Source organism: Leptonotus elevatus, chromosome 16, assembly GCF_054856555.1.
Source record: "Leptonotus elevatus isolate MCC_2025b chromosome 16, RoL_Lele_1.0, whole genome shotgun sequence".
Lineage (NCBI taxonomy): Eukaryota > Metazoa > Chordata > Actinopteri > Syngnathiformes > Syngnathidae > Leptonotus > Leptonotus elevatus.
The window spans coordinates 9,206,396-9,312,121 of NC_141254.1; the positions used below are offsets into that span (position 1 = coordinate 9,206,396).

Genomic DNA, 105,726 nt, shown 5'->3' on the forward strand with positions numbered 1-105,726 from the left:
CGGTGTCGGTCCCAATCGTCAAGATTGGAATCTATAAAACCGCTTTTCAAACAGAAATGGAAATGAGCCTTAAACAAATTGAGAGAGATTTGAGGGATCGAGTCCAAGTCGGAAAAAGCTGTGAACAAGAATCTGTATTCTCACAAATTTACAATAAAGTCAATTTGTACAACCTAGGGTACATTTGCACTCATTGCTAATGTGCTAAATGTGCTAATTACCCGACCCCGAGGTACCTTTTCCAGCACCAAAAGACATTTTTGGTATGCTCCCAAGTTATGCAGGTCAAAATGCGATTTAAAAGGAATACTCCAGTGCAATGATCGAGCGCTGAAACGACCCATCGTCAGGACCGAAACTTACTGACAGAAGAGGGTTACGATTTTGTGGGCCATCATTTGGCCGGGAAACATTATAATATCATAAACATTTGTTTGATAGTTTTCTCAATTGAATTGAGAGGAGTTGATGAAAAGTGGCCTGCTTAACCTAAAAGCTAGACTTCCACTTTCAAATCCCTGCGTCATAAGCTTTTTCCCAAAATGATTCTTCCAAAACTTTATTTAAAAAATTGTTTTATTTCTGTATTAGTTTTTAGATATTCTACCTCCACAATTTGTCGATATTACTCCCACCTTGGGTGCCTCTTTCTCTTTCACATTTGTAACACATTAGCATATTGCATAACCATGTCAAAGCCGGCAGTGTGGTATTCGTCCTCAAATAAATGATGATAGAAAGAAGCTGTAATCAAGTTTTTTTTAGCGCACATCCTTATGTAAATGGAAAAAAAATACACAAATTAAAAAAAGGATTTATTTATTTTTTTGCATTGTGATGTGTTTTATTTTATTTCATGGCGCATTTTGCTCCCTCGTGTGTTACGCCGGGGAAAGGGATTACGACACACACACACAGTTAGTGCGTCTCCATGAAAAATGCTGTTTAATTAATGTGGGGCCTAAAAAAAATCAATCTTACTCATACTGTGAACACCAAAGGGATTATTTAGATGTTGCTCTCAGCTTGGTCATGCAAATCCACCTACGTCTGCATTTTGATTGTTTACATGACGTCCACGGCGGTGACGTTGCCCAACAAGTTCACCTCAATGACGCGCGGTACGTTGCCGCCTTTACTCATCTTAAGCTCAACTGAGTGTTGGATTTCAAATTTGCTTTCCATATTTTCTCAAACGAGACAATTCAGGACACTGTTGCTACGGTAACCAACCAATTCACTTTCTAGTGGAGTATTTTTATCGCTGTTTCACTATTGCGTTATGAAAACAAATATGATTGTGTTTTGCTGTGAAATAAAAGCTTATGATTCGCTTTTGTTTATTTTAATATCCTCCACCAAGAAGCTTCTGTTTTTGTCCTTTTTTTGTGAGCATCAGCAAAGAAATAATCCATTCAAACTTGAAATTAGTTGTAGTTATGTAACTTGTGTGCAAATGATAATACATTTGTGAATAATGGACTAAATCATTTCATTTTCAGGCACGGTAGGACGTTGTTGTTTTTTTAAGTTTCAGGTTCAGGTTCAACTCTCCTTATCCATACATTGCCACTGTGGGTAGATTTGTTGAGCATTAAAATTATAACATTGAACGTATAGATATGTATGTATTTCAATTTGTGTGTGTATTTTGTTCCACATCAAGTCCAAAGGCAGGACGGGTCTTTTGTGGTAATTTCCACTGAAGTCAATGAATGCTCAATTAGGAAGGATTAATGTAAAGTATATGCATGGCTACTATCAGCGGCGGTGTTCAATTTGATGCTGATCCCATTTGTATTGACCTGCCTTTAGGCAAGCTTTTGTGCTCTACTGAATTACACTTCCATAGATTGCATTGCATGAGAGATTACTCATTCATACGCAATTACCTTCTCATTTTAATTCACTTCCAATTTGTTGGACTGAAAGAAAGAAAAAACCCCGACACATTCGTTTAAACATTCTGTAAATCCTTTAAGTGCTTGAACGAGCTGTAGAGCATCATTTTATAGTCCCTTCTCTTATTGTTGGATGTCCCTCGCTGGCTGTTGACTGCAGCAAAGACGAAGAGCGGCGAAGACCCGAGGGACTCGGAGGAATCACAAGTCCTCAGCTTTAACATGGATGGCAACATGTATCGTCACGCCTAAGTGACCGACTGCTGGGTCCTCAGCTGGAAAAGCAACATATTTACTTGCAGTCTTGCCGCAATTACAGCTCACCGTTGGGACTTTGGACCCTCTGACTGCGATTTCAATAACAAGTTTCACATCTGCGTTGAGTGTTAGCGCGCGCTGAATTAAGAAATAATTGAATATTGATGTTTGGTTTGTGAGCGTTGACGTCAAACTGGTGGGGACACCATTTTTTAACAGAATATGTTGACATCTAGCCACGACCAGAACCTGAGAACAGAGGGAGAACAAGCATTATTCACTTGTGTAGCATAACGATTCCCGTATGCATGCATGCATTATAAATGATTTATAAAGTGGTTATTAACTAGTTTGTCAAACAGGTACTGCATCGGTGTCATTATTATCATTGCGTAATTTGCTTTTGGAAAGCGTCACAACTACGCTTACAGTAAGATATGAAGAGGCTTATGCAGTGTTTGTAAAAGCGTTATAAGCGGTTATTAAGTAGCGTTTAAAATATTGAGTGCCTTTAATGTGAATTAGTGTTCCAGTCGACTGCGACATGTCATGTGCACGCATGTTTATCGTCGCTCGAGCGACACAATTTCTGTCGGCTCTCTCCGTTTTGCTGAATGTCTGCTTCTTGTTTGTTAAAGGCCGCCATTAATATTGGGAACACATTTTGGTCAACTGAGAAAGTCAAGTTAAATGTCTGACTCACAAACTGACTCATCGCCCTTTTGTGAGATTTGCTCACATATTTTTCCACATCAATCTTTGCGAAAACATTTTCCTTTTCTCGCTCTAACAAGTTATTTTGGTTTCGCCATATCTGATCTGCCGCTGCCATTCGCAGGATATCGAAAACCTGCGTATGATTGACGTCAATTGAAATGCATGGGGCAAACAAACAAAAGTAAAACATTCTCGCAAAAATGCTGATAAACATTAAATATAACATACGTAATGTGTTATTTCGTGGAGCCAATCAAACACGTCACTGATCGATCGGGAAAATTAAGACATCACAGCCAATCAGCAATTTTGCATAAATGCAAAATACGGTCCGATCGGGCTCTAGTGGTCCACTGTATTTGTTATTTACAGCGCATTGTTTTGTTTTCATGCATGGGGGTGTAGGAGGAGCTCAAGTACGGAACAGACAGAGCAGCTAAACCCTTCTGCTAGGTTACCATGGCGATATGGAGTTCAACTTCTTCACGTCCGATATTTGCGCACCCCCACAAATCCTTACGGTCCATATGAGGAGATGCCAACATTTACACTGACTCAACAATTGTCACTCAATCAGCATGTCAACATATGCAAATACCAGCAACGGGAATGAAAAAAAAAAACCCTTGCTTCATGTCATTTTGTGTGCGATTCGTCTTTTCTATAGCATCTCCTGCAACTGTGGAACATTACAAGGTGCCCAAGTTGCTTTCTTGCCTGACTGCTCAAAGTCCAACCCATATTGTCAGCACCGTAAAGACGGCAGGCAGCATCTCCTGCTGTAAAATTTCTCTTCCCCTTGACTGCATTTTGCCAAACAAAAATTTGATGTATGGCAGTTCCTTTCACGTAGCTACATCCATGCTGTATATGCTCATAGTTTGATGTTTCTTGCGCCCATGTTGTGTGGATTAATGCGAGCACATGTGCACAACGCTACTCGGCATCTGCACTCTAATCTCCATGTTGAGGTCACAGCAAGCAGCTTTATAGCCCCGGCTCCTCTCTAGGTTCGGATTGGCTTTCCCTGTCATTCCTTCTGTGTCACACTGCGCTAATCCTCGCTATCAGTGTGCGCTTTCTCCTTCTTCTTCTTTCATGCTTTTACCGCAATGTCAGGAGTTTGCGGACAAGCGTGGCTAAAAGCGTTACACAATGCGAGTCGGCGAGTTTCCTCTTTGCCTGGACTGGACGTTAAATCGTTTTTCAAATTGCAGATACATTCCAGTCTCGTGCGCTTCTTCAGAATTTGAAGCAAAAGTCTGTTACAATACGCACCACATGAATCCTTTTTCTCATGACTTCAGCCATTCATCTTCTACTAAACATACTCACTTTTGGCTTTCTGAGTGGAAGGAGGTCATTTGTCACACATTCCGTGCGGTTATTTTTAAACGAGCCCTCGCTCGGTGTAGGTCACATCGGAACAGGAAGTTCCTCATCAAATCAAGCAGGAAATCTGTTTTTCCCCACCAATGGCCTTTTACTCCACATATCACCTCCTACATGCTCAGACTTTGGCAAGTAATCCATTATGTGAACATGTTTTAGGGATGTGGGAGGAAGCAAGATTTAAACCTGCAACCTCTGTGACTGTGAAAACAGACTGAGTGACAGATACAATAGATACAAAGTAAATTCTGTAGAGTAAATTTGACTATTTTTGGAGTGTGACCAAATAAACTCCGTTTTAGAGTCATATATACACGTGGAAGAGAGTAAAATAAAGAATTTAAAAAAAAAGTCATTCAAGGCTTGAGAAACAAATTCACGACCTTCAGCTTGGGAGACTGCCACACTACCGCCTGAGCTATGCCCCTCCTACTGTTTGCTTACATCCAAGAGGAGACCAAACACATTGTTGGTCTATCAGAGAAAGGAAGATTCCAGCTGACACGAGCGATATACTAACACACAGCAGGAGCCTCGTGGCTCAGGGAGTAGATTGGCACACAAGCTGAAGGTCGTGAGTTTGTTCCGCAACCCTTGAGTGACTTTTTTTCTTCTTCCAATGCTTTATTTTATACAGAAGAGGATTAGGACCAGTGAAGAGAGAGAGAAAAAATGTTAGCACGATTCTGACTTTATTATCAGAATTCTGACTTTATTAGTGCTACCATTATTGTCACTTTAAAGTGAGAATTCCGAGAATAAAGTCAGAATTTAAAGTGAGAATTCCGACTTTAAAGTCAGAATTCTGAGAATAAAGTCAGAATCCTGCAAAGCAAATCCTCTTCCGTATTTTTACTCTCTTCCAAGTGTAAATATTACTCTAAAACTCAGTCAATTTGGACACCGTTAATAGCAGTTAACTCTTTTGTGCACCATCCCCCAAAAGCGTTTTCAGCAGCTGACGACGAGTTCCACGCTTCAGCATAGCCTCACGCAACAAATGGAACAGGAGGTGTGAGCACGACACCCCAATGACATCCTTCACTGAGGGAACGAGATGACGGACAGCAAATCAAACGCCTCTCCTTGCCTTTTTGCTTTTTGTTTGTTTGGCTCTTCTTGAAAAACCCTTTACATCAGGGTTCACCATTTCCGGTCCTCGAGGTCCGGAGTCCTGCAGGGTTTAGATGTTTCCGCCCGCTAGCACACTTGATTCATATAACCAGCTCATTAGCATCCCTGATAACGATCCTGATCTTTAGTATCAGATGTGTTGGTAGGCGGAATCATCTAAAACCGGCAGGACTCCGGACATCGAGGACTGGAATTGAGGAACCCTGCTTTAAATACTTCTACCCCACCTCACCTCTCTTTTTTATTCTAAGCAGCAGTGGGTGGACAACCTCCGGCCTGTGGTATGTATAAGACTGCTTGAGAACCTTTAATCCAGCCTGTCATGAAATTGGACCCGGATCACTCTACTGCCTTTGAGACGGTGAAGCGTCTGACTCCAGTCCGTTGTTGGACTCTCTGGCACCGATCTAGTGGTTCCCTCACAGGTAGAGCTTTGTGTCTTCAAACAAACCGTGAGCTCAAGATTTCTGCCCCACACGATGGTGAGGTCATGTGGGGTTCCACAGGGGTCAATCCCTTGCCCAGTGCTCTTCACCATCTGTGTCGTCTACTGTGTCAGATCATGCAATTTCCTCCAGTTAAACAGCGGCAAAACTGAACCGGCCTCAACATTTCCTTCCCTTCCGCCATACATCCGGTGTTTCAGATTTGAGTCTTGAATCTTCTTTTTGACTGTCCCTCGCCTTCCCGTCCCGATTGGACAACCACAACTCGCTTTTGTGGACCAAATGCAGTTGACGCCACGGCTGCATGTTGGTCCTGCATTCTTCTCTCTGCTAACCTTCCAATGCTGAAGGGTTTAATGGCTGCTGTTGCGTAGGCGTCTTCCTTCAGTATCATCCTCCAGTGGCCAGGGGCAAAGGTCTTCGAAAGAAAGACGCCTTACTTATGATTTTTTTTTTCCTTTTTCGCAGCCCACACACTCACGTGCATCAGCTGTGCTGTAAAAGTTTATTCTCACCGCCACCGCCAAGCTGGAGGGGTGAATTAAAAGTCATGCTCAGTTATCACAAACCCCGTAGGAAGGAAGACTTTCTCACTTGACGAACACTCACTGAGGTTGGGTGTAAAGTCGGGCTTGTAGGCACAATGCACTTTATATGTGTGTAAAAGTGTGTGTGGGACACGTAAAGGGACAAACAGACTTTAAAATAAAAGCTTCTTCATCTTGCATTGTAGAAGACAAATCACACTTTTATGTTGGGAGGGAGGGGGGGAGCTGCATACTTTTATTGTGTTGTAATTAAATATGAATTAACATTTGTGTAATACTGAAAAAGCACCGCATGGTGGTCAGAATAGTGGTTAGCACATCTGCCTGACAGGCCAGACGTCTGAATGTCAGCATCAACATGCGCACAAATAATACATAAATATGTATACATTTCAATATAACACAAATGATATGAAATGCATGTTTTAATACATCCATTCTGTACTCCAACTTCGACAGTCTTTGTGTGTGTGCGTGCGTGTGCATGTGTGTGTGTGTGCGTATATGCGTGTGTGTGTGGGTGTGTCCTCGCTATGGGCCTGAAAAAAAAGAGCATATGGTGAGTCAGTGTGTAGGAGTGTTGGAGTGCCAGCATGCATCAGTGTGGGACGCTCGGCTGAGTGATGGCGAGGTTGTTGTGCCGCGCACCGCCAATAGGTGGCACTCTACACTTTTCTCACCCACACTCAGACAGGCCAGGAAAAACTAACTTGATGGATGAACCACAAATGGGATTGTGTAAGTGAGGACATCCCATTAAAGAGTTTTATAATTTCCCACATGACTCCACATTTTTCATTCACGCTTTGTTGTTGTTTTTTGCCTTGAAGTCAACGGCAGCACTTTCCTCTCTCATTTTTCTACAAAGTGGGGCAGCAAAATACTGTTGACTTTATTGAACATTCTTGCGTTTGTTCAATAGGGAGCACAAATTGTTTTTCCGATACTGTGGGAAGAAAATAGTGGAGCTGCCGGAAGTGCAAACGCTTGCAAGGACTCCATAAAAAAAAGCGTTATTGAAGTGCAGCTTAGTTAGTTATCAAGTGTTTTAAATCCGAATTACAATGAGTGACAACATCAATATGTAATCATTGTGATAGCTCTGTCACAAAGTGATTTGAAACCAAAACTTGCCAGTGCTCTCAATTTAATGGACTTTGTAACGTTTTACATAAACAAATCTAAACAAGCATGAAAAGGTCCGGAGGTGGTGCAAGTGTGCCAATATTCCCACCCAAAACAAAAAAACGTCAAAACGCACACGCCTCCGTCCTGATTTTTTTATTTTACTGTACATGTGAGGTCACACGTCACTGCATGCGCCCACAGCATCCATTAGCATGAAGAAATATCTCCTTAGCCCCGCCCCCTAACACCAGTGCAGAGGGGGCCAATTCCTTTTGCTGACAATTACAATGCTTTTAGGAGCCGTTTTGAAATGTCAGACCTGTTTGACGTCATGATGACTTTCTTGTCATTCTGCAACATTTCCATGAGACGCATCCAATAAAAGAATAATAATAGCACATGTATTTTGATCACGTGATCTACACAGTAGACGTTCATCATCCATTCATCATGCCAACAGTTGCTGGCGTTAGAAAAATGAAATGATTGTGATTGTTAGTAGTGAACTCTAAATTTTGAAGTCATCCCTGAAGGATTTCTATGAAATTATTAATAAGCGGCAGACATGTGCATATATCTTTTGCTTAAGGTGCCTCGGCTTTTAATGAGGAAAAGCAACAACAACAAAAAAGATGATGGATGTGCTGAGGCGGCGCACGTTGAGACGACGCAACATGTGGATGACGCGTTTTTGGCATTCTGGATAATTGATGATTGTGGGTTGAGCTTCTATTTTTCGCTCTTTGTTAAATGAGGACAAGAAGCCAGGAGCTGCCTTCTTAAATGAATCAATTCACATCTGGCCAACACTTTTTACTCGATTAAAAAAAAAAGTGTGATCATTACATCCATTTTTCAAGAACAATGACAATCAAGTTGCTTAAATACAAACAATTTGGATCAACACTGTTTGTGTGTGCGTGTGCGTGTGCGTGTGTGCGTGCGTGCGACATATTTGATAGAAGTGTTTATTGTCATCCACTTCCAGCCCCCCAAAATGATTGCATGCATCCATCCTGGCTTGCTTTTGACAAACATTGATTAGCATCCACTTGTGAGGCGGCGCATCTTTCACATTCCCAAATTTCCAACAATTTGCCTTAATTGCATGCATCGTTATCTACAAATAAAAATACACGTGGAAACGACAAGTGCTTGTTGACTATATTCAGCTCGTCTCTAATTTTGATTTTAATTTTCTTTGCCAGCCAAAACCCAGAAATCGGAAGTCAGTCATTCCAGAACGTCCGTTTCGAGTGCGCAAAGCATCCGTGCTTGAAAATGTTGGATTTCATAGATGTTCCTTCACGTCCTCGCGGGGAGAGGGGGCCTCTTATGAATCGCGTGGAGTCCGTCGGAAAGTCAAATCAGACAAAGTGCAGGTGGATGTATAATTGGCAACACATGCAGAATGTCATCGAGTGAGCGAGTGCGGACATGCAAGACAAGTCAAGTGCAATCTTCAGTCGATCCTTTCCATCTGATTAAAAGACACTTTGCTTTCTCGACATGCATCACACAGACACACACGCACACGCACGCACACGCACACACGGAAAGGCCGATGAGACCAACGTTATCATCTTGTATGCATGTTTGCGTGCGTGCAGTTGCATGCGCGTGATGTCCACGTTGTGCGTGTTCACACGCCGTCCCTGGAAAACAAGCAGAGCAAAAGCACAAATGTTCAACGAGCAATGTCAATCCATTGGAATCCAGCACAGTAGATTTGCTACATTTCACTAGCAACGCGGCATTTCATTCTTATAACTTTGTGGGACCCCCTCGTAAGCGCTATGTTGCATCTCGAGGGGCTTATCAAACATTTTAAACAACTCTTTTCAAACATTTTATCATGTATCATTTTCATTTCACTTTTAAGTTTTATGTTGCTGTTTTTTTTCCTAGACTGGTGCCAGTGCAAATTCAAATTCAAATTACATAACATGAACAGCATTCTTCTATTCTTTTTTTCTATTTGTTCATAAAATAAAATAAAATTCCTGGAACATGCAATAAAATGAATTTAAAGAAATCAATCAATTGTTAATTGGCATCTGTCAAACGTGTGCCTTCTGTAAAAAATCCACAAGAGAGCAGCCAATCCTGGTATGAGCCGCCATTGCCAATACCTTGAAATAAGGCCGGGTATCAGCAAGTTTGAAGTAATTATTATTTAAGTACAGTTTTAACCGATATATTTAATTGCTGTGTTAATGCTATTGTGTTAGTGTTTTCTGCATCATGTTACATAAGCTTCCAATAATACTGCAAATACTTTTGAGTAGGGATGTTCGATAACACTTTATTGTTAGACCGATACGATACTCAAATCTTCAGTACTCACCGATACCGATACCAAGTGCCGTCACCATTAGTACTTATGATACATAAAATTTCCCCAAAAACAATAACAGATGTTTTTGTTTTGTTTTTTTATAACCTATATATCCCAATTATAGCAAATTTCCTCAAAATTGCTTGAAATTAATGGCAATTATATTTTTTATAATTTGCTCATAAAATTAATTTTGCATAGAGCACACAATAAAATGATTTTTTTAAATAGATAAATAACATGAAATAAATAATCCAAAAGTCAACTTATTTTTAAGGAGTACAGTAAAGAATTCAATTCAATACAGTAGCACTTCAAGTAATTTAGTCATATCTACCACGTTAAGAATTCCTCAAGCTGTTTAGTGTGTGATATTTAATTATATCTTGTTTTGAAATCCATGCTTTTAATTTGGAAGGCTGCTCTGTATTTCCGCTTCCTGTTTCACGTTCTCCATTCATCATTCATCTCATAGCAGCGCAATCGTCAATGTCAATGATATACAAAGATCTGTCTGCGCTTCAGAGCTAATTAACTTGTTGAGCACAACTGAAGACTTATGTGCTCTCTTACCGGAGCTCGCTGTGGTGGTCAATCAATGCAAAAATAACCATTTCAGCCTTTAGTTCCTGACCGAAAAACCGCCACAAGAGCGGGTGCCGATACCAGTATCGATATCCAGTATTGATACAGTGAAATGTGTCCTGGTATCAGCCTGATACCGATACCTGGTATCGGTACTCGCCCATCCCTATTTTTGAGGAATAAAGCTTGACGTTTGAGAATAACTGATCACATGTCAAGTGATTTTGTATATTTGCATAAAGTGTGGTAGGAAGGAGTATTAGGGACACACTAAAGAAAAACAAATATGAGAAAAAGGTAAATTGGCAATATTCATTTTTTTTTAACCTGGAATAATGCAATTTTAATGCATAATTTTTTGTCATAAAATTACATTAAAAAATCAAAATGTTTCAAACAATCTCCTAAAATTACAAATTAATGTGTTTTTTTTCATGTGAATGTTTGTCTTTGTGTTGTTTATAACGCTATCCTAACATGAATATGAATATACATTTTTTTAACTTGTCATGGGAAGCTGGTGGCGAACCTCCAATAATAATATTATAAATAAGTAATTCATGAATAAATGTGTTCCCGGTTCAAAATGGATGCTTTTTATTATTTGAACAACCTTTTTTGAAGTAACATCATAATTCTCATGCAAGTTTTTTTATTATAATTTTTTTTTAATTTATAAAGACACTATAGGTTAAAACTCAATCTGATTTTCAAGACTTTCAAGACATAGCATTGATGTTGGAAAGGTAAATTTGACCCATTTTGTGATTAGAGGATTCAAGATCCATAATTTTCATTACACAACAAAAACATGCATGCTGAAAACAAAGAAAGAAAAAAAAATCCAAATCCCAGGCATAAAGTGTGGTATTGGACTTGTTGAGTCATCGAGTATGCTTATTTGAATGCAAGCAAATGAATGAATGAAATGAACGTGTGGCCATATTTTCTCTGAAAGAAAATTGCAAGTGGCGCTACAACATTTGGACTCCTGTCTATTGCAACTTTTCAGCTTGAATAATTGACAGAGTTTCCCCCAGTGTGCCGTGCACGACCAACCTTTGCCATAATACGCCGGCCGGCACAAGCTCACTTCTTCCTCCTGATGATGTAAGAGTCTCGGCTCATTACAGGCCAAATTTCACATGTTGTCAGTTTTGCCTGCTGGAAACTTTGTGTGAAAACTTCAGCTGTGTATCTCACGCCTCCTCCTTCCTCCTCTTCCCCTTGACATGTCAGAGCAGGAGGAAGCTGACATCGCCGAGAGACATTTTCACTCGCCAATCTCACATGGCTGCTGGCAAAAATCATCATGGGATTGGGTGATTGGTCATTCTTTCAGCACAGGTGATGTCATCTTGAGTCGACAGCAAGTGAGAAAATGTGTTTTTAAAGGTATTATATTAAGTTATCAAATTAATTGTGAACAAAATATGAACTTTTTACTACTGAAAATGGTTCACTGAGTCAAGTATCTCTTTAAAGTGGATTAAAGGCCAAGATACAATACACAATAAATAATGTGTTTTTGTGCACCAGACCTGAGGTGTACTCACCACCCCTGCCCCAAAAAAAAATCAACTGGTCTGACCTCCTGGGGGTCTACTGTAAATGTAAGGACTGATGAATCTCAATTTAATTTGCGGCGACTTGAGGCAAGCGACTAATTCTTGAACGTTTGACCTCCGGGTTAGCAATCTGTCCTCCTTAGTGGAGGCTGCTACGAGTACACAATGAAGTGAGCAGATGGCTTCAAAGGCTGTTTCATGCTATAGTTGACTTGGCGACTGGACTTGGGCGGGACACTTTAACACGGGACCAACAAGGGACGGCCCACCGGCGGTGCGCGTGAAAGGCAGAAAAACAGGAAGCGACTTGGTTGTGCTATCTTCGTCCGATTAGTAGAAGTCGGCCGTGAACTGCGCTGGTGAGAAATGCAGCCGCGCGTGACAAACACGCGCCAACGTGCAGACAGAACAAGCGACGAGCCCCCTGGGGGTCCACGAATGATGGATAGGCTATGGTCGCTTGCTGGCGCTGCCTGTAATAAAACGATCATTACATCCAAGTTACCACTTCAAAGCCACACTTGGGAAAGAAAAAGAAGAAGAGGAATGGACTTGAAGCAGCATTTAGTGATTTTGATTTACGAGCACCGAAAAGGGAATCTTTTTTTTTCTTCTCAAGCTTGGCACTGATGGCCAATAAAGAGGACAGACGCGCACACACGGGCGCACGCGCACAACGTGCAGCCACCGGCGGGCGCATCCACCAGCTGCGGCCCCTCATGGAAGGAAGCGTTTTCAGCAAATTTGTTTCCTTCACGTCCCCCTCTGAATGGCGCTATTCATGAAAGTCGCCTCCAGTCGCTCGCAGCTTTTACACACTTGCTCCCCCCCCCCTCCCCGCAAGTCGCACAGATGTAAATCCACCTGCAAACAGACGCGGCTCTTCTGGTCCAGCTCATCCCTGCAGGAGGGCCCGCGCTAATAGAGGCCAACATACAAAAAGAAGAGGGGGGGGCGGTGGGGGTCTGTTGCATGCTTTTAGTCTGCTCGTGCCTAATGGAAGAGTTGAAGGCAGAGGGTCAGAGGCTCAAATGTGTGGGCGGAGCCGTCAAGAAAGGCCCACGTGAATGGGAATGTATCGTCAGACCAAAACAAGGGCAGGCAAAAACTCCCGTGGGACCCTGCGCATCCTGCTCACCACCTCTTCCAGCTCCTTCCCGCAGGTAGACGTTATACAACGATGTGCCAGCTGAGGTGGGGTACACCCAGGACTGGTCGTCAGCCAGGCAAATAGCCATTCACACTCGCATTTACACCGATGGAGTCTTTCATTAACCCTAAGACGTGTGTTGTTTTTGGAATGCGAGAGGAAGGCGGAGCACCCGCAAGCCCACATTTGGTTGTGCAGGTGTTCTTAATGACGTGGCCGGTGGTAACAAATGCGACGGAATATAAACTAATTAAGAGATTAAGACTTTGTAACAAATACATTTTGAAATCCACTCATGGCAACATTTGATTTCTGCATTTAACCCATCCGAGTAATTAGCATGGATCATTTAGCATTAGCGTTGATTACAAATGCGATTAACACCACATCCTTCCTTTCTGTCAAGTTTTGATCTAATCTATGTTTTTAATTTATTATTGGTCATGATTAATGCTTTAGCGCATTATGTATTTAAATGAGCGCACACTTACACACACGCACACGCACGGGCTCTCTCTCATCATTGTGTGAGTTCAACGCAAACGTGTTTGATATTTATTTGATGGCGTTTGCTGTGAAGATAATTCAGGCGTAATCGATCACGATGTCAAGCAGGCGTGCAGTGCCGCTTTGGACTGGATGGTCTGCTTCGCGCCCGGAGCACCTCTGGGGACTTGAATTTGACTCGGGGCCGCCGGCTCTTTTATCACCTTCTTTATCCTTTTCAAAATTCGCTTTGCAGTTTCTCAATGCGCTCGTATTGATTGAATGCAGGTTCACATACACAGTACACATACAGCAAACAACACCATTATTGTTTATTTTGTCAGCTGTGTATCTACCGTATTTTACTGGAGAGAATGCAAAATATGTATTTGTATATATATATATATATATATATATATATATATATATAGGAATTTGCGTATTGATTTACCTCAAATGGGTTACTACTATGTTAGAAAAAATCGATTCGGCAATATATCGCGATATTACAGCACGCAATTCACGAATCGATTCAATATGCGGCCGAATCCATTTTTAAACATCAATTTTTTATGGAAAGATTCAACAAAACGTCTTGCTTAGGGTTAGGATTCACACATTAAGCATGGAAAAATTTTATATTAATGAACATTAAGACCTAATATTTTATTTCAGTGCTGTTCAAACATGAAACAGACTGTAACCTGTTTGTGAAATGCAGTGGCTCAATTATAAGCCAGAATTTTCAGATAAATAAATACATTTTCACACAAATCTTACAGTGTACATGTTTACTGTAAATTTGAGTTTTAAAAAAATCGCAATAATAAATTTATAGATTCGCAGCGGGATTAATCGGTATTGAATCGAATTGTGACCTATGAATCGTGATACGAATCGAATCGCCAGGTACTAGGCAATTCACACCCCTAGTTACTACTAACTTTTGCTGTAATAACCCGTCAAAGTCATAAAAAAATAAAAAAATACAATTTGATCGTAATTATCCACACTAAATTCACTTTTTCCTCACTTTTTCACATTCACTTTTTTGAAAACATCATGTAGCGTACCAAGACTGCGGCTGCTGTTCTAACGCCGCCGTGTCAACCTATGGCAAGTTTTTCCTTTGAAGTTTAAAAGAACTTACGTTAACCTTCAGGATCCCTCGCCGTACACTGGCCAATGGCAGAGCTCAAGGTGTTTTTCTTTTTCCACTTTTGCAAAAGTTTTAAAATGTTGTGTCTTTCCTAGCAGCTAGCAAGTGCTAAGCTAACCACTGTGAGGGTTCGTCTCTACGGTCCTCAGAGGCCGCCAGCGAATTAACAACAAAGTTGACACAATGCCGAGATGGACTTTGTTGACTGGTTGCTTAACAGTTTAATAGAATGCTGACTAGCCAACGACACATTGCTGTATTCAAGAAAAGCAGGCATAATCACCATTTTTACTCAATAAAGTCGTCGTACTTGGTTCCTTCCCACCACTGCCATATGTCAAGTTCATGTGTTTCATTGAAACATCTGTTTTATTTTTCCATTTTTAAGCATAGATGACATCATGGGTCCAGAAGGACGAACACATGTGCGTAAAAAGCCCCCCCACCTCGATGCCGATATGATGCACGCGTGGTTCATATACCGGAGGCGGGATAAACACACAAGCCTGTCATTCGAAACAGTTTTGCTCCTTTGAACAGCATGCAGGCTAAGCGTCAAAGCACACATTGAGCTGATGTTGCAACAGCCTCATTTCAGGAAAAAAAACATCCACATTGCTTTTGCCATAATGACACCATAAAACCTTGTGTCATGTCTAGGTTTTATGTGGAGTCTGATGCTTTTCAAGACAACGCCTGTAGGGAGGAAAGCATTTTTCTACATGGGATTTAGATGAAAGTCCCGCAGAAGCTTGTTGTGTACGTGAGTGCATGCGTTTGTGTACAGTTGCGCAATCCAGCGAGATTTGCAGGAGCTGCACTGCATCATTCTGATCATCAGCTCTTTCCACTAATATACTCGCCCTTTGGTGGAGCAGCAACACAATGAGAAAAGTGTAATTACTCTCTAACAGCATTCAAGCAGATTTACCTTCCTGGAATGAAAAAAAATAATAGTTGCCATGGTAACCAAAATGGTGCATCGTGTATTTCTCTTGCTCTTCAACTCAACTTTAACTGGGGGGAAAAAAAAACTTTTTATGACTCAAAAATAGCTCTTCTTGTATGTTGATGCAGCTGCAGTCTTGTTTGAGGTTTGTTGCTTCTTTAGCCTTAAAAGGAAAACTGAATTTGGTTGACGTCTGGATAAAAACGCAGATTGCCGAATTGGTTTGCAATGTGAGTCACGATTTGATCACCAAATGATCATGATGAATATGCATCTATTCTTAATGCCGGTCTCTCACTGAGTGATGAATGTTTCCGAAAGTGGCAGATCTTTTTATCATTTAACTCCGATTAAATAAGTGTTTTTCCTGCGACCGAGGAATAAATAATAGTCATGGAAAAACGGTCATCTTACATCATACTTCATAAACCAAAAAAATCCACTTTTCATTGGTTTTGTTTTTTTCTCATTTCAGTCACAAGTTTGTAACCACTGAATATGTGCAATATGTGTGGCTGCACAGCTATACCAATGGCAATGTCCCACCTACCCCCGCCCCTGAAATGTCTTCCAACCAATCACAGTACGTGAAATGGTGTCCTATTTGGTAGTTGCTTGGTTTCCTATTTTCGAGTCGGGGAATTGAGAAGAGATGTTGGCTGTGTATCGAAACCGGTTTGATCCTGTAGTTTTGTCATCCGCGATGAACAATAATATGGCTCCTCACAATTTGTCACTATTCTCTATTCGAGAGTATTTATTTGTCTCAATCATTTGCGTTTTGAATCAAAGGTCCTCCATGGACCAGAAAGTGGCCTGCTAAAATAAAGATGGACAAAAAATTTTTTTTTTCATTTTTCACAATGAGAGCAGTTCATTCCTTTGGAATTGGCCCGGGAACGAACCAAACTATGGTCGCCAATATTGTTTGGCCACAATGGAACCATCTCGACTTGTCAGAAAATCAAAAATTGAACAAATTCCAATCATCTTGCATCTTCAACATCGGCGGAGGTCCGTCCATCGCTACACTACTTAACTTCATGTAGCTTAATGTTGTTTTCCCACATGTAATGTTATGTGCCCCATATAAAGTAGTACATGTAACAGCAAATTCAGCCCCAGGGTGCAAGTCCAATTATAGAGCCCACTTGTGTTGACCTGTTTTTTTTTTTTCTTGTGTAGAAATGATAGTTAACCACTGTGTGCCACCGCTGTGAGCACTCTTCAGGCTCGTTTCTTAAAAGCCATATGGTGACTAATTAGCGAGGAAAACGTAGGAGTAATCAATTCAGCTCCCAGGTGAAGACAATGCATGCTTGGAAGAAACACAAATGCTTATCGGAGATGGAGACACGTCACTTGTATGCATGCATTGCATGCATGCGCAAAAAAAACACAGCGGCGGCTGCTTTCTTCACATTTAGCAAGAGGCAGTTCCGTCAAGTTGGTCCCAGCACCAGTGAGAAAAATAGCAAGCATGCCATGTGTTCACCTGGTCATCTCCATGGTGTCCTTGGTAAGGTACACAATCCAGTAGACCAAGTTGAAGGCGCCGAAGGAAAGCGGGAAGAGGATGCGAGAGTATTTGTCGATGATGCTGGTGCCGGTCAGGACGTTGTTGTCCGGCACGGCGGAGCCTTGCTGCAGGAAGGCCTGGGCGCTGACGGGCGGGTTGGGGAAGGTTTTGGCCGGCCGCTCGAAAAGGGGCGCCGAATTCATCCTCTTCTTCAGCACGTTGCTCGCATCCGCCTTGGAGGGAAGACGGAAATTCACGTTAACGGGAGTCCAGCGTGATGTAACCCAAAAACTCTTCCGCAAGAGGCATCAATACAATATTAATAGTTGTATTATTAGTTATGGAATGAATAAAATATTTGAACATCTGGGAGCTTAAAAAGAAAAGTCAAAAGACACCCTAATGATGTTATTCAGCCAGCTTTTGGCTAGATTGCGTGCGTGTGTGGATGTAAAGACTTTGTTTCAAATATTAATCAGCAGCTGACAAGAAGCGCAACAAAGGGAATAAATGATGTTTGTTTCTTTCCGAGGGACATTTTTGAGGAGAGAGAGGAGAGGAATCCAAATGTATTGACACGTGCTTATCAGCATGCCTCATCAAGTTTGAGTCAAGCAAGTGCGTGCCCCGCACACGCGTGCGGCGTGCTACGAGAGAACAAGCAAAGTACTTGTGGGAATTGGGTCAAAAAACAGCATGTTTCCAGCAGATAGTCAGCGTGAGAGCCAGACTGCCAGCCAGCGCAATAATCCAAAGGGAACAGCACGGAATCTTTACCTGCACTCGCCCAGAAATACAACTAACATTCAGCTACCACATTATCTCTGTCCACTTTGAGCGCATACAATAACAACATCGCAGCAAAAGTCAAATCCATACACGCTTGTAGACGGAGAAGTTGGTGTCAAGAAAGTATTGGTGCTGTTATGCTACTCAAGTGAGAGACATCTCAAATGTGTTGTTAGCGGCGCGGGTGTGGCGTTGAAAATTGCGGGGGCCTCAGAAGGCCCAATGTAGGATTGCAGTCTAGGATGTGGCCCCCTCTCACCCAAAGTCAGCGATACCACAGAGTACGACAGGGGGTCTAGAAGTCTTCCCTGCGGGACACCTTCCAACATTTCATGGCCATTTAGACTCTAAATTTACAATAACTGTGAATGTGAGTGTCAGAGATGAGAAGTAACAATGTACAAATACTTTGTAACTGAGTAGTTGTTTCCAGTACTTGAGTATTTATTTTTTAGACTACTTTGTACTTTTATCTATTACTTTTTAACGTGAGTAGGATATCTAGGTTGCTACTTTGCACGAAAACGACCTGGAAGAAAAAGCAGCCGTCAATGTTTTCTGGCTCCGCCAATCATACGAGGCGTTACAAACGGTCCCCTACATCCCAGCTTGTGATTGGTTCTACAACACGCGATTGGCTAGATTAGAACAACCCGTAAACATAAACTCAATGCGTGCCGCCACTACAGAGGACAATTTGAACTTGATAAGAAGAAAACTGTCGACTCGATGCAGATCAGAGTCAACTGGCTGAGGTATACCTATTTTTGCTCCATTAATATCTTTCAAATTGACGTAGGAGGAAACAGCCGGTATACCTTTTACTTTTACTCAATCAAGTACATTTCACAGCCTATACTTTTTTTTTACACAAGTAAACATACTTTTACTCAAGTAGAGAATGCCAGTACTTTTCCCATCTCTGCTATCTGTGCCCTGCGATTTGATGGCAACCAGTCCAGAGTCTACCTCACCTCTCATCCAAAGGCTGCTGTGATAGGCTAACCCCAATTAAAACAAGAACAATAGAAACTTGTGCAAAATGATAAGAACCCCTCTTTTGAAATAAATCCAGAGGTAAAACTTCATATATAAAAAAATAATAATAACAATATTTTCTATTATTCCATTGCATCTCATTTGTCTAAATTAGCCTTATTTGAGGATGAAGATCTGTTGATTTATTTTTGGGTGCCATGTGACGCTTTCGTTCATTCTATCACCAGTCTGTGCATCAATTCCACCACATGGTGCATGTGTGTGTGTACTATACATGGCAACAGATCCCATAGAGAGGCTTTTTTCTGACGATGACACACTAGCTTGGTTGGCTTCTTGCTGGTCTGTATTTTTACACACACACTGGCATGGCACAGATGGTCACTTACTATTGGACAAGCGAATGTATTGTTTGGGTATGTGTAGTGTACGTGCGGGGGTGGTTGCAATCGATATGCAAATGTTTTTGTGTGCGTAGGTGTGTATGAAATGAGGTTAGAGCAGCCGCACATTGGCAAAACGTGTGGTTTGGGAATGGGTTCATCGGAGGTCGTCCGAGTGGGTGGCGAGTGGGCGTAAGCACGCTTTTTTGTACAGTATGTAAATACAGGCTATTTTGTACAGAAATGGTAAAGAAACAGCATGAATCAGGTCCAATACCGTCATTTGAAAAATAATGCACTTAATTGGTGACATTAGCCACACTCGCTGGGCACTTAATTATCTTCATATTGAGAGGCATTCGTAACATTTGACTCACTTCATAAAAAGGGTCGGCCGGCATCACAAATGATGTCAAGTGAAAGTGAATTTTAAATGGAATTAAACAGTACAATTCTGGAGAATTGCACTGAAGAGGGCGAAAACAAAATGTTTACAACATGTCATAAACTCCACACTTTAATTGAGCAGAAAGATTGCTTACGTGCTTGGTAGGTGCTGCTGTTTTGGTTATCTGAGTCCTAATAGGTTCAGCAGTTGAATGCCTTACTGCCTCGTTACTGTGTGAATTCCAGCGTAGTGGATGATGCATGGATAATTGGGGAACTTATTTTATTAGATGATTACTATTTGAGGGGGGAAAATATATGACACAATGCTTACGCAATATAATTGTACAAACAAGAGTTGTTCATCTTGTAAACAATGTTGTCGCCGCCAAAGACAAAGTAGAATCTGCCATTTTATCAAGCCAACAAAACCGTTTTAGCTACGATTCGCGTGCTGTTTTTTCCCAGATTGATGCTGATGCACCATTTTGAAATTTTGTGTTCGACTGTTTCGTTCGTTGCTCAAGAACTGATTTTTTTTTTAAAGTGGTGTCCCAGATACTGTAAGGGCCTGAATCTGTCCTGACGTTGCTTTTTTTTTTTTTTTGCATTAATTATGTCAGAATAAAGGCTGTCCCGATTGGAAGGTTCCTTCAATAAGGGGCCTGCTTTCTTTTTTTTTCCCCCTTCCAGAATGCATTGCTACTATACATCAAAGCCACTCGCATGATTCTTTGTCTGCCCCTGCCCATTCCTAAAAATAATTTTCATACGTCAGCACAAATCACAAATCACAATTGTATATATTTTTTTAAATTGATACTGGAAGAGCATCTTGTGCTGACATAGGAATTATTTGTGATGTTTCTTTATGCAGCATATCGCCTAGCAACAGAACCTATGCTAGGTTTTACATTCCCACCTATGATGGGCACATTTCGGATCAGTTTGACACGACCCTATTGGGACGCATTACTAATCAATACCAGACTGGCATGAAATATGAGTCCACATAATAATCCAAATGCTTTTTATCTTCTGTGGTTGGACCAAACTCGTGTTTTACTCTTTCTTCCCTGGCCAAGAATGCATCTCGATAACAAGACAACCAAAAAGTTTCAACACGATCCCTTTTCCCTTAATTATCTAGCATTACCTGCTCCTTGTCAAAAATAAATACATAGAAATCCCTCATTTCCTGCGACGGTTCTACCTTGCAGCCATCACAAGTCGTCATGTTAAAAATCGTGACAGATATTTCTACCCGCGGTGGCATGCTATTTTTCTCGCTTTCTTTTCATTGCACTCCTACATATTTTGGTGAAAGCAGTCATTTCCCATCAAGCCTCCCTCCCACTCAGCTCTTTTAACTGCAACTCTCTTACGCACACAAGACAAAAACAAACCCCTGCTAGCCCCCCTCCGCGCATCCACTGTACTGTAACTGTTTGCATCTCGGACCAGGCTGACTCTTCCGCTTTAATGGGTGCCCTCCCTTCGCATCCCGCTGGATAGTCCCTTAATCTATGGCGCTTACATAATCTGCAGCAGCGTCATATCACCGGGGCCACTACTGGCTGTCTTCTCACGTCACTCTCTGTGATGATCACACACTAACAGGGCAGCCGGAAAGGAGAGGAGGATGGATACTGGGGCGAGATGAATAGATAAGTCACTTTAGAAATGGATGAGCGCGTTGTATGGATGCGGGATGCATAATACTCCGGATTAAGCCGGCGAGCGAGTGCATATAGAAGCAAGCGTGTATATGTGTTGGAGGGTGTGAGGCAGATTAAGCGGGGATGCTCGCTCCTGAGTGGAAGTGGATGAAGTGGAGATAGCGGGCTTTAAGTGCATGCATGGCCAGAGTATGAAGGACAAATAAACGCCAGTAGAATCAAGTGTGTCCATAACGATCGGAGCATTTACTTGGCAAAGAAACATGAAGAAAAGTTCAATTTGCTTGTCAGTTTCTGCAAAGTTTTGTGTGCTTGCGCAGCAAGCTTGTCATGAATTTCTTCTGACTGAGGTGGGTGTGTGAATTCAACGACAACAATAATCGCAACGCCTGCACAATCTAAGCTTTAGAAACAATACCGCCTTTACAAAGACAAGCAACAACCTTCGGGTGCTGAAAAACCGGCAGCTCTTGAAAGCCGGCTGCGCCTTTTACTTTGCGGCGGTCCCACATCGTAACATTGGAAATATGCCAAGCAGAAAAACTCAGTTTGCATTGGGTCTGACGGGCGACCGCAGCACGAGGCTGGTAGGACTACATTTCCCATCATTCTTAGACACGGAAGCAGGAAGTATTTCAAGTTCCAGTCTGATGGGGCTCAGGGGTGGTACCGTCCCTTGCCTACGATGCAGGTTGGCAAGGGTTCGCTTCCCAGCTTGGGAGACCATGTTTGTATGTGTGCGAGTTTGTGTAAGTGTGTGAAGAAGGAAAAAAAGGTCCAGTCTAATGAAAACACGCCTGGTAGCAATTAAATTCAGATGAGAATGAGAAAGTGAATGTGAAAGTAAATAGGAAGGCATTTAACAGTTCAATTGGTTTGTCATATGAATTGCCATGACAGCTGTGTGATTGACATACACATGGCCCAAACGGTTGGACGACTGGACTACAATAACACATCCGAGACGCCGGGATGGTACTTGCGTAAAAGTGCGACAAAACAATGGGGCTGGCAAAATCTTGGGACCTGAAACACAAAGCTCAAAGCTGCGACTATTCCAGGATGTCTGTTCATCCTAACTAAATCCCAAATTCTTCTTCAGTTTTTCAACATTTGTAGTAAAAATGGATTGTCATGTTCTAAACATAAGACCGTCACCATCCCGAGAGCTCTGTTACATAATCAGCTAGCTAATAAGCTAGTAGTTCACCACCTACTCTACTGAGGCTAGAAACCACCCTCGGCATCTTTCCACGCAGTTATATACCACTGCTTCTTTTTATTTTTGTCCCAAACGACGCCTCTCTTTGTGGAACTGGATTTTTACCAACCAAGCAGAGATGCTCCAAACGATCGGCCGATATTTGTGCAAAAGTACGTATATTTGATCAAAGCCTTTTCGTCCCGATCAAAAATCCAATCACCCGCAACTCATACTTCACAGCCTGCCAGACCAGCCTCAGGGCAGTTGCGGAAACTCTCTCGTCCCCCTCCCCCGTATAAACAAACATGTTGTCGGTTCGAAAGCGATGTAAAGTTTGCCGCCTGTAATGATTGCCATGAAAAGGTATCTCGCGGGGGGGAACAAAAGTTTCAACACCACTAATTTTATCATTATCATCGTCATCATTATCCAGTGTAAGTTTTACAAGTGATGTATGGAGCTCGGATGTCAGTCTTGTGTCGATGTTGAGTTTAACAGCTTTCTTTCACAAAGCTGTTCGCATGGCATTGAACCTATGGAAATGCTGCTTATTAATTTGTCCTCGTATAAAACAAACGCACTTTAAGATTTGCCATATTATTTATTTTATGAATCATGAAACCGTTAATAGTGGTTCCCCTCTCCCGCTGTCCCCTCCCCCCCTCATTGATAAATGCACAAGATTTTTTGACTAAGCCACGTTCCTGGATAGCGTCAATTTAGGAACTTATTGAAAAGTTTTTTTTTTTTTTTTACCTTATTATATTGTGAATCATGCAACGTTTATGTGGCATAGTTGAGACTGCTGATTATTTCAATCTGTTAAACTAAAAGGTGGTCAATTTAAGTTTTTCAGTGATTTTGAATCGTTTTTTAGTTATAGTTATAGTTATTATATATATATATACATATAGTTATTTATATATATATATATATTTATATATATATATATATATATATATATATATATATATATATATATATATATATATATATATATATATATATATATATATATATATATATAGTTATTTATAGTTATTTTTTTGACTGAATAGTTGATGCATTGTGTATTAATTGTCTTGAATAAATAAATACAGTTTTTTGTCTAAAATTAAGGTGATTATATGGTTGCTTTTTTCAGATAATATAGCCTCTAGCACTCATTCACTATAAATAAATTGGAAAAATAATTACAGATAGTCAATGTTATCGAATCGGTATCGGCCAATCTTACTCACAGATGATCGGTATCGGCAGCATAAAACCCTGATTGGAGCATCCCTACAACCACCTGACCACCTGCCCAGCCAAGCAACCAATCAGACAGCCAAAGTCAGTATACAGCACAGACTGCATATCAAAACACAAACTCTTGCCCCGCCTAAATAATGAATCTGGATTAGACCTCACTTTACCTTTCTGCTGCTAAATAGGTTTAAAACCAACCATTTGTTTTTAATAACAGATTCAAATGCATACATTAACTGTGAGAAATGATTTTCTGGCGTACTGTTAGTAGGTTTCCGATCGGTCATGTGAGACACTTACTGAGGAGAGCTCTCCGTCATTTCCTGCGCTGGCAGCCGGAGTAGCAGCTGCAGCTGCGGCCTCTTGAGCCGCCGTCTTCATGGCCGCCGCCTTGCGTAGCTCCCGGTTGGCTTGCAGCGTGGAGAAGTAGTTGACAGCCGCAAACTCGATGAGGGCGGAGAAGACGAAGGCGAAGCAAACGGCGATGAACCAGTCCATGGCTGTGGCGTACGAGACTTTGGGGAGGGAGTGGCGGGCGCTGATGCTGAGCGTGGTCATGGTCAACACGGTGGTGATACCTGTGGACAGAAGTTAGCATTCAGGTTACCATGCCAACGATTGATGACATTACTGAATCTCCCTATGAGGCTTGCTTTGGTAAATCACCGGGGACGTCAGACCAGGTGGCATTTCGGCTCAGTGTGATGTGCCAAAATGTCACTTCAGGGGAAGCTCATCTCGTAATATCCCGTGCACTGACCGCACTGTGGCCAGCACAGTAACACAGGCGATTTGCGCACACGACGGCGACTGCTACTCAGAGTGATGACCAGACAAAAGCAAAAAAATGCATTTTGAAGCTGGAAAAGCACAGATATCCAGTTGAATTAACCAAGCGCGTCTCAGTTTCCACTGAAGCAGGTGGTTGTGGGTTTGTTCCTCTGCTCCCTAAATTGTTACCATGTATCCTGAGAAAGACCCAGTTGGTCCTGCATCATCAGTGTGAATACGTTCCTATCAAAAGTGTAAAAGAAGTGAGCATCTTAAAGTGCTTTGAATCCCTTAAAGGTACAAACTCTATACAAGTGAAGAGCATTTTTCATATGGCTCATGTTGTGGTAATTTAACAATCTCAAGGACACGACCAAATTAGTTTGAACCTCAAGAGCAGGTGGATTGAAGTCATTATCTCCGTGGGGCCTGTTCGCTAAGACAAATCAAAATTGCTGACATTCCACATCCTTTGAAGAGGCTTCTTAACAAATAAGATATCTAATTGACTTTCATTGTGAACGTAAGAAGAAGAAAAAAGTAATTGAAGACTGCTGCCCAGGCTTTTACCAAATTTCATTAGCAGCCCAGGAAATGAAAGTAGCTAATGTGACTTAATAATGCCTCTCTTGTGAGGCATCACTTCACCGGTGGACAGAAGGCTCCTTACAAACAGTCCATCTTCTGTTTCTATCTTCAAAATGGTGAAGGGAATTGAAGAAAGGGCTGTCGGGCCAAACAGTGAGAGGCAGAAGAAAGAGTATGAGGGGAGCGAGGGACGGGGCTGATGATATAAAGATGGGACAGAAATGAAATGCTTGGGGCGTTTAGGGGCTTTTGTAGGGGGATAAGGTAGAAATTAGAATACACTCAATTAAGTCTGGCAGACTTCTGCTCAAGGGACTTTAAGCTTTTAGAGCGGATGTTGACAATGCAGTCCACAATGCACAGTAGCCTTAATGTACTGCGTGTGTTTTATAGCTTCTCCATTTTGAATCTCTCCTGGCCATTAAATGCACCTTCCACAATGCACAAACTTAAAACAATCACAAATGATGGCTCTCCCTAACCAACAACTTTTTAGAGGACCTTGGCTTCAGGGGTTGTGTTGTGACCTGCGCAAGACCAAAGTTTGAGTGTTAAGCGCGTGGATAGTGACAACTTATAAATTTGACAAGTTCCATCTCGCCACACAAAATCCAACCTTTACAAAAGTGCTTTTTTTCCCCCGTAAGCCACTGGATAACATATCTCGATTAAATATCTCGTAAAGCCATCTTGTGCTTGTGGGCAAATTCCGAGCCTGTGTCAAGCAAGAAAAACAACTGAGCATAGGATTACTAAAACCTCCATTGAATATGAATTATTAAACCGTCATCCTCCAAGATCACTTAATGTGAAAACACAATACTCCATCTCATCCTACAGTATGTATGTATTGTGAACATAAAAGCAAAAGTCCAAAGGATCGAGACTGAACACGGTCTGAAGACAATCTTAGAGTGTCGTCACAGCTCGCAAACTGGCGAACCAAATGGAAAATACAATTCTTAAATTTGCTCAGAGAGATATGAATTCATTTTAATTTTTGGTCTCTTGAGGTCTCCCTAATTTGTTAGAATTTAGATGTTTCTAGGGTTGGTGAAAGACTCCGGCTGGATTTCACTTTCCTTTCTTTTCTTTGATCCTTCCTCGGGTCTCCTGACAACCTCATGACTCTAGCTGGATTCTGAAGTATTCGGTTTAGGTGAACGGTATGGGATTTTTGATAGGTTTTAGGTAAATTAAGTGAAATTGAGTACACACTCACACGCACGCACACACATACATGCACATACTCACGCACATTCAAAATTTTAAAAAATAAAAATAAAAAAAGATTTAATTTTTTTAGATGTTCCAGAGTGATTGACTCTTTAGAAGAAAGAGGAATGAAGAAATACTGTGATTATCCCTGCAAAGTGCTTCCTTGCTTTTACAGCCAATCATTTGATCTAGGCCTGTTTCTTTTAGGACAGACTCTGTTCTTAAAGGTTAAAGACCAGGACATATTTTATGTGGTTGATTGATCACCACGGACATTGACAAACATTGAGAATCTTTTCAAGATCATTTTGTTTGATGGTCAATCATCATGACAAGATCTAAAATTGAATGGTGGGGGGTGGGGGAGGGGCACTTGTGCCATCCTAAACCAAAACCACGTCTCCACTTGATTTTAGTGTATACAGCGGTCTTCGCACCCCTGTTCAAAGGCCGGCGGGTCTTTGTGATGTAAAGAAATGAGACCAAGATACAATAAATTACCGCCAAACTTTTTGTATGACCTGTAGCATTTAGTTTATATAGTAGTCCTTTTTGAAGGACGTGTCCCGAAGATCCACAAGAAGATGATATTTGGATTCTGGCCTGCTCCCAAATACATGTGCATGCATAGCACCATAATTCACTGCTCCGTCTTCTTTGAGAGTGAACGTGAGGGTACTGGGATTAAAATATGTACATTTTCACACACTTCTCCCATCTTTTGGTCCTCGCTTTGTCTCCGAGCTCTTTATTTCTCGCCCCCCTCTCTCGCTCTTCATTGGGTGTCTCTTGCCCGCTCTGCTCTGCTCCTGAGGCTAGAGCTCGGTGGCAACTGTAGCGTAATGTAATGCGAGCAAGCGGAACCTGTGAGTGCTCAGAAGCGGGCCAAGTATAAACATCCTCCCCCTCTCAGCCCTTTGCATGAGCAATTTCGAAAAGGACATTTTTTCCCAATTAATTCAGCTCAACCACTGTGGAGGAGGAATAGCAATAATGAAGAAAAGGTTTGTAAAAAAAAAACACAGTCTGTCTTTGTTTGCCGAGCTTGCATGGTTTTTATTTTAGGAGCCAATCAGGGTTTAGGCTGAATGCGCTGGTAAGCGAGGAAAGTATGCCTGCTTAAAGTTTACAGAAGGAGACTCGCATTAAGGTCAAACTGTGGGCGTTGAGTTGATACATCATTTTTTTTTTTCATTTGACTTCTCGAGACTTTACGGAAGACTTTGGAGAGCTGGAACTAAAATCGAAAACGACTTGGCTTTGACTTTTACAACACCCACAAAGCTTGAGAAGCCTTTTAGTCTTTGACATCACACCTGAGTCTGAAGTCAAGTTCAAAGAAGTCTTACCAAATACCGTCCGAGCTGGAACTGACTCCTTGTTAATCCAAAAGGAGACTTGGGCCAAGATGACGGTCATGATACAGGGAATGTATGTCTGGATCAGGAAAAAGCCCATCTTTCTTTGCAGATGGAAGTGGACCGTCATGATGACATATTCCCCTGGGAGAGAAGACAACAAATTGTCACTTCATAGACAAAGACATGGTTGCTTGTGTTCTGGACTGCTTGGATGCGAGACTTGTGCCTTGTTTTAAACCTGCCAAAATGTACTCAGATTACTCTCTTGTGACTGGCAAATTGATTCTATTCCAAGTTGTTTACGTTTGAATAAGGAATCCGTAAAACCCAGAAAGATCAAAGTCAACATGAAAGGTTTGAGTAGGACATTTTCGTGTTTCTTCAACCACATCAAAAATTTTGGGTGTTAACCAGAGAGTAAATTGTGACCAATGTCCTCTCTTAGGTCTGACCTCATAGATGTTGTTCTGGATGAATGAGGGGGAAAAAAAGCCATATTTTCTTCCACGGTCATTTCCTGTCTGTAAAGGTGAGCCATAAAAACCTGACGGGAGAATTCATGTCCGTGTCCTGACCACAGAAATCCAGCGCTTGTACCGTCATCAACCTTCCAACCTGAAAATGGTTTCACAATGATATTTGCTCACCTGTATTGGACTTCAGCCTTTCACTTGACACTCTCTGACCGATAAGGTCATATTGCAAGAGACTGGATGACTCCTGCGGTACCTCGACGGAAGACAGAGGACCTTTCTTCCACGTGTACATGATCTCGCTGACAGGGTAAGCATCTGCAGAGACGGGCGGGAACGGGATCGGGGCAGCTTTTAAACATTTAACCATTCAAGGAGAAACGGGAGACTTTGAATGTCAACATACTGATTGATGTTGAAAACAATGGAGCCCAACTCTTTTCTTTTGCTAATTAATAGCCTACAAAAGTGATGGCAGACTGTGAGCTGCTCAAATGAGCTGCTCCTCAACTTGACGTCCTGTCAGCCAGTCAGTTAGTCAGTGACACAGTGATCATTTGAGAGTGACACCAGCTGTCAGCGGCACTTCACAAAACAACAACAAGAACAAAAAGCAAACTCACAGCTCCCAAACTTGAGCGGGCACGCATGTCCATCCATCGGGAAGTTCATCAGGCGCATGGGGCACTCAGCATTTATAGTTAATCTGTCAGAATAGGTGAAAGGAGTTTGTTTTAATTCATATTTGATGTGCTGAGTGCAAGTCTGTTTGTTGAGCGAATGCAAAGAGTTTGGATGAAAATGAGCTTTGTGATAGTTCATGGCCACATACGCTATCATAGCGTGAGTAGCTGAGGCTGGATTTACACTCGAGCTCTTATTTCCTATTCAACGCTATTATCCGATTTGTTTATTACTTCAACCGAATTGCATGAAGACCTGAAACAACCTTCCAAATGCCGGCACAGAAACTAAAGTGACAACTGGCAGAGGTAAACAAACATTCAAGACAACATTACCTTTAATTAAGCTTAAGATCAGATAGACTCTGCTAGCCCAGCAAATATACTGCAAATCATACAACATTGCGTTTTGATGATGGCAGCTCACAATAGTTTTTCCAATTTCTCCGCTTATGTTCCATTTGTATCCAACGTCTACAATTGTTTTTGTTCTTCGAGGCCCGATTGAGATCGGAGGCTATTTAATATAAGTTGTTGCCGACACAGGTCCCAATAATGGGGCCTAATTTGAGTCCCATTCTCCCCTCTGTAATCAAAGTCAGGCAAGGTCTGATTAGATTGGGGAACACATTTTTTGTTGAGCAAGGTCTGACAGCTGTTTTTAGCTCATTTTCAGATGCGGAATACAAAACTGATCTCAGGTTTTCTCTATCACATCAAGTTTTTTAGCTATCGGATCCTCGTTATCCTAAAGAAATAAATGTGCGTATGTATGTAAATTGTACACTTTGAAAATTAAAAAAACCAAAACAAAACGAAATGCTATATGCTAGCTTTCTGTTTGCAGATTTTGCTCGTACTGACCTTTTGGAAGCTGTGCACACCTCTCAGCACACTCTCAATTGTGACGGCACAAACAAGTTGCCACTTAGCTGTTGAGGCGCCCAATTGTATAATCAGCACTTCTTACTGCAGTCCTTACTACAGCGAATGAGTGGAATTATGCTATTTGGAGGCTAAACTGAGTTTTTCAACCGTGTATGAAAATTGGGCCGTAATGTGTATGTGCCGTTTGACCACTCAACATAAAAAGATGATGGAGAATGCAGCGCATCATTAGTTTGGAGTTTGACAAAAGCCGATGATGCGTTGAGATATTCCAATTATTTTTCGGGAACTCTGCCCTCCATCGCACCGTCGGAACGTTATCATCCAGGGCATCTCTCTTTTTGGAACAAAGCGCTGTGTTTGAATTGCCGTCCAAAGGCTGTTTTCCCGATCAGATGGCCCATATTTTGTTTTGGAAGGGCTTTACGCGAGTCTGTGCATCCTTTTTGGATGCTTTCTTTGTTTGAGTGCTTATCCAGGGCTCCATCCGCTCTGCCGCTCTATTCTGGTCTTGGCCTCGGACGGCACTGTTACCTACCTCATGGTGTAGAGGATGGTTCCGTTCTGCATGATGCGAAACAGCTTGTTGGGGGTGGTCATGTTGTGAGAGATGGACCTCTTGCCGTTACGGAAAAAGGTGTCTGGCGTCCAGATCTTGCTGACCATCAGGTTGTTAAGTCGCAGGATCTCGATGGGGCCCTCGAATTTCAAGCGCTCGTCGATCCATGTTTGCCGGAAGAACACGTCCATGGTGTATTCCTGGACAGGACGAGTAGAATGTTTACCACTAACCCTTCTAACCTGCAGAGACGGGCAGATGGGGAGTGAGCCACGCTTTCTTTGGAAACCTGCTGAGCAGAGCGCTGGCAGTCTGATTTATGTAGTGAGTTTTGTTCCATGGCCAACATTGCTTGGCACATTTGCACGCATGTCAACATTTCAGTCGAACCCAGAAAATGACATACAAATACTGGGCTGCTGAATATGGCGTTTGCCAAAGTCTATTATCTTAAGAGCACTTCACGGAGTAGACAAACACGTTTTAAGTGTGTGATGATGATGATGATGATGATGCAATGATTAATTTTTTATACAACTATAGAATGATTTATCAGAATGTCTGATTTGTCATGATGTTAACCAGGTCTTCATGAATCATTTCTTAAAAACCTTGTTAAGAACCAATTTAAGAAAATGCATCTTGTATTATGTCTCATATTGTTGCTGTCCTGTGAAAAACACTTATGTCCTCTTTTTTTTTTCTAGTTTTTGGGATGCCTGTGCCTGATTCAAGTTTCATCCCATAAATGTAAAAATGGACTTAAGTGTTTTTTCACTGGACAGCGACGGTATATTAGTTATAATGACGTACCATTTTGTGAAAAGATTTTTCTAAATATGTTTCTATATTTATTTATTTATGTATGAATGTATTGCTGATTACCAAGCAAAATTACTCATACAGAGTAGGGATCGGATGGGCCGATTATTGGCGCCAAAATATTTGGCATTTTGATGAGTATCAGCATCTGCTTCTTTTTTTTTTAATTGGGAAGGCCAATAAGAGATCAATTTAAAATGCTGTTAACTTTAAAGAACTATTTATTTAAATTTTTAGTTCACTTCATACAATAATATTGCTTCGGATTTATCTTGCGCTTTTCTAGACACTCAAAGATGCTTTACAATGAAATGGATAAATGATTCATGCACTCACACATTCACACTCTGGTGGCGGTAAGCTACTTAAATAGCCACAGCTGACGGAAGCGTGGCTGCCAGTGTGCGCCTACGGCTCCTCCAACCACCACCCAAACATTCGCACCTTTCATACACCAGTGTGAAGTGCCTTGCCCAAGGACACAACGACACATGACTTGGGGAAAACAGCCGAACTTCTGGTTACTGAACGACCGTCTCTACACCCTGAGCCACAGGGGCCACGTGAGATGCTGTTGAACCTCGGAAGTCTCAGCACCTTTTGATTTAGAAATTAAAACTAAGCTACAGTAAGTCAAAGTTTAACATTTGAGTTGTTTTGAAATTCTAGAAAGCTTTATTCACTGTTGAAAACTATTTGCCTGTTAATTCAAGGGTTTGTTCGTTTTTTAAGACATGACCCTGGGAACTGTCGGGAAATTAATATTGGTTCCAAATATTGGTTAACAGCCATCTTGACTACTAATACTTTCTGTATCGACCCTGAAAAACAACAACATTAGCCTATGTCTCGTATTCATTTAATACGTATATCATCCTCATACTGGAGGCTGTTTTCAATATCTTGTGTAATTCAAGAAGTATATTGAAAACACTTGTTTGCAACCTTCAAGCACGTTAAAACACATCCAAGATTGGGGCAACTGAGTGTCAATTTATTCCTCAAAAAACACTCTCACCCAACATGTCTGATTTGATCTCGACAGTCAGTTGACTGTAAGGTCTTCAATAAATAAATAAATACATAAATAAATACTGGCAAACATGAGCTCAAGCTTCCTGCCAGCAAGTCTTAACTAAGAGTCCATCCCAGATGCTTTGAGGTCAAATGGGTGACCTCGCTGACCACCCCTCCCTTGTCTCTCTAAATAGATCCTTCACCATCGCCATCAGCACACGGCTGCTTTCGAGACACCTGAAGAGCATCATCGGGTCCAGCAGACGGCCGATCTATCTGATGTCAAAAGTGTAGCCAGCAGCCAATCCCATGAGCGTCCTAACATTAGCACATCTCTCCGGACGGGAGGAGCCATGGGGGGGGGGGGGGGGGGGGGGGGGGGGGATTGTCAGCCAGATTAAAGTCCTACTAAGCTGCATGTACTAATGACATCTGCCCAAATGCTGCAATAATGAAGGCTAGGACTTGAGTTACTATGGGGGGGGCAACAAATAGTGCACATTTGCTCTCATGTCTCCACACCGATGGGGTAACACTACACATGCACACATGACGAGCAGTAAACAAATAAACTTTGTGATACTTGTTTACGTACCATCTCCACATCTGAAACGGGACCAAAGCTGGTGACAAAGATGTCCGTTTTCACTTCTGTCACTGGACCTGCAGCACGGGCAGTCGGACATTTATAGGTTATTTTTCTTTTTTTCCTTTTTTCTTTTTCTTTTTTTAATCCCAAGAAGGTTACAGAAATAATCATATTTACAAAATAAAACATACATACGGCTATATGCATTCATGAAAAAAACATCTGAATTGATTTTGCACTGTACTGTACTGTATTCTGAATTGACCTGCACTGAATTTGTGCAGTTTTTATTTTTTTGTAGTGCAAATAAAATATTTGAACTTGACTTTCATCCTCAAACAAATGGCTTCGTGTGTCACACCACCAAACTTGGCTCAACTCAACTTGTATCCACTAAAACAACGACAACTAATGTGTGATTGAAAGTGCATGCATGCATACCTCCAAAACCAGGTCGCAGCCTGTTGTCATAGCCGTCCAGTAATCTGTCCAATATGCGCGTGATGTTATCCAAATAGATACTGCTATCAGTCTGCTGCGTCCCACAACCGCGGCACACGCTGTAACCAAAGCACACGGGCAAAAAAATAAATTAACACATTTTTAAAAAGAAGAAAGGAGTTTAGCAAGTGCTGCAAAAAGCACCGCGCGCGCGCGCGCTCGTCGTGCGTAAAAGTCAGAGAGTTTGCCACTCACCAAGACAGCAAGAAGCACGCCAAAAGGAAAGCCATGCCTTTGAATTGGACTCGTTGACGACACAAGTGGAGAAATCCCAGCTGGTCATGCAAAGCAGCACATGCCATCGTCATGCGTGCGCGCCATGCTTTCTTTTCCCACAAATGTCAGCCGATCTTGTTGGACTTGCGAGGATTTGCTTGCAGGCGCGCGTCAGTCCGGTCCGGTCCGGCACCGCACGACTTGACTTGCTCTCTGGTGCGCGCGCACGCACGCACGAGCGCCTGCCTCAACCGCGCGGTTGAGAGACAAATAAAGAAAGCAAGAAATCACAAAACACTGAAGAGTTTTCAGAGTGGAGAGCATGGACGGACAGGCGGGGAGGCAGGGAAGAGGAAGAGGGTTGGGGGGTGCATTAAAAAAAAATGTTTAGATTGGTGGCGATCATTACAGTACCATAAACTATATGCTGGAGACAGTTAAAATTGTTGGTTTGCAAGTTATCATTACTGAGAGGTGGTTCTAATTTTTTTTTTTAAGCTACATGAGACTTCTTCTTTTTTTAAAGATGTTTCCTGGGATCACACGCGAGTGAAGCGGGGGGGGGGGGGGGGGTGATAAAGTTTTTATGTGTCCGACAGATCCTTTTGTTAAAACGACCATTCTTGGGCCAACCGATACAAATTGGTCATTCTGACCAATATAATGGTTAATCTGTGTTAGAGGCTGACCTTTAAAAAAAAATAATAAAAAAATAGTACGACTATATACCCACCTAAGTGGGGCGAAATTTGTTCTCCGCATTTGACCCATCCCCTGAGGGAGCGGTGAGCAGCAGCAGAGGCCGTGCTCAGGAATCATTTAGTGATCAAACACCCCAATTCCAACCCTTGATGCTGAGTGTCAAGCGGGGAGGCAAATGGGTCCCATTTTTATGGCTTTTGGTCTGACCCAGCCAGGGATTGGACCCACAACCTCCCAGTCTCTGGGGAGATACTCTACCACTAGGCCGCTGAGCTGGTCATGCCTAGTGATCTATCAAGATACATATTTCCATTTTTAAACACTATATAATCAATATATTGTAATCAATTATAACACTTATAATAATTAATAAATACATTTATACTACAGTAAATTGACACAATAAATATATTTTCAATTCATCTATCTAGGCTTACTTTCTATTGTAACCAATTTAATTGGTTGTTTGGCTAACCAATAAAATTGGTATGCCCGTAACCACCCGGAATGGTCAATGTCTGACCAATCAATTGGTTAATCAAGCCAATATGATCTTAACCTAGATTGGAAGTTTTTTTTAACCATTCCTTTTTTAGAGTGTAATGAGGCGGACCCGTGTTATGAAAACCAATGGTTAGAAGGTTCATAAATGCCTATGAGCATATGACTGCAATAGTTGATGTTTCTTTTTTTTGGTTACACTTAGCCTACTGCATGCGCTTGAATACATTCCGATGTGCAACTAAAATATATGATTTAGATTACGTGGTCGTGTTTTATATTTAGTACATAAAGCTGATTGCCACGCACTTTGACTTTGTAGCCTATTTGTGTGCATATTCAAATCTGACAATACTTAAATGTGCAAGAAGAAGAAAAGAAGTTTTGATTGATCAAACAGCAAGATGATGAAAATAGCCACACATGCAGTGTTGTGAAAAATACATGCAAGGAGGCAGAGAGGGAGAAATGTCGGCTGCTCTGATGATTACGTATATTTCCAAACAAGTCAATCTAATGAGAATGTGCTTCCTAACAGCAGTGAAGCACTGAAACTCAAAAGCACAACGCATTTGTTGAGTTTGAGGAAATATTTGTTTGAAAAATGTGTCCTGCTTGGTATTGTCCAAATGATGACGAGTCCTGAAGCTATACGTTGACACGAAAAGCCACCTGCCTGCATATGTACAGAGAAACACTTTGCATTCCCGTCCAATCCGCCTGAGTGGCTTTTAGCTTAAAGTATTGTCAACATTGTCAACACCCACACGCACGTTTTCGTCTTTGCTTTTTAGGCATTTGCACTCATGACAAGCACAATCCCTTCAAATGAACCATGCTTGTCTCTTTGCTTCCGCACGTTAACAGACGGCGTATTGAACTGCCCATATGGAACCAAGGTGTTGCTCTTCAAATGCATTGAAAGCAACATTAGTATATTTATACCTGCAAGAAATATGATTAAGGGAAACTCTAAAGATGAATAAATAAATAAATAAATAAAAACAACAGCAGCAGTGATGGCTCATCCACCAATTCCACAGATAAATATATAAAACAAGGTATATACAGTATTTATATATATATATATTTATATAAAATTATCGCATTAATCATGTATTGACGCAGATTAATCCCACATTAATTTTGACCGCAGATGATCCTTTAACCCGATAGCGGATGATTACGTTAAAGGTAGCACAAGTTGTGTTTGAGCAATAAACTTAACTACATGCATTAAAGTAAAGCATTTAATACATGTTTGTGTATGACATTCATATTATTTGGTCATGTCAAACTATTGGGGTCATTTTTCCCCCCATTTTAAATGATGTAAGTAAATAACTGATTAGAAAAAGAGGCCGTGTGCAGTGGATGAAAAATGGTTGAAGACGTCCTCATAACATTAAATGTCGAAAGAATTAACACATCACAGGTGCTCTTTAAATTTGGCAATCAAAAAATGTTGATAAAAAGCCTTTTTAATTAAAATTCAATAATTCTAAAATGTGATTAATCAGATTAAAAATTTTTATCATTTGATAGCTCTAACATACTGTATACCGGTCTATATATATATATGTGTGTGTGTATGTGTGTGTGTTATTTTTACAAATTATTGACCAATCCGAAGTGTTGAAAATGTTTCGCTCTCTTTGATTAAGTCATGTTAATGTTTGAACAAACGTGAGTTTTTTTGGGGGTGTCTTCTTGCAAAGTGAGTGTTTTGCAGGTACACGGTTTACACACAGCACTCTATCCACCCCCGAGTTTCACACCACTGTTGGTATTATTTTCCCTCGTCCGGATAATGTATTTCATGCCTGTATGCAACTTCATTTCACTTGAACTGAGCACATGAAATGGCACTTTGAATAGGTGAGGTGAGGCATATTGGACTCCGCCTCACATTTGTTGGTGTAACAAAGTCAAGTCGACTTGGCAACGCTACGGTGCGATTTTGGTGTTCCTATGTTTTGCTGCTAACTTCTTTACACTTGCTGGGCCGATAACGATGTGAATCAGCTTCGCATAACACGATACTTGTAAAACCATTAAGAATGCTTACATGTTTTAAAATGCAGTCTGGACAACTTGAACCTTCAATTTAATCCGATGAAAAATGTTCCATTTTGTGTGTTTTTCTGCTCATCATTCTGTAGGTGTAAATGGAACAAATATTTGACAGACACGACTGTTTGGCAGAATGTAGTCAACTACAAGCATTTCTGGTGAGCGTGGAGATGAGAGGCGACGTGATAATGATGGGATGCACCCCCCCCCCCCCCCCCCCATCCATGAGAACAATAGAAGAAGAGGCAATTCAATTATGTCCATTTGGGAAGTGTGAGATAAGGCCACTTGCTTGCTTGGGAATCAAAAGCATTTGAATTTGTTCATCATTGAAATAAAGGAAGGTTTAATTAAACACATCATGATATGCACTCGGCATGTTGATGCAACGCCAGCAGATTGTTTGCACACGCAAAAAAAAAATCACTGACATTGGGAGGATTCTCACTGCACAATCTGCATGTCCTTTTTTTTTATTGACTTGTGTGTGTGCTCAGGGACATGAATAAAAAATGTTGGAAGCCTGTAAAGTGAAAGAATCGCACAATGCCTGCTTTGTGCCCTTTCTCACATATTCGAAGTTGAAATTCATTTTTTGCAAACAGTGTGCAACATGTGTGCACATTTCTCATTCCTGACCACGGCTTCTATAAATACATGCCAGCTCCCATGTGGGATGGACCCACTGTACTTCATAAGTGTGGTTGCCATGGTAACACTTACAGTAGGAGAAACTTCCAATGTGTGTGTGCGCGTGTGTGTTTTTCTCTAAACTTTAAAGCGCTTGATTTGGTTTTGGTCGTCAAACAAAGGGCAGGAGGTTTGGCTATGGTTTTCAAAAGTGCTTTAAATACGGACTTGGGAAAAGGTTACAGGCTGTCACTACGATTGGACCAAAGTTGTCAGGTGGTATTTTGGGGAGGACAATCTGTCCGTTCGTGGACTATTCGCCGAATAACATCAGCGACCACAACAAAAAGTTTTTTTGTTTTTGAAATGGTATTTTAGTTGTGGCACAGCCTCTACATCAGTTGCCATGGCGACACAAGCACATCATAGCAAGAGCAAGTAAATGTTGATTTTCTTTTGACAAAATGACGCAAAGGAGAAGTGTGAAAGGGGCTTTTGGGGGCTTGTCTTCATGTGCCCTGTGATTGGCTGGCGGACATTTCAGGGTCCCACTTCTCGTCAAATTAGGACAAGCCAGGTGGAGAGAAAATTTGATGTTCCTGTAACGGTTATTACTTTAAAAAATATATTATTATTGTTATTATTATTAAATGAATTTTTGTGATGCTTTGTCAACTTGATCCTGCTTGTTGTCTGAGTGTGTTGAGCAAACTTGTGGACACGTGCGCATTTGATTTCATGAAAGCGGGAATGTGGAATGTGTTCTCTGTGACGTAGGAGAGCAAAATGCCAGGGCTGATTTTTTGTTTGTTTGTTTTTTTGTGCCGGCACTTCATTACGCTTGCTGCTCTCTTCTGGCTTTTAGGTCAGCTCGTCTGATCAATTTTTGAAAAATGAAACATGAAAAATGGCAAAATTGCCGCAGCATTCACTGTTGGAACTCGACTTGGGTCGATATTAGACTCTGACTGTATAATGATAGAAATCCAAAATATCGCAGCTTTAAAATTGCAGCTCAAAATAACATTTTATGAAATGTAATGTTAAAGAAAATATAGAATGTTTGGTAAAAAAATAAATAAAAAGAAGCGCATACCATGTAAAGTTTCAATAAATAGTTTTGTTTTGTTTGAAATTATCATACAGTGTCCCATCAACGAGTGAGTTATTTAAGAACACACTGGGCTACACATTTTGCCCTTGGGGCTAACTAGTACCTGTTGTCATCATTTTTAACATTCCTAATAGATTTAAGATGGATACACTAAGCTTGTTTGACCACAATTATTAATGTTTGTGTAGTACTACATGACGCTTCCTACTTAGGGTTGTTTGCTGTATTGCACTTGCAATCTGGGAAGCTTGCTTATCCCAAACAACAAGCACAATTATAATAGGTCTCTTTTGTGTCACAGCCCTTACGTCAGACTGTACCTGGTGAACGTGCGCAGTTGTTGGGTGCAGATGCAAATACACAAGAGTAATGTAGCTTATTAAAAATGTATGCAGTGTACAGGATATTTGCATAGGCAGGAAAACGCTTGCGGGAAAAAGTCATTACAGGAAAGCCTGGAGAAGTCGCGTTGCCACTTCTACGCCTGCCAATCCATTTTCCCTCTATCACACTTTTTGGAGAAAACTTTTCTCGCATGGATTCAGCTGACCTATAAATTTTTCACAGCGAGCGAGTGAAATGGAGAAAAAGAAAAAAGAAAAGAAAGGAGAGCGTGGAACCGCGTGCTGCCTCCTGCCAGCATGCAAAGAAGCTGCAAAGAACAGCACGAGCTGTTGTGCAAAATCAACAACAGCAGCAAGAATGTTGACTTTTGTGTGTGTGCGTCGTTGTTGCTCTTCCGCGTGTGCGCTTGCGTCTCCTCCAGTTTGATCCCACCTTCCAATCATCGCCCGCATCTTGGATCTTTTCTATAGAGCTTATCGTCATCCAAGTGAGGTAGGAAAGGGCCAAAGTAGCACGCGCGTCATGCTCTTTTCTCCCCTGCCTCCTCTCGAAAGACATCCCCCTTCCATGCGTATACTCGGGCAATGGATGCGTCTCATTTTTCCGTTACGTTGGAAAAACGTCACACCAAACAATTCAAGTTTCAATTGAAATTCTTCACAATAAGATAAATCATCAACTCAACATTTCCCACCATGAATGTGTCCTATAAGCTGTACAACACAATTCCTTTTAGGAATGTTCCATACCATTTTTTCCCCCTTCAGATCGATACCAGTAGGGGAGGGTGGGGTAATTTGTGCCAAGGGGCAAGTAGTTCCACCCCTGTTATTTAGAACACCATAGAATAAGTTGGTCAAGTGACCACATGTTCATCCATTTCGCTCATCCGGTAAAAAAGGGAGACACATGGCTTGGGAGGTTAAGCTAAAAAAAATATATTGTTTGCCCTCCAAAGTAAAATTTCTATAATTAAAGTTAAAATTTTGAAAACACTCGTTTTTGTGTCTTAGTAAGCTACATCATGAGTCTATATGGTCAGCAATGATGGTTCAAAACCGCTAAGGGATGCATTTATTTATTTATTTCAAAATGGTGGATTTGGGGTGATTTGTGCCAAAGGACCTGGGTTAGGGCACAACTTGCCCTAAATTATGATTATTTACTCTATTACTTTTTTTGTATTCTATTGTAGTTGTAAACAGTTTACTACATTTAATCACTAAAAGTATGTGCCATTCTTAATTTTGGACCAAAATTCATCAGGCCACCAGATACAAAAGGAAGGCAGACAGGGTTTTAAAGAGCAGTGAAAGAGGGAAAGACCATACGTCATGTTGGAAAGGAGATAAAAATATGCAGACCCCCCCCCCCCCCCAAAAAAAAAATAGGGATTAGGGGAAAAAATAGGATCAAGTGACAAATCTGGTTGTTCTGCTCACTTGGGTTCTGTGTCTTCAGAAGTAAAAAAAAGTAAAAAATAAAGTGAAAGCAAGAATTGTGACTGACCCACCTGAGAAGATGGAGTTGGAGAAGGCTTACAAATAAAGAGAAGATAAAAAGAATGAAAGAAGAAAAGGCCAAAGAAAAAACAAGTTTTTTTTCTCAAACATTTCATTGAAGATCCAAAGTGATTAATCACAGGAATGCACAACATTCTAAACTATATCAACATATTTTAGTTGGAGGCATTCCTGTAATCTCCTTGCATAAAAGACACTGAAGGTAAAAAAAAATTTGAGTAGTCACCAATACTATACCGATACCACAAGAACATTTGAGACATAAAATTTACCCCAAAACAATGACAAATAATTTTAAAGAAAGACCTGTTTATCCAATATAGCATTTCCCCCTTGAAAATTGCATGACATTAATGGTAATTTTTTTATTCTTCTATTTTGTACTTCCTCATGATAAATTGGAGGCCACCGTTGCGAGGACCAATACCTTGAAATACAGCCACACAGCCCAAAACCGATACCCGGTATCAGTACACGCCCATCCTTAATGAATTTGTAATAACTGTTTTCGAGAGGAGAAATTTAAATTAAGTGTTAAAATAATATGGAGACACCTTTACTATTCCAAATAGCAATCAGAGTTGACTCAAGACTTTCAGGCTTCTGCTAGTAAGCAATTTTATTAAAGGTTTATCAGAGTCCCTTTAAATGCTGACTCCCATGAGTTTGGTTCATTCTGGACAAGAGGGTGTGCACAATTATGCAAACACATTCCGTTCTCAAAAAGATACCAACAATTAAATTGCGATCACATTTATACATTTTGAAATTATTTCTTATAATAACAGCTGTATGGAGACTTTTTATATCCACTAATGTACAAAATGCCGAAAGCCCCATTCAAATGTGAATTTTTGGGAGTTTTATTTGAAGTGAACGGTGAGAGCACATGAGGAGATTCAGTTGAGAAGTCATGCAAGTGTGAGCCGAGTCTCCATGGTGACTGCAAATGGAAAAGTGGGGGGGTCAATGTTAAATTCAAGTCAGCCACCGGCGCGGCGGTTGTGCTGCTGTGCCGGCAAACGGAGTTGAACCAATCCAAAAAATCTAAACTAGTCAAGATGACACCTGGATGGCATTCGCTAGTAGCAAAACAATAATAATATATATATATATATATATATATATATATATATATATATATATATATATATATATATATATATATATATATATATATATATATATATATATATATATATATACATATATATATATATATATATGTCTGTCTTGCTAAAGTTTCAAGTTATTTTTTTATTCTTTTTTTAAGGCATGTTATTTCTGTAAGACACCCTTTTAGATGATGAGTGTCGAAATGCATAACATATCTTTGTTGTCTGCAGGGTGCAGACAGATCACGCGTCGCCATGGAAATCATCACGTCCGAATCCAGCCAGCTCTCCTGAAGAGAAGCTTTTTGGCAGACGCCCTCAAAAGGTGGTCCTGGTCCTTCCCAACCGTGTTCAAAGTTGGCACTCGAGGTAGGTGAGTAGCCGCAATGTGCTGACTGAAGGGCATGGCAACCTTGAAGCGGAAGCAGGTGGCGCCCCCTCTGGAGAAGAGAAGGCACAAATGTTGTGTGACAGGCGCGCTTTATCCCGCTTCAGCGCTCCAAAGCTGACATTATTCCTGGGACAGACTCTCAACAACCACGGGGAGTAAAAAAACAACAACACACACACACAAAAAAACGGCAGCAGCACACATCAAGGGCTCTTTTGAAGCTAAATGTAGCATATGTGCTAATTTCTCTTCTCAGGTGGACAATAATGGGAGGGGAGCAGCCGGTGAACATGGCCCACACTATTATGGATCTGGGATGAAAAATTCATGAGCGTAATTGCAGATGAAAGTACCCCCATCATCACTTCAGTCAATGCAGGAAAAAGGCGTATATTGATCTTTGAGCGCAAGAGGAATGGACGGAAGCCTGCTTTCACAACAAGAGCTCGACATTTGCATATGCAAAGTGACGTGAGGTCACAGCGTGAAGCCGGCAAATGGAACAAATTGATTCATTTACAAACACAAATTGAGTTGGATTTTGTATGCCAGAGAAAAAGAAATGACTAAATAGTTAATCCATTTCTTATTTGCTGAAATTGCAAACATCACATGACCAAACCCAGAAAACAGGTTAGCCATGACGGTTGTTACCTGAATCCTTATGGTGCGTTCGTGGAAGGTGGGAAGTCAGACTTTTCTGACCTACGACCAGGAAAAGAGCGTCCCTTTCCAACTGGGAAATACGAATTGCGACGTCACATTTAAAAAAAAGAAAAGGAAAAGAAGGACCCCGATTTCACCGACCAACCGATAAACACACAAACTGTGAATGGCAAAACATCATTTAAACATATTTATCTCCCTATTTATGATTACATTCATGTAATTATTTGAAATAAGAAACTTGATGTAACACAAGGTGATTTATATTGTGTTGACCAGAACAGCCATCTTGGTTGTTTACATTCACCTTGACCGCTTTGAGGTCGGAACTGGGACAATCCGACGTGCCCCCTTCCTGGAATGCAGCATTATGCTCGACAAGTGACAAAATGGCCGCCACATATTAAAAACGTAAACGTAATATGGATTTTGCTGCTTCATTGTTATTCCATGAATGCAATATTCTTGTCAAGAAAAAGTTTGACATGACTTCTGTTCCATAGACTCTGCATGGCAGTGTTGCCAAGTTGACGACTTTCGCGCTAAATCTGGCGACTTTTTTTGGGTTGTCAAAAAATGACTACCGACAAATCTAGCAACTTCTTCTGATGTTCTTTAGTTTTTTTTTTTTTTTTTAACTCACTTCCTCATGATAATATTGCTCTGTCCTGCATCACAATTGCATGCAAATGGCCAATTATGCAAATTAGGCGATGACATCATTTAGCGACTTTTAGAACAGCCAATAGCTACTTTCCTTACTGGGGAGTTGGCAACAATGGACTCTGGCATGGTCACCCCAAAAACTTCTTCAGGCCTTTCTTGCCTTTTTGTTTTGTTTTTGCCAGATCTTCATAAGATTCCTTTGATTTAGTTTTGAATTCCACTCACACTGGACATCAATTTGTAATTGTCATATTGTTCGAGTTCCAAAAATGCATGACAAGATTTGTCTTTCTTTCTATCATTTACTTACTAATCAATGAATATATTGATGGGCGGCTTTTCTGATGCATTCAACGCATCCTAAACAGTTTATTTCAAAATCATTTAATTTATGCGCCACGTTTTGCCGACAGACAGACGGCCTTGTTTACTGTGCACAGATTTTGTGCATGAAAAGATTTCAAGTAGCATTATGTAGGCTCACTGTTTTTTTTTTGTTTTTTTTAAACAGCTGAACTTTTCTGAATTCAACTTGGATGTATGGATAACATCTTGCCATAATAATTCCATGAAATGTAAATGCACGTGTACATGTTGACTAGGTTGAAATGTTGAGCTGAGGGGTGGTTTGAAAGTCAGTCAAGTGTGTGCGAGGATAGTGTGGCATGATGACAAACAGATAGTGGGCCCGGATTTTCACATTTCAAGTAGCGGTCAAAACGCAAACAAGGCAAGTCAACGTGCTTGACACAACCAAAATAAAACATTTACAAACAGAACAGCTGAAGACAAAGCAAAGGGAATACAAGTACATAGAAAAATCGAGTAACACTGAGTAGTGTTAAATATAACACGAGAAAAGTGTTTATATGTGTCCACACCAATGAGTGTAAATCTGGCACTTTTCAAAGTTTAATTTTTTTATTTTATTTTTTTACACTTAACCAGTGTTATTCTAACAGTGTAAAAATCTACACTGGTGAACACTGAGTAGTAGGGGTGTGCCAAAAAATCAATTCTCATAAGAATCACGATTCTCATTTAGTACGATTCAGAATCGATTTTACATGTCCCTAAATCGATTTTATTTAAATTATTTTATACTGTCTTCTAGGGGTGTTAGAAAAAATCGATTCGGCAATATATCGCGATATTACGAATCCATTTTTAAACATAAATTTGCTATGGGAATTTTCAACAAAAACGTCTTACTTAGGGTTAGGATTTATACATTAAGCATGGAAGAATGTTATATAAATGGAACATTAAGCCTTAATATTTGATTTCAGTGCTGAAACAGACTGCAACCAGAATTTTCAGATAAATACATTTTCATACAAATCTTACAGTGTACATGTACAAGTTTACTGATTAGTATTTTCTAAATTTGAGTTTAAAAAAATCGCAATAATCAATTTATAGATTGGTATCGGGATTAATCTGTATCGAATTGAATCGTGACATATGAATCGTGATATGAATCGAATCGCCAGGTACTAGGCAATTCACACCCCTACTGTCTTCCCCTTGTTTGTGTGTGCCTTTATTGGGAGCGCTGTTCATGTTGTACCCGATTTGGCCACTTAGGGGCAGTGTGGTTCCATGCGGTCTGATACACTGTTAAGCTGTAGCCACATTAGAGAGAAGAAGGAAAAAGTCACGATCAAGTTATTCCAATGAAAGGTTGTTTTTTTTGCAGCGTGGAGCCGTTCTTTTGAGTGATAAAAGTGCCGCGAGTAGCGCGCTAATTAGTATTAGCGAGACAGACTGGAGTAGATCATCACAATTCCTTGCACATCTATAGATTGAAGCAAAAATGATTGTCAATCAAAAATCGTTCCTGGGCGAAAATCGATTCTGAATCGAATCGCACACCCAAAAATCTGAATCGAATCGAAGAGATTCCCACCCCTACTGAGTAGTGTTGAAAGTACTCTACACTAGTGTCCGTGTTAAAAATTTAACTTAACTAACACTTCACTCTGGTAAAAATGACTTCATTGATATAGCGTTTTCCCGCCTCACAAGGCCCTCAAAGCGCTTTTGAGCACTGATGACACAGCATTAGGAGCAACTTGGGGGTTCAGAATGTTGCTCAAGGATACTTTGACACAGTTACACTGGCCTGGGATCAAACCCACACTCTGAGGGTCAGGAGATGACCATTCTACCACTGAGCTGGGTTTAATCGATAATCTTACTAATAATTTGAATGCTGTTTTGTTAAATGCCCTCGATACTGTTGCGCCATTAAGAATTCAAACTCGTCCGAAAAGGCCCACTCCTTGATTTACAGATGTAACCAAAACACTTAAACAATCATGTAGACAGCTTGAGCGCAAACGGCGTGCAACGAAACTTGAGGTCTTTCGTCAAGCATGGTGCGATTGCTTGCATAAATATAAGGAAGCTCTCGCTTTAGTAAAAACAAATTCTCTCTAAAATTATCGGTCTTAAAAAAATAAGAAAATAAATACTTATTTGATACAGTAGCAATGTTAACGCAGCAGCAGCTCCGCGCATTCAGCAAACGATTTTATGCCATTTTTTTACACAAAAGATCAAGTTTATTTTAAATGAGATTATGGGCTCTGTGCCTAAATCTCAGTTAAATCGCACAATTTCTGATGTTAATGACGACATCCTGGCTTAAAAAAAAAAACATTGCTTGAAAACGTTACACATCTGGTTAGTGCGGCGAAACAAACAACTTGCTTGCTTGACCCGCTTACTATTTTAGGACCTTCTGTTTTCAATATTATAAATGTATCACGTTCTACTGGCACTGTTCCAGTAGCTTTTAAAACTGCTGTTATTCAACCTCTACTTAAATGACCAAACCTTTACCGACTATCAACTTTACCGTTTACTGCAAAAATACTTTTAAAAGTGGTTGCGCAACAGCTGAATGATTACATGGCCGCTAACAATCAATATGAACCTTTTCAGTCAGGATTCTGGGCCGTTCACTTTACTGAGACAGCCCTTGCTAAAGTGACGAATGATCTTCTCCTAGTAATGAACTCCAATACCTCGTCAATATTATTATTACTTGATTTAAGCGCCGACTTCGACACGATTAAAACATCCTATTAGAACCTCTCCAAACATGTATTGGTATTTCAGCCTTAGCACTCTTCTTACCTCGTGCCGTGTAATCCATGGCAATGCGACCTCTGAGTTGTGTAACGTTACGTGTGGAGTCCCACAAGGGTCAGTACTTGGCCCTCTCTTGTTTTATATTGATATGAACTTACATGAACTTTCACTGTTATGCTGACGATACGCAATTATATTTGCCTCTACAAATAACGAATCCGCACAACTGCTGTAATCTGCAGGCGTGCCTCGCCGACATTAAACAATGGATGTCGTTTCATTTTTTGCTCCTTAACCCAGACAAAACCAAGATGTTGATTGTCGGTCCCGCCCGTTATCGGCATCTGTTTACGTATACTTTTTTAAACCTTGATAAATGTTTTATTAGCCAAGGTGACTCAATCAAAAAATCTCGACGTTATATTTGACCCAACTGTCTCTTTTCAAATGCATATTAAAAATATTACTAGAACTGCTTTTTTTCACCTTCGTAATATTGCTAAAATTCGTCCTATTTTGTCTGACGGTGATGCAGAAATTATAATTCATGCGTTTGTTACGTCTCGCTTCGACTACTGTAATCTATTACTCTCTGGTCTTCCCATGAAGTCTGCAGTTAGTACAAAATGCTGCAGCTAGACTTTTGACGCGGTCGAGAAAACTCGATTATATTACCCCGATGCTTGCCAACTTGCATTGGCTTCCGGTTTACTTGAGATGAGACTTCAAGGTTCTGTTACTTACATATAAAATATTACACGGCTTGGCGCCTTCGTATCTCGTCGATTTAATAGTATCGTATGTTCCGACACGAAACCTTCCTTCACAACACGCTTGTCTTTTGGTGATTCCAAGAGCTAAAAAGACGTCCGTGGGTTGTAGAGCGTTTTCGATTCGGGCGCCAGTGCTCTGGAATGCCCTACCCTCGGAGGTCGTTTAAATCACGTCTTAAGACTCATTTCTATATTCTTGCATTTGGTTGAATGATGTGTACCTGGCGACTGGCCACCAGTATTAAATTGAACGAGCCAAATTATTTTGGCGTAAAAAAATTAGAACACGTATTTATCAAACTTTACGATATGTGCTCCATTTCCCCATCAAGACTTTACATTTTGCCATATGGCATCCATTTTGGTTCAAGTTAGCAAATAGTTTGCATGTAGACAGCAAAATTCATCTTATTTGCATACATACAACATGAATTTGCGATACAGGATATGAACAAACATGTTTTGCGAATTTCCATGGGAATCCAACCAGCAACTTTATCTTGGGAGATCCCCCACGAGTGACAGTTGACTCCCACCACCCGCGATAGTCTGTCTGTGTCTGTCACAAGCCTCATCATCATCATCATCATCATCATCAGTCGTTGTAGTGCGGAGTGCGCATGCGCGCGGCATTGGAATTACCGCACTGGCAAGAAGAAGTTGTAGCAGCTCGTCTCGTCTTGTGTGGAAGGAGGCTGAGCGGGAAAAAAGACGCGAGCGAGCGCGAGCATGGCGGCGTTAAGGAGGAGAAGATACTGCTGCTGCTTTTGCTTTTGTGTGAGGGTCTTCCCCCTCGTAGTGGTCGTGGTGTGCGCACAAAGGTAAGCAAGCTCCATCCTATCTTCTTATCTTCTCTCTTCTCCTTTTTTTTTTTTTGTCTGCCGGACCAGCAGCGAGGGAGACTTTGCGCTCGCTGGAATGTTTTGTCACCTTCATCTGTTAATTTGTGCGCGTGCGTGTGTGTGTTTGTTTGTGTGTGTGCGTGTGTGCTGCTCCACAGCGTCGGTGTGAACGATCCGAGCAATATGCCTTTGGTGAAAGAGACGGTGGATCGCCTCTTGACAGGTTATGATATTCGTCTGAGGCCAGATTTCGGAGGTAAATGCAATCATGTGCAACTCATGTGCGCGTTCAAAACACATTCGCACGCACGCACGCACACACTCTCACACACTGCTCGTGCATGCATCCAAATGAACAACTTTCCCAATGTGTTGCTTTATTGCACGTATGATGTCATCATTCCGAGGCTGCACCCCAGTTGCCAATGATATTATTTATGATGATGATGATGATGATGATGATGATGATTGCATTTGGCAGGTGCGCCAGTGGGAGTGGGCATGAATATCGACATCGCCAGCATAGACATGGTGTCAGAAGTCAACATGGTAAGTTGTTCTCATACAGCCTGCAGGGCTAATGATGCTCGTGGGAGGGGGAGGGGGGATACCCTCCCAAATACAAATAAGGGGAAGCCCCACACTGTTTTTGTATTGTCATTTAAAAGGAACGCCTCGTTTGTGTTGACGATGTTTGTAACATGCGTGTAAGAAGTCTTTTTATTATTTATTTTTTTTTTTTTTGCGACTGCTACTCTACTCTGACCTCTGTGAGTGTTAAATGGATTGTGTGTCATGCTTGGTTTATAAATGCTGTTATTTTTCTTGGACTGGAAACACTGTCAGGAGTTGAAGTGTGCGATTTTGCTCCATACAAGTGCACCTCCTACTGTCGGCTTGCTGGAACTTCACCTTTTCTCCATGGAAGGTCACACATGTCGAGCTTTACATCATCATCATCATTTGCTACCCTATCTGTTGATTTGATTGATTTAAAAAAAAAAAGGTAAATATGAAAATGCCCCTTTCCTTGCTGTGACGTGATTTCAGCGCTGGCTGCGACATGACTCATATTTAATGTCATGTGGAATATTTTTGGCAGCAGCCGAAAACCCCTGAAGGCTTTTTTTTTTCCTCATGTTGTTATGTTTGTGCCTGCTTGAGTGGAGACGTGATGCGAAAAGCAGACGACGACGAGTCTATTTGCCACACGTGACACACGGATGTGAAATAAATTGTGCTGCCAGAGATGACCCACAAGTCAAAGACAATTATTATATAAGTGCCTTTTTTTTTTAATGACCTCAGCCTAATGATCAAATTCATACAAGCAATTGAAGCTAACTTTAATGTTGTATTATCACTTGACTGAGCACAAACAAGTACATTTTGCAAAGGCAAGTGGTGTTAATGTTTGTGGATGCAGCACAGTGTGAAATTGTGATAATCATAAAGCAGATTTTTGGCCTTGTTGGAAGCCAAATCAATTCCAGACGGCAGCACCGGAAGTCCTGTGGGCTAAAGCTTGTCCAATGTGTTAGCAAGTTGTCGTAATGTGTTCTTTCATTGGGGGATTCGCTTCAAATAAACACACAACACATTTGTTCATTGGGAATGCTTGTTATTAGGTAGTCAGTCCATTCCTGTTGCACTAATGCATCCCGAAGGACTCTTTATTGGACTCCACAGATTTTTCTTGGCAAAAGGCAGTAAGTCTAAGATGTAGAAATGCTCCATGTACATAAATTGGAACCTCGGAGGACAAACACAATCCGTTCGCCGCTGCGGCTGCAGGAAAGGATAGAAAAGTAAAAAAAAAAAATAATAATAAGTGTCTTCAACGATCATCATGATCTCAGTCAGTCAGGAATGAACAAAGAAAAGTGGATAGCACTTTCCACGAGACCGGTGAGTTGCCATGCAGAACGGCAAATGGTGTCGGAGGGAAGGTCATGCAGCGTGCATGCAAAGCCAGACACGCATACCGACGTCATGTTACCCGTTGGAAGCCGGCGGGCAGGTGGGCCGGCAGCTCAACGCCAAGCTGGAAGATTCTGCAAATGCTATTTGACAAAAGCTGAGCAAAGGAGATCCCGGATGGGCAGCATATGATTATGGATGTTGGCTGAAAGGCCAGATCAGATTATTGCTCGCCATAGAATCATAAAAGGGAAGCAAGGTTGTGGAGCCACTTACTGGCGGGCGCTGTCGTTTCTCATCCGCACATGAGAGCTTTCAAAGCCAAATTACGTCGGGTTTCATCTTGTTGACAGTGAGGCCCAATGTTGAAAGAAAAAAATCATCTGATTTGATTCTAAATAGGATTGATGATGGTATCATGACACAAGCTTCTTCAATCGGATTTCTGATTTCTGATTCTACACAATATTTTTTTTTTTTACAATATTGTGACTTTTTTTTTATATCGCCAACCTTCCCACAAAATCATGATATTTATCGTATCGTGATGTTTGGATATCGTTAAATCCCTAATATTTAATCGAGACAACTTTAAAATATAGTATTCAATTGAAACAAATAAAGATAATAACTTAGGTGAGGCCCAACTGCGAGCTGCCGCACTTTGTGGAGAACCCAAATGCAGGGTGGCAGGAGAACCACGGCAGGGATGCATGAAATACTGAACACAATTTATTTAACAAAAACACTAACAGGGGAACTGGGTAAAAATTATAAATAAACAAAACCAACAAAGTTCTGAAAAGACCAAAAATCTAAGTAACAACAAAACACAAGAGAGGTGACGGCGACAATGATCCAACAAAGACTGAACGAAACCAGGAAACGAAATACAAGCCAACTTCCGAGACAAGAGCGACACCTGGACAAGACACAAGTGGCTGGGGGAGATGATTGGATGACACAAGGGAACAGGATGACGAGTACAGGTGCAAACAAAACCTAACTAGCAAGACGGGACACAAAGCCAAAACAAACCTAAGCATGACATACACAAATCATAACACTTTGCGTGTCATCCTGAGATTTAAAAAAGCAAACACGCAAATAAAGCAACAAATGACATCATGAAATGATTGGATTGACAAAAGAAAATCCATTTCAAATGCAGGCCGAAGACGTCAAATTTTCTGGAATTCTTTTTTTTAATCACATAGCTCAGCCATATACATGCCTTGAATTAGCCTTTTAGCATATGCAGCATGATGCACGTAAAGCTGCAGATGTCTACTGAGGACGTTTACCTTGCCTGTGCCCCTCAAAGCCTCAACAACAACCCCCTACCCTTAAAAAAAAACTACCAAGCTAGTAGGTTAAGCTCATATTGACTTGATTAACCAATAGGGGCATACCAATTTTATAGGTTAGGCAAACAACCAATGACATTGGTTACAATAGAAAGTAGATCACTTTAAAATACATTTATCATATCAAGTTATTGTATTCTAAATGTATTAATTAATTAATATGTGATTACATTATATAGTGTTTAAAAATAGAAAAAAAAAATTCGGCGGGGGTAAATTTGACCAATCCGTTTTAAGGTTGTACAATTGAAACTAAGATGCAGCTTCTGCCAGAACTTTTCAGATGTAAAAACAACTTTTCTAGAATCTTAATTCATGTTGCATGACTTGAGTTAAAATGGAAAATAGTCACGTTCAAATATGCATTCAAATATTCCCAACAATTCTTAAAACACATTCACGGTCGCCGTTAGCACCTGAGACGAAGACCTTTGTCAAATCGTTTCACGTTGAAAATATTTGATAATCCTCCACTGATAATCTGTGTTGTGTGTGCCTCGTCCTCGTCTGTCCCTCTCCGAATGGACTTTTGCTCTCCGGGGCCACAAAGAAGGCTTGCAGATGCCCCAATTGACTCTAATAAATTGTATGTCGTCCGTTAAGCTGCACAGCTGCCAACTGCCTCAACTGTTGGAGGCGGGGCTGGACGACCACAACAGTCGCCGGTGAATTTGATTGGCCATCGGCAGCCAGATTTTTCTAAACCCATGTTCAGGCTCAATTGAATGATGGAAGTTTCTTTCAAACAGACATTTCCAAATTATTATTATTTTATTTTGGGTGGGGGGGGGGGTCTCAAGCACCCCTAATAATGATTATCTGACTGTATGTCCCTTTTGTGCGATTGACTTATCATCTACGACCCTAACGAGGACAAATAAAACGTTGATGGTTTGTGATTGCCACCTAGTTTGTAATTCCATCAGCCTAGTATTTTTTTTCTCTAATTGACACATGATGCAGTTCTGATAGAAGCCTACAGAGCAACAAGTGTGGCAGAAATTCTTGATTTCGTCAGAGGTTTTCTAATTCATCGTAGCTGATTTTGGACACATTGAAAAGCACACAATAGAAAGTGATAGCTGCCAAGTAGCTTATATATGTACGCTAAATTAGTTGTCTCTCTGCCTCCATGTAAATGACACTTTATTGGCTTTGCTGCGAGAAAGTTCATTATTCCTGCTGGAAGGAAGAGGGCAAATGAAATCCATGCACAAGTTTGCTTCCGACTGACTCCATGCAGTGCACAAGCTCTTCCAGCAGCTCCAAGGCTTGAATGTTAAGGAGTCGGTATTCAGTTGCTAGGGGCGGAGATGGGAAATATACTGTATGTCACTCAACTGGGTGGGGGCCGCCATGTTTATTATTAGGCCTCTTTGGAGAAGCTGCCATGAGGCTCCTCACTGCCTGTCGCTGGCGGCGAGAGGAAAGTGCGGGACAGGAAATTGAAAGCTGCTTGTTGTTGTTGGAGGCCTTTTTGAAGACACTGAAGTGGATGGATGATAGTGTAGCGTTGCTCAGATCGCATTTCTCTCCAGCAGGCTTGGCAAAATCGAAAACATACCTGGAAAGGGAGGCTTGTTTGACTTCTGACATGACTTTGACCAAAGGGATTCCTCAAGGTCAACAATGGCCTACTTGAGTTCTCTTGACACAATTCCCATTCAGATCTGCCAAAATCTGGCTTTTCAATACCATTTGTCTGCATATATCAACTACTGTGATAACCTTAGAGCTGGGAGTAGCTTTAAATGGATGATAGCCATAAAAGGGTTGCTGTTTGCAGTGGAGATATTCAAATCCAAATACTGATGTGTGCGCAAAGTTTCAGTTGCCGTCTAGGTTTAGGCCCTCAAAAAACGGCTTCAATTTTAATCGTAAACAGCGCAGCATCACGGTAACAGCGTGTTGAAAATCAGGATCAGATCATATTCCTTTAGGAGAGTTACTTAAAGTATCAAAAGGTCAAAAACGGCAAAGTAAATTCAACTTCCTGTTAGTTTTAGCATATTAGCGCCAAAAGACTTGTTTTGTTACGTCATGTTACAGAATTACCTCCCAATTTCCGTAGATCTATCTAAAACCTTGTGTGAAAGTAATATTGAAAGGCAAAATTTGATGATCAACGGCATGTTGAAAAAGTGTGGAGATGGTACAGTCCAAGTCAATCAGGTCTAGGCCAAAAATGGGCCAAAATTGGACATTTAAATCCTCATAGTTCCTGTACCTGTTAGGGTATGACTACCAAAATTGCCTTCTAATTTTTTTATAAGCCTCCGACCTTTTTATATTTTGTAATTTGTCACGACAATTTCCCCTCATGTTTAGGGTGTCAGAAATGTGATTCTTTGCAGGGAAGAAGAATAAACACTCTTTTTTTTTTAACCAGTTTTACTGGGTGACATTTTAGTTCTGGTCCTTGAAGCTAACAGACATCGAAAGCCAAAATGGCCCAACCATCCCAAATGTTGTCACATTTGCATTAAGTAAACAAATAGAAGAAGATGAAGATGGATGGACTACACTCATAAGAAGAAATGACATGAGAAAATAACGGGCAAAGAGAAGGTGGGAAGGGGTAGCGGGATAATAAAAGCGGGAAGAGAAAGCCTGAGAGGAAGGTCAGCCAGCGCTGGTGCTGAAATCAGATAGTGGAAGTGGCAAGCTGTAAAGAATAAAAGCAATTTGCATGGCCGCTCGGCTGAGCTTTTAGACGCCTTTTATTTAGCCCCTCACTCCAAAGACTCCATCCTCCTTAACAAGCTCCATTCCGCTCCTCGCAAATGGAAAAACAGGCTTCAAGGCTAAGAGGACGACAGAAATACACAAGCCAAATGCTCCTGGTTTTGGTCATGTCTGCCCACAGAGCTGCCACTTCTCCCCCAAACTCCAATATCAGCTCGGACCACCTCCCATTCCTCTTTCCTGTCTATTTGATCAATCGCCTGTCCTGCCGCCAAAGTAGTTTTCCACACAAGCAGGTTTCAATCAGCCCAAAAGGGCGCAGGTCACCTCCACTGGTGACCGATGGCCACCTGGATCAATTCAAGCCACCCAAGCTCCCAATTGTGGCTCAGAACTTGAAGTCCATCTTAGCCGACAAGAACAGCTTTGAGGAATCACCTGCCAAAATGAAGCAACAGTGGCCGATGAGCTATTAAAAAAGGAGAGCGACAAAATGGAAGAAATGAGCCATGTTGGAAATGTGACCTGATGTCTTTGCAACAAAAAAATCATCAACGCTGATGACTTACTTCCGATTTCAAACCAGCCTTTGCGTGTGAAAAGGACGTGATGAGCTCGTGAATGAACGCAATGGACTACGCTGATGGCATGTCTGACAATTGCCAAACGTGTATTTGCTCGTGTACTTTGTAGGGACTTATTGTGTTTGTCCCGGAGGAAATGAGTCAAAATGAGGCCAAAAGCGACAATGTAAGGCTTAGAGCGAGGACTGACTGAAAAAACACATCCCACATCCTGTCAATAACTTTCATATTCATTATTGCTATTGTTCCCAATCCAAGAGCGGCCATGTGGCAGGGGTCGGCAGACAGGCCTACTTGGAAGGCCAGAAGGTTATGTAAGTGTTCAGAAGGGGATCATTACTTGACAGTATTTTGGACTTCAACATATGGATTTTATTATTCTGATCATTAAATCATATTTTGCCAACAAAATGAATGGAAATGCCACTCATCTGTTTGCTTTTTTTCACAGGCATCAAAAAAAGGAAAGTTGATCACTTTTTATCATGTAACATAAGATCAAATATTTGGTTACTAAACCTGTGAATGCCATTTAAAGATGTAATGACAGAGTTTGCCAGCAGGTGGTGCATATCTCTAATACACATACAGCATTCATTGTCCGGTTAACATGGTGACGGAAAGAAACAATCTCCCGTTATGAAATATAATTATGAGAATATTTGTACTGCCCAAGCCTGACAGTTCGTACCGGCGGCATTTTCCTAAATTAGCGTCATTCTTCCTACGCGACTCTTACTTATTTTTGGCTTTGCATCCCTCCCACTCTCTGCTGGCGCAGTTGATGTAGTGCTGCTGCTCATTATCACTGTTATTATGACAGCCTGACTTGCAGCGTCACTGCAGTGGCTCCGCTCATTTCGAGCCTCCCACGACGAGACACACAATAGTCGTCTTTTAGGAAAGTTTGGCGCTGTCACCTTCACAGACGCCGTCCTACAAAGCCAGCCACAACTTCCTCAAGTATTTAAGGCTGCAATGTGGGGGGATGACAATGGGAAGATTTCAAAGCCACTCCAGTCCACAGTGATTGTCACTTGTCTAGATGAGATGAATGCAATTCTGTTTGTGCATTTTTAACTGGTAAAGATGTCCGTGCTTTCCCTCCACTGCCACCCTCCCTAAAACGAGACGGAAGGCGACATTTGTCGAAACTAACGTGCAAAATGCCGCATCGTCCAATCAGCAAGAAGGATTGTACAGCAAGTGCCTCCTTTCCCGAACAATCCGGCTTGCGAGGTTATCCGCATTCAGCAGATGATTAAAAAAGATGTGTGGGGCACTTAACATTGAACGTGTCTGCATTCTGGAGGACAGCCGTTCTCAAACTTTAAGTACAACCTCAAAAAAGACTTGCTTCTTCAAGTACGACCATAAACGAAGCAGCGGTGTTATTTGAGTACATTATTGGTACTCTCTAAAACTTGGGTAAAAAATAACTAAATTTGGCTCCAAAATCCACTACGTTAGTCTATTTGACCCAACTTTCTGCTTTGTTTTGTACAAAATACCTTTTGTGTGCGTGTGTTTATTTGACACTAAATATTTTATTGGGACAAAATGACCCAATTTTTTCAAATTACAAAATTTACACATTAGGTCGTTTTGTATTTTTTTTTTACCAACCTCCTTTGAGATTGTAAGATTATGTCAAGTTGAACATTAAAACGGGAGAAAAAAAATCCAGAATTTACAAACATTTAATTCAGAAATACTTACGGCGACCACTAGAGGGAGCCTTTGTACCATTGGTGGCAGAGCCATATATAGAAAGAGTTTGGCCAACTTGGTTTGAATGCTCACATGACATGCGGACGCCATCTTGTTACCCTGCTGAAAACTGAGTTGGCCAAACTCTCTCTATATGCGGCTCTGATTGGTGGTACACGGATAGTCACTGCTTCAGTTTCTCAGAAAATTGCCTTTTCTATTTATTTTCTACTCCTTTATTTTTGTATTAACTCATTCACCGCCATTGAAGGCTATAGACGTCAAAAATTCATTTGAACTATTTATTCAGTTTTTTAAACCTAGAATTTTTTTTTACTGTATATTTAGAACATATATAAAATTTGTGATTAATCATGAGTTAACTTGTGAAGTCATGTGATTAATTACAATTAAAAATGTTAATCGCCTGATGCCCCTAATAAAAAAAAAAGAAGAAAAGATTATTAAAAATTAGGGGTGTCAGACGATTAAAATTTGTAATTGTTATTAATCGCATGACTTCAATAGTTTTCAAATTTTATATATATTCTAAATGTACAATTAAAAAAATCTAGGTTTTCATACTCATACTGTTAACAAAAGTGAGGGGGGGGATGAAACTAATAGAAATAGTTTAAATAAATTTTTGACTTTTCTATAGCCGTCAATGGCAGTGAATGAGTAAAACAAACAAACATGGCTTTGCCTGTTGAAAATCTCTCCCAAAAGAAGAATTTGATTGTCTGACTAACTAATTTCTTTGTGGTAAAAAGCGTCTCTTGTTCGCCCACACGTGCTCACAATCCACAGCACGGCAGCGTGAGCTCTTACATAACCGTCGACTGCAAATTCAAGTCTTGTGAAAGCAGCACGTGCAGCACAGAAGTTTCTGCGAGTGGGAACAACAAAAAGACAAATTGTTTCGTATCAGATATTCTAGTCCAGTGACACCTCACACCTCAACCTTTTTACTGAAAATTGGTCTAATTACGCTGCCAAGCAACATAATGTCTCATTGGTTTTCCATACAAAATGTGTCTGATTGGAAGCGGATAAAAAGATGGCGCTGCTCTCCAAACTCCTCCGGGCGACATGCGAGTCCCAAAGGTGCCGCATACCAGGCACCTTGAAAAATGCATGTTCAACTTTCTTTGCCAGGAAGCGGCCATTTTAGTCATGGCAACAACAACAAAAAGTTCCTTGAGGAAGCAAGTTGATGTAATATCCAAAGTTACTTTTTCCTGAACGATTGTGGGGGCCGATGGTGTCCTAGATTTAGCATGATAGGAGATGAAAAAGGAATTCCTCATCAATTATTAACAGCTTTCGACGTTGCGTGTGTGTAGTGTCTACAAATACTTGATCGAAAATGGATTATCCATTTTCATAAAGGAGAGTATTATTATTATTCCCTCATTGTATAGCTTGGGTATGTGTTCAAATTCTTTTGTCCAATCAGATTTTAGCTTCTATACTAGCAACTCTCCCAAGGGTTTTGACAAATGAGTATTGCTGGCCATACGGGGCTGTTTGTTTAACCAATCCGATTTTGAATTCCTCCTCAATGACGTCAGCAATTCCCAGCAACACTCACAGGCATATTTTCTTTATCCTATGCGAAAAGACGACGAAACACGACCATCTTTCATCATCTAATCTTTTCCTTCCATGAAACTAGTGATGTTATATACCACTTTTCTTTTCATACCGATTCCACTATACAGGTAGTTAACTCTTGCGTAGTAACCCATACCGATGCTAGTCTCGCTAAAGTAACTCCATGCACTAACATGGGGAACATCAAGTCATCTGATTCCCGCCAATCTAAAATGTTTCAGTATTTACCGCGGCATTCCTCGACTAAACTTTGCCACCTTGTTTTGTTTTACTTTCTGCCACTGTGGAAAAACAATTTATCACCGCTTAATCACAAATCAATGTGTTGGTGTAGCACTGAGACCAAATAACCTTTTCATTCCCTGAAGCTCTTACAAATATTTATTTTCACGTTAGGTGACTTTTATTGTGACGGATCTTTCCTGCGCTGCATGTCGTCTGAAATTACAAGATGAAGCAAACTTAGCTGATGTGCACGTCTGCGTACTCTAAAGTGGATGTGATTTGGCAAGATTGACGAAGGAAAGTCAAAATTGGATATCAAAGCCTTGTGTTGGGCACGGTCGGAGTTCCGAAGGTCAGTATTGTAGAACAAGGCCTGTTTCGTGGTGTCTTCTCAAGCTCACGACGCTCGGCAAGCTCACGAAGCCAAAATCCTGCAGCCTGGTCGTGACAGTTCTTTTTCTTTTGTACTCGCGCTGTTGGGCTTGCATTTGAAGCAGGCTTCATCTAATATTGAAGGCCAGCGCGGTTGGGAAATGAAAGCCGGCCATGTAGAAGTATCACAGAGCAGCTGTGTAAAACTCTTACATTCCTGCTTGATTTCATGCATGTCTTTCGATCCTTCTTTTTCTCACGCCGCATCCTGGTTTTGTTCCCTGGCTTTTGCAGGACTACACCCTGACCATGTACTTCCAGCAGGCCTGGCGAGATAAGCGCTTGTCCTATTCGGAGATTCCGCTCAACCTGACCTTAGATAACCGCGTGGCTGACCAGCTGTGGGTGCCCGACACCTACTTCCTCAACGACAAGAAGTCTTTTGTCCACGGCGTGACTGTCAAGAACAGAATGATCCGACTGCACCCGGACGGCACCGTGCTCTACGGTCTGAGGTGAGCTTTTATATATATTGATAGTCGGCAGTTTCTCTCTTCTGGTCATGATCCCCTTAGACACATTTGAGCAAAGATATTGATGTGAGATGCCATGTTGCCCCTAAGCTAATAATAGAACGCTGGTGAAGTCACCTGACTCTTCAACCAGCAACTAAATGCTTCTTCAAATCCTTCTTCTTTTGTCAAGTCTTAAGAAAAATGCAGAAAACCTGATGACCAGACCAAGATTAACTAGAAAAAGCCTTTAGAAGAAAAATTAGAGTGAGCACAATTTATTGGTATGGTACAATTTTGCTGAATATCAAATATAGAATAATATCGCTAGTCAATCTGGTGACCGGTGGTTGTTATTGCTTTAGCTAATGCTAAATGTTATCGTGGTTGACAGTTCAGGCACTCACCCCTATCCAACCTTTTTTTGCTCTGTGCCGTTGTGCAGTTTTGAAAGTTCCCACATTGTAACAAAATATGCCACCAGAAAAGCTCAGCTTGACATTTACATTTCCCGTCATTCTTAGACAAGGAATCAGGACTTAGCTTTAGTTGCGGTATGAGGTGAACATGCCTGTTAGCGATGAGAACGCAAACGTGAATGTTAAAGTAAGTAGGATGCAAATTTATTTTTAATTGGTTTGTGTGATTGACATACACATGACCCAAAAGTGACACAGCCGGGACGGTATCTGTGTAAAAACGAGACAAAACAATGGAGTTGGCAAAATCCCCTGGGACTGTCCCGGTTAAAATGAGACATCTGCAGGTCACCCTTAGAAAAAGTCATTCGAAAAATAAGTTTCGAACTTGAGTGAAATCTGTTGAGCAGTATCAAAGCTTTGAATTAGGCCTTTTTCTTTTCTTTTTTCTTTTTTATCATTTCCTCATTTTGGTTTTGTTTTGTTTTGCTAGCAATTCTATTAATGAAGGAACAGACCAAGTGATTGCGAGACTAATACAACATCAACTTAGAAAATGAAGTCTGCAGCATTTTCAAAGTAATAAAACAAAGATGCACTTGCTTAATTAAAGCACAATTAAGGAATGAGTGGTAAATTGCAATGATGGTGTTTACATGAAGTTCTCCTTTGAACGAGCCTGTGAATGCACATGGTAATGAGTTGACTTTTCACATATGGAAATGGCATCGCAAACGTGATCTAGATGGAGCCAACGGACTGACTTTCAAGCTCATACTGTTGACGGTGCACTTCCCCAAGCGTACTCATCACTTCCTTTTGCAAAAGAGGCCTCAGACGACCAAACTCTATAAAAGCTTATTGAAAAGCGTAACATCTTAATGACTATTATGGCAATGCTGAGGGAGACTGCAATTAATGTTGAGGAGGCCTTCAGAGTCGCCCACTGTGCAGCTAAGCTCAACATTTGTTCTTCTGCAAGTGCTTCTACTATTTTTAGCACCAATTGAAATATATTTTCCTAACATTGCATTAGAAACAAAACGATTGTATGCAAATCCACTCAGCCGAGTCAGATAGTCATGAATCTGAGGGCACAACAAAAAAATACTCAAGGCAAACAATGGAAACAAACATAACGGAGCGGATTATGACAACAATGAGCATCAACTGACTACAACTTTAACTAAACAGAACAACACCACAAGTATAAAGAACAAGTTGGTTAACCCTGACGGAAGTGACGAAATCTCATTTCTGCAGCGAGGCCAGATTATGCTTAACTCAAACTCGTCCCCGTGATTTGTTGTGTGACCTACTGTACTGTTATCAGCCTCGGCCGGCAAAGCCGAATCCAATATGCAAATGGAATCTCCAAAATGGCTGGGATTTGCTTGGCTGTCAAAAGTCAGCATCAAATATGACTTTGGATGAAGCGGGGATTAGGACAAAATTTGGGAAAGAAATCCATCACCCTTGACACTCAATATCATGTAAGCAGCATGGCCGGAATTGGGTCAGGAGATCAGCCACCTGCTCTTACGACGACGTGTTTTCATTCAAACCTCCCAACGCACATTCCATCGTTAGCTATTGCTAATAAATACAGCAAATGATCTGCTTAATGGTGGCTGTAAAACTCCCTAACAAACGACATCATCATTACCACATTTGAACAAGCGAAATACAATGCATGTCAACGTCAATGAATTGAAGTCATTGTTGCATGACATTTCAAGACAAAAAAAGAAATCAAGTGCCTTGGGTAGGCTGTTGAGGCCATTTGCCAGTCGCTTGAATATGTGCCTTTGCATGGCATTAAAGGTGTGGTTTCAGTTTTATTACGTTAGTTGTTAACAGTTAGTGTTAGAAAATAGATGTTTTTATTCATTTACCATTAAGGCTTACAGAGCGATTATTTTTTATTTTTTTTTGCTTCAATATTAAATAAACAGCAGCTAATTTCTATTTTACATTTGTGTGACTGCTAAAAATTTACTTGAAATTATTTAATAATAATGATATTTGGATGGGGAAAATGTGTCTACAATAGCAATTGATAGCAACTGTTGATATGAATATTATATATGCAGGTCATATGCCATGTGATTTTTCATGAACAGAAATGTAATTGGATGTGTCAAGTCCATTGAAGCAGATAAAAAACAGCGAACAAACACATGATGAATATTCACATAGATTGACTGTGTTTGGCTGTCATTCAACTGCAAATTGATAGCAGAGTTTCATTAAGGCGGTTTGAAGGACAGCAGCACCAGAGGCGTTTTTATTATTATTTTTCATTTATTTTTTTATGGGCTCGACTTGCACAAACAATGCTCCGTTCTTGAAATCCACTGTCACGCTGCAAAGCAGGCCGCTCTGTTTCAAGGGAGTTTTATTTTTTCACATAAACTTTGCATTCCCCAATTTACATTATTTGGCCTATTTTGGAGAAATGAGACGTAAATTACAAGTAGTAAGAATGAGAAGGTGATAAATTGTAAGTATAAGCTTGACAGGAAATATCACATTGTTGCGCCTAATTCATCTTTGTGTTCTGAACAATTTATGAGGAGACTTTGATTTACACTCAAATTGCATCCACGGGGATTCGAGGCACAGTATTCAAATGAATAAATGACAGTAGCAAAGTGTGCAATTTGCTCAATAATGCATCTTGACCCACCGGCCTTTGGATTGGGGATTATCCATACACCAGCCAGCTAACTGTTCACATTTGATATCCAGAACGAGGTTTTGGTGTGCTGTTAGGAAGACTATTTATCAAAGTGAATCCACATGGGCTGAATGTGGCAAATGGCCTTAAGGGCGGGAGACGGCTCAACCGTGACTTGACCTTCCCAGTGAGCGAGGGCCACCATGTTGTTTTTTCAACATATGGAGCTCAGTTGGTGCTGACGTCTTCAGGCGGTCAGCAAGCAACCACAGGCCGAAATAACATGCATCATTTCATGGCTGCATTTACACCACCAGTGACCCAATTGCAATTTTTCTCTCCGTGGTGTCCATCTTGATTGTAATCCAGATTGGATTGGACAACTAAGAATTTAATGCCGTTGACAAATTCACCTTTATTTGTTTTTCTTTTCCTGTGGAACCTTTCCTTTGCCTCTGTACACCGCCCTTAAAATGCTACTAAAAGGTGCCCTTGTTAATAGGAAAATAGTACTTGCTGTCAAAGTTGTCTATAAATAAAATGGAGTTGAGAATGAAATATTGTTGCAGTGATACATCTTGATTTAAAATAAAATCCATATTTACACAGCAATAACCTTTCCCGTACCTGGGCCGTCTTCCCGAAGGCTCTTTGCACTCATTTGTACACGGCTGACTCCATCTACACACACCAGATTAGAGATTTGCCAGAAAGTAAGCAGCAATTTGCTCCTTGGTTAAACACTTGGCTGTGAGGAGTCACCAGTAGCAAATCCACACCGGTGGAAGAAATGCTGACAAAGACAAGAGACATGAAACTGAAAATCCGCCCAACCTTGTCTTGGCCAAGCATCGTTTATTTATCAGGGGCCGGCTGCGATGCACACTACAAATTAGTGTCTGTCGTTTGGAACACACATCTGGCCGTGAAAATCTCAGAAAATATGAAGTTTAGCGCCATCTTTCTACAAGATTTTGGAGTGGAAATTCTTCATTCAAAATTACGATGTAAGCCAAATTGAAATAAATACACATGCTGCTTAAGTCCTAATTACTAGATATATATATAAAACAATGAAATGTCAAACAGTATGTACGGCAGTAACTCAGCGCGCCTCCTTGTGACTTGTGACAGCTGTTCCAATTGTCGTATTTGGAGACCGTTCAACTGAGGAGCTCCTGTAGTGAATCACGCAGACTGAAAGTTTTCAACCATTGCTATTGGAAATAAAGACATAAACAAAGCGAAGATGCCGTTTCCCTAGTGATTGATACCGACTACCTGCTGACAATGGGTGACTGTAGCTTGGACCCGGACGAAGTTGCTCAATGGAGAGTAATGAATTGATACATAATACGTAGCCAGCCATCGAACGTAAAGATGTCCTGATCATGAAATATCCCGGTTAGGCAAAGAGGCCGACGAGGTGATTCTCTCGGTACTCGGACTTGTAATGAGCTTCTCCACTGGCGCATTGATGCGATTACCCAGCATTCCGTGCTGCTCAGTTGCAACTCAAACAAAGCCTGATGGACGACACAAAGTTTATCTAGTGACTCATGTTGTTATCATCATCATCATCCTACTCATCCGTGCCTTCACTGTGGAGGCTACTATGACAACAGGCATACACATTTCATCATATTACTCTTATGTCAATGCAGTAGAGCTGGTCTTCATCGTTATGTACCACAATCCTCTTTTTCCCAAGCTTTCATTCCAATCTATACTATCAAAGGCCATCCCACCTGAAATGAAAGCAGATTTATTGAGCTTTTCTTTTTTTTCCCATAGAGCCAAGGTCATATTCCTTTTTTTATTTTATTAATTTTAATTTTGTATGTGGGTGAGTATGTGTATGTGCGTGTGCGTGTGTGCGTGCGTGTGAGTGTGTATTCATTAGTTCATCTAAAACCTATTAAAAAATCCCATACCGTTCACCTTAACCGAACACTTCAGAATCCAGCCAGAGTCGTGAGGCCGTCAGGAGACCCGAGGAAGGACCAAAGAAAAGAAAGGAAAGTGAAATCCAGCACCGACTAGGCACCACCCACCGGGCCACCAACCAGAGTCCTTCACCAACCCCAGAAACATCTAAATTCCAACAAATCAGGGAGACCTCAAGAGACCAAAGGAGAGACTGAGGAAAGGAAGGAAGGACAGACGAAGCAGAGTGAGATCCACAGACACCAGCCTCCACCGATTCAACGACCAGAGGAAGAAGCAGATTGTGTCTGAGTTTCGATAGATGCTGGTGTGGTGGATCTGGCATGCATGAAAATCTCCACCAAAGAGGGGAGCCGTCGACACCTGCCAGGACAGAGCAAGCGCAACACCTCAGGGCCCCCCAGGCCACGGCAGCGCCAAGGGACGACCCCCGGGCCCCGCAGGGGCCACCGGCCGGAGAGCAAACCCAGGAACAGGAGCGCCCCCCCCACCCCAACACGGCCCGCGCCCCCAACGCAACGCAGCAGGACGGGGCACTGCAGGCCCGCCAGGTACCCCACCGGTCCACAGCCCCCGCTCCCCCCACGACCCCCCGCCCCCCATCCACCCCAACCCAGCCCCAGCCGCCCCCAGGCCCCCAAACCCCCAGACACTCCCCCACCCCCAGCACCCCCAAAACTGCGGCCCGCCCGAGGTGCCAGGAGGTCCACCGGAGCGGGGCGGGCACAACACCAATACACCCACCCGCCCGGCCCCCGGAGCCCCGAGACCCGGGCCATGGATGGAGCCCCCGGCCCAGGGGAGGGGGAGGAAGGCGGACGGGGGGGGGGGGAAGGGACGGGGGAAGGAGACGACAAGAAGGGCAAGGGGCAGCGGCATGGCCGCAGAGAGAGGGGGAGAGGAGGAGGAAGGGTGACGAGGGAGAAGGGACAGGGAGGCGGAGGACGGGCGGGGAGACGTGAGGGGGGGGGGGAGAAGCAGCAAGGGAGAGGAAGGAGGAGGGGAAGAGGGAACCACGGGTCCTATTCCTGATCCTTAGCAGACTGTGAGCTGTAGCTTAAAAGGAGGTTGCAGGACATGGCGTGGCTCAGTGGTAGAGTGGTTGTCTCCCATCCGTGATGTTTTGGGTTCGATCCTCTCCCCTGGTGAATATGTCGAAGTGTCCTTGAGCAAGGCACTGAACCTCCATTTGCTCCCAAGACCTGGCAGCAGCCGACCACTAGTGTATGAGTGTGTGCGTGTGTTCGTGCGTGCGTATGAATGGGTGAATATGAGGCTTTGTAAAGCACTTTGGGCACTATATGGTGTAGATAAAGCAGTCCATTTACCATTTAACCATATACAACAGTGGGATAAAACCCTAAATGAGATCAACTTTAATTGATAGACTTGTGACAAGGTTCCTAACCTAACCATCCCGCCAACGGCATCTCGGATCATTGCATTGAAGGGCCCAAGGTCAAATATGGCTGATCATGAATTCATTTGCAGGAGATTTGTGACATGTGTCTAACTGTAACCATACAAGAGTCAAGGGACCATCAAATTGATTTGAAATGTGTGTCTTTTAGACATTTCAAAGGTTTCAAACAAGGCAAGGATTCCGATCTGAGGATATTTGATTGCATGATATTCTGTTTCTGTTCCTGTTGTCAAATTGTGCCATTTGAGATTGAAATTCCAAACCGTCACTTGAACATCCAAAGTGATCCGATGGTTCGACAAACTGTTGTCCTGTGTGTGACTTTTCAGGATCACCACGACGGCCGCTTGTATGATGGACCTCAGAAGGTATCCACTGGATGAACAAAACTGCACATTGGAGATTGAGAGTTGTGAGTAGTTTTCTGTTTTTGATGCACGAAAGAGCAAAGGTTTAACTATAGAAGATTTTCAGCCACACTTGTCTTTCGAAACGGTATATCTTGAAGGACGCAATCAGAAATCTCAAAAAAAGAGTTTCACCTAGACTTGAGACCAGAATCACTTTGAACTGGACGGAATGCTTTTATTTGTTCCCGATGAATATGACACACTCATTCTTAACTTTGGTAACTTTGTAGATAGGAATGAAACAGGTCACGTGTAAGCAGCTGACCACGGATCTCCATTTGGAATGATTTCAATCAGAATGACAAAAAGGTCTCCATGAAAACGCGACTAGTGTTGCAAAAAGTGAAAGAAAAAGTCAAACAGTCACTACGTTTTATATTTGGGAATCTAGCACCTCCAGAGGAACAAAGCAGTACTGCACGAGGCATGATTCTACACAAGATTGCCCCGATGTTTTTTTGTTTTTTTCAAATTATTATTATTATTTTATTTTTTTCAAATTATAAAGTTTTACCACATAAACAATGTCTACACTCTGGACTGGTTAATGTAATTTTATATTATTTTTGTTGGGAGGGGAAAAAACAGTGCTTCTCTGTCAAAAATAACATTACTAAATGAGCCAACACATTTGGACGGTAGTAAATAGGGCAATATTATAAACTGTCTTGAACTGGAAAATCATTTTTGAAAAGATGCGAGTGCATTGAAATCGAATTGTTCCACTCTCAATTATATTGCGATACGCATTGAATTTGTTTTGTTTTGGCTTTTTTTGGTGAGTTATAGCTTAAAAGGAAGTGTCACATTTACAATACTGACAAGTGCATTCAAATGCATGTAAAATGTCAAGAAAAAAGTCATCTTACCATCTTCAACTGAGCCGTACCATATCCAATCGAATCGTCCAGCCCAATCAAATCAAGCCACTTACAAGTCCTTGAATAGTTTTGCATTGAAAAGCGTATAGAATCGTCTTCTGTGGAGAAATGCACACCACTTACTCACTACCTGTAGGAAACCAGCACACGAGGCCGACCATGTTGTGAGCGTCTTTGTGCAAGCGCCAGCAACTTACCAATGGATTGAAATGTGTTTGATGCCCTTCAATTGTGGGTCAGTGTGACAAGACAGGCCACAATCCGACATCATGAAGGTGTTTCCTGCTTTTAAAAAAATGTCACACTGACTCTGCCGGTACAGCAGCTTTTGAATAAATGATGAACACTCACTCATCCGCTTAATGTCAGAAAGTTTTCCTGCTTTTCCATTAGCCCCGCGCGGCCCGCTACCGCACTACACCGCACGGAACGACACAACTGTCCAAAGTTTGCACACCCGCAGTGTGTGTGGCTCTGCCATAACATTTCACGAATGGCAAGTTGCACCAACATTGCACCGCATTTACAATGTCATATGGACCACCATGGATGAAATATTGCGATCTTGATTTCATGACCAGCTCACGAAGCTATTTCTGAATGCAGAGTTCAGCCTCATTCATTTAACTGTATTCAAGTGAATGGGAACACATGACCAGGCGAGCCGTGTGCAATCGCAATTTTTTTTTACAAAGTTACAAATCTATCCGCAAGTACCTTTTAAATTGTATAATATAATTCAGTGTTGTTGTAAAACATTATAATATTTATTGTATATAGTGTATTTTTATGACATTGGCGAAGACCGGCTGGTGCCTCTTGCCTCGCTTATGTAAAATAAGAAGATGGGCGTGTGCCACGGCATTGCTTTCTGCGTTGCTGTCAGCCAATCAGATGACAATGATGACCCGGCCCGCTCAGCCCCACACGACCGGCGCTGCAGAACCACCTCCGAGATGGTTCTAGAACAGAGGTGGGCACCGAGGGCCGAAGTCCTGCAGGTTTTGCATGTTGCCCTTCTCCAACGCAGCTGATATAAGATCAGCTCATCAGCAAGCTCTGCATAAACCTGATAATGATGCCGTTGATTGGAATCAGCTTGTGTTGGAAGTGAGAAACGTCCAAAACCTGCTGGACTCTGGCCCTCGAGGACCGAGATTGCCCACCTCTGTTCTAGAAAGTGGTTCCGTTGTAACCGCTCGGCCGCGAAAAAGCTCCATGAAAACGCGAACGTCCGGCGACGAAAAATGCCGTTTCGGTGTGGAACCGGTCCAATGGAAAAGTCTTTGATTTGCTGGAGCGCACGTTTGAGATTGAAAATGGGAGAAGGTGATTTGCAAATTGCGGTCACTGTAACGATTGTGAAATACACACATCCGTGTTTTGTCTCTGCCCAGCGACAGACTGCTCTCCCATCAAAATTCAAATACTGTTTCATGGATGTGTTTCTACTAAGTAATAGTTATATTTTCTGCACCAACGACCCACATCATATGGAGGGAGCCACTCCTCTCACGCTCGCTCGCTCGAGTGCCTTACTTATTTATTTTCTTATCTTGAGATGTTCCAATGCCGCCCAGGCATGCAGCCAGCTCCATACGATGCATAAATATGAGAAATATTTAATTGGCCGGCAGAATTGACATTAAAGTCACTTTGAACTGCGCCGAATCAAAAGAGAATAACTTCAGCAGCACACCGAGGGAGGGCAGTTATTTGTGCAGGTGCTACATTTTGCATGTGTGTGCAAATGCAAACTGTTTATTAAACGTCTTGAGATGGGCGGGTGCGTTCACTTCTGCTAAATGGATGTTGCAGAGAGTCCAAAGCTGCAGCCAGGCATGAAGGAAGGACCATTTGAAAGCCAATTTATACATCAAATACCCGTCGACTGAAATGACTTTCCAAAGGATGTTTCCAAGTTTTGGTGCCAAAGAAAAGAAAATTAAAGTGGGCATTTGAAATGATCCTTTGCTGGAGGAGTCGGATCAAGCTGAATGCCTGAATAAGCTGTAGCAGAAATCAATTTCAAGTTATTAGTAAATGTTTAATTTCAAGTCTTGTCGTTATCTTGGGTGAAACGTGAACGAGTGAGTTAGAAAGAAAAATCGGACTTAGTGTACATCCGTTGAAAAAAAGCGTTTCATTTATCTTATCTGACGCCGACATCATCCTTTGACCATTAAAAGAAATCAACGGAGACGGCCTTTTATTGAGCTGATAAAAAATAAATCCTGCAGTCAGAAGCAGACATTCCCCGTTAAATAGCTCTTCTCGTCTATTGTTATCGCCGCCACAGATGGAATCAGCAAAAATTTCATTTCATTTTGGCCCGGCGGCCGGCGCTCTCTCACTCACACAGCTTTTGTGCTGCTATGAAATACGCATTCTTCCCCAGATGGGACACGCTTATATCTCGGCCAATTAGGCTTCATGGACTTCCTTTCCTTTTTTGTACCACTGACTGTCTGTTGATATCATGCAAATCACTGACTGAACAAAAGGTTTGGACTTTTAAGCTACATTCATACTGCAGGCAAATGCAATACAAATCGGAATTTTTTTATGTCAGTCTGAACGGCTTAATTCCAATTCCAAATCTGACCTGGATCAGATTCGGACACGTATCCGAATTTTTGCAATGCCGCCTCAGTCTGAATGGCCAGGTGGCATATATCCGACCTATACGTCATCAAAAGTCCAATACTCTAATAGACATATAGGGCACATAACACACTTTGGGGGGGTGGGGTAGGGTGGAAACATCGCCTTCACCCTATAACTCCCCTCCAATTTTAATGCACCACACAACTGTGGGGGGGGGGGGGGTGACATCGGTTGGGGACCGCGGTATAGAGCAGTGCTGCGGTCCCCTGTCCGTGTCCCCGCCGCGCACCCCCCCCCCTATTTTTTTTTTTTAATGCACCACATAAAAATAAAAAAAGTCCAATACTCTCACATATTCACTGTTTGCCCAAGTAATAATCCAACAGTATTGCTTTGGCGTCATCTTGGTGCCAATGTTGGTGTAGCTTAATTTCTACATCCCATCGCCATGTTGAATAGAAAAGTAGGGCCTTGTCGCCATCTTGTGGAATCTGTAGGCAATTACAAACCTTTGTCCTTCGCGTTTTGCATGCTGCGTAATGCGATTCTCAGCATTCACTTACATTTTCAGGAAGACTTTCAATTGACATATATTTCATAAACATTCAACAAGGAAAAAAAAGTTACTTAAGGACGTACATTTGTATACATTTAACAAGTAGTTCCTTTTGGTATGCCTTGCTTTTTTTCCCCTAATAACTAATTACTACAATCCCTCCTGTTCACAACTTTTGAGATGTACGGTTAACTGAAGCGAAAGCTGAAATGGAAACGCACACTTGAATGAGGAACAAAAGATGTCTGTGAGTGCGAGGGTGTTCAAAGCCGCCGATGACATGTCGGCTTGAATCATTCATTCCAACTAAATAGGTCGGTCAAGATTTCATGAAGGAGAGCGGGCAAGATGGAGGGAACAGTGGCGACGTAGAAACCTGTTTGCCACTTAACGAGAAAGGCACTCAGCAGACCTCCGCAAAAATTTTAACCTGGCTAAAAATCAGCTTCATTCAACTTATCATATGTATTTTATATGAAAAAACATAATAATAATAATAATAAATAAATGTATGAAGGACTGTTGCCAAATTTATATATATATAAAATAATCACATTATTTAGCATAGCAACGCACGCCCAAGTACCCGAAAAAAAATACAAATAAAATAATATCGTTAAACCGTACAATTGATCATGTACGTTGCTGTGAAATACAAATCTGTTTTTCACAAACAAGTCTCATTGCGGACAATCTTCCAGTACGCGCAAGAACGATTCATTGAATGGTGGTTGATTGTATTAGACCGCATATGTTTCAATGTTGTTTTTGCCATTTGAATAGTCAAGCACCCTCAGCATGCAATATAAGACGCAACTTTACATTTTATCTTTGCTTTTCAAAGTAGCAATTGTCCTCAGATGTAACTCAATGATTTATTGGCCACTTTGCAGCCCACGTACGTCTCTCTGGATTGGCCCAAATGAAAGCAAAAGAGGGAATACGTTTGCTTTAGATGAATATTAATAGACTCTTGTCCCTTTCAAGGATTTCTACTCGCTTCTAGAGATGAAAATGGATGCCTTGCTTGCTTATTTAATCATTCTTTCTTCGGCCATCAATAATTGAGTTGCACTTGGGACACAACATAATAGGCTGACTCCTATACGGTCCATGTGCACAGTAAAAGGACTTTCCTTGGTTACTATTCACAAGTAATGTTGTATGTTTAACGGCACTTCATTATTGATAGTCGGCCTTTTCCATAATTCAGGCCAAATGTAGCATCGAGCTTTGTTCAAGGAAGGCTCAAAGTTGAATGTTTAAAATCAGTTAACACGTGCAAAGCTAATTGTGCCAATACATTATTTAACTTCACAAAAAAAAAACGGATGACAAAATTCAGAGTGTGAAGAAACTCTGGTTGCAGTGAGCCACTTTCCCAATCACTCACAATGCGTCACCCAAAAAAAAAAAAAAAACCTTTCCCTAACCCTAAAAACTTGCTGAATTGAAACAATTTTGGTCAAATCGCTTGGAACCATGCAAAAAATATGAAAATAGCAAAATATTTGGAAATAAATATTCTTTGTTAAAGCACAGCATGGCACTTGTTACTTTCATTAATTATAGAAAATAAACTTGATGACAAGCGCATGCTCGATAAGCAAAGAGCTAACATTAGCTGATTAGTTCCTCAAACTTGGCAGCCACACTCATGGCAATAAAATTGTGTAAACATGCTGTTACCATCTTAACTATTTTTTTTTTTTTATGCTTTACGAGTATGTGGTATTGGCACTAGAGTCTGTGTGAATGAATATAAGATGACAGTTCAGTTGTCTGTTCACAAGAGTAAATAATGACTTCCTTTTGTTTATAATGGTATGAACTTAGAAGCTTTATTCTGTTAAAGTGGGGGTATTTCCTAAAATGTTAGGGTGACTAAACAATCCTCTTTTGCCCAGACATGTCCACTTGTTTTCACTCCATCCTATTTGGGCATCCGGAGGGGCTTTTATAAATTCCTGTTTTTCATGGCAGATGGAGTGCACGTGTTGTGAGTGTGACTGGTAGACTTTGCACCGCTTCCAAGTCCATCGCGAAAATGTACTTAATTTTTTTCAAAGAAAAAAAAAATAGGTCAGCTTTTTATGTACCTCACTTCCTGAGCTGTGTCAGTAGGCCAAAATGTTAGCTCACAGCACTCTCAAATCGGAGATGTGGCTTCAATCCCTCCATTAAAAAAAAAAAAAAAGGCAAGTCATTTTTTTCCAAAAAGTCACCAGTGGGAAAAATGCTTTTGTGAAACATTTTAAGACTTGGAATGATGACTTAGCGGGACCTTGTTGTTTCTTGTATCCTGTCTCAGATGGTTACACAACAGATGACATTGAGTTCTACTGGCGAGGGGGCAACAACGCTGTGACTGGTGTGGACAAGATTGAACTGCCACAGTTCTCCATTGTGGATCACAAGCTCATCTCTAAGAACGTAGTCTTCTCCACAGGTCAGGAGTCTCAATCGCAGGAATATCCAAAGAAGCCAAAAGCAGCGTTCACAACGACAAATTCTCATATCCCATTACCAAACTAATAATCGATTCATTCATCATTAATTTGCCCAACAGTCAAGTTTAATTTAATAACAACAGCTCTTAAATGGGATCGCTTTTATTTCATTGGATTGGAAAATAGCACCTCTGCTAATTGCTTGTAAAGATGAAAACATTGCAACTACAACATCATTTGGCTGAAAAAAATATTATTTAAAAGCAATAAACAAAAAGGACGTTGTTTGATACAATGAAATATTGATGTGTTTCCATATTCATGAGCGGCTGGTAAAAGCAGGCAATCACAAGTCCATTATTTCCGTATGAATGCACAAAATTTGACATTTTGAGTGTAACTGCGAGGACACCCTCTGAATTCAATTAGCTACAGAGGAAAGTGCGTTTAGCAGCATGTCAACGGCAGAAGTAACCCTTTAAAGAAATGCAAACATCAGCAAATGCTTGGCGCTTCTCCAGCACGAGTGTCAAGTTTACGACCAAGGAGATGCCAATGTCGTTTTATCCAATGAATAAGCCGCATGCACGTTTTGTCGTGTGACTTTCAACCTGCTGTCTGCCTTAACCAGTGAAGGAAATAGCAGACGGACTGGTCAGTGTTTTCCTGTGTACATTTTGTGCATTCAGCCCTTTTCTGTCTGTGAATTGCAAATTCCACGTGATTTTTCTTTTTGTTCCGTTGATATTTAACTCATTCACTGCCATTGACGGCTATAGACGTCAAAAATGCATTTGTACAATTTCTATTAGTTTGACATTTGTTTCCACTTTTGTTAACAAGAGTATGAAAACCTAGAATTTTTTTATTGTACATTTAGAACAGATATAAAATGTGTGATTAATCGTGAGTTAACTATTAAAGTCATGCGATTAATTACGATTAAAATTTTAATCGCCTGATGCTCCAAATTTGTAATCTTTTCTTTTTCTTTTTAATTCATTCACTGCCATTGACGGCTGTAAATGTCAAAAATTCATTTGAACTATGTCTATTAGTTTAACACTTTTTCCCACTTTTGTTAACAAGAGTATGAAAACCTAGAATTTTTTTATTGTACATTTAGAATAGATATAAAATGTGTGATTAATCGTGAGATAACTATTAAAGTCATGCGATTAATTACGATTACAAATTCTAATCGCCTGATGCCCATAATTTTTAATAATCTTTTTAAAAATATTTTCTTTAAAAAAAAAACAAGAATAAGAAGAAGAAGAAGAAAAGATTTTTAAAAATGAGGGGCGTCAGGTGATTACAATTTATTGTAACTAATCGCGTGACTTCACTCGTTAACTCACGATTAAAAACAAAAGATTATTAAAAAAATTAGGCGTCAATGGCAGTGAATGAGTTAATTTAGAGTCACCCTTTCGCAAAAACATCCAATGAAAACAACTCATCTCAAAATGTTGTTTTTAGTTTTTACCTGGAAAAGAAAACTGACTTCTTTGTGCTTTGGATTAGAAAATGAGCCCCCTACCTCTGGTTTATTCATATTTCTGTATTTTGAAGTAATATTTGAACAAATGCTGACCTCCAGTGAGTATTGTGAAGAAGTAAACATTTGAACTTGTTTGCACTGATTCCATGGATGTAATGACGAGGTTTGTTTATTTTTACGGCCAATTTGGAATGCTACCACTTGAATGTTGCGCATCCTCTTCAATAATTACTGCTTGTAATGTTTCCATTCAACACAAATGCCAAATTCAAATCTAGATTGACTCAACGGTGCTTTCTCGGCTTTCCCTTTTCCCGACTGTCTGTAGGTTCTTACCCCCGCCTGTCCTTAAGTTTTAAGCTGAAGCGAAATATTGGATACTTCATCCTGCAAACATACATGCCTTCAATCCTAATCACCATTCTCTCCTGGGTCTCCTTTTGGATCAACTATGACGCATCTGCTGCCAGAGTGGCTCTAGGTAAGTCACACACACACACACACACACACACACACACACACACACACACACACACACACACACACACACACACACACACAAAAAGCCAAAGAAAAAGTGTTTATCATATCGCTCTGCAATTTCAAGACATATGATGAATGCCAAAGAAAAACTTTATTTTCTTTAGAAAAACTCCAATCTCTTCAATACAGCCACATTTCAAAGTAGTCATTTCCGAAACAAGCGACATTCCGTTGGATAATGATGACAAAAAGGCGAGGAACTTGCCTGATCGCATTTTTCACTATTTTCCTCTGTGGGTGTCACAGAAGTGTCACTCACCCTAACCCCATTTTGTAAAGCCCAACATTGTTTGTTGCAAGCTGGCTGTCTTGTTTTGAGCCGACGCCATCCATCCATCCAGCCTCGTCCATCCTTCCAATTTGGCTGATTGAAGCTGCATTGAGTGATTCAGGGGTCGAGGGCATTCGCAGAATTTAATGGTAGTGGCTCATCATGGAGACGAGTCGGGATTCCATGTTTAACAGTCACAGACGTTTTTATGACCTTGTTTTAGGCTTGAAAACAGACTTCAATATAATAATGAGCTCATTTTTAGCAGAAGTATTTGGAGGATTTGAACATGTTCCAGAAGCTGTACGTCTATAAAAACGTACAGCGTGATAAGCCGTCTCATGCATCACTTTTTTGAAAGTCACACTACCAAAACTTTAAAAGCAAGAGCAATCTCATAAGCACCCCCGCAGCCTTTGAAAGCAGCTACATATTTTCTCAACAGGAGTTCTGGCCTAATGAACAAGACCAAGGTTGACGTTTGAATTAAAAATGTCAAAGTAGCTGCCTCCACGTGTACGATTTCAAGTTAGCGGGGGTAATAGTGTCTCGTAGATGAGAATACATTTAGCGTTACGACATGAGCACTGGCCAAAATCTTCCAGTGACTTCTTGATGAGACGTTAAGTCTTGGTTTCTTTTCCACCAGGCATTACCACGGTGCTGACCATGACGACCATCAACACCCACCTGCGAGAAACGCTTCCCAAGATCCCTTACGTCAAAGCCATTGACATGTACCTGATGGGTTGCTTCGTCTTTGTGTTTTTGGCCCTACTGGAGTACGCGCTGGTCAACTACATCTTCTTCGGACGGGGCCCTCAGCGGCAGAAGAGGGCCGCTGAGAAGACGGCCACAGCCAACAATGAAAAGATGAGAATGGATCCAAACAAGGTAGGGGGAGGTGTGGGGCGGGGGGGGGGGGGGGGTGGGGGGCAACAAGTCCGTTGAAAATGATTTCATCTGTGATATTTCAGCTCTCTCAGTTTTCTAGAACTGTCTTTGACTTTGTTCCCGTTTTTCTGTGCCCTATAGACCTAAACCTAAAATAGTCACTATAACACATGCCTATGATACAAATGACATGCAACATGTAATCATGTCAAATCAAGCCGGAGAATAAAATAAGAATCCTGTGTTGTAGCCACCTCCACAAAAGAAAACTGGATTGTTTAAGTAACCGTGGCGATTGCGTGCGCTCGCAGTGGCTGGTGGGCAACGTGGTGGGCCGAGATGACACTTTGTACGCCCGGATGAAGCAAAGGGATCTGGATGGTCATGACTCAATGTGGGAACCCATCTTCATGGACGACGCTGCCATCGGACTCGGCGAGCAAAAGAATAAGGTGACGCAAACCGCAAACTCATCATCTACAAGTGTGTCGCCCGCACTGACTCAAAGTTAAAGATATTTTCGGAGCCAAGCTTCTTGTGTTGGATGTCAGTTTGAAAACTACCCACGTGACACTTGCAGCAAAAGGGGGAATAAGAATTTGCAGTGTTAAAAATCATCACGGTCTGACGAATGACGAAAATGTCTGCTAAATGTAACTGATGTGAAGTTTTGTTTTTCGGAATGAGCAATCAATTAAAAGTCAAAAACAGGTGAGGTTGATCACAAATGTTGTGCGTCACTTCTGAATCCTCTCAAATGCTTGAGGTCCCTTTGCTCACATTTCCATACACAACAAACAAAAAAGAATCAACATCCTTCCTACTGAACACAAAAAATAGTCCATTTGGAATCGCTACTGCCACCTGTGGCCGAAAAATGAAACTGCACACTCCCTTCTTCGCGTACACAATGCGCACGTGACATCACATCCGCAGACAGAGGGTGGGAAATTGGAACCCGAATCTTGTTTGAAAACTATTGGCCAGAGGAGTTGCCATTATGCACAGCTAAGGTGTTCATCTACTAATTCAAAAATGTTACGTCAAAGGAAAGATATTTGTGGGCAAATTGTTACAAAGCTTTTATGTTTAAGTTTCTTTCCTTTACGTTTGGACACAATTTGCCCATGTTGCACATATTGCTAAGACGAGGGTGACCGGGCGTCCCGTTAACCGGGAAACCAGGACTGTACCGTTGAGTCTTGTGTCCCGAGTCCCGACGGATTTCGCCAACCTCATTGTTTTTTCCTGCTTTTTCCGGTCAGACCCAACACAAGTGGAGCAGTCAAATGTGATTTTTAGCCAAATGGTAGTTTTCCCATTTTGAAAATCTGCTAAAACTCAAGTCATGAAAAGGTTTGATGACTGTTACGTTGATAGGCCGTGACACAAGTTTTGTCTCGATCAGATGGACCCCCATGAAAACATCTTGCTGAGTACTTTGGATATCAAGAACGACATGGGGATCTCCGAGCTGGCTTTGGGTCTTAACGACCCGCGGAACACCATGCTGACGTACGACAGCTCCACCCTGCAGTACCGCAAAGCGGGACTGGCCCGCCACAACTTTGGCCGCAACACGTTGGAGCGCCACATGACTCAGAAGAAGAGTCGACTACGCAGGCGCACCTCGCAGCTCAAGATCAACATTCCAGACTTGACGGACGTCAACTCCATAGACAAATGGTCGCGCATGATCTTCCCAACCGTCTTCTCCTTTTTCAACATCATCTACTGGCTGTATTATGTCAATTAGCAAACATTGAGCAGCTCAATTCTTCTTTCTATTTATTTTATTTTGTGTGGCATGGAGCGACATACTCCGCATCATCTTTCAATATCACCTTTGCTGACTTACTGTACACATAAAAAAAAAAAAACTTACAGAAGGGAGATGAACATAAACGGTGCCTGTTCTTAAGTCATTTACGCATTTTGTGATTTGTTTTTCATATAATGTACATAAATATACATATATATATTTTTTGTATTATTTTCAGTTATTGCCAAATGTTACATACAAGTGTTGATTTGTTGTTTTACTATTTACATAGTTTAAAAACTAGTGACGTTATAAGAGATGTAAAACATTATTTCATAAAATTATTATTTATTGACACCTCATTTAGATCCGATTGATCTCCCCTAAAATAATCAAAATTGTTTTCCATGAAGCAGTACTGTGAAAATGGTACCAAGTTATTTCATGTTTTAACTTATAAAAGCACAATTATCAGCCAATTACACTTTTTTTATGCTGGATGACTTTCCCAATCAGTAAGAAAAAAAAATCACCAGGTGTGTGCTTTTTTTCTCTCTCTCCATTTAGTTTGAAAAGTGAAAACATTTTCCACACACAATCTTAAAAGCCATAAAGGCTGCACCGTTGTTCTACTGCTGGTGCTTGTACAGCTTATAAAATGTACTGACTTACACTACATAGCGTTGACATTTCAACTTTTCGAATGAAATGATATCACACAGTATTGAATACTTGGAAAACGTATTTTCTTTCTTGATCAAAATGTTCTTGTAGGCTATAGTAGGAGAGATCTCATAATGAAAATGGATCAAATCTCAAAACACGCTGTAATTCTCTTTATTCAACGCGTTCCTTTTACCAGTATATTGAAGACCTGAATCGCATAACCATAAATGTTTTATATATATATATATATCATTCTAAATCAGTTTTGAGATCATGTTCCCATTTCAGTTTGTAAATACGCGGTTATATAACTGCTGTAAGTCAACACACAAAATAAGCTTTCTACAGAAGTGAACAAAATGATATTTTCACCACCATTCATTTATACTGTAACATACATCAATGGAACCTTAAACGATGTACATAATCTGACGGTGTCACCTGATTGCATATTGTTGCCATTGCTTGTGCTGCTTTTTGTTTTGTTGCCAAAATTGAAGAGATAAATTCTGAACGTAGCAGTCCACACACGATTAGTAGGTTCGCCAAGAGAACGTTTGGCCAACTTTTTAAATTCAATAGTCGCAAATGTGAGCCCGAAAAAGGAATCATCTCAGGTCAACAAAATGTACATAAAATCACTTTTTGACATGAAATGTCACAAACAGGTTTCCCATGTACGAGTACGAGATGAAATTGTAATGTCACATTGTTTTACTCTACACTAACATTTTATGTGCCATTGACAAATATAAATATATCTTTATGAAAAATAGAGCCACACAGGAAAAAAGAGCTATTCTCTAAAACGCAATTCAAAGTTGTGAATAATAAATAAAAAAAAGATGAATGAAATGATTTTTATGAAAATAACGCTAGACCAAAAATGACATTTGAAAACGAATGGGTTAATGTGATGATGCAAACATTTCCTGCTATCAAGAAAAATGATTCATATTCTTATCAAATGACAATTTTTCCTTCAATTTAATTTGACATTGATTTTGTTTTCGATTTCTTTGTAATTCTTAGTGTATGCAGAGCAACAATGTGTATTTACACTGTCAAGTCAAGTCATTTTTATTCATATAGCGCTTGTGTGCCATAGGTGTGTATTGGCAACATTTTTTTTTCACTGGCAAGTGGCATGTAAGGTCGACTTCATATGTTCTACACTTTAATATGTCTTTGTATTTCACAGCATTTTTCTTTCATATATTTTTGTACTTGTGTAAAGAAGAAAAGAAAAAAAGCGCAAAGACTGCTCTTTAGCAAAACCTTGTAAATCCAAATTTCACATATTTATACTATATACGAAATGACTCTAGTGTACTCTACAGTACTTTTTGTAGGGCTGTGCAATCTGAACATGTATGCTCTTGAAAGTCTTTCAGATCCGCTTGTACAACGTTGGGAGCTTGTTGGTGGTTGCGAATTGGATGCGATTGCAAATGGCTCTTGTGAAAATGTTTTGAGAAAGGCCATGGTAACATGCTTAAAGCCTAACTGACTCATCTTGGTGACAGTGTACCTTTGCACACACTCACAGAAGAAGCCTTAGACTCGTGCTGCCCGGGACTTTTAATGGGAGCGGCGTCAATCCTTCTTACCTTGTCAACAAATGTGCCCCTCACCAGAACATTCCCAGGAACCTCTCAAAGATACGCCCTGGAAAAGCCAATGTCTGTCTTTACAATGGAAACCCATGGAAATGATACGTCATCAATAAATACTCCAATACCGTTTACAGTTCCACACTGCGGATTCTTTTGAATTTTGGCAAACAGAAGACCAGCCGGACAGGATGTTATGGATGCTAACAGGTTGATCATTTAACTGGCGTCGGGATGAAACCTCATACACAGACACAATTTGGCTTTTCTTTTCTTTTGTAAGAAACGCTGTTTTGTAGAAATAAATCCATGCTCTCTCAAAAGTCAGAGGAAACCCATTAGTCGTTCTTGCACATTAGTTCACAAGAAACTTCAAACCTTCTGGCGAAGACCATTGGTTTTAGTGGCTGACTCCATTTCCAACCTTCCAACTTGCCTACAGACTGAAAAATGTATTTTTAGTCATCACAGCCACAGCACTTGGCTAATGCTCTAAAAGAATGGTTCTTTATGCGACATTTCGAAGCGTCTTGTCAAAGAAAGTGGGGCGGGCGCACAGCCGGTTTATTTGTAACATTTCTTCGACAACGGCAGCGCTCGGGTTCGGCCGCATCTTCATCTCGTTTAACATGTTTAGGAATCGCACATACTGGCGCACCTGACAATTTGGTGGCTGAAACTAGACTCAACTTTACACCCGCTGAAAGCAGTTCTAAGTTATGACTCTAATTTTGCCCAAATGGCAATTGCCGGTTTTCCGAAAACCCTGAAACTGGTCCTACGTGCCACGGGAGCACATCTAGTGCTGGAATGTTTTCAGCAAATGTGTAGTTTAACAAGAGTGCAAGTGTAAACATGGTAAGGGTGATGTAGTCAGTGATGGGCGGACAGTCGGACACGATGTGCTAATGGGCGTGGACGCTTTTTTTCAGCGTTGATCCCGTGGCCTTCTTTCTCACTATGTTGTCTTTCTGCTCGTCACTTTGAAACGTGTGTGTTACAATATGCATGCCGTTTTCTGCCTGCTAGAAGAAAAAGTCAAGTTTCTCCAGCCTTTTTCTCTCTACAATCGCAACAAAGGGACAAAAAGTTTTTGTTAACGAGTGTGTGTGTGTGTGTGTGTTCCCTTCTTTATCTTTTCATGTGTGTCTTCTCTTTCACTGGCAAATCCTTTTGACTATTGTTTTGTTCTCGCCTGGCTGTCTTTTCTGTTTCATCACATTTTGATTCCAATCTTAGCAGTTTTGAAGTCTCCGTGCCACGCCACGTGTGTCACATGATGAAGGGGAAATCCAGCAGCTGCTGGCTACAACAATATTAAACAAACATCTCGTCCATGAATAGGATTCTTTTATGACTTTTTTTAATACAAAACAAAGCTTTACTATACTATACATAAAAAAATTAATAAAACTCACTATTCATCACAGCTTTGTAATAATGATAATGATAATAATAATAATAATAATAATAATAATAATAATAATAATAATAATAATAATAATAATAATAATAATAATAATAATAATAATAATAGAAGCCTTACATGGCTTTATTTTGACTTGACTTGAGCACATAAAAGTAGTGGCGGACGCAGCGGTGAATGACATTATCACTTAGCAGCATGCGAGTAACATGTGCGAAGGAAGAGAGGCCCTGCCATGTGATGGCCACCTTGCTACATGACTGGTGGTACGACAGTGGGCCCAAACTGTTTAAGAATACATGTATCGATAATAACAGAAATTTTAAAAAGAAAAAGAAAAAGAGAGCAAGAGAATAACAACAGGCTGGACGGTCCATCTGTCAAAGCTGATGAGTCGCTTTTAGTGCTAAAATAGTGAGTGTCGAAAATACTGTACTGCTACAGGAAACAAATAGATATTGATATACAGTCATTAAAATTATTATTTTTTTGCATGATCATAGTTTTTAAAGTAGATAATTCACATTTTTTTATGTTTGGTAAATTCATTTTGTGTAATACTGAAGTGACGCACCAAATATCACTGAAATCAAGATTTGTACTTTTGTTACTGACTGCGGATCTGATTCCATATTGTGATCAAAAGTTTGTTTCCTTGGTTTTTACCGACGATACACAAGTTCTCCAAATACATTACAACATTTCATCGCAAGCTGTTCACATCTGTGGAAAATGTCATCCTTCATCAGAGGCCGCAGGTCCGTGCCGACCATCACCTCTGTACTCACTGCCATCACGCCCGCGGCCATCATTGCGTTTTGATGGCTCACCATTATCGCTTATATGGCGATAGCGGCCTCAGCCAGACGTGCCCGACACTGCGATGAGCACAATTCCGTCTGGAGAGCGCGCTAATCATCACTTGGCAAGAACCAAAGAGCAATCTCCTGATTGCTGTTTTTGTTTGTGTGCAAACACACATTCGCCTTTATGATTTTATTCTTCGGTTTCAAAAACTGCTATTATGTCCAGGAAAGCATTCAAACAAAGAACATTAAAATGGCTGAAATAGCCTTGTGTTATTGTTTGTGGCTTTCCCTTAAGCAGGCAGAGGGAACTAATCAAGAACAAACACCATACTGAAGTTATTCCATACTCGCATGTGATGCTTATTTTTAAATTGATATGTGCAGATTGTTTAAATTGTGTTTTGCTAGTCAAAGAGTACTGTCGCACATTTTGGTCTGACAAATCAATATGGGACAAATTTGAAATCTGATTGGTTAAAGAAACTGTCCCATAGAGTTAAAGTTAAATCGGCCAGCACAGGCATCGGGCAGATTAGCTTGACATGACAACACAAAAGGCTCAAATCTGATTGGACAAACAATTCTTACATCCACAATCAACACATACTCGAAGCAGTGCAGCCAAGAGAAACCCTACAAAACAAAGAGAATGGACTTTTGGGAATGGAACCAATGTTGTTAAGTTAGACCAGTGCTGGTACGGTTTAGGCCGGAAAAGAAAGCCTTGCTGGCTCTGATTGGCCAGCGCGGATCTGAAGTCATGCCGCAAATATGACACGGCGATGACCCACAAGGGGGAGACAGTCATCAGGAACCTGTACCTTTAATGGAGGGGAGTGAAAGGGACATGTTTCTGGGTTGAAAGGGAAAGACATGAAAGGGTTGAAAGGGAGTAGCTTGCTGTAAAAACAGTCCATTTTGTGCTGAGGGCATGACTTGCCTTCAGCTCCTCATCTCATCATTTGATGTGCACAACACTCCACCATGTTTATGGTTCGTATGGAAGCGTTCACTCTACCCTACAGTCTGCTCCATACGCACCCAACGACCAAGTCACAAATGGTAGGATGTAATACAGTAAATACTCTCCCTTTACCACAATCAAAACCGGTACAATCATGTCTCCTCGGGAAGTGGCCTGCTAAAACCTACGGCTCAACAAACTCCCGTTCTTGTCATTTTTACAGAAGGTTTTTTTTTTGTTGTAGTTTGTCTCATTAGCAGTGGCAATGCTGAGGCTATGCTACAAAAGTCAACAATAAAAATAAAAGACGCACAGACATGTTCTGCTAATTTGACTGAAAATGAATGTAGGTTGCAAGAAAATATCTTCATGGCCAAAGCAGTACACAAAATGACATTTTTCTTATCTTCCGTCAGTCAAAAATGAAGACTGCAAGTCCAACTAATCGAGCACGAGGGGCAGACAGTAGTTCAAAAGACAAAACCAACTGTCACAACCTTTTGCTGCTTTCATATATCCCGTTTGAAGGCGTACGGTGTAAACGTCATATTTGTAACGCTGTTCTTTTATTCTCCGACAAACGTAGCTACAGCTCAGATCGCACGGCAGATGGGAAAAGCATTGCGGCAAAGTCTTTCATGTAGAAGCAAGACAAAAGCCTCCCGCCTCGACTCCAGCAATTGGAAAAGCATGTTGTGTTTGTTGGTTGGGATGCCACGGGAGTCTGAAATGAGGGTGGAAAGCTTTCAACAAGACACGCTGCTTCACAGTAAATCCCCTGCCTGAATTGTCAGAAAATTGAATCAGAGCCAACAGTTGCCGGTTAGCGGCGGAATATTGCGAAAGCGCGACGGCATTTAAAATGCAAAGGACCATCGTTGCAGTTCTCTGAGGGCCAAGGTGGAGAGTTACTTAAGGGATCTCTGGGTTTTAATGGGATCTGTCATATCCATGGCCCGTTGTTTATGTATGCGCTGGAATTCACGCCGACAGCAACAGACTTCCTGGAAGCGTGTTATTGTCGAGTTGTAGTCAGAACAAAATACTCATTCACAATTCTACATGTCAAAAGGTACAAAAATCAACTGTATGGAGAGTGAATGCTGATGTTTTTGGTAAAGTTCTGATGAATTCGGATGACATCACAGCACTTCTGACAGGGTCTCATTTGGGATTGTCGCTAAGTTTTAATGGAGCAAAAGGTGACTTTCTCCTTCTTCAATGTGGTCCTGATTTCTAGATCACTTCATTTAATGGACGCTAAATCAAACGCCCCGTGTGCAGACTTCCTCCTGTGATTTGTACAAGACTGCAAGATTTACATTTAGCCCAGTCCAATTCTACGTCTTCCTTTGTTGGCACTTCAGCACTATCTCTTGTGCTTGAAAGATTTGAAGTCAGTGCTGGTGTGTCCTTGCATTTAAACTCAGCTTAATTAGAATCACCCTGCAGGGCTTTTTTTTTTTTTACTACATTAGCATATTTCCTATGGAAAACAAATAGTATTTCTTAGCCAGATAAAGTTTGTGGACAAAAGTATATTGGGCATATTTGTCTTTACCTTAACATCTCAGTTGCAAAATCTACAATATTACTGTGAACTCCTGCTAATACACGATGAATAAAAGTCGGACATTTGACAATTTCCACTCACTAAAACCTAGCTCTTGAAAGATTAGTATTTACTTGGTCTCTTTGTGTTCATTCTCAGATTTATTCTAAGGGGAGAAGATTACAATTTGAATGTTGTGGCACGTCCACACGTATGAATTTTTAACCTCTTAACTGACTTAGAAAATACGAGAGATCCCACAAATCTCATTAAAAATTGTGTGTGCTGTACTCAAGATCAGTGCTCCCCGGCCACTCTGCCATTTGGTACTTGCCGCACAGATATACGAATATCTTTTTTTCTAGCAGAGCATATATCAACCGCAATTGAGAAGCCACTCTGGAGCTGAGCCTAAGGAAGCGGCTCTCAAAATCACCGAACTTCCTGTCAATACATAAGCGAGAAAGGTATTGGAGATCAGGCCCACTGATTCGATGAGGATTTTTAACTGAAACTTGAGGAGAGCGGCAACGAAGGTGAGAATTAGTCATCAATTTAAAGTGAGTTTAACGGTTAGTTAAAGAAACTTGCCACACTTGTACACTTGTAATTTTCATGCACAAAGCATAATACTGACCATTTCAGTTCATTTTGTAGTTATTGAAGAAAATGTTGATTTGGTTTGCATTGAAAAGACATCTCTTTTTTTTCAAATTAGATTTTTTTTTTTTACGTTTTTACTCAACTGACAAAAAAAAATTGATTTATTTTCAAATTAGATTTTTTTTAAAAAACGTTTTTACTCAACTGACAAAAAAAATTGATTTATTTTCTTGTATTTTAATGATTCACATAGTGATATTATCCTCATATTTCCTAATAGTTAGCTTCCTATGTGAGAGTATAAACTGTGATGCTAATTAATAAGGGCACATATGCCGTTGTCTCGACAAAACAGCATCAGAGTAGCATACCTTGCTCTTTTGTGCATGCGCTGTAGGGAACGGGTTAGGGTGTTGGGTTGCGTTTAGGGTGAGGCTTACTATACGGGTATGCTGATCCGACCAGGATCTGACAAAACACAAGTGGGAGCTAATTATATCATGTAACCCACTTCTGCATGTTGGGGGACTTGTGGTGCAGGTGAAATGACAACATAAGCTCAAACAAAACACGCCTTGGAGACTTTAATTAAGGCGCATGTGGTAAAGAAATTCATCAATCCCTTAAACATGGACTTGTGATTAATTAATGAGCAACTACATTTTGCCCTAATTAGATTGTTCTATGCCAAGGGAAAATTCTTTACTAGAGAGCGTTACACATGCTAACAAACTGCTATGTTTTTCACATTCTGCAAGCCAGCATCCTCACGTACGTCGGCCAAATGCATTCAATTACCTCCTCCCAGTCTTTTCTTTTACATTTTCTTGATGAACTTCAATTATAAACTCACACTCGGGAGACAATAAGCTCTTCCATCATCACCATGTTGAAATCTCATCAACACAGAAATTCACACAATGAAATTTCCTCTACGTATGTAGAAGACGTGTCAGTGAGCATCTGCAAATATTACTGCAAAGCCCTTTGACAATGAATAGATTTGTATGCTAATGAGATTTATAACCTCTAAGAATAGCTGCTACAAATTAAACCTGTACCTGCATAGATTATTGATATGGAGAATAATATCAATCAATTATATATGTGCAGCATAGCTGCCCTTTTACTTCATACTGTCAGAACTCCAACAGGGACTCCAACCCAGCAATCAAAATGCTCTTTAATTGCACGCGATAAAAAGAAAGGCCAAAAGTTTTAAGGTGATTCATTTGGTCAATCTTTAAGATTGACAGTCATTTTTGGAGAAAATTACCATGGCTTTTGTGCCTATTGTTTCATTGCCATCGACGTTTGGCGGCCTTCAAAAACTAATTATTCAACTAATAGCTCCATGGTGAACTAAAAAATGTGACCCTGATCTGATGCCCGGTGCATAAAATACATAACTATGCATTCTGGTCACTGGTGGCAACCTACATGACTCGAGTTGGTTGTCATTGCAACTTTAAGCTGGCCATAGCGAGTCGCTCACATGATTTCGTTGGCATGGTTTTTATACCCAATGCCAATCCTGATGCAAGCCATCCATTTTGATCAGACTTGGGACAGCCCATGGTTGGGTAATGTGGCGCTGGCCTACGCTTGCCTTAGGTGTATGAAAAAAAGGCATCTCAAAAGATTTATCTTTTTGTTAACAACATTGCCGTCTCAAGAAAAAGGCACCGCAAGCAATATCAAAATAAAAAACAAATAAAAACGAAATGCCTGTTGCCAAATTGCAGGGAAATTGAAGCCCACAAAACAAGATGAAACAATTTTATGAGAGCTGGGCACTGTGACTGTAAAGGTAAAATCCGGTTACTGACGGCAGTATGTTACAAAAAAAAACACCACAACCCCCCAAATACTGCAAGTTTCAAACCAATTTATGGACAAGTCATGGACAGAATCAAGAAGGATTTTTCTCTTCAGAGTTGAAAAATTGAATACGCGTTTAGTGCAAATGTGGTGAGCTGATGTATGTATTGATCATACTGCAGACCAAAAGGCTTTTTTGATTCATGTTGGTATATTCAAGTGTTTTTAGGCTTTAATGAATCAAATGTGGAAAAAAAATTGAAATGATGTTTCATTTGTACAAATTCAAATGCTTCCTCCAATACTTTGCGGCTGTCGTATGCGTTTGGACGTGGCAAGCAGCCTCTACACACCCATGCAAAGACCCCAAAGTTGCTGAAGTCATCAGACAAATTATCGTGCTATCAAGATGGCACTCGAGACATTTTCAGGTGCAACCATGAGCAGAAGAAAAAGTCATCTTGACCCATTTCAAGCCTCGGGGCTCCAGTTCAACACAGAAGTATTCTTTGGCAGCAATTACTCTTCAAGCAGTGCGATACTTCAAAAGCTATTTTGTCCCAAATCAGTGGAGGATTTATGAGAAAGTACACATTTCGTTGATGGAATTGGGAGTTCACGAGGAGGCCAAGAAAGGACGTCATTCTCGGACCTTAAACAGATCCTGTGTTTCTTACTTGCTTGCCTCATTCCAGGTCTTTCCATATTGTATACGGTATGATGTAAATAAATATTATATATATATATATTCCCGTTTTGAGGGTGACAATGGAGCTGATGATGTATGAAGTTGAGGGTGGATGAGAGGCTGGTTTCTGACATTTCAGTTTCAAGGAATGACCTTGGAAGTGTTAGTGGAAGACAAACAAACATATTGATCACATATATTAAATATGTCACTGATCATCATGTGACGAAATACAGAGTTGAAATGAGTTTTGTCATTGCCGGTATGGCATGACTCCTTCTTGTGATTGTCTCTGTCAGCTCTCTTTGAGCGTTCAGAAATTCCAACATCGCATTGCTAAACATTTGTTGTTTCTGACATTTCAAAAGTGCTTACACAAGTAGAAAATTTCTCCTTGTCGCTTCTCATTTTGCCTGCGCTTCGTTGGCACTGCCGCATGTGCCGATTTGTACCTTCAGACATTGTATTTAACGATGTAAGATTTTGCACGCAACTGTGCAAGGATGTGGTGAATCTCTCTCAGTAAGTTCTGTTTTGATCGGCATAATACTGTCCTGAGCCCAATCCAAAGTCTGTATGGATGAAATGTTCGTACAGTCTAATTGAGACTGAATCAGTAGTGCTTCTGGTTAACCACTTCAATGTGCAAGCATCCCAATGAAATATTTGGCTAAGGGAAATGGGAAGAAACACTGACGGCCAACATAGGTCAACATTGGCTCATCCAGAAATGAATGGAATACTTTCTTTTGTTGTTGTTGTGTAGTTGTTATGCATCACAATTGTATCAAATATATTATGTTTGTTGTTATTGGATCGATGGGTCATGTTTGATTATAAAATACAACTATTAACTACGCTTTTAGTGCAAGGAAAAATAAATATGGATAGGAAGAGAAAAAAGAAAAGACCATTGAGTGTCTGAAAGGTGCAGGTTTTACTGTCCACAGAAATACGTGTGTGTTTGATTTTTGAATCAAGTGAGTGCAATCGGTGGGTCCACATGCCAATTCACGCCAGCACCACCAGCATCTGCCTGTAGTCTGCGATGGCATGGGCCTCTCATTACCCTTGATACATGGGCACAAATAACAGGGCACCAACACCTGAGTAAATCAGGACCAAATTAAATCAACACACACACACACAGCAATTGTGTTATTTGGGAGTCAACTGATGGCATTGTCCTTGAGTTAAATATTCTCAATCATGTTAAGAGACAATTAGTGTCTTGGGGGAGAAAAAAAACCTGACTTTTTTTAATGACAGAGTCCAGACTGCCCTTCTGTCACGGTGCAGAATATTTTAGAGGAGAAGCACTGAAAGTCACACAGCAAAGTCACAGATGTTTAAAGAGAACAGTGTCACCTACTGGCTTACCTTGAATATATTTCATGGACCGCGTGGGGCCTACTGAAAAGCAGAATTCAAGACACACTTTTACAACAATGGTTTTAGAATGTCCTTTTTTAACAACACCGTCATATGGTAAGTATGGAGTGAATCATTTGGCTAGCAAAGCCACATGCCTGCTTAGGGAGGAATACGACTCAAATGTTTTCTGATTTGGGACAATTTGTATTTTAATGGACGGATCTATAATTAGGCACAAGCGCTGAGGGCAGTTTGGAGCTGTTGCTCGGTCATTCTTGTTATGCCGGTGAACACCACGTTTGATTTATTTCATCTCGATTGGATTTTGTTCATTATAAACTATCCACGCAGTTGGAATTTGACAATTACGCTTTGAGGCAGAGCCCGAGGCTGCCGTCACATTAATTCACATGATCGCAGTTAATCACATTTCTCACAGGCCAATAAATACAAGTGTAGCATGCAAACTTTTCAGACCAGAGCCCCGAGGTGCTGATTATTCAGCTCTGTGTGAGTGTTGCTTTTTAAAAGGCACAATTTCTCCAAAAACGAAATCACTGTGGAACCGCCATTTCTTTTTCACATTTAGACGAGGTAAAAATGGAAATAGTTCCAAAGAAAATCTTCATTGTTGTTAATTGGAGACTCGATTTTTCCCATAGTTGGAAATGATTGTTTGCCTGCGATTGACGAGTCAACGGTCAAATGCAAAGTCAACTGGGAAAGGCTCCAGCTCACCCACGACTGTCATGACGATACACGCTATAGAAAATGGACGGCTTAATGACTACGTTTACATGCAGCCAATATTAGGGTTGAGGTCAAAATTCTGGTTTCTGAAACAATCGAGGTAGCACGTTTACATGCGCGGCGGAAAGAGTAACTCCCGTTTACGTGCTTATTTGTGCTCGATTGGAATAATCCGTTCGGACCACCGCGCGCGGACAATCATTTCCACTTTGAACTTACTATACGTTCAATAAAAGACATTATATTCATGTCACTCACCACGCTAAATAAAAGTAGTCTGTTTCCTCCTCGCTCCAGAAGTGTGCTTCTTTGCTGCGAGGAGGAAACTTGAGTAATTCCGGTGGGTTACACGCCAGAAGCACGGACTTATCTACCGTGGCACTGAGACACAAAATAGCGTGGAAACGCAGCAGAGAAATCAATGAGGGAGGCTCCTTTAGCAATTACGACGGAGCTGCGCATGCAAGTCGTTACTACATAGACCAAGATTTCTTGCGAATCAAATAAGCGAAGAAGAAGACGAAGAAGAAAATAGCGAGCATGTGCACGATGAAAAACATTGCCTCAATCGATCGAGATATTCCGAATGCGTTTATATACGAGCAAGAATTCCGGTTATGACAGGAGTAACCCAGGGGTCTTATTCGGGTTTTTTAGAACTAAAAATTGCCTGCATGTAAACGTAGTCAATAATACATGAACTTGTAGAAAGCCAGCCAGATCCTTTTGTATATTTCATCCTATTCTGCTTGGAATATTAAACAAGTCTCTTTCTTTGACTTGTGGCCCAGCTCGTTTCTTTTAGTACCTCGGTCACGTTTGTGTATTTGATATCTTCTCTTCCTTATCACAGACCACCTCTGGAACACATGCAGTTGACACACTCGCCTGCATGACGACATAGATAAGGCCAACTGCTGTTCAGAGTTACACAGCGTGTTATTAAATTGCCCATTTCAGTGCTTCCCCACCTGTTTGTTTGTTTGTTTTCCTGCAGAGAGTCATGTGTGCAGACAATGTACAGTATTATCTCCTAAATGATTGTGTCCATGCAGCATTTCCTCAAATACACAGCACACGCAAATCATTTACGACGGCGCAGGAGTCTAAATCTAAATCCTTGTTTGTTCTCGCACTTTTTTCACTCTCTCTTTGGGCGTGCAGAGTAAATACAATTTCATATCGACGACGCACACAAACCGGGCCAAGATGTTATCAAATATCAGAGGTCTCGTATCATGTCGCCCTGACGGTCAAGCAGAAGCCGGGAACAAGACAATTCCAAAAGGTCAGTGGGCTCGGCATAAACAGATCAAAACCACTGCCCCCCCCCCCCCCCCCCCCTTTGCACCAGCACGCCACACAGCTGGCTGACAAGCAGATAAGACCAACGAACATCCAGCGTTAGTCTTGACCACACATACATGTGGATTTATGTTTTCTAGGAGTGGAGGGCGCACATTTAAGCAGCCTCATTTTGAGCATTTGCATAACATGTCTTCCAAGGCACTTACCACAACGAAACAACAACGAGAAGAGTTTGCAATAGAGTTATCAGATATGCTAAAGGGTAGCCTAGCTTGTTCTACTTTTTTTTGTCTCTTCTTTGTATTTTGTAAAGCAATCAGTCACCGCATCACAACAGATGTGGTTTGAGGGAGGAGGCACCCGACTGTCAGTGGAGATATCGTTTTAAGTTGACCGTTTTTGCGTACGCTGCGCTGTGTTTGTCGTTCAAATGCACCAAATTGCAAGTCTGTGAGGATTCTTGAATATGAAATGAATATCAGAGAGAATTAAAATCATCAGTACGATCTGGTGAAGCTCCACTGACCTCTGGTACGTCTTTGCAGGTCAGCTCACCAATGATATTCATCCAAGCGTGTCACGCTAACGCAATCAATACACAAAGAATAAGCTTGGCCTGGGTAAACACGCAACAAAAAGCAATTGGATTTGTGTTCCCTCATTTCTTCTTAACTTGTGCAGCAGTCAGCTCCATTTAGAGGCCCGGACAGCTGAGGGCTGCACCACCTGCGCAATTTTGGGAGGGCTGCTTACCAACGTCAGGTTGTATTTGCCACCTGGGTTTGTCAGGTCAGCCATGCTCATAAGCTATGAACATGGCTGACCTCACAAGTCAGATGTTGACCGCTAGAGCACGTCGCCACAAGTGGATGAGCACACACATGGCTTGATGAGCACACACGACTGGCAAACAAAAGCCGGCGCGCAAATATTTGAGGTCACAAAACAAGGACGTGACGCCGATTGCTGAATTGCTCCAAAGCGATACGGTCAAAGTTTTATAGTCGTCTGCAGCAGCACTGACTTCAACTTGAAAACGTGTGACAGCTTCCTAATGCTTGTGTTTTGTTTGTACATCATTAACGAATTTCAGATAGTGCTCCTCTTAAAAATGTGAGTTGAATCCTTGGGGATGCCGCACAGGTTTTATGGAGCACATCAGCACATAAGCCTTGAATCTGCCGCTTGCTAATGAGGAAACATCAGATCAGAGAGTGTTTTTGAGTTAAAGGCTCCCTCCCTCAGTGGACATCATTAGACTGACTGGGGTAAGTGCATGTGTGTGCGTACGTGCGAGTGTGTGCGCGTGTGTCCTTGCATTCAACACAGACTCAAATTAGGAACAAGCTTGGACGACTCTGACATTTAGAATTAATTTTCAAGCAGTTAAAACGACTTGGGTAACACGTTATATTAACTATCTGTTAAAAGGAGTTAATAGATCATTAGTAAACAGTTAACACATTCACTGCCATAGACGGCTATAGACGTCAAAGATTCATCTTGACTGGGCTGGCAGTGAATTGCAGTTTTGATTTTGGTTTTGATTTTGTCCTCAATCCATTCAGGTGATTGACTGACCAATCACAACTGTAGTTTGCCTCCACAGTCATACGGGAAATGTCGCATCTGTATGGAGTAAGACCACTGTCAAAAAGGCATACCTGTAAAAAATGAAGGCGTATCCTTGATAAAGTTTCGTATCCATGATAAATGATTCCTATCTGTAAAAGTAATGTTTCGTGTGTCAAAAATGTGTGTGGGGGATTTTATATCTTGTGACTATGCATTGAAATTGTGCGTGCGTGGATTTTTTTTCTTGCGGATACGACTCCTCCTGCTATGGATACGAATCCAGAACGTACAAATAATGATTACGTCACAGGGGAAACTAGTCAAGCCGCAATTCCTCCACCTGCACATACGGCAAGACGTGTTTTTGTTTTTGTTTTTGCATACGCCAAGATAGAAGATCGCGAAAATGGCGGACGCGCGCGGTTTGTACGAGTTTCTCACAGCTCAGGTTATGCGTCATCGCAGCAGGTATCGTAACGTAAGTATCCAATTTTATAGAAATGTTTTTTTATTTTTTTATAATAAAATAAAATAATAAAATAAAATTACATAAAATAAAAAGCGTCATCGCAGCATTTAACGTTAGTCAGTATCAAATTTATTTTTGATTCTATATTATTTATGTATTTATTTTTTAAATACGCATTTTTGCCATCTTCTATATTTTTGCCGCATGCAAAAAAATTATTCTTGGCGCATGCGCAGGTGGAGGAATAGCGGCTCGACTTGTTTCCCCTGTGATCTGCCTGTGACGTCATCGGAATTTGCATGTTCTGGATTTGTGTCCACAGCGGTGGAGGCGTATTCACAACCGAGGAGTCGTACCCGCAAGAAAAAAATCCACTCGCGCACAATTTTTTTGATTTGTACTCACGAGAAAAAAATTCACACACACATTTATGACACACGAAACATTACTATTACAGATACGACTCGTTGATCATGGATATGAAACTTGATCACAGATACGCCTTTGTTTTTTACAGATACGCCTTTTTGAGAGTGATCTTTCTCCACACATCAGCCTACAAGCTAAATAGGTTTTCTAAATATGCTTTCTCGCTCTAGCGTGACTTGGTGCTCTTAGTCTTGCATTACGAATGTAGGACTTGCACATGAACCAGAGGTTCAAGAAAAAAAATGGACTCCCTTGGTACCAAGTCCTTGAGTAAATAATGTGTTAGTTTCTCAAGGAGACCCCCACATGACACATTTTACAGAAGTCAATCAGACTCATCATTATAGAGATTAAAGAAAAAGATTGGACTGCCGTGGTGGCAAGTCCCTAAGAAAATCGTTCAGTAGTCAGTTCCCAAGGAGAGCTCAAGCGGCACATTTTCCGCAAGACCATCAGACCCGTCGTACTTCTTTGCTGAGGCACCTTAAGGGTCATCTAGACCCAGAGGGCACACAACAGCTCTTGCCAAGTGGCCAAAGCAACCGTTGTGTTATCATAACGACGTCATGGGGGCAGGCGCCAGGATAGTTCCTTGGCATCCAAGGGCACCGTCACAGCGCAACAAAATGAGTCAAGGAATGAAAGTGTCACACCTGATCAAGTATTGTCACCATTTGCTGTCATCCCCCCAAAGGCTGTAGTTGTTTATGGCAACCGACTGTGTGTGAGTTATTTCTGGTTAAGCGACCCATGAGGTGGCAGCTGTGCAAAACCATTTCCCTGCCAAGAGAACCAGATGGTCTGGTGAAGCTTGGTGGCTAACATTTACATGTAACAATGGCATCGAAAGGGAATCGAGAAAATTATTCTACAAATCATCCATAGGACGTTTGGGGTCAAAATTGAGATGTGTGTTTGCATTTCTACTAGTTTATCACCACATTACCCACCTGGGTAGGTACAGTAATTGCTTGCCATTTCCCCAAACAGTCCGACGCAGCAGCTTCTTTGTTTTGCAGCAACACATCGTAATATGAAAATGTGAACTATATTCGAACCAGACCAACGACTTTGTTGCATGTATGAAAAACGTCCGATTTAGGAGATTTTATGTACAGTAACTAAACTTCCAACTAGAATGTAAAACTTAATGTTGCGTCATCACGAGGTACAGGAGGAGACAATGTTCAAGTGTTTTGAGTGCCGTGAGGGTAGAAAAGTGAAATCCTATTTCCCATAAAATATTATTATCTGTAAACTAGCTATTATTTTTATTTATATAAAATATTTTAACCGTTAGGTCGTTATCAACTTATGTCAACACAGGAAAACACCAGACTTTAATCTAATGGCCATAATGGCCATCCAGCTGGATGGTAGGGATAGTATTGTGTATCGTAATTGTGGGGAACATTTCGGTTTATTAGTATACCATTTACATTCAAAAGTCCTAATAGCATAAACATTGAAAACCAAATTGTAATTGCAGAATCACAATAGGCACAAAGCAGCTTAAATGTGCCGGCTAAGGGTTGCTTGCAGTTTGCATTTTCATCAAAAGTCACAATCATTCTGCTTGTATGCTCCACAGCACTTACCTATTGGCATTATTCATTGACTATTGTGGAGTAAGCTGCCTTATGATTTGAATTTGTACTGTATTATGCAGTCTTTGATTGGTAAAAGTGATGCCATACAAACAACAAATGGATGGATGGAGCTGGCTATCACACTAGTGGAATTGAGCAGAACCAATTGGAATGGATGTGTATGAAAATCTAAGTACAAAAGTCCTTGCAGATGAGCTACTGATACCCCAAATCTCAACTATTTAAAAAAAAAAAAAAAGCCTTTTTGTAAGATAATAATATATTCTCTTCTTCAACATCCCGAAAATAAGTATCACACAACGTGGCCTCAGCGCTATACTGACTTTGGGACTGTTTGGTTGAGTAATTAGTGATGTTGTTCCTGAGCAGAAGGAGCGGCGAAGGGTGGGAAGGTGATCGGCGTGTGACCAAGAGGTGATCGCATCATTTCGGATCATTAAGCACGGTTTGTTTTACTAATTGATGCTGCAAAAAGGCTTTCCAGTCCAACCAGTCACTGAACATTTGCTGACAGGAACATGTGATGCCAACGTCATCTGCGTACATACTACGCACATATTCAGGCCATGCAGGGGGTATTAATGGTCAGAGGACCTCCAGCTTGATGCCGTCCAGATTTCAGCAGTCCAACTACTGCTATTCCGCCACACAGGCCATCTTCTCTGCAAACGCTTTAGGTAAGATTTTGTTTTTCACATGGAGATGTTTGATTTCAGCTTGGTTACGGCGGAAACAAGCGCAGCAGAGTATCATGTTGGTCTACTCGACTAACCGTGAGACTTTTTTTGTGCATAGATCTTTTCCATCATGGCACCACTGTGGCTTCATTCTGCCTCAGTCCTGGTCTTATTGGTCATGTCATGGCCGTGTTCCAGAACCCTTTCTTCACAACATCTGTGCGGCCCTAATTTGGTTGACGCCCTTAATATGGTCTGTGGGGACCGAGGCTTTTTCACCAGTTCCAGGAGGGACATCGACTCTGTGCTACGTAAGACAAAAAAACTGTAACTTCTGGATCTCAGTTGTTTGATAATATTTGGCATCTTCAAGTCAGTTATGACTTTTAAAACAAATCTTTGTCCCACTCTTCAGGTATCATACCACCAAATGCTGATGAGGCGACATCAATAGTCGATTTTAACGAGATGGTGGGTTACGCCTTTAAGAAAAAGATGGACATGATGATGAAACGTGACGGCATTGTAGAACAGTGCTGTCACCAACCATGTAGCATGCTGGTCCTGGATAAATATTGCAACTAAACGGCCAACATCGTGATTAGCCTCGTCTTTGCTACTCTAGCTTAGCCATGCTTTGATTCATCTCTGCAACTTTCTGTCATTTCTCACCAGAAGACTTGCAGGCATGTGGAATATCTGCAAAGCAAACTGATGTATTAAATATATTTTCCTAGTTTTGTCAATTGATGCTGATTCCTTTTGTGGTCCAAGTCATTTTGTTTTCTTAAGGCTGCAACCGGATGGTATCTTGACGGTGGCAGAGTGGCACATGTGGAAGTGGCTTTTCTCCAGGTTTCTTCCAAAAACATGCATGCTACCGCACTTCAAGTCTAAATAATCCAGAATGTGAGCTTGGATGGGGGTTTGTCTTTAAGTGTTCTGTGAGTGTCCAGGGTCACTCATCCAAAGTCAGCAGTGATAGTCTTTATCTCACCTGTGACCCTGACCAGAATAAGGACTGGAAAGTAAACGGAAAGCGGAAATAAGATGAAGTCATCATCTACTTATTGTCCAACAACAATTTAAATGATACTTAATTGTGATTATTGCTTTTATAATAAAAAATTTTTAGGAAAGACATAGACATTAACTCATTCACTGCCATTGACGTCCAAAATTCATTTGAACTATTTCTATTTGTTTAACATTTTTTCCACTTTTGTTAACAAGAGTATGAAAACCTAGAATTTTTTTATTGTACATTTAGAACAGATATCAAATTTATGATTAATCGTAAGTTAACTATTGAAGTCATGCGATTAATTACATCCATCCATCCATCCATTTTCGTTACCGCTTAGTCCTCGCAAGGGTCACGGGGGGCGCTGGAGCCTATCCCAGCTGGCTTCGGGCAGTAGGCGGGGTACACCCTGAACTGGTTGCCAGCCAATCGCAGGGCACACAGAGACGAACAACCATCCGCACCCACAATCACACCTAGGTATAACTTTGAGTGATCAATTAACCTGACATGCATGTCTTTGGAATGTGGGAGGAAACCGGAGTACCCGGAGAAAACCCACGCAAGCACGGGGAGAACATGCAAACTCCACCCAGGAAGGCCGAAGCCCGGACTCGATCTCACGTCCTCTGCACTGGGAGGCGGACGTGCTAACCATTCATCCACCGTGCCGCCCCCGATTAATTACAATTAAAAATTATTAAGAATTAATTGCATTGCAATTAACTTACTCACGATTAGTCACAAATTTTATATCTGTTCTAAATGTACAATAAAAAAATTCTAGGTTTTCATACTCTTGCTAACAAAAGTGGAAAATAAATTTAAACTAATAAAAATAGTTAAAATTAGTTGACGTCTATAACCGTCAATGGCAGTGAATGAGTTAAGATAAGTAATTTTTGTATAAACTATTTCAAAAATATGCATCCATGTATAGGCTACGTATAACAAGCGTGAGCGGTTGCCAAAAAATGTCCCAGTTGTCTTGAATGCAGCCTCAACTGATATTCTGTGCACATTCGCAATTGTAACCAAGAGCTTTGCACCAATTGTTGCTTTTACAATGCGCAATGAATTCCGGGTTTCAGTGGCATACTGTGCTCCACTGAATCCACACACAAAGAGACACAGACACCCAGAGATGGAGTCTCTTAGTATTCCACTTGAGTTACCATATTGCAATTTCCTGTGTAAGTCTTATCTGGAGCCAGCTCGGGCTTCACACAGCTCCCGGTGCCCACCTGCTGCCTCTGCTGCTCCATTTCTGCTAGCAGCTTTTTTGTGTGCTCACTTTCATGCCCAAGTCTGGCAAATGACACAATTAGCACGCGAAGAACCAGCAGAGGTTTGACATCTGCCTCGTCGTCATCACTCACCAGTTCATGTTCATTGTGTGTTTTTTGTTTGTATTCAGACTCTTTTTATAAGCAACAGACATAAAATTCAACGTTTTTACTCAAAATTCCAAGTAGAGGCATTGGGCTTAGGCTGTCTGACTCGCTCCATGTCATTCTCTCCAGGTCACATTGCAGAGAGAAAGCTTCAGCAGCTGAATATGAATTTTCTATCTGCAATGCAGCCTTCGACGACGAGACACTGACTATCTCAATAGCTGGCTGCTCATCTTGCTACAGAAAGCTGCATCCATCTTATTTAGTAGATACCTTCAAAATCTGCAAACATTATTTCACAGTACATTATTTTTAGTTAGTGTAAAAGCCGTGATTGAAATCAATTGTACAAGTATAATCACATTGAAAAGACAACTCCTGTATTATTAATAGCGTTTTTATGACTTGATTTTCTCTTGACTGTTTTATTATATTATATCTACAGAAGTGGTGCAAGAGTTCAATGGTTAGCATGAAAATGAATTATCACATGTCATGGCACGCCACCGTCTGACAAAGGGAGATAGATGATCCCCCCTTGCCTCCTGACCTTCACTGTCACTAAAGTAAAGCTAAGTAAGTCCTACTTAGAAAATTGGCAACCAAAGTATCACACATTAGGTTTTTGGCCTCGAAAATCAGTCATTGTCATTATTTATTTTAATTATTCTCATTTCATCTGCTGGTTATGGAGTCAAATCTTACTTCAGGAAGTCCTGTATGTCTTTTTCTCAAATTTCTTGTGGGACATTTGTCCAAGTTACTCAGGCTTGCTTACATGCATGTTAGCTTCATTGAAGACTCTAAATTGGCCACAGGTGTAAATATGAGTGACTCGCAACCAGTCCATGAGTCAAAACATGAGGCAACAGTTTGCTAGCATTGCATTCAATTTCTACAATTGCATTTGGGGGAATTATGTTTTATTTGGATGAATAAATGCAGATTTGAAGATTAAATGATTTATGTCTTGTTCCAGCAGTATCAAATCAAATAATACCAACCCAAAGTATAACACGGTATAAAATGAAAAGCAAAGCCTGTCCATTTTGCTTGTAAAAGGCTCAGCGCTAACCAAACGCAGAGAGCACATTCACACGTCTACAAAAAGGGAAATGAAACAGGACATGGAATAAAGAGCTCCTCCACGTGGCTTGTATTCTAAAGAGAGAGTAGGAGGCGTTCAGAGCAGCCAAAGCAACCCACGTACACTAATAAAGACACACACACCATCAACCTGGCAGCGTTCATGCTAATGTGACGTGCTTGGAAGCTGTGCAAATTCGACCCAGAATTGCACAATGATCACACTGAGGCCATTTCGCATTTCACACACATCATTATTGTTGGACAAACACTTTTACAACGCCTAATTTGATGAATAAAACATTGGCCCGATCCTCATACGTCATCCTTTTGAGTCCCGGCAAACGTGTCGGCTTAAGAAGAGACTTGCTAGCTAAAGGCGTGCCTTCGCAACACGTCTGTTTATTCTATGTGTGCCAAGCCCGTGGCCAAATTGCGCGTCACGTTCCATGACGAGCCCGCGACGCACGTTGGCCTGGCGATCACCACCACCACTGGTGCACAGCGCCCACATGGTCAAAGTCATCCTCTTCCTGGAGACACGCGCGTGTCACGTATGTGTCTGTTTTACAAATGCCACCGGCCTGCATGTGCCCTTTCGTATCTATCTGTGGAGATGAAAATAAACGCGCTGAACCACGTGATCTCTCAGTGCGGGAGAATCGCAGTATCACCTCGTGAATGCACGGCGCTGAAAAATAGTCCATGCTCATGTTTGCGAAAAGATCACACGCTTCCTCTGCGTCATCACTGGGGCGCTAATATCACACACGAAAAGCCAAAGAAGAAGCAAAATATCAGAAAACATGCTACTTTGACCCATAGCCAATTGTTAATTGCCTTTCAAATAAAAAAAAAAACTGCTTACAATATTGATCAAGTAGACAACCTTACTGACATTTGTAAGTTATTTGAATTGGAATAAAACAAAAGGCGTCCTTAAACTAGTTTGCACAGAAAACAAAAAAACAAAAGAAGAACCCACACACCTTACTGGCTGCTTTTCATTTGGTTGTTTTCTATTTATGTCCTAGAAGTGCTTGATACCCTACCATATAGATATCGGTGATATGTTCTGCTTAAATCAAAACTGTTTTTTAAATTATAAGTGCATCAAAGTTGAATAATTTTTATCTGGCTGATGTAGAGATCCATGCGACTGTGACCTGCGTTCTAAACATTCCATTTGAGGGATAACTGTAAATCAAATGTATCCCCTGGCTACAAGAACATAAAGCACATCCTTTTTACTCTTCACTTTTCCCAAGCTTTCACACCCAAAAGTCATTCCATCTTTTCATCAGTTCACATACAGATTTTTTTTTATTTTTTTAACAATTGCTGCAGGCTAAGATTTTAGTTTTATTTCTGGTGGTGAAAAGAAAGAACGTTTCTCGCAAAAACAGTATGACAGAAGGTTATCTTGTTCATAGCTCAGTGGGGTGTAAAAGTGCTGAAAATGAAAGTGTAATTGGCATCCATTTGGGACGGTGTTTCCTGGAAGGTCAGAAAGCGGGAAAGCCATGAAAAATGTCCCTTCAGGACTCAAAGCTAATTAAAACTCACTGTGATCAGCACCATTAATAGCGCATCCTTAACAATGGCTGTTTACCAGTGGCTGCAAAGACAAAGAATGGATGGATGGACGGACGTGTGGTTATATTGCACTACTCAATCATGCAATGCCATTTTCAATGTATTTACCCTTTGGCATGCTTAGTACAAAGCAACAAAATGATTCTCATCACATATTTTCTCACCCTGTTTTTTTCTTCTTCTGAATGTTCAGTGTTATTAATAGACCGTCCGTTTTCTGTACTCAAGCTTACTTGAGGCCCACGGTGGTCATTCGAAATGTCACGGGGTATATTGGACTTGTGACAGGTTGTCAATGATGCAAACAAATGGTGATTATAGTCTAAAAGAATATTTTGGACATATTTATGGATGGATGCTCATTGGATACGCTGCATGTCTCAAGCAGTATTATTGAGTAAGTGTGCCATTATGTTTGTTATGTAGACGCTTGGACGCCTTTACGGGGAATCGATTTGTCATTTTTCTGTCAAGGCGAATGAAGCGGTGAATTAGCTGGAGTTCATATGGATAGAAAATTTCCACTCTCCAGTGAAGAAGTCTCGGTGGTGAGTTTTCACACGTTCTTGTCTGTCAACAAGGGGACTGACGTGTGCGTACTGTACACAGGTCGTCCATCACAAAACACATTTTCACCTCCGCAGCTTGCTCTTAATGACTTGCTCCAGACAGGAGATGAGACATCTCAGGGGGAAGTCGCGCTGGCCTTTTGGATGGCTAAAACGTGACCTCCAAATGACCTCTTTGCCAGAAACTCAGCTCCCATCTTAGCAGGAGTGCAATATATATATATATATATATATATATATATATATATATATATATATATATATATATATATATATATATATATATATATATATATATATATATATATATATATATATTAGGGGTGTTAGAAAAAATTTATTCGGCAATATATCGCGATATTACAGCACGCAATTCTCGAATCGATTCAATATGCGGCTGAATCGATTTTTAAACATCAATTTTTTATGGGAATATTCAACAAAACGGCTTACTTAGGGTTAGGATTTACACATTAAGCTTGAAAGAATGTTGTATTAATGGAACATTAAGCCTTAATATTTGATTTCAGTGCCGTTCAAACATGAAACAGACTGCAATCTGAATTTTCAGATAAATACATTTTCATACAAATCTTACGGTGTACATGTACAAGTTTACTCATTAGTATTTTCTAAATTTGAGTTTAAAAAAATCGCAATAAGCAATTTATAGATTAGTATCTGGATTAATCGGTATCGAATCAAATCGTGACCTATGAATCGTGATACGAATTGAAAGGTACTAGGCAATTCACACCCCTAATATATATATATATATATATATATATATATATATATATATATATATATATATATATATACATACATATATATATACATATATATATATATGCTGGGCTGAAGGAGGCCGTCATGAGTTGGTTGTTACAATTACAAATTTATTACTGTAAAGGCAAATTTATTTTCAGTAAGATTTCAAAATTCCAAAACTCCTAGTCTCGAGACGAGTTCACCAGTGTATATTAAAACTCCCAACAGTAAAAGTACTCACCATTTGAAGAAGCCTGTTGGAGGAAAGTGATACTGTACTGTCCTCTATAAAATGTTTTGAGATTTCGCATTTGAACCCCCCTAAAAAAATTAACAACATCATTTACGCGTGGGCCCATTAGTGGTTGGACAGTTTACCGTGATTTTCAAAAGTCAAGGTTAGAATGACTGCTAATAGTGGCCGTCACCGCTAATAAGCTCTTGTAAGCAGTGCACAATATAATTTGCTGCTTGCAGAGTTGAGTAAACCAGTCACAAAGTTCATTAACTCCATTGGATGGACTTAGATGTATTCATTACTTAAGATTGTCAGCCCAGACTGGTTTTGGAACCTGTTATCGGGACAAAATCACTCAACACAGAAAGGCAAAAAGTTACAAGACAATCTTAGCACTAGATCGGCATTTGCTGTCTTTGGTGAGGAAGGGGCAACATTGTGACAAAAAACAGCTAGATTGTGTGTAGCTTCACTCTAAAAACAGTTGGGTCAAAAGTAACCCAATTATGGAGCAAAATTGGACCGATCCACTTTATGGGTCAAATTGACCCAACTTCTTGGGTTGTTGTGTACAAAATGACCCAATTTCTTGACCCAAGTAAAAAGGATCTGACCAATATTATGAGTTGTTTTACGCTGAAAGACCCTTTTCTTGACTCATAGTTGGGTCAAATCGACCCAAGTAGAGGATCGGTAATTTTTTTACCCATGGTTGGGTTATTTTTTAGCCCAATTTTTATAGAGTGTTTAAAAAGAAAAGATGAAGGACCGGAAAGCTAATGCACGTGTGATGCCAAATTCACTTGCCTTCTAGAAGGCAAACAGTCATACAGTATGTGGGTGCGTGTTTTGCTATTTCTTCTGCTATGTTTTTCATCCGAGGAGTTCACCATCTGTGCATAAAACAAATCATAAAGCAAGATTTATTACTTTGAGCATTCTGGGAAAAATAGCCATTCGGCCTTACGCGCACGCACACACAAATAAATATGAGGATGATGTGCGGAAAGGGGGCTAAGCATTTCCATAATCCAGCAAAAGCCATCGGAGCCAGGCAGGTATTGTCATCATGCAGTCTATTAACTCATGAATGAAGCCAATGGGACGCTTCATTTTCTGGCCACCATCGTTCAACTGGCAGGCCTGAGACAATTACTGGACACTACTGTATGTTCATTGCTGACCCCTAAAAGCACGGAACAAATTATTCATAGCCCATGAAATAAGATGGCTTTGCTAACGAGGGTCAACTGCTGAGCTAATATTTTTGCTAGCGCTCAATTGCAATAAATTTTCAAACGGTGTGTTTTTTGAAAATTTCCATGTTCAAAATAGATGCCTTGATTTTGAGCGCTATCCAGTTAGGCTGGGAATAAAATAAAAAAGAGTATTAAGATTAGCATTTTCCCCCAATCAAAACAATGGCATAAGGATATTTGTACAGGAAACTCTCCTATTGTAATTTACCTTTTTGTTGTCGGGCACAGTTTTAACTCTGGATGCCCTTCCTGATACAACCTACCCTTTTTCTTTTTAACCAGACATGGCTACGAACCGGAGCACTATCATGTATATGACAATATGACAGTATGTGTATTAACAAACATCATATAATATACAACACTATATTATTCATATTTATACTTCACAATTTACATTTGTGTTTCCAATATTGTTATCACATTTGCATTGTTTCCCCTTTATATAGCTTACCATACACTAATATGCAACATCAAAAAAAAAAAAAAAAATTATGTTTTTAATTTAGTTCCTCCTCATTTGCTGTTGCTTTGTTGTTTCTACTACATTATTAATATGAGTGTTTATGAGTCAACATTGCTGCTGCTGCGGGAATCTAATGTCCCTTACGGAAACATGACATCATTTTGTAGAAAGCAGGTGATTATGCAAAATATTATGAAATAAATAAATAGTAAAAAATATGAATAAAATAAAAGGCGGTAAAGTCTTCTAAAGACGGCAGCTGCACAAATTGTAAATAAAAAATGCACATTTTTACAATCATATTGAAGAAAATGTTATTTGCTCAAATTGATTTTGTACAAATAAAAAGTGAATTTCGGACATGTCGGCACGTATGCACACATGAAAGCGAGCAGTCAAGTGACAACTTTACGCCATGCAGTAACTCTCCACACTAAGTTGAATTCCTTTGCCAGTGTTACATTCATCACTGCAGTTGAAATGGACTCAGCAGTTGAATGCCGTGTGATGATCTCAAGCAATTAATTACATTTATCAACCTTTTTAATCAAGTGGAAAATTAAATTTATTTCATTATGTGAAGGATGCACACTAAAAGCAATTGCACATTGGAGGTGGTGTATTATCTTGACATATTTGCAGTTGAGCATCTACAAATCTGCCTGTGTGTTCATTTTTTAGATGAACTTGATTGAAAAAAAGATTTTTCTTGCCTAGTTAGTGATGATGCATTGAAGACAAGTAATACATTCCGCTGAAATTCATCCCCATATGGCGCGGCAGTTGGGCCCTGGTGCTTGACCACAGGTTCAAGTCTCCGCAGCTCAGCCTCCCCCGAACAAGACATATGGCCTCAAATGGCACAACCTGGCTGGCCAGGTAACACACACATACACACACTGGCCAACACGCAGCCGGCGACATGTGCTGCTATGTGCAAAGTGGAGAAAAGTGCGCTTCCTGTCACTTTCCCATTTTGGACACGTCAGGCGATAGCAGCACAACAGCGGTCTGTGAAATTGGTGTGAAAAACCATATGATGGCAAAATAGGCATGCTTGGTGGTGACATAAATGAATTCTCTTCCTGACAGGTCAATACACTTCAGGATGCGTTCAAAGTAGAGATAGACCGATATGCTTTTTTCAGGGCCGATACAGATTATCGGTAGCCAGGGAGGCCGATAACCGATATTTGAAGTTGATATACAGCTAACTGTTAGCTTGCGGGCTAACCATTCACCCACACACTTAACCCCGGGATAACTCCCAAATAGCCGCTAAAAAATGGTTATTAGGTTAGCCCGCGAGCTAACCTAATAGCCGTTAATTCATGAACTAGCCGGTTAGCTCGCAGGCTAACCATTCACCCGCACGCTGATTCGCAAATAGCTGCTAATTCGCGAGGTAACTTTTAGCTCGCGGGCTAACCGTTTACCCACACGTTAACCCCGGAATAACTCCCAAATAGCCGCTAAAAAACGGCTATTAGGTTAGCCCGCAAGCTATAGCGGGCTAATAGCCATTAATTCAAAAGCTAGCTGGTTAGCTCGCAG

The 105,726-nt window shown here is 40.9% G+C and overlaps 3 protein-coding genes across 3 annotated transcripts; 2 read left to right on the top strand and 1 right to left on the bottom strand.

Annotated features, from left to right (window-relative positions):
* Positions 1 to 8,322: 8,322 nt before the first annotated feature.
* gabra6b (gamma-aminobutyric acid type A receptor subunit alpha6b) lies at positions 8,323 to 33,997 on the bottom strand. The gene is made up of 10 exons (XM_086097834.1): positions 33,636 to 33,997; positions 33,381 to 33,499; positions 32,946 to 33,013; positions 30,491 to 30,711; positions 29,005 to 29,087; positions 28,556 to 28,699; positions 27,897 to 28,049; positions 24,271 to 24,548; positions 17,255 to 17,511; positions 8,323 to 9,179 (listed from the first exon to the last, which is right to left on the bottom strand). Exons 1-10 carry the CDS (start codon positions 33,746 to 33,748, stop codon positions 9,167 to 9,169), a joined length of 1,449 nt encoding a protein of 482 aa, XP_085953960.1. The 5' UTR covers positions 33,749 to 33,997; the 3' UTR covers positions 8,323 to 9,166.
* Positions 33,998 to 47,847: 13,850 nt separating this feature from the next.
* On the top strand, positions 47,848 to 79,846 carry gabrb2b (gamma-aminobutyric acid type A receptor subunit beta2b). Its single transcript, XM_086098709.1, has 10 exons — positions 47,848 to 48,075; positions 48,255 to 48,352; positions 48,578 to 48,645; positions 58,871 to 59,091; positions 65,887 to 65,969; positions 72,323 to 72,460; positions 74,294 to 74,446; positions 75,429 to 75,673; positions 75,985 to 76,125; positions 77,082 to 79,846. Exons 1-10 carry the CDS (start codon positions 47,984 to 47,986, stop codon positions 77,427 to 77,429), a joined length of 1,587 nt encoding a protein of 528 aa, XP_085954835.1. The 5' UTR covers positions 47,848 to 47,983; the 3' UTR covers positions 77,430 to 79,846.
* Positions 79,847 to 95,655: 15,809 nt separating this feature from the next.
* Positions 95,656 to 96,354, top strand: LOC147160630 (insulin-like). The gene is made up of 3 exons (XM_086098855.1): positions 95,656 to 95,769; positions 95,888 to 96,080; positions 96,185 to 96,354. The coding sequence occupies exons 2-3, from the start codon at positions 95,900 to 95,902 to the stop codon at positions 96,352 to 96,354; spliced, it is 351 nt and encodes a 116-aa protein (XP_085954981.1). The 5' UTR covers positions 95,656 to 95,769; positions 95,888 to 95,899.
* Positions 96,355 to 105,726: the final 9,372 nt, after the last annotated feature.

What these genes read in the sequence shown, in the direction of transcription:
- gabra6b (XM_086097834.1), bottom strand. Translation starts at nt 33,748, where the DNA reads ATGACGATGGCATGTGCTGCTTTGCATGACCAGCTGGGATTTCTCCAC. An exon ending in CCGTTTCAGATGTGGAGATG is followed by an intron (nt 30,712 to 32,945) that starts GTACGTAAACAA and finishes CGTCCTGTCCAG; the next exon opens with GAATACACCATGGACGTGTT. An exon ending in ACCATCCTCTACACCATGAG is followed by an intron (nt 29,088 to 30,490) that starts GTAGGTAACAGT and finishes CTATTCTGACAG; the next exon opens with ATTAACTATAAATGCTGAGT.
- gabrb2b (XM_086098709.1), top strand. Translation starts at nt 47,984, where the DNA reads ATGGCGGCGTTAAGGAGGAGAAGATACTGCTGCTGCTTTTGCTTTTGT. An exon ending in CACATTGGAGATTGAGAGTT is followed by an intron (nt 65,970 to 72,322) that starts GTGAGTAGTTTT and finishes ATCCTGTCTCAG; the next exon opens with ATGGTTACACAACAGATGAC. An exon ending in TCGGCGAGCAAAAGAATAAG is followed by an intron (nt 76,126 to 77,081) that starts GTGACGCAAACC and finishes TGTCTCGATCAG; the next exon opens with ATGGACCCCCATGAAAACAT.
- LOC147160630 (XM_086098855.1), top strand. Translation starts at nt 95,900, where the DNA reads ATGGCACCACTGTGGCTTCATTCTGCCTCAGTCCTGGTCTTATTGGTC. An exon ending in GGACATCGACTCTGTGCTAC is followed by an intron (nt 96,081 to 96,184) that starts GTAAGACAAAAA and finishes CCCACTCTTCAG; the next exon opens with GTATCATACCACCAAATGCT.